At 40.5% G+C, this 144,179-nt stretch overlaps 1 protein-coding gene, 1 long non-coding RNA gene and 2 pseudogenes across 2 annotated transcripts; 2 read left to right on the top strand and 2 right to left on the bottom strand.

The window, feature by feature from the left end:
• The first annotated feature begins 8,506 nt into the window (after window positions 1-8,506).
• On the top strand, window positions 8,507-64,718 carry LOC119043452 (uncharacterized). The gene is made up of 6 exons (XR_008390204.1): window positions 8,507-8,634; window positions 8,831-9,019; window positions 48,225-48,396; window positions 59,087-59,266; window positions 62,926-63,022; window positions 63,114-64,718. It is a non-coding gene; the product is annotated as an uncharacterized LOC119043452 (long non-coding RNA).
• An 8,194-nt stretch (window positions 64,719-72,912) lies between these two features.
• LOC119043463 (sister chromatid cohesion protein PDS5 homolog B-like) lies at window positions 72,913-75,015 on the bottom strand (annotated as a pseudogene).
• On the bottom strand, window positions 74,946-127,775 carry NCEH1 (neutral cholesterol ester hydrolase 1). The gene is made up of 5 exons (XM_037137486.2): window positions 127,444-127,775; window positions 95,056-95,284; window positions 92,596-92,665; window positions 80,751-80,922; window positions 74,946-78,568 (listed from the first exon to the last, which is right to left on the bottom strand). The coding sequence occupies exons 1-5, from the start codon at window positions 127,579-127,581 to the stop codon at window positions 77,951-77,953; spliced, it is 1,227 nt and encodes a 408-aa protein (XP_036993381.2). The 5' UTR covers window positions 127,582-127,775; the 3' UTR covers window positions 74,946-77,950.
• LOC119043444 (ATP synthase F(0) complex subunit C2, mitochondrial-like) lies at window positions 87,865-92,163 on the top strand (annotated as a pseudogene).
• Window positions 127,776-144,179: the final 16,404 nt, after the last annotated feature.

Below are 144,179 nucleotides of genomic sequence, written 5' to 3'. Positions count from 1 at the left end.
GATCAGACTGTTGGGTTTGCACAGATTTCCTGACTATGACCTCTGCTGGTCTACCACGGTGGATTCACCCTGTCTGTGAACCAGACATGTTGGGACTGGCTGCGGGGGTGGAAGTCTATTGATCCCTTCTTCAAACAGATGCATGAGACATTTTCATCATGAGAGGGCAGGTTAATTGCATCATGCCATAGCTCACGTACACAGTTTGGCATGGTATGGGATGGCTGTCAGCATTACAGGTAGAAGCACAACAGCCCATACACTTATGTACTGAATGCAGCAATGGGACTGCAAATCAAACTGTGCAACTCATGGGATAGATGCCAGCAACCCTGTGCAAGAATATTATGGTGCTGACCACTGCAGATTATTGGTGGTGTTCCTGTCTCTTTGGCTTCTGTATTGCACTTTTAGTCTTAGGGTGTAGCTTTTACTGTGTCTCTGGTACATGGATGCATAGTGCCAACATGTTCACCATATAGGCCCCTTCCTAGAAGAATTAATGTGAAGAATGTGAGGTGGAAGAGCAATGTTGGGGTGGACTGTGGGATCAATACATGGCTCTCACACCACTTATGATGAGGACTGGCCAGCAGGAATGTGTATTGTTTAGGGAATGGGTTATTACTCCCTCCTTATCTCTTTTTGGGAGCAGCTTCTTGTCCCATGACTGCTTCTTGATCTTTTCTTTCTGTACACACACATTGAGGTAATGTAGCTTAGAGTTGTTTATAGAACACCTGCCTCAGGACTTCTGCCAAGATGGAGGCATAGGTGGAGACGCTGTGCTTTCTCACACAACCAAGTTTAGAGACAATAAAATGTTAGCAACAGAAAACACAGCCAGAACACAGAAAATTGAACTTTTCGGAAGTCTGATAACAATGAATTCTTCAGCCTGACCGGTAAGAGGGGCAAAACCAGCAGTTGGTAGAGCGGAGTTGCACAGGAAAACTCGGTCAGATGGACTCAGGCACGTGGATCTCAGGTGTGGGGTTGCGAAGGGCCGACCCAGTGAGCAACCAGCAGATCCGGTGAGGGTGCAGGGAGGCGGGTTGACTGTGGTCCCGCATTCCTGCACAGAGAGACCAGCAAGGGAGCGGGCAGTGAGACTGGACCCAGCGGGTCTAAGCGACTGGAGGCAGCAGAGACAGCTGCCATTTCCCGGCTCTGACCCCGCCCCCACATACAGCGTCACAACCTAGCGACCTGAGCGACCCTACCCTGGTTAACACCTAAGGTTTCACTCCTCACCCAGTGGCGGGAAGCAGGAGAGGGGGATGCCATTTCCCCACTCTGACCCCACCACCACATACAGCATCACAGCCCAGTGACCCCGCCTTGGAGGCCCCGCCCTGCCCCGCCCCTAAGGCTCCGCTTCACACTTAATGGGCGTGAGCAGACCAAAAATGGCTCAAGAAGATCTCAAAGCCCCAGAGCCCATAAATCTAAGTGATAAAGAAATAGCAAAATTTTCAGATGCACAGTTCAAAACACTGGTCATCAGGATGCTCACAGAACTGGTTGATTTTAGTCACAAATTAGAGGAACATATGAAGGCTAAACTAATTGAAATGAATGGAAATGCACAGGAAACCAGTAATAATGGAAATGAAACTGGGACTCATATCAAAAGAGTGGACCAGAAGAAAGCAAATATTGGCCAAACAGAAAAGAATGAAGAAACAAGAATTCAAAACAATGAGGATAGACTTAGGAACCTCTAGGACATCTTTAAATGCTCCAACATCCGAATTATAGGGGTACCAGAATGGGGAAAGGAACAGCCACTAGTGGAAAACTTATTTGAACAAATAATGAAGGAGAACTTCCCCAATCTGGCAAAGGAAATAGACTTTCAGGAAATCCAAGAAGCTCAGAGAGTCCCAAAGAAGTTGGACCCAAGAAGAAACACACCAAGGTACATCATAATTACATTAGCCAAGATTAAAATGAAAGAAAGAATCCTAGAAGCAGCAAGAGCTAAGGGGACAGTCACCTACAAAGGAGTGCCCATCAGACTGTCAGCAGATTTCTCAAAAGAGACCTTACAGGCAAGAAGGGGCTGGAGAGAAGTATTCCAAATCATGAAATCCAAAGACCTACATCCAAGATTGCTCTATCCAGCTAAGCTTTTGTTTAGAATGGAAGGGCAGATAAAGTGCTTCTCAGATAAGGTCAAGTTCAAGGAGTTCATCATCACCAAGCCCTTATTATATGAAATGTTAAAGGACTTATCTAAGAAAAATAAGATAGAAAATATGAACAGTGAAAGGACAGCAAACTCACAGTTATTAAGAACCACACCTAAAACAAAAGCAAACTACAAGGACAGCTAGATCAGGAGAAGAGCCACAAAAATGGAGATCACATGGAGGGTTAGCAATAGGGGAGTGGGAGGAGAAGGTACAGAAAATAAGTAGCATAGATGGTAGGTAGAAAATAGATAGGGGGGAGGGCAAGAATAGTATGGGAAATATAGAATCCAAAGAACCTGAGACACATGGTCATAAACTAAAGGGGGGGAATGGTAGGGGTGGGGGGTGCAGGGTGGAGGGGAATGAAGGGGGGAATAGAACAAGTGTAATGGCATAATCAATAAAATAAAAATTAAAAAAAAAGAACACCTGCCTCCTTTGTCTGGGACCCCTATAATGAACCTCAGACTGGAGAAGGTGCCGTTTTCTCACACTGACCCACTGCCATCAGTGCACTCCCCTGTAATGTGAGTAATAAACAGCATGGACATACACACACACAGATATGTGATTTCCAAAGCATTTGTAAACAGGGACAGACACCTTGTATTTCTTCAGAAGACTCACCTGGTGGCATTTTGTCACCTTCATTCTGTATCCTCAGATGTCCTGATAACTATTAGATTTCTAGCCTGAATTCCTTTGAGTAGTGGAGTGTGGATGGATGAGCAGAGGTGTCCAAACACATATCCAACCTTATATCAAAGAAAACTTTCTGCCTCATTGCAATGTGGGTAAAATAGCAAAGTGTCAGAGACATTTATCTGGGAGTCAATAGATGTTCATTATATTGTTGTGTTGATGTAGATCTATAATATATTGATGTGTATTTGTTCTTCTGCTATTTTCTAGGGGTAAAACTTTGGCCAAGACATTCACATTCTGTTGTTTTAGTTTCCTTATTAATTAAGCAATAGGATCTTTGCTTAGTAAGAGGTCTTTAAGATCCCTAGCAGCTCAATCATTTTATGATTCTATTGTATATTTCTTGGTTATACAGAGATAATAAAAATTTATTTCTTTACCTGAGGGCAACATGTCCAAGATTTCTTCTAACAGAACTTCAATAACGTTAAGACAGAAACTAGTACATCATCACCAGCCATTAACTAGCATTTTGGTTTGGAGGTGGGAATAAAGATGGGGTTTAGGTGGGTGCAGTAGATTTCATGATTGTTTCCTACTTTTTATCCTCCCTCTGTTCATGTCCTTTGCCATGTGCTTCCCAGTTCATCTCACTAGAGAGTACATTCCCCTGCTTCACTGATGGTGGACTTATTTGTAGAACTTGATCATGGGGATATTAGTGGACCTAACATGAGAAGGCTTGAATTATAATGGCACAGTTGGTCCTGCCATCTTGACTGCCACCATTTCTACAAGAAGACAAGCTCTAGGTCATCTGAGGAGGAGGACAGCTTCACAGAACTGAGCTAAATCCAATCTACATTTTAGAGCCAAGGTCAGCCGAACACAGCCTAAATCGGCCAATTCTCAGACAAGTGAGTGAGAATAAATCATTGTTGAAATCCATTGACTTGTTGGCTACAGGGAGTTATGGCAGCAGTAGTTGGCTGGTAGAACCTAGAATCGTTTAGGATGCTTTCAGCTGCAATTAACACAGAAAAGTGCAATTTAACTACGTAAAAGAATAAAATTCCAATCGAGTCTTGAGGGTCAAGCAACAAATAAATTCAGACAAATTAAAACAGAAAAAGCAATTTATTATAAAAAAATTGGGTAGTTAGAATCTTGGTGGCAATTACTAGAAACAGATATGGAGCTACCCACTGCCACAAACAACACCCAAGTCTGTCCACATAGTCATTCTGGTAACAATATACATATTTTGCTATGTATAATGCACACTTTTTTGCCCAAATTTTTAGGAAAAAAATAAGGTTGCACATTATACATGGGTAGTACTAATTCTGTATCTATATAAATGTTTTTAATTCTTTTATTCATGCTTTTGCATTAAAAGTGTAACTCTAGAAAGCAATAATGATATCTGTATGCAAAATAATAGCATGGAATATGATAATTGGTTTTGTTTCTAAACGTTAATTATTATTTTTCTATTTAAATAATTTTATTTAGTTATTTTTTCAAGTACAGTTTTTTGTCTATTTCTCCCATCCCAGCCCCACCCCGCCCTGTGTTCCCACCTCCCTCCCATTTCCACCCCCCTTAGTTCTCGTCCCTGTGTCCTTCATATTTGTTCCTCCAAATCCCTCCCCTTTTTCCCCCCTTAAATTCCCTTCCCTCTTCCCTCTGGTCACTGTCCCCTTGTCCTCTATTTCAGTGTCTTTGTTTTTATTCTGCTTGCTTGTTTGTTTTGCTGTTTAGCTTCCTGTTAAAGGTGAGATCATATGGTATTTGTCTTTCAACACCTGGCCTATTTCACTCAGCATAATGCTTTCCAGTTCCATCCATGTTGTTGGAAAGGGTAGTAGCTCCTTCTTTCTCTCTGCTGCATAGAATTCCATTGTGTATATATACCACAATTTTTTTGATCCATTCATTTACTGACAGGCACCTAAGTTGCTTCCAGCTCTTGGCTATTGTAAATTGTGCTGCTATGAACATTGTGGTGCATAGGTTCTTTGAAATTGATGTTTTAGGATTCTTAGGATATTAAATGTTAATTAATTAAAAAGAACGATTTGTTCCCTGAAATTCTGGACCAAAAAAGTGGGTGTACATTATACATGGCAAAAATATGGTATTCATTGTTGCCACAGGCCACATATATCATAGGAGCCATCTACACGCGATGCCAGATGCTGTTACTAGAACAAGTGGCACTGCTGTTTCTGAAAACAGAACACAATGGTTACTGGGCAAAACCCATAGAATGGAAATGCTCAGCCTCTGCTTCATGACAGTTTGTGATCCATCACAATTTTCTAATTTTTGCAGGTGTTTTTGCATCTGCTTGGTGGAGACTAGATCATGCCATACCCTAACTTAAAGGGACAATGGAGGGTGAATGCCTGATATTTTTAGCTTCTCTGATGGAAAGTAGGCTGTACATAAAGTGGGGAACTCCTAACACAGGAAAGAGGTTGCATGTTGGCCAGCCAACTGAAAGATAAATGCTCCTCAAACAACAAAAGAGTTATCAGTGCATCTAGACAAGATATGAGGCAGGCATCCTCACTGCTTGATCCTGAAACTTCAGTGTCATCCACGCAGGTTCTTTTCTTTTCAACACTCTTCCACGAGTTGGCTTAACCCTTAGGCTGCTCCCCGCAAAGTAATTTCTAAGGTCTGAATGTTTATGTCATCACCCCAATCTCATATGTTAAAATCTTCACCCTTTAGATGATGGTATTTGAAGGTAGGGTCTTCAGGAGGTAATTAGGTCATGAAGGTGGAAGAAAACAAGATATTTTACAGAGAGGAGAGAGAATAGAAGAGAGGAGGGCCAAACCAGTGGTTCTCAATCTAAGCTGCAAATCTAAGTTGTCCTGTTAGAATACCAATTAAGGTCCAGTATCTTTGGTACCCATTTGGGCAGAGGCTGATCAACCAAGGCTCTGGCAGGCCCTGACCCCATGGGTGGTCCTGGCTCTGTAGGAGCTCTGTGCCTGGGTCATGGAGGTGTCAGCCCCATGACGATGCGAGTATTGCCTTGGCAGTGGGTGCTCTGTGCTTTCCCCCCACTTGGGAAGAGAGCTCTCTTCAACTCATCCTATAAAGGCACTAATCTCATTCATGAGGACCCTGCCTTCATGACCCAATCACCTGCCAAAGGCCTTACCTGCTAATACTATCACCCTGAGTAGTAGGTTTCAACATATGAATTTCAAGGTGACACAAACATTCAGGCTATAGCACTATGAACCTGTTTAAAAGGAAAATCCCTGGGCTCACTTCTAGTAATTCAAGTTCCGTAGGTCTCAAACAAAGCACAGGGATCTGCTTTTTTTTTTTTTTGGACACAGAAGGGGCAGTAGATATTGTTTACAAGGGACATTCATGGAATGCAGAGGGCAACTATGTAGGTAATGCAATGTGCATTCCAGTCCACTCTGTTTGGCTGCCAGGTTACATTGATGTCATGCAAACTGTTCCTGTTATATTAACAATGGTTGGACTTTTTCCAGACAAGCTACACAAACAAAAATACAAAGTCTGTCATAGACAGAGTCCCACCCAAATGATTTTAGCCTTAATTGTAGAAAATGAACTTAATTAGTTATTGTCTGAATGGGGAAATCCTACCTCAAATGCCATATTTGCTTTTTCTTTGTATTTTAACAACGTTTTTTAAACTCTCACTGGAGGATATATTTACCCTCGATTTTAGAAAGAGAGGAAGGTGGGTGATGGGAAGGGGCAGAGGAGCAGGGGTCGGCTGTCTCCCACCTGCACCCCACCTGCACCCCACCTGGGACAGAACCAGCAGCACAGGCACAGTTCCTCGCCGAAACCAAACCTGAAGCTTTTTGGTGTGTGGGACTGTGCTCCAGCCAACAGAGCAACCCCACCCGCTCTTCTTTCTATTTGAGACTGCACCTAAACAGTCTCCACTCAACTGCAAATGGTATCCTCGGCTGCAGCATATTTTCCCCACACAGAAATGTGAGGCCTTCGGAATTTTTGTAGGGTAGTTATGTCTAGACACCTTGTTGACTGGTGTCTCAGGAGCTTTCAGGTCGCTTCTGTTGAACACAGAGGAAAACAGGGCTGTGCAATTTGCCAGCCAATAAAGGCACCGGCCTGCTTGCAACTCCATTATCTAACTAATGGAGCTCGCTACGGCTGATTGGAACTAAGGTTAATCGTTCTGACAAGATGTACTTGTTGGACGCTCTGGCAAAGCTGTTTTGCTTGTCCCTTGACTGAATTGGATCACTGTCCCCTTTCTTTTGGGTTTTGGAAGCTGATTTATTAATTCCAAATAGGATTCTTGAATTTCCTTTTCCTACTCTGATATTTTCTGTAAGGTTTCTCTAGACTTCACAGGGATTTATCTGGTAAGCTTCTGCTTCCCAAAATCACTCAGCAAAAAATGACGTGGAGGACTGGGGAGCTGGGAAGTGCCTGCAACACGATGATTGCATTCTGAAAATGTTTTCATCCTCCAGAGTGAATTTCACTAAGAAAATCTGTGAGGAATCTTTATTTATTGGACACTAACATTTTTAAGATTAAAAAAAAATCCAGCAACTGTAGATTTTGTTTATTTCTCAAAGAAGACTTGTGATGTGTGAATAACTTGGTTGATTGCACCTCAGTCACAGCCCGTATCTGCATCACCAGCAGTCGGTCTGGGTTTTATTATCGTAGGGTAGATAGCTAGGGAAGCAATGAGCCATAGCTCATAAGTAAGCAGTCTGTTTGACGCCTTACTATTGGTGTAGCCTGGTACCCAGGTCACTCTGGGTTTGTGATCTATTGAGCTTTGCTCTCTTTCTCTAAAAATAATTAAGAAAAAATTTTTTTAATTGGATGTTGTAAAGTTACCTGCTTTATGGCACAAAATCAATTCTTGTTAAACAAACAGTGAGGGCAAACATTTGTTTTCACTGGAATGTGTATTTATAACAAAGCTAGTCAGCTCGTTTTTCCACTGACCAAAGATAAGGGTTATTGACAGTGGTAAGACCCTTTCTAAACCTACCAAGTGTAGTCCTCTAGGTTGACTAAATGAACAAAGGAAGAAGATATAAAAGGGAATGAACAGAGACCATGCTGCAGCTTTAATCTTTAATCTCGGTGGTTAGAGGAAGGCAGCAACATTGTAACAGGGTGTTAGGAAAAGAAAAACTGGTTGTTAATAATGCTTTCCATTTGAATTTCTCCCCAAAATACCTTTAGTGAATGGTTTCATTTAATGTTACATTTTAACTTCAAAATGGTTTATGTTTAAAAAAAATATTCGTTGCCCTGGCTGATGTGGCTCAGTGCATTTAGTGTGGCCCTGGGTTGCGGGTTCGATTCCCAGTCAGAGCACACTGCCTTGGTCACAGGCCAGGTCCTCAGTGTGGGGCATGTGAGAAGCAACCACACATTGATGTTTTACTCCCTCTCTTTCTCCCTCCCTTCCCCTCTCTCTAAAATTTTTTTAAAAAATAAGAAAGTATTAATCAATTTGGATTTGATCAGCAGTTTTTAAAAATTGGATGGATTCCCAGCCTTAGCTGTTTTCCCAGAAAAGTTGGTCTCCTCCCACACAGGAGATCATAGGGAGATTATTCTCCAGAAAAAGCAAGTCTGCTGCATGTTGAGTATTCTTATATAAAGGTACATGAAATGACAAGATCCAGCAAGACATGCGAGCAGCCTTGAGGAGTGAGAATGGCAGGGCTCCTCGCTATAATTCTCTCCAGGCAATTTTCTTACCGTTTGTGCTGAAGCCTCCCTGGTATGATTTATTAGCTCCTCTTAGTAACAGTAGAATTCTCATTAGAAGCATAGCCCAATGTTACTTACTAAAAATAATTAATATTTCCGAATGCTTACTAAGTGCCAGGCACTGTGCTAAAAACCCTGCATGAATATTGTAACTTTAAATAGCACAACAACCCTATGAGCTAACTCTTATCACCTCCATCTTACAGATGAAAGGAGTAATGTGATTTTTCCATAACACAAAACTGCAGAATGACGGCATCAGAGCTCCAGGAGGTGCGGCTCCCGAACCCATGACCTTCAGAGTGGGACGGCAGACCAGCAGCCCCCGACAAACCTGATGGCCTCAGGTTTCCCCGGCCCCAGACCTGCTGGATCAGCACCTGTGTTTTAACAAGGTATCAGGAGATTCATCTGCACAGAAAAGTTTAAGACACTAGACTACTGCCTCTTTTCTGACTGTATTAATTTGGGCAAGGCATTTAACCCCTCTGCACCTCAGATTTCTTCTCTGTGCAACTGGAGTAATAACACAGACTTCATAGATTTGTTGTGAAAACCAGACATGATGTTGCGAAGAGTCTGGTGTCTGGAAGACGTTAGGTGCCCAGACAATGCAATGACACTAGAGCGTTCCCAGGCTTCAAAAGTGTTCACGGATCCTATCGAGAGCAGTGATTTCCAGTGTTTTTCATCTTATGGCACTCATAACCAATGACTAAAATTCTGCAGTACCCCAAAATATACATATGTTTTTTTGCTGATCTGACAGGGAAAAAAGGTATAATTTGGATTCCTCCAACTGGACGATGTTGTTGTGTTGGCTGCTTTCATTATCTTTATTTGAAATTTAAAGGAGAAGAGGTCCGTGCCCCTGATTAATTAGTCAGATTTTTCAGGTTTTAAAATTCTCGTGACACACTGACTGGAAGTCGCTGTCCCAGAGAGCTTAAAAAAAAATGTCTGCTACTCTCCTCACCCCTGCTCCAAATACGCTTTCCACTCCTAAATAGTTGAGTGGCTAAGAGTTGACAGAAACCTTTTTCTTTTTAACATATGAAATTATAATAGTACCTCTTGGCTCCAATTTTAGTACCCTTTCTTTTCTTTGAGTTTCTTGCCTTTGAGTTTCTTGCCTTTTTTCCTTTTAAAATTATTTTCGTGGCTTCTAGTCAAGAGGGCAGCAGAGGCAGACATGGCTCACCTCTGCACACAACCACACCAAAATTCTAACTAAAATGGAGAACCACCATCACTCAGAATCACCAGAAACCGAGTTGAATGGAAGTCTGACAACTATGGAATTAAAGAAACCACATTACCCAGAGTGGTAGGAGGGCTGCAGATGCGGAACAGGCTGGTCCCGCACCCCCGTGTGCTAGATAAAAATTCTGGTAGGAGGGATGTTTGGGGAGTGACGAGTACTAGCCACATGTCAGGCCACCCAGTCTGGGATTCCAGTGCCAGGAAGATAAATACCCACAAGGTCTGGTTGCAAAAACCACCAGGGAAAGAGTTGGGTGGTGAAACTGCTGGAGTTCCCCAAGTAGTTCCTCTTAAAGAACCCACACAGGGAGTCGCCCACTAAACTCACTTCCTCTGAGCTTCAGCACTGGGGTAGCAGCTTGAAATGCACCAATGGCATTCTGGGAGAAACTGAAGTGTCTGTCATCAAGGTGAGGCCATTGTCCCTTTTCTAAATACTCACCAACAGAGCCAGCAAGCTGGTGCTAAATCTGAGAATCCATCAACCTGGCTGACACGGTTGGACACACCTTGCAGATCCCCAGTGGCTCTGCCCCACCCAATTTACGGGTCCACCCAAGTTGCTTTCAATATGAGTGGCTGGTCTTGTCATGTGCTTCACAACTTCCTGAATCCTCTCAAACAAGCAACAGCTGGCCTTTGTAAACCCCAGGCCTGGCACAAACAGCAGCCACTCTAGATTCACAGCTTGGCTTTGCCTGGGAATCTCCAAGCCCAGCATAAATAGCAACCATCTCAGATTGTGTTATAGTTCAGGGAGTATGGCCCTGGGAAAAACACCGGTGGGGGCTGATCTTGGCCTGTACCACCCAGGAAACCCCAGGGCCAGCATACCCAGTGGACAGCTCAGACCGCATCAGAGCACCGCCACCCTGCCACCACATAGCTGATCCTCCACAGAGAGCAGGGGTTGGTGGTAAGTGGTCATAGCCAGTTCTTGCAGCTGATTGGCTTGGGTAAATCCCTCCCATTGATCTGCCAACAGCAACCAAGGCTTAACTATGGGTGGAGGGTGTAGTCAGTCCACACAAAGGGCATACCTTGAGTACCCTGCTTGGGTGATAGGGGAGGCTGTGCCACTGGACCCTACAGGACACCTACTACATTAGGACACACTTCCAAGACATGTAGTCAAAGCAGCTCTACCTAACACATAGAAACAACACAGAAAGGCTACCAAAACAAGGAGACAAGGAAATATGGCCCAAGTGAAAGAATAGATCAAAAGTCCTGAAAAAAAGAGCTAAATGAAATGGTGATAAGCAACCTCTGAGAGCCAGAGTTCAAAACACTGGTTATAAGGATATTCAAGGAACTTAGTGAGGACCTTAGCAGCATTAAAAAGATCCAGTCAGAAACAAAGGATACACTAATTGAAATAAAGAACGACTTACAGGGAAACAACAGTACAGTGGATGAAGCTGAGAATCAAACTAATGATTTGGAACATAAGAAAGCAAAAACAACCAATCAGAAACAAAAAGAAGCCCCCCAAAACAAGGTAGTGTAAGCAGCCCCTGGGACAACTTCAAGAAATCCAACATTCACATCATAGGGGTGCCATAAAGACAAAAGAAAGAGCAAGAAATTGGAAATCTATTCAAAAATTAATGAAAGAAAACTTCCCTAATTTGGTGAAGGAAATAGACATGCAAGGTCAGGAAGCACAAAGAGTGCTAAATAAGATGAATGCAAAGAGGCTCATTCTAAGACACATCATAATTAAAACACCAAAGGTTAAAGATAAAGAGAGGATCTCAAGAGTAGCAAGGGAAATAAAGTTAGTTACCTACAGGGGAATTTCCATAAGACTATCAGTTGATTTCTCAAAAGAAACTTTGCACAGTAGAAGGGATTAGCAAGAAATATTCAGTCATGAAAAGCAGAAACCTGCAGCCACGATTACTCTACCCAGTAAAACTGTCATTTAGAATCGTAGGGCCAATAAAGAGCTTCTTAGACAAGGAAAAACTAAAGGAGTTCATCATCACCAAACCAATATTATATGAAATGTTAAAAATACCCATTTAAGAAAAAGAAGATCAAAACTATGAACAATAAAATGGCAAAAATACATATCTATCAACAATTCAATCTAGAAAACAAGAAAACAGAGACAGAATCATGGACAAGGAATGTGTTTTGATGGTTGTCAGATAGGAGGGGAATGTGGCATGATGGGTGAAGAGGTGAGGGGGGTTAAGAAGTACAAGTTGGTGATTACAGAATAGCCATGGGAATGTAAAGTACAGTATAGGAAATGGAATAGCCAAAGAACTTATACACATGACCCATGGACATGAAAAATGGTGGGGGGATTGCCAAAGGGAGGGGGGTGCTGGGCAGAGGGGATAAAAGGGAAAAAATCAGGGCATCTCTAACAGCATAATCAATAAGACATAATTTAAAAAATAAAATAAAATCATTTCGTATTGTAAAATATACATATTGAAGGGACTATAAAACATATATGTGTATAATATAGGTGATAATAATAAAACCATGAAACTATAAGCCATGAAATAATAACCCAAGTTATTAAAAAAAAAACCTTGTCTATTATAAGACCTTGACCTAGAACAAAATCTGCTACCTTATTCAGTAACCTAGACCCTTCCTGTGTGCTTCAATTGCTCCCAGAGAAAATAGCTATCTTGGTTTTTATGATTTTTAGATTTTTGCTTTTTAAAAATATACAGGGTCCAGCACACGCATAATGCCCCTTTTTTATTACAAAATCTTTTATTACAAAATCATAAGCACACAATTCTGTAACATAACAATACACGCCATGTGACATTTTAGGTGAAATGTTCAAATTGCTCTCCATCTCATGAGAGACATTCATGTATCCTACCAACCACACTCAAGCAGGCCTTACTTCTGCCAGACCCTGTAGTTTTACCACCCAGATGATACATGTGGAATCATACAACATATTCTTTTGTGACTTGCTTCTTTTACCTTATTGTTTTTCAGATTCAGTCATTCACATTGTTGTATGAAGTTGTAGTTCATTAAAATTTTCATTGCTTTTTAATATCCCATTGTATAAATATTCCACAATTTATCCACTCAACTGTTAAGACACTTTCTCCTTTTTTTTGCATAGTTATGCTGCATGAGCATTCTTATACCTGTCCCTCGAGGCACATGCCCACCCACTTACATGGATCGTAGGTCATATTCATGTACTTTATAAAAACAGTTTTCAAATGTTAATCCCACCTGCAGTAAAATAGTTCCTTCCACAATGCATACTCACCAACATGTGGTACTGTAGGGATTTTTGCAAGTCTGATGGTGTACAATGGGGAGCCATTGTGGCTTTAGTTTGCATTTTCTTATCTCATGATATATTATTATTCATTTAGGGTTCTATCTTCTGTGCAATAACTTCATATTTTTAAACATTCTTTTTTTAATACTAATAGAATAAAGATTTTTTATTAAGAATTGTAAGTTGCATTCAGTAGTCTTCAGTACACCACACCACAACCCATCTACAATCAGTCAAACCCAACAAAGTTCATCTTTGCGCAATCTCTGACTCAGGGCAAAAGTCACTTTAACTTACAGTAAGATTGTACTCAGTTCTTGAGGACAGAGATGGGGAATTACACCTCAGTTCTGATCCCTGATGTGTGATGAAGAGCATCAGAAGAACTATATAAAAAAATAAGTAGTGATTCTAAATTCAAAGCACATTTGTTTGGAAACATTAACACAAATGTCACAGTAATATAAGTATACCTGCTTCTACTAAATTCTCGATGAGGAAGTTTTCAAGAATGAGCAATTTGATTCCTGCTGCAGAAGGGGAGTTTGGTGTTTTGTTTTTAATCAAAGAGATTTCACTTTGCTTTTCACAGAATTTCATATTTGCTAATATGAAGGAATAAAACAGCAACAAAGAAAAATGATGCATATACTAGGGTAACGCTGATATTCAAAACAGCTAGATAACATTGGGGGGGTTTAGGATAAATGCAACATAGGTCAATAATCACAAAAGTTTAAGGTTAGAGCAAGATCAGTCAATGACTAAACAGAGTTAACATCTTTTATAGCCCTATTACTGAATATTAGCATTTTTGTTTTGTAAATGGACACATACCGGTGAGAGTGAAAGGACAATTACATGCATAATATTAACTACACACTTTAAAAATTATGAATCATGCAGAAGTTTAGCTCAAGTAGTAGCACTAATGGTCTACATTCAATTCAAAAGTGTATCATTCAATGATCACAGACAGATGCATGGAATTCAAGTCACAAAAAGTCTCAGGACCTATTGTGTTGGTTTTGAAGGGTCATTTGCATCTTCTATGATTTCAGCTTTATTTCCACTTAACTTGCTTGTAAACATTCTTTTTCTACTGGATTGTTTTATTCTCATTGATTCACAGAAACCGTTCCTATATTCTAATGTGTCCTTTGTTGTTTACATATATTGGTGTTTGAGGATTTTCTTTGCACTCTCTTAATAGTGTATTTTGATAAGCAGACATTTGTAATTTTAATATGGTCCAATTTATTAATCTTGTCCATTATAGTTTATGTTCTTTATGTCCTGTTAAGGAAAATCTTTCCTACTCCAAGTCATGAATATGGTAGAAAACTTCATTTACTTAAGTCTTAACATTTGTGCTTTCAATCTACCTGGAAATAATTTTTTGGGTATGGAGTAAAGAAGGATGTCCCATGTTATTTTCTTCCATATGAATAACCTTCCATCCAGGGCCTTACGTAACATGTCCATCCTTTTCTTGTCCATCTCCTACACTAACTCTTCCACCCATGCAATATTTGTACATGCATCATCGGTCTTTTCTCTTTGTTCCCAGTTCTGTCCTTTGACCTATTTGCCTGTTGACCAGTCAATACCACAATGAGTTTTGTAAAAAGCCCTCTGACTTTATTCCAGGAAGTGTTGAATACTATTGCTTTTTCTTTAGTTTTCTCAAGTTTCACAATTAGGAGTTAGTACTAGGTATCTCTATGAATCTCTCTAGCTCTGAAAGATTTATTCTATATTATAGCATGTTGTATAATCATGAAACCAAGGGCCCTTGTGACTTTGATTAAATTCAGTTTTAATTCCTAGCTCTAGAAATCATCTCTGTCTGTCTGTCTTCATCTCTTTCTGTCTATCCCTCAGTGACCTAGCCTTTTTCTTCAATAATCAGCAATCCTGGGGCAACAGAAGACAGTAGCCTGACTGGACTAATGGTCACAGGGTCCAGACCTCTGGGAGTCTGCAGATAACATCCTGGCCTGAGTTATTCTGAGCCCTAAAGTCAAACAAGCCCCTGGCTATGTGCCCATGACAGCAAATAGAGAGACACCAGAACAGACCTCAGAGTTCCCGAGACCTGAAGCAATGATTCATTACCCTCCCCTCACCTCTGATCTATCAGCTCCCAACACAGCCCCAAACTCCTAACCCACAGCGTCTTGCGATTTTGCCCTATATCATTTTGAGCGTTCACTTCCTATTTTCCTGGGTGCACCAGTCATCAATAAAATAGTCACTATTTGTCTACCGCAGTCCTCGGTATTTAGCATTTGGCTGTGCTGGTGCCGGATAGACAGACTCTTTCTGTTCTATATAACAAGCACATGATTGCTTTTCTTCTTTTTTTAAAAATATTTTATTTATTTATCTTTAGAGGGGAAGGGAAGGAGAAAGGGAGAGATATATCAATGTATGGTTGCCTCTTGTGCGTCCGCTGCTGGGAACTGGCCTGCAACCCAGGCATGTGCCCTGACTGGGAATCGAACCATGGTTGTTTGGTTTGCAGGCCTGTGCTCAATCCACTGACCTACACCAGCCAGGGCTGATTGCTTTTCTTGATGATACCCTGGATTTAGCAATTATTTTACCAAACTGTGTTAATCTTTTAAGACAATTTTACATGGCTCTGGAGTTGCAAAATTATACCTATCTTTTTTTAAACAATTTTAATATTTTTAACTTCTACCACCAGTTTAGAATAATGGGATTGTTGACATACAAATATTTCCAGAGTGTTGCTTGGGCCTAGCAGTTGCACGAAATGTTTTAAAGTGGTAAAGAGGCATGAATCGCTGTATCCCGTGTGGAACAACACATCTATCTGGTGAGACACACTAATAACCCGTGGACTTAGCCAGCTAATTTCCGGGACCTGAGGTTTTTTGCATGGTTGTGTTTTGCTTTGTTTTTCCATGTAAAAATGGAGAGCTTATACTGTATTATGTATTGCCCTTTATTTAAGCTCTAACATTCAATACATTTCCATATGCCAGCTCTATCCCCTGTTTATGTGAAGGTGATCAAAACATAGATAATATGCAAGGTGATTCATTCAACAAAAATAACTTGAGGGAGATATCCTTTTTTCTTTAAAGAAACATTGTGTTAGGAATGAAGGGGTGGAAACCCACAACATCTGTGTTAATAAGAAAAATAATAAACCTTTGGGTTTCTTTTTTCTTCTGTTGAAATCACAAGGTCTCTTTTGTAAAGTTCCATGTTTCTGTTAACCCGTGTAACTTTTTTTAGGTAGTGAGCCTGGATTCGTCACATGCTTTCCTAAGATGATCCACTTAGATAGAGTTAAAACCATAACTAGATTTCTGATATCCGGGCTACAAGTGGGCTCTTCCTCCACAGAGAAAGGCATGAATCTGAACCATGCAGTCTCTTGGGGAAGGCTCTGTCAGAGAGGAGAGCGAGTCTTGTCAAAACATTTGGTCTGAAGCCTGTTCTCCCTGTAAACAACACAGAAACACTTTGGCCTGGCTGCTTTTGGCTCTGGCTACTGCTCCCCTCTGAGGCTGAATCCTGGGCCAAACCCTTCCTCCTGACAGCAAGCACTCTTCTCCTCTCGTCCCCTGGTGACCCCTGGGATTCCTCTCAAGAGTGCAGGAATGCTGTAAAACTAGGGTCACCCAGACCTGAGATGCGGGAAGACTGCAGTTTTTAAAGATGGCACATAAATGTGTTATTGAGTAAACAAATGTCAAGAATATTTAGGCCAGAATATCATGCAGGCATGGTGGAAAATTGATATGGACATGGAAAAATATGAGCAAAGAAGATACTATTCTTTTTGCGATCAGAAAAATGTATTAAAAGCCAAACACACATGACTAAAATAGAGATGGCAGTATATTTTCATACCATTTAACTCTGTAGAGAAGACCCTCTGCTCCCCCTCCCGGCTTTTCATAATTCTTGACATGGGTCCATTTTCATTTGCAAGGGGACATAAAACAATTTATTATTGTTCACCCGTAAATCAAGGTTTGGCTTTTGTTTTAGACAGTTAATTCAGAGAGGGAAGATGGACCTTTAGAAAAAAGCATCCCCTAAGCTTCTCAGGTGGCTGGAATACCTTTAACAGAAGAAAAACTTTGGAAAGCATAGCCTTCTCTCCTGAGTGGTAACATTCTCATTGGGTTGGGAGAAGGGCATACGTATGCCCCCAGAGGCTGGGCAACTGAGGCCAGAGGGAGGGACGTTCAGGGAGAGCAGGGCAGTGGAAGCTGAGGAAAGAAGAGATCAGTGCCACTGCAGACCTACGCTAGCTCACAGCGGAATAATAGAACAATAAGAAGATAAAAAGAACAAAAAGCAATGGGTGTCTAAGACCTTTTCACTTTGGGACGTGTGTGGTGAATCAATCAGTATTTTTACCTCCTGGAGTATGTTCAGATTCAGCTGTTGACTTGAACTAGATTTCACAATCCGTTGGAGGGAGTTAAAACATGTTGAAAGATGGAAAATTATTGCAAGTGTGAATAAGTCCAGACATTTCAACACATACGACATCTCAAAACATGACTTTAGTTACTTCACAATCTGGCAAGGTAACTTATATGCCAAGCTTAAAACAAGATAGTTCTGTGCCTGGGCCCTCCAGGTAAGCTGCTAGAGCCACTCAGTATTCCAGAATTCCTATTTCAATCATAATGAAGGGAGTCTTTCCTAGGGTTTTATAAAATAAGGAATTGAGAAAAACACAAGTGATATTATTTTAAAATACACAGATTTACTAAATAGTTTACGTGCACAGATATTACAGTGTACGTGAGTGTCATTTGAACTACTGAGTCCTGTATTTAGTGGCCGATAATAACCTCAGCCCCGGAGCCAGGCTGCCTGAGCCTGAGTACCAGCATAGCCACTTACTGGCCATGTGATCTTTATCAAGCTATCAAATCTCTCTGTGTCTGTGTCTTTATCAATAAAATGGGCATAGTAATTATAACTTCCTTATTGGATTATTGTGAAGACTACATGAATTTATTGCTGTACCAGCAATACATAAATGTGGGGGTGACTTTGCCCGCAAGTCCCCCATCCGCCACGGATGAACGTAAACACTACCAAGACATGATCTGCTTGAGGAGGAAAGATGGCTGGTTCCTCAAAGGGGAAGGGCCAGGAGCCCCTTCCTCCAGGGGCTTTTATTGGGTTGTAATACACAGGAATACAGGGTAGCAAGGATCAAACAGTAGATAACATTTCAAAGAAATCTGAGGGCTTAGTCTGAGTCAGTGTCTGTCAGGAAAGAGGGTTGCAGAAACTTTGGGAGACATACTCATTTCCTGTTCGGACCTTTATCATATAAAGGAAAGAACTCTTAGCAAAGCAGGTTTCACAAGACTTTTAGGAATTCTTTCTTATGCCTGATTACCCTGGGGAACCCACCATTCCCAGCACAGGGCTGCACCACCCTTTGTCATTGTTTTCAGGCTTAAGTCAGGCAGAGGAGACTTCCTGCAGACAGACTGAGGACTCAGGCTTCGTCAAAGCTGAGGGGCGAGGGTCCATCACCCCCTTCCTCCATAGCCCCCAAGTCCTTCCCTGGGGCCTCCATGTGATCATGCCTGTCTTAGGTGGTTCCCCCCTTTGGGAATCTTACCTGTCATTGGCTAACTGATCAAGCATTGGGGGCCAGTTATGGATGAAGGAGCAGAAGTGGTGCTCTTGCCAAGGAGATAAGCTTTGTCTCCTTAGTGGCTTATGGTCCAAAGGTCTCTCACTCAGCCTTAGCCATGGGGGGTTTCAGCTCCTGAAACCAGGCAGGGTGGTCCCCAACGCATAAAGCACTACAATAACTGGGCAGAACAAATGAAAGGGAAGTGTTGGCTCTCAGTATCTCAATAGTTTTGTCTTCCATAGTCACAGTCAGTTGTTGGGTTTTTTTCCTTTTTTTCTTAATCTGTTACAGTGAGAAATACTACATACTCTCATCAGTAATGGTAGCTTATTATGGTGGCGATTTTTAAAGGGAAGGTGTGGAACCTTCTCTGGGAAGGGGGTAGAAATTAGACTTTCTAGTGGGGTCCCTCATTTTGTATGAACTGTTGGTTGAATTTCCTGGAATTAAACTCCAAAGGGCAAAACTACGCAAACAAAGTAACAGGTTCTGTCTCGTGCCTGGATACCATTCAAGGAATACCAGTGAGGTCTCAGGTTTATTGTGTTACAAGCACACTTGTCCTTGATCTTTTACTTAGATGCGCACATCCTTTATGGGCTGCCTTGGGCAACACTGCTTTCTCATAATGCTACTTAGAAAGAATTTTTAAAAACATGTGTGTATCTCCATGATAATGTATCATATTTAGTTATATATTAACATTCATGGGTTACAGATTAACATTTATTTGCTTTTTTGTTTTGAGTGCTATAGTACAGTTTCAGGAAATGTTGTTTACATACACTCTTTAGATAAGACACAAAGACTATTAACCAATGAGTACTCTGGACTTCTATCTGAAACTGATGTTTACTTCACTGTAGCTTTTTTTGCAACTTGTTTGATATTTTGTAAAGTACTTTAAACTTTTAACGGTTAACTAAGATTGTATAATAATCATGTTGAAAATACTGCAAAGTTTCAAAGGAAAAGTACCATGGTGAATATAAAAATGCATATTTTAAGAGGCTTTGAAGCTCCTTAAAGAAGTGTTTAAGGTGACACAGCTAGAGATTGACAGCTAATTAGGAATCGCTGTAGATGCTTAAAAGATAACAAAAGGACACTGGTTTTATGTCAGTAAATGTGAAAATTTAGATGAAAGAGATAAACTTCTGAACACATAGTGTATACCAAACTAACTCAAAAAGCCCGAAAATCACCCGCCCAAGTTAGCAGTTAGCACCCACCTGTCAAGGTCAGTGACTTTGACAAGAATGGTTTTGGTGCAACCCTGGATATCAGGGGAATAACCACGGGAAGTAAGAATAGACCGTTCTACTGGGGAGTTTTGCTGTAAAGGAGGCAGACCTGAATCTGCTACACATCTGATCTTACTCACACACATCTGTGTGAGCACACCGGCCCACTGAAGTTAACTTGAGTAATGTGTTAATGTCTGGATTTCAGACTGGATGGTTTTCATGTAATCAATGTCTGGATAGGTGGCAACATCTCTGCATACTCAGTTAACATCACATTGGATTATGCTTATCTCCAAAAGCTACGCCTGTCTCTACAGTCAAGTTACTGAAGCTACTTTGTTTGTCTTTTTTAATTGTCTAATTAGATTTTCCAAGATTTCTTACTGTCCTACCCTTTTGGTTTTCATCATTGCACAACTGTTACAGCACCACATCCAGTCTTCCAGTCCTGAGTTTTTCCTGGAACTCTTTACGTAATTCAGCTAGATCGGCATTTTTCAAAACGAGGTCTAAGGAACACTAACCCTGTAATATACATTACCAAGGAGGTTTCCATGATCAGCTGGGTTTAGAAAATGCTGCATAGTAGACCCACCACCATCCTTATCCCCCCTCTAGAAATGAACAATGCCCATAGCATATTAGAGGATTTTTATTCAACACCGCCCTTTACAATAGAGATATTTGCAACTGAGCCTGAAAATGTGTTAAGGTGTCAGCAGTTTACTTTCAAATCACTTCAGCACAGACTCAGTCTGTGGCTGTAAAAGAAAATGCATCATTTGGGTGGTCAGCCAAGATTCTAAACACCAGAAATAATTTCAAATGTGTGTTATATGTACCTAAAAAAATACCTTACAGTTTGCCAATTGGCATAATAAGTTGTTGTAGGTTTTTTTGAAGAAATTAATGACTGATTGACTAGCCTGACAAATGAGTGGTGATATTAAGGGTATTTAGAATATGTGAACTGACTAAAATCTGATACTTGCTTTTATTATTAAATCCACCAGGTTGTGCAGGAGAGATAATGGTCACTCACCTCAAACCGTTTCAGTGCCCACCATTACCTGCTAGAAACTCCTAAGAGTCAGGCATTCCCGAAATGCTTTTGAAAAAAAAAAGATGAAAAAAAATAGGTATTGTAGGTGGAGAGTACAAGGTATGTAAATAAAGGGTAATGCTTAAGGCACAGATTCAAAAATAAAAGTTAAAATAAAAGTATGACTTCCTCTGAGCATGCAGGTGAGTATGTGTTTGCCGCTCTGACTTAGGCAGGGCAGGATAGTGTGAGAACACGGACGCACAGAGAACTTGCCAGCGCCTGTCCTGGGACTCCATTGCAGATCTCAGTAATGTCTATGTATCTGCCCAGCCTTCTCTAGAAAAAAAATATAAAGGAGAGAAGAGTGCCTTTGCCACGTTGATTATCTGTAAGTCACTGAGCCCAGGGGATCCAAGCTGAGGTAAAAACTTCCAACTGTTCTACACTCTAATGGGTGTTATCGACTGACTTAAACACATTTAATTGTTTATAGGAATCAGATTCTTTTTTGTAACCTCTACTGTTTAGGAGCTGAAGTCTGGAGCTCTCCTCCTCCCACAAATCCAGATAACAGTGAAGACAAGGTCAGACCAGATTCTGCTACACAAACAAACACTTATTCAGCCAGGGTCATATCATCTGTCCTTTTTAGTGTGAGGAAGTTCAAATTCTGTTTTATCACGTGTCCAACTTGTATGTTTTATGAAGGTTCACTGTGGGTAAAAGTAATAAATCCTAATAGAGTCCAGCTAACTTCCTGGAGTCTGTTACTGACAGTCCTCGGGGAAATCTGCTGAAAAATGCAATATTCCGGGATCCTGGACTTAAGAGGCCATTTACAACGGGTGTGGGCTACTTTGTACATGTTTTCGATCTGATTCAGGCTGGCACAAAATCCCCACACAGTAAAAGATTTGCTAGACATAAGAACAACAGTAAGCACTACCCAGCATACCAAAATGCACGGGTATGATCTATTGGAGAGTATAAAGCAAATGCACTTAGAAATGACATTTGTATCATTTAGGTAGTTGTACGAATCCCACTTAATATCATAGTTATCCAACCTTCTCTCTTCACCTCATTACCTAAAGACATATGAGTCTGTAAAGTTTCCTAAGGACCAGAGTGATCACATTTTGTGTCTGTAGGATATTCTATATGTCATAGAAAATGTCTAGAAAGAGACCACTCATCAGTCTTATTTGGGATTCCTTTCATTTTGGAAAGAGCGTCGTCTTGGGAAATCTGGGTCGGGGTGCAGTGGAGGCACTGAGCAGAGTGCAGCAGCAACTCTGGGTGCACCTGGGGGTCACAGCCTAATTCCACAGTCAGTGATTATATTCGTGCTGTGTATACAGTATGGGCTGGGTACTGGTAGCCATAGAGACATATATAGGCTTTGAGCTATAAACCTAAATACCTACCATGAAAATTTGAGTAGAAGAAGTGTTTTGGTACAGAGGCAGTGTTGTAGAAATGCAACATAACTTGGAATGATGAGGTGAGACTTAGAAGAGTGCTCAAAATTTCTTCAACCTATTGGCTGTAGAATCTTAAAACTTTTGTTGTGGTCCCCTATACGCTTTCTCTACTCTTGGCTCTGGTTCTAGGAGCCTTTGGTACTGAGAACTCCTAGGTTTGCTTCTTCAGGGATCTCTGGTCTATGCCATTGTCCCCAGAAAGACACGAAAGGGTGCTTCTGTGGACATCCTGGCCACCAGTCAGGCCCTGACCTGCTCCATGCCACCTCACACCAGAAGCAACCTTTCCTTCATGTGCGTCAGAAGGCATTCATTCCCCACCAGTGAAGCTCAGAGCTCTGGGAAGAATGCACCTGGAGCACCTGGAGCAGGCAGGAGGAAGGAAACTGGCTGAACAGGTGGACTAGTATTTACTTTGTCAACAGAGAGAAAACCACACAAACCAGGGCTTCTCATATCACATTTTTTACCTTAGAATTTCCGTCTCACTTCTGCAAGGAACTTAACGTTTAATCTAATCAGTATGGAGAAAGAAGTATTTGATATTGTTAAGTTGTGAAGTGTCTCTCGGCATTGCAAGACCAAAGCTAATGCTGGAATGTCCGAAGGCAGCTTGTGGCAGTCAAATGAGGCTTAAATATGAGGTGTTTCCTGTTGGGGCAGGAAGATGGGCCACAGCAGGGTCTGAGCTAAGCAGTTATTCCAGGGGATTGAGAATGAGGTAGTGAGCTGTAAAAGGACTTAGTCCTTTTATGAACTCTGGAAACTCAAAAGACAAGAGGGGGTAAGTTGGTTGACTAAATGAGAATCAGAAGTAGTGTGTATAAGTAGCTTACTGGGAACTACCAAGGACAATAAGTGAAAGTATTTAGGGATTGGGGAAAACAAGAGATCCAGATTAAAGATTCCACACAGGAGAAGTTGGAGGCTGAAGGTGCAGAGCTAAGGGTAAGGCATGGCTGAGAATTTCTGTAAAAAGTGTCCAATTGTCATAGATTGAGATATGCATACTAGAAAAGAGGTCTGAACCAAGAAAGATGCTCCTGAGGCCTCTTCATTAAAGAACCCTTGTCAGGAGCCAGCCAGCAACCATCCCTTGACAAGGTCAGGACGGTTGAGATGCATCTGCAAGGCAGAGGCAACTGTACCTGGATTTCCTGTCTATCTCTCCTTACAAGTTTTAGAGTATTAGACACCTGTATTTCAGGTTCATTGATTCGCATAATTCCAATGAAGTTGTACAAAATAATTTCTTGACCAGAGAACAAAGTTCCCTCTAATGAAATAGCCCCTGAATGTCTAAAAGTTGTTGGAGTAACAGCCCCTCCTTTACCTTGAACAGGAATATATTAATTAGAATTTAGTAGGCAAAGAAACAGGAGAAGCTTGTTAGATACTATAAACTAAGCATGTAGATACAATTACCAAGGAGTTAGAGTCCATAGTACATAGAGAAACATTTTGGACAGAAAGATAGATAGTTAAATTAGACATCACAAAGGCTTATAATGAATTTCCTAATCTCTGCTCAGTCTAGTGTACCTTTTTGGCCCATGTCAAATTCTAAGACCTTTAACAAACAATAAGACATTCAAACTCTGTACATAGAGCTAGTTCAAATCATCTGATTAATGGCTCTCCTGGTCAAAACAACTTTTGTTTAACATAACTGAAACTACGGAAATTCTTGTACTTTTCCTGGTTACCTCTGTATTGGTTTTTTCTGCTTAGCTGATCATGCTATGCACCTATTGCTCTAATGTTATATAACAATCTCTATAAAAATAAAGCCTAAATCAAACTCTATGAGTTCAGTCAGTCCCACAGAGGCTGGCTGTTCTCTGGCATCCAATTGGGTGTCTGACTCTTCATTTGCCTGTGCTGTCCATCCTTCAGGGACCCTGAACCCTGCCGAGGCTGGGCCCCCGGCAAACCCAGAGACACAGGCTGCTAAGAGAAACCTTGGCTTCACCTAGAAGGAGGAGGAAAAGAGAAAAATGGAGGGTAAATTATCAGGCAAGGACAGGGAATGAATGTCCAGTGCCCCTTCCTTCCTTCCTTCCTTCCTTCCTTCCTTCCTTCCTTCCTTCCTTCCTTCCTTCCTTTCTTCCTCCTCCCTTAAATTAAGTTTATTGGGGTGAAATAGGTTAACAAAATAATATGTTTCAGGCATACAATTCTATGGTACATCATCTTTATGTTGCACTGTGTGCCTACCACCCAAAGTCAAATCTTCTTCCATTACCATATATCTGACCCTTTACCTTTTAGCAACCACCCCCCCCCCACTTTGCTCTGGTAACCATCATACTGTTGTCTGTGACTGAGTTTTTATTCGTTTGTCATCCTTGTTCATGTCTTTCTCTCAGTTATTTATCTCACATCTGAGTGAAAGCACATGGTTCTTGACTTTTCATGTCCGACTTATTTTGCTTAGCATGATGTTCTCAAGATTCATTCATGTTGCCGCAAATGGCAGTACTTCGTCTTTTCTTGTGGCTGAGCAGTGCTCCATGGTATGCATACACTGGATTCCTTTTATCCAATCATCTCTGAAGGACACTTCAGGTGTTTCCATGTCTTGGCTACCACGACAAATGCTGCAGTGAACATAGGGGTGTATATATCTTCGTTTTCAAATTTTTCAGGTAGACACCAGAAGAAGGGTTGCTGGGTAATATGATAACTCTATTCCTAGTTTTGGCAGGAACCTCCATGCTGTTTGCCACAGTGACTGTGCCAGTTTATATTCCCACCAGCAGCGAATGGGGGCTTCTTCTCCACAACGTCCCAGCACAGTTATTCATGTCTTGTTGGTGTTCAGCGCTTCAACTCTATCACAAGTTTATTAGTTACATGAAATCTTGTGGTTGTAACTCCCGTCATTTCTACACAGTTGTAGATAATTTGTACAACTAAGATTTTTTGTGTGGTATAAAATAGTTTTAATTTTGAATCAAGAGTAAACATTCCCTCCATTTTTTATTAATTCTCTATGATATACTTTTACCAGAATTTACTAAATTTTGATATCTCTTCATCTCTTCAAATGGTTGCTATTGGAGATGTTTACACACATGCAACATTAACCACCACATTTCCCCATTCTTTCTCTCTCTAACTTACTTATCTTCACTTATTCTGCCCCTATTTTGAGTTCCAGCTCAAGCCGAATTTTCTGTGGAAATTCCCCTGACTTCAAATGGCACTGATCATGGGTTGCAGTACAATGTTTATCTAATGTTTTATCATTACTCATTAATGGAGCCTGAAATCAAGTTAGAGAGTAATGACTAATATTTTTAAAAAGTGAAATTGACTAGAACAGAATAGAAAACAGCATGTATCACATAGTAAGGAAAAGTGTTATAAGTCATACATTTACACACATACGGATATTTAGGGGCCTAATGTAAAATGTATTTCTGAATGTAGGTAGAACATCGCTGATGCTGTGGAAAGAGTATGAGGAACTGAGAGGTCTAGTCTATGGCCCCAATTCCATCGCTCACCATGTGAACCTGGGCAAAGTCAGTCCCCGCCTTCTCTCGGCCTTATTGATCTTCTCTGTAAAGCGAGAGGAGAACATTGGTTCCCAAAATCTTTTTCAGCTTAAGCTTTTAGGAGTCTTTGATTATTGGAACTGTAGGAAATAATGTAAAGGGAGGAAGACAGTTGTAGAAGTGAAAATAGGCTGAATGTCAACAATATAGTTTTTAGAAGAGTTAAATGTACTAATATTCCCTTGAGGGACTATTAGGCACTGGCCAGTGTGCATGGGCCTTAACGTAAAGTGTTTGTAACATTTTATCCCAGAGAACTTCTGATGAACCTCAGGATGGTTTGGGTTATGCAACTGTGGGTGTTGGATTAAAGACAGAGTTAGATTCTTCTGCATAAGGGAGGGGAGCAGAGAGAATGGTGAGGAAGAATTAGGGAGAAAGAGAAAGAGGCCACGGGAGAAGTCTTCGGTGGCTGAAACAGCCCAGGAAGAAACGTTAGAGAATAGCGATATTGAATAGAGATTTTTGTGGTTTTATTTGAGGTGGAAAGCCATGCATTGCAAACCCATTGTCTTCATTTTCCCTCTGACGTCTTTAGAGATGAAGTCTGTAGTAATTTTTTGTAAATGAATTGCTAAAAGTTGAGAGGCGTGACTATCAGTCTAGCTTGGCTAAGCGTGGATGCAGGACCGCACGTAAGCAGAGCCGAGCCACGAGCCACGGGAAGAGGAGCCGTCTGAGGACTGACCGTCTGAGGACTGACCGCAGGCGCGCTGTTGCAACAGCCCTAGAATAGCGGCGATGTTATCTTTGCCTCCTCAGGCTGTGTGCTCAAGGAACCCAACTGCTCTCTCCCAGACGGGGTGTGGGATGCAACCCCCCACCCCACCCCCACCTTTTCAAATACGTTTATGGTTCTTAGAAACGGGGACCCTTGTAGGGAGTCATGGTCTACGGTAGAAGGTTCAATTTCCATTAAATTCACCTTTTTAGAAAAAGAAAAACATCACTCTGCTAGTGTTTAGAACCTAACAAACTGCACATGTTTCTGATACTTTATTCTTTCTTTACGTGATGATAATAAAACATTGTTCTCACCATGGCAACCTCAGTGCTGGCTTTGGAAAAGGCCATTTCTAATTGTGCTTTGGTATGCTGAGTGTTAATGAAAACAAAGGGGTCAATATTTTTTAAGTAATTATCTGCTTATATGTTATTTTATCCCTAGCCTATAGTGTACCAACATCCTTAAATGACAAATGGAAATTGTGCTTTCCAAGTGCAGAGAATCAATTCTTAAAACAGGGCTTCCAAAGGTCGAAGGCAGTGACTTGCTCTTGTCGCCTGGGAACCATCATGACAACGAGGAGACCCCCGTGGGCCTGCGGAGTTGCCCACCCACCGGTCTGCTCCCAGCACGGCAGCAGCGTGCTAGGAAGGATACGGGGGACAAGAAAGAAATGGTTTTACAAACTAGGGACGTATGAGAGAGGGACCCAAACAGGGAATTTATTTTAAAAATTGTGTATTTATTCTTACATGATTAAACTCCAGTCGCCTTCGAAGTTCTCTCCATTTGATACAATACACCTGTCGAGACGGTGTTTCCACTGCTCAAACAGTTTCTGAACTCATTTGGGTTTGATGTCTTTTAGTGCTTCTGCTTTTTTCTTTTGTTTCACTTCTTCCACATCTGCAAAACATTTTCCCTTTGAGGACTTTTTCATCTGGGGATATAAAATGCAGTCACTCAGGGCAGGATCAAGTGAATGGAGAGGGTGGGGCACAGAGGTCCTGGTGGGTTTTGGTCAAAAACTGCTGAATACTCAATGCAGTGTGGGCAGGTGGGTGCTCTTGTAAATCATTCCTCATGAAAAGGTCGAAGTTGTTGAAAGAATCTTCAAAAAAATTCACTGAAGCCAAGCACAGCCTCAAAAAAACAACTGCCAGCTGGTGCACTGATACAGAGGGGTTCCTGGAACACTCACCTAGCCTGTCCTACAAAGGGCCCACCCTCCAGAAGACAGTTCTGTTTTGGGGGGGGTCCACCTTCATACTCTTTGGTCTACATCTTTTTTCCACTTCTGCATAGAAAGTTCATTTTAAACCTACTTCCTTGGGATCTGTGAGTTTTCGCATTCATATCCCCTCAGAGGAGTGGTGGTAGTGGTGGGGGGATGGGGTTTGGTCCAGATGGGTTTGAAAATGGGCATGTCCGTGGGTTGGAGAAATGCATCCAAGGGAGGCTGCACCTGCATGGCCGTGGCCTCCTACAAAAGGGGAAGTTGATTACCAAGGGCATCCTCCACATTGCTGACTCTGGAGCAGCCAGAAAGAGACAACCAAGTAACAGACACAAAGCAGCAGGCAGGGTTTGTGTGTTCACCACCCAAAGTCAAGTCACCATTTATCCCCTATTAACGGATATCATCCTAATAAATTCAATAAAAACTGGAAAAAAAAGGGCATCACACGCAGAGAGCCCTTCAAGACAACAATGTCAGAATCTTAAATAAAAGAAATACAAGTATTTTTTCTGCACTTTGGGGGGCGGGGAAGCAAAGCACAATGCAGCAGGCAGGAGATTCAGGATGAAAATGTGGCAGGAAGAAGACCTGGAGGAATCTTAGTAATACTCTGGTGAGAGGTGGAAAGTTAGGGATAATGCTATTTATGAGTTGAATTGTATCCCTCCAAACCTCTTAGGGTGGAGTCCTAACCCCTAGTACCTCAGACTGTGACCTTATGTGGAGGTAAGGTCTTTATAGGGATAATCACATTAAAATGAGGTTGTTAGGGTAGACTTTAATCCAATGTGACTAAAGTTGGGGAAATTTGGCACACAGAAGAATGCCACATGGAGACTGAGGCAGAAATCAAGGTGGAGTTTCTGTAGACCAAAAAGAAGAAGAAGAAGAAGAGGAGGGAGAGGAGGAGGAGAAGAAAGAAAGAGAGAGAGAGAGAGAGAGAGAAGGAAGGAAGGAAGGAAAGAAAGAAAGAAGGAAAGAAAGAAAGAAAGAAAGAAAGAAAGAAAGAAAGAAAGAAAGAAAGAAAGAAAGAAAGAAAGAAAGAAAGAAAGAAAGAAAGAAAGAAAGAAAGAAAGAAAGAAAGAAAGAAAGAAAGAAAGAAAGAAAGAAAGAAAGAAAGAAAGAAAGAAAGAAAGAAAGAAAGAAAGAAAGAAAGAAAGAAAGAAAGAAAGAAAGAAAGAAAGAAAGAAAGAAAGAAAGAAAGAAAGAAAGAAAGAAAGAAAAGAGGACTACCACCGTTAGGGGAGAGGAAGAACAGATTCTTCCTCCCAGGCCGCAGCAGGAGCCAATCCTGCTGACATTTTTGTCCCAGACTTGCCGCCTCTGAAGTGTGTGACAGCACATTTTGGTTACGATTCTCTGATACGGTCACCAGGAAGTGAACACAAATGCTGAGAGATCTTAGGTTCCTATGTCTAATTATAACCCCTCCTCACCCCACTTCTGGCTTTTATAGATGAGGGACAACAGGAAGTTAGGTTAAAAAACAAGAGCACAGCTGCTATCACATAAAAGTCAACACTAATTCCAGAACAGCTGACTATAAAAACAGATGACAGCTTTACGGACCAGCAGTCCAACCTGTCATTTTCAGATGTGGAAACCAGAGTCCAGAAAGAAAGGTCATGACAAGGTCCCAACCTAAGGTGGTGAGTCGGTGACCAGTGGTGGACTCCTGTGTTAGTTCAGTTGGGCTACCGTAACAAAATACCTGACTGGGTGGCTTAAACAACATTTACTTCCTCACAGTTCTGAGCCCTAGAACTCAAATATCCAGATATTGGTCCATTTGGTGTCTTCCCAGGCCCCTCTGCTTGGCCTGCAGACGGCCACCTCCCAGCTGTGTCCTCACATGGTCTTTCTTCTGTGTGCAAGCGTCCCGCTGTTTCCAACTTTCCTCTTTTTATAGCAACAACACCAGATAATAGTAAGATTGAATCAGGGCATAGCCTAATGACCTTCTTTTAACTTAATTAATTCTTCAAAAGCCCTATCTCCACATATTCTAAGGCATGGGGAGTTAGGACTGCAACATTTGGACTTGGGGTGTACACAATCCTGCCTATAACATTCTGGCCCCTGACGATTCATCAAGTTCTTCTCACATGAAAAATACATTCACCTCGATCCCAAGAGCCCTGAAGTCTTGATGTTAAGCACCAGTAAGTCCCGAACCTCCTTTAAATATCTCAGTCCAATGTGGCTACAACTCAGGGTATGATACATTTTTCAGGCAAAATTTTTGTTCAGCTATGAACATGTGAAACCAGTTATCTGCTCCCAAAATACAGTGGTGGGGCAAGCATAAGATAGACATTCCCATTCCGAAACCAAGATCAGAAACAAGAAAAGGATCGTAGGCTCCAAGCAAGTCCAAACTCTCTCAGGGAAAATTTATTCAGCTGTAAGATATGGAAACAATTCTCTTTGGCTGGATGCTCCGTCCTCCAGGCCCATGTGATAGCAGCCCTGCCTCCCAGATCCACAGAAGCAACGACATTGCCCCCAAGATCGGGGTGGCAGCCATCCTCCTGAGGTCTCAGGGAGCAGCAGCTTGGCCCACTGAAACTGAGGAGTTGGCCCTGCTTTTTGGAACTGAAGAAGAGACAGTCCTGCCTCTGGGACAATTCTTCCCACTTTTTGAAGGACAATGATAGCTCTATTGTCTTGTTCTGCAGAATTCCAGGTGTTCCTTTCCCCTCTTATCTGTCCCTTGCATTTCAAGTTGGTATCGTTTCTGCTGATTTGGTTGATAGGATCTGTGCGCCACACCTGTAGTATCTCCTTCTCACTGGGTTGTCCAGCTACGCCTTTGTTGTCCTCTCTCGAGAAACCTTATTTCTTGCAAATGTGTAGGTTGAGAATTTTCTAAATCCTTGTTTTGTTTCCTTTTTGCTCGACAATTCCTTCCTTAATTTGTCTCTTTTTACATTTTACTATGAGCAATAAGGAGAAATCAGACTGCTTAGACTCTGCCACTCAGCTTAGAAATCTCCTTAGTGAGATATCCAAGTTCATCACTTACAAAGGTGGCCTTCCACAGAACACTTGAACTCAGTTCAGCCCTGTTCCTCGCCACTTTGGAACAAAGATCTCCTTTGCTCCCAGTGTCCAATAGCATGTTCCTCAGTTTTATCTGAGCTCTCACCAGAATCAACTTTAATGTCCATATTTCTAGCAACAGTCTCTTAAGGCAATCTGGGCTTCTTCTCACATGCACCTCAAAACATCTCTGGCCTTTACCTGTTACACGGGTTCAAAGCCAGTTCCATATTGTTAGGTATGTGTTACAGAAGCATTCTGCTTCCCAGTGCCAAAATCTGTATTAGTTTCTTAGGGCTGCCATAACAAAATACCACAAGTTAGGTAGTTCGAGCAATAGAAATTTACCTCCTCACAGTCTGAAGGCCAGAATTCCAAGATCAAGGTGTTGGCAGGGTTGGTTTCTTCTCATGACTCTCTCCTTGGCTCATTAGAATATAGAAATGTAAGTGATTATTTATGCTGATTTTGTATCTTACAATTTCACTGAACTTGTTTATTAGTCCTAACGGTTGTTTTTGTGTGTGTGTATGGAGTCTTTAGAGTTTTCTAAATATATAAGATCATGTCATCTACAAACAGATAATTTTACATTTTTCTTTTCCACTTAGATGCCTTTTATTTCTTTTCCTGGCTGGATTGCTCTGGCTAGGACTTCTGGTACTGTGTTGAATACAAGCGGTGAGAGTGAGCATCCTTGTTTTGCTCCTGATTTTGGAGGAAAGATTTCAGCCTTTCATCATTGAGCACAATGTTAGTTGTGTTTTTTGTATATGCCTTTCATATCAGTGTCATTCTGATAGGGGACTTAAGAGTTGGAAAATTTTAGTTTAAGTAATAGCTAATAGGCTTAGTAATCAATGCACGTAAAAGCTGTTGTTACAGGAACTGAAAGTATGACATGTCCTGGCTCCAGGAGACCATGAGAAGTTCCACTTTTGTTTCTCAGGGGGACTGCAAGCAATTCAAGATGATATCTGAGTCATTGCACTCCAAGGTGAGATGACCACTTCCCAGCACAAGCTAAAGACCACTGCCTGGGGCACAGCTCAAGACCACTGCCCAGGGCGAAAATGCTGAAGCTGTTTTTTTAAATCCAGTTAACTTTTCCCTGAATTCCAAACCCCTTACCTACACTTTGTTCTCCTTATAGAAAGAGGCATTTAAAAATGGTATTTACACCGGTCTGTTAGGGTATGAACCTGCCATCTTTTCAGACCGCCATCCATCTGAATAAAGCGCCCATAAGAATTCAATCCCTGTCACTGCTTGTTGGGTTTGGTAGTGACAGGCAGCCCGAACTCCAGTGTCTTTTCCGGTTTCAATTCCCTCTATATTGTTGAGAGATTTTGTTATGAAAGAGTGTTGAATCTTGTCAAATGCTTTTCCCACATCTATTGAGATAATCATATGATTTTTTTTCTGTTCATCCTGTTTCCTTCATTCTTTATGATGTATCCTTAATTGATTTGTGTAACGGTGAACCATATTCACATTCCAGAGGGGAGCTTCCTCACCGTTACGTGTGGTTCTTTTCCTGTGCTGCTGAATTGCATCTGCTAGCACTTTGCCGAAGATGTTTGCATCTATATTTATCAGGAATATTAGCCTATAGTTTACTTTTCTTGAGGTGTCATTGTCTAACTTTGGTATCAGGGTAATGCTGACCTCATAAAATGAGTTTGGAAATGTACCCTTGTATTTTTTGCAAGAGTTTGAGATGTTTTGGCATTAATTCTTTTTCAAATGTCTGAATTCAACTATAAAGTATCTAGTCCTGAGCTTTTCTTTATCTGTGTGGTTTTTATTACTAAGTCAATTTCCTCACTAGCTATAGATCTGTTCAGACTTTCTATCTCTTTTTTATTGGGTGTTGGCAGGTTGTATGTTTCTAGGAATTTGTTTATTTTTTGTAGGTTACCTGATTGGTATAGAATTATTCATAGTAATATCTTATGATCTTTTTTATTTCTGTGGAACCAGTTGTAATATGTTCCCTTTCATTTCTGATTTTATTTATTTCAGTCTTCTCTTTCTTTATCTTAGTCTAGATAAAAGTTTGTCAGTTTTGCTTATTTTAAAAAAAACTGTTTTGTTAGTTTTTCTATTTTCTGTTTTAGTTATTTCTGCTCTAATATTGTTTATTCATTTCCTTCTGCTAAGTTTAGGTTTACTTTGTTCTTTTTCTAGTTTTTTGACGTGTGAAGTTAGGTTATTTGAGATCTTTCTTCTATTTTAATTTAGGTGTTTATCACTATAAAATTCCCTCTTAATACTGCTGTTCTTTCATCCCATATGTTTTGGATGTTGTATTCTTACTTTTTCAAGATATTTTCTAAGTTTTCTTTTGATTTCTTCTTTAAGGTATTGATTGATCAAAAGTAAATATTTAATTTCATGTTTTTGAGAATTTCCCATTTTCCTTCTGCTACTGATTTCTAGTTTCATTCTATCGTGGTCAGAAAAGATATTTGATATCATTTAAATCTTAAATTTGTTGACTCATTTTATGACCTAACATGTGCTTTATCCTGAAAAATATTCTGTGCACACTTTAGGAGAACATAGATGCTGCTGCTGGTGGGTGGAACATTCATATGTCTGTTAAGTTTTGCTAAGTCCATTTGGCCAATTGTGTTGTTCATGTCTGTCATCTTGGTTGATTTTTCTGTCTGGTTGTTTTATCCATTATTCAAAATGCAGTATTGAGCTCCCATACCATTATCGTATTGCTATTTCTTCTGTCAGTTCTGTCAATATTTGCTTTATATATTTACTTACTCTGATGTTGGATGAATATATATTTATAACTGTTATATCTTCCTTTTTAATCGATCCTTTCACATAACATTGTTCTTTGTCTCTTATGACTGTTTTTGGCTGAAAGTTTATTTTGTCTGAGATGAGTATAGCTCCTGCTGCTATTTTCTGGTTACAATTTGTATAGAATATCTTTTCCCATTCCTTTATGTTCAGCCTATGTGTGTCCTTAAATCAAAAGTGAATTTATTGTAGATAGTATATAGTTGTACCTTGTGTTTTTAATACATTTAGCCACTCACTTCTTTTGATTAGAAAATTTAGTCCATTTATATTTAATGTAATTATTGATAGGAAAGAATTTACTATTACCATTTTGTTGTTTTGTTTGTCTTGTAAGACTTTTCTCCCTCTTTTCTTTCCTTGCTGTTATTGTTTGTGTTTTTTAAATTGATATGCTTTGATTTTTTTCTCTTTTTCCTATTGTGAAACTTCCTAGCTATTTTTTTCTGTAGTTAGCATAGGGCTTGTATAAAATGTTTTATGGTCATGATGGACTATTTTAAGCTTAAAGAACTTCAGATGCATACAAATACTCTGTACCCTGTACTGCCCACCACAAACACTTTTCTTCCTTTTTTAAAAAATTGATGTTACAGCCCTGACTGGTATAGCTCAGTGGATTGAGCACAGGCCTGGGAAGAAAGGGTCACTTGTTCAATTCCCAGTCAGGGCACATGCCTGGGTTGTAGGCCAGGTGCTCCAGTGCAGGGCATGAGAGAGGCAACCACGCATTGATGTTTCTCTCCCTCTCTTTCTCCCTCCCTTCCCCTCTCTCTAAAAATAAATAAATAATTAAAAATAAAATAAAATATCAATGCTTATCATTATTTTAAAAAATTGATGTTACAATTTACATCTATTTGTACAGTGCATCCATTAACATTTATTCATTATAGTTATTTGTAGTACTTTTATCTTTTGACTTTTATACTAGAATTAAAAGTGATTAATAGTCACCATTGTAGTAATATAGTATTCTACATTTGTATATATACTTATCTTTATCAACAAGTTTTGTAATTTCCTATGATATGATGTTGCTCATTAACATCCTTTTATTTCAACTTGACCTCCCTTTAGCATTTCTTGTAAAACCCCATTTAAGGATGATGAAAAGCTGATTCTTCAGCTTTTGTTTGAGAAAGTCATTATCACTTACTCATTTCTTTAAAAAGAATTTATTCATTTACTTTTAGGGAGGGAGAGGAAGGGAAAAAGACAGGGAGAGAAACATCAGTGTGTGGTTGCCTCTTGCGTACTCCCAACTGGGGACCTGGCTTGCAACTCTGGCAGGTGTCCTGCCCGGGAATCACACCGGTGGCCCTTTGGTTTGCACACAGGCACCCAGTGCACGGCAGCAGGGCCACTTACTCATGTCTGGAGAACAGTTAGCCTCCAGGTTTGTTTGTTTTTTCCTCAGCACCTGAATCTGTGGCCACACTTCCTCCCAGCCTACAAAATTTCTACTAAAAAATCTGCGGGTAGTTTTATGGGGTTTCCTCTGTAGATAACAAGTTGGTATTTTCATTGCTGCTTTTCTCTCCCTGTGTTACAATTCACTTGTGCCAATTTAATTATAATGTGTACTAGTGTGAGTTCCTTTTTCATCTCAGTTGTCTTACCTCGAGCTCACTTAGTCTACTAAATCTGGAGTGATTTTTTTTAAAGATTTTATTTATTTATTTTTAGAGAGAAGGGAAGGGAAGGAGAAAGAGAGGGAGAGAAACACCAATGTGTGCTTGCCTCTTGCATGCCCCTCAGTAGGGACCTGGCCTGCAACCCAGGCATGTGCCCTAGACTGGGAATCGAACTGGCGACCCTTTGGTTCGCAAGCCTGCACTCAATCCACTGAGCCACACCAGCTAGGGCTGGAGTAACTTTATCAGTACTTTGAACATTTATAAAAGTCTGTATAACCTGAAAACCTAGAATCATTAGGGTCAAATGGGAAACATATTTTTGAGAGGGAGATACGACTCTGTTCTGCAGTGGTACTCAGGTCGCCTTGCATGCTGCTGGGAACTTTGTTTCCAGCACAGAAAATAAGAGAAGAAAATTACTCAATTGGTATTAAATACAGACTACTATCTTCTGCACAATCACTATTGGTTTCAGTAAAATCTCTGAGAAGTGTAAGCAAAATTGTACATGTGCATAAACATGAAATGAGATCTTCAAGCAGAAAACACCAGGTTATGGCCATAATGTAGAAAACAGAACGATGAAATGGTAACCCCAAAGCAGGCACCAACCCCACATCTGGCTTTGGAGACCGTTGTGGGTCTTGGAGATGGTTGCAGGATCTAAAGTGGAGACAAAAATACTTACCCTACTCACTTCACGCGGACCTGCAGGGAGTGCTGATGGGGGCACTTTCACGGTAATTTGTCTTTTTCACATTGACTCTGACAAGCAGTATGCATTATGCTAAGGGCATTATATTTTATATCTGTTTTTCCTATCCGTTCTGGAATCTGAGTTCTCTCTCTCTCCTCAACCACCCCCCGCCCCCTGGCGCCATAGAAGAAAAGATTAAAACTCAGAAACTCTAAGTAATTTATCCAAAGTGTAGGCGAATGAGTTGACTATTTCTAATTTCCAACTATGGAGGAGCAAATGTCTGGGATATTGAGTCCATTATTATTTCAACAAAGGTAAAAAAACTCAACTGAAATGCAAAAAAAAAGATTTGTGCAGTGTTTAGAGAAGGTGCTGTGACTGATTGAATGTGTCAAAAGTGGTTTGCCGAGTTTCTTGGTACTGTTGACATTTTGGCCAAATAATTCTTTGCTGTGGACTGCCCTGTGCACTGGAAGATGTTTAGCAGAACTCCTGGCCTCTACCCACTGGAAGTCAATAGCCTACATATTCAAAATATCCAAATCAATAAAATTATTGGTAAAAATGAAAAAAGTGTCTTTTATTTTACAGAAAAGGCTAAAGGGACTTTTTGGCCAACCCAATACGTTCTGCTTGGTATAACTGTGTAAAGAGCAGAGCCTGGGAGCAATAGTCTAGGGCATGGCTAGGATCCCAGCTCGGCCATACTTCCTGCTGAGCTGCTTTGCAATTCTTAACTTCACCGGACCTCACTGTAAAATGCTGATACTAACCTTGCAGTGTTGTCTTACAAAGCAGAAATAAGATATCTAAAGCACATATAATAAAGCATTATTAATATTATTGTTATTATTTCTGTAATAGTAAAACGTGCTGGCTCCCATGACTGGCAATAAAGCCACACACACGTTTTAAACAGTGCCTCTTTGTTCCCTGATCCCCAAGTGGCGCCTTGTTCCTATGTTTGCTGGGATGGTTCCACTAGAGCTCTTCGCCTGGTGGTTGTTCTTTGTTCTTCACTTAAAAACAAAAGGCACCAAAACGTGCCCTCCGTCACCCCCTTGTTCAGGTTAGATTTCACATCTTGTTGCTTAGAGGGTGCTTGGGCAAGGATACTTATAAATGGGCGATAGTATTTGTATAGTCCTTTACAGTTTTATGAGCTGCTTCCCACTGTCCTTTGAGTTATTCTTAAAGGTTCCCAGAAGTCTGCCTCTCTGACTATTGAGCAAGACCTTTCACTAGTCCTGTTCTCATGAAACAGATGAGCCAAATAATGATTTTTCTGGTCTCCAATCTATTGTACTAGAAAAACCACCTTTGAATGTGGCAGAATACCCTAGAATGCATACATGGGTTTCCAAAGAGTTTTAAATAATGCACATCAAATTTTCCTATAAGATTGTTCCTGATGACTCTGAATGGTGAAGCCACTCATTTGGAGTCAAACAAAATACCACTTACAAGCTTCATGAACTTGTGAATGGTATTTCATTTTAACTAAAGGGCATATATAGATACAGAAGTAATAACATGCCACATGCAGTTTTGGTGTAATCACTATATAATCACACGTGTGCTACTGGACAGGAACTGGCTGAGAGTGGGTCTGCCCAGGCCAGCCTGTGGTGTGCAGGTTCTTGATTTCGTGTAGGAAAGATTTCACAGCACCAGCCCAGGTGATTCTGAGAGCACATTTATTAAAGCTGGGACAGGGAAACAAAGGAAGGACTTAGGGTGGAAAGAGTGACAGGAGATATAGCCTAAGCAGTGCTCTGCTCTGGCTCCCTAGGAAAGTTAGAGGGAAGGCGTGAGCCAAGGCGGGGCTGCCATCAGCTCACTGGGAAGTCAGAAAACGGGGCCCTGGCGGCAGGACCGCAGGTGAGCCCTGGTTGAGCTGCCGTTGCTCACTGCTCCCCTGGCTTCAAGTCTCCTTGGGACCCTACTGGTTTAGGAGGAAAGAAAAGGTTCACACCTGGGAAGGGGCATGGGTGTGTTGTAGAGCAAGTCCGCACTGAGTCTTGTCCTGAGGGCTTTTTGTCTTTATTCTGCAGGTGAGAATCTAAGGGAAGTGGTTCAACAGAATATTCATCATTGTTTGTAATTATGCTGATGTGTCAAAATGAGCTCATGGAGGTGTTGGGTCTATTCTTTGGTCTGCTATACTCTTATTTTTTATCTTGAGTTGGCTTTTAATGTTTTTTTAAATTATTTATTTCTGACTGTATCTGTCCTTGGGTTAGCTGGCACAAATGACATTAATTGAGTCTCCGTTCTCTGTTGTCCAGGCCAGGGAGATTTAAGCTGTGTGTTCTCTGGTTAGAGAGGAGAAATATGAACCATTCACTCTCAAGTGTCCTTGGTTTGGGGAGATAAGTCTTGCAATTCACTGGCTGGCTGTCAGTTGTTCCAAGTGTTTGGCGTTGTTTACTGCTAATTCTTTTGTCTCCGTTTCCCATTTCACTTGCCAAGGAATTTTCCCAACATTTTACTATCCTGACATAATGTGTAATAAAGTGCTCATTAAATGTGTATTTTTACCCATGGTTTCCATTGTTCTGTGACTGGCTGCTCCACTGGGGTGGTGCCCTGAGCATTTTTAATGTTTACTTTTCTGTTTCTGTTTTAACCATTTTTTAGATATAACCTGTTTCACTTTGCCTTGATCACTGGCACAGATTTAATGAGGTCACTCATGTCATACTGGTGAGGAACAGACCCTGGCTTGCGGGGTCTGTGACATTGTGGATGAGATGAGACAAATTCACAAGGACTACCAAGTCCTGTGGAGAAAAAGAGACAGTGGGATTTCTCTTTCAAGAGAAAAAGCCTTGGCTCTTGCCTTGACCAGCTTTTATTGCTTTTCTGGGCACATTACATGATGGTCCTCATTTACTATGCAGAAGTTTGCTTTAGGTGGTTACCTTTTACAGATAACAAAGGAGAGGATATTGCTAATCACATCACAGAAGAAGATGTTTGCAAATGCAAAGGGAAAAGTGGATGCACTGGTTACCCTTATCCTTGGAAGGTTCAGCATATATATTTTAGGAAGTTACTTTAAAGATATGCAGTAAACGTCTTCTGCCTCAATTCAGGGTGAGAGAGTTTTAGCAAAAAGCAAGTCTCAAAGCAACCTAGGTACATTGCAGGCTGATTCCCCACGGGAGAACCTACCTGTGGGCATGGGTCCTGTGCATTGGACCTTGCTTTCCACTGGTCTTTCTGAGTGTGAGCTGGGCCCACACCACGCAGAATGGTCTCCTATATCATATGTTTCAGTAAATATAAGAAGAATCATGAACATAAAGATGTGCAAAATCAATTTTAAGAAATATTGTAGAGGACTATAGGGTTTGGTATATTGGTCTCATATAGAATAATCATTTAGACAGAGCAATGAAAATTTATTTTGTATTTTTATGGTGGATTAATCCTCATACATTTTTATTATTGCAAATAAATGAAATTACATTATAATATGCTCTATGTGGACTTTTTTCAAAAATATTTTTTTAATTTTATTTTAAAATTATAGTTGACATTCAGTGTTACTTTATGTTAGTTTCAAGTGGATAGCCTAGTGGTTAATCAGTGATACAATATGCAAAGTGATCCTCTCAATAATTCATTCAAGTACCAATTTGGCACCATACAGAGTTATTACAATGTTATTGACTATATTCCCTATGCTGAACTTTATATCCTCATGACTATTGAAAAATAATTTCCTTTTAGATTTACTTTTATTCTTATTGTTGACACCATTGCAGATGTCCTTTATTCTCTCCCCACCCTCTGTTCCCCTCCACCCAGCAGCACCCCCCCACCCCCAGCCTACTCCACACTGTTGTCTTTGTCCATGGGCTAGCATGCATGCATGTACATCTTTGGCTAATTTCTTCCAGTCCTCGCCAAATCCCTCCCCTCTCAGATCTGTCAGTCTGTTCCATGTATCCATGCTTCTGGTCCTATTTTGTTCATTAATTTATTTTGTTCATTAGATTCCACATATGAGTGAGATCATATGGTATTTGTCTTTCTCTGAATGGCTTTTTTTTCTTAACATAATGTTCTCCAGGTCCATTCATGCTGTCACAAAGGGTAAGAGTTTCTTCTTTTTTACAGCCACTTAAGATTCAATTGTATGAATGTATTTTTTAAGAATAGAAATGCAAGCATATTAGAGCAGCCTTCTTTCTCACAGAGAAACAAAAGTAAAACCTTAAAAGATAATGCAAAATGAAAAAAAAAGCTTCTGTCTTTTTCCTGGAATAGAATTTAAATTAAACTTAGGATGTATGCTTGCTTCTTCTTGTAAATCAAGCTGCATAAAAATAAATCAGAAGGGCCTTGGCTGGGTGTGAGCTTCCTGCTATACACCAAAAGGTTGGGGTTCCTTCCCAGGTACACACCTAGGCTGCAGGTTCAATCCCTGATCAGGGTGTTTACAGGAAGCAGTCAAATGAGGTTTTTCTCTTTCTCTTTCTCTCTCTCTCTGTCTGTCTGTCTCTCTCTAATCAGTGGATATGTCCCCAGGTTAGGATTAAAAAAATAAAAACAAACAAATCAGAAAGAACAAAAATCACAAAGAACAAATATTGCTTACATAATTTTGGTTAAAAAGAAGCTTAACTATGAATGGGCCAGTCATGTAATTAATTTTACTTTCTACTAAAGTGACACTGATTCTTTTTAGGTAGGTTAAAGGTTTTCAAAGTTATACTCATGTGCTTATATAACTCATTATGAAACTAGTACTCATAGTAATCATAGTATTATTTCAAGATTAATACTATGAGTAGGTTTCAAATTCCACAAGAGTGAATTTTTCTTATCAAGTTCAATATGGAAAGTGAATCCTAAAATATCATTTGTGGCTTGTTGACTTCATTTAGAAAGTTTCCTTATGAGCAATCACATGAAAGAGACTTTTCTAGAATTTTTGAGGGACTTAAATGACACCAAACTTCCCCCCTTCAGGATATAACAGGTACAAGACTTTTCTGCCTGAGCAACACTCTACCCACGTGGACAATACAAAGTCTTAGTGGTGGGTCCAGAGAAGCAAAGGTTTGAAATGTTGACAAATACGCCTGAATATCATTACCCAAAACTCATCCTAGCCTTGTCAAGGGGATTAGTACCCTCCTTTCCATTTCAGCCTCATTCAAAGTAAGAAGGAAGTTTTGATGCCTTAGTTATTTTTAATATACATAAAATTGACACCATTATTACAATTGAAGTAAATGTTTGCTTAGTACCTAAAATTATCAGGTGGAATACCAGTGACATGAATACAAACTTTTAAAAACAATGGGCTGAAGTGATAGCCATGGGCAAGTGGCCAGTCTATCCAGTGAGGTAACAGCTTAAGTTCTGCTGAGAAATGAGCATCTTTTCTCTTAAGTATGGCTTCACCAGCACAATAGGAGTCCAGAGGTAAAGATAGAGGTAGTAGATGATAGATAAATAGGTAAGATAGACATTGATATCTGACTGCATCTTTTAAGCAATTGGATTTACTTATGCCTGCATCTAGTCTCATTGGTACACTTTTCAGTTACATTGTCAAAAAATTCTCATTTTTTATTAAGTCAGTTTAAGATGAGTTTCTGAATAATTCAAAAGGTCTTACCTACTTTAGAAGTCAGTGTATGAAAATGCAGTTTTATGTAAAACAGACTCTGAATTATGGACTGGTGGTGCAGACAGCAAGCTTCATGAGGTAGTGAAACTCTTTCTTCTATTCTGGCTGAGGAGTATTGATTCTGATAGGTGTTGCTAGCACAGTGGCTGGCTAAACTGCCACCTTACAAAAATTGTTTTAGCCCTGGCTGGTGTGGATCAGTGGGTTGAGTGCCTGCCTGCCAATCAAAGGGTCACTGGTTCAATTCCCGGTCAGGGCACATGCCTGGGTTGTGGGCCAGGTCCCCTGTAAGGGATGCACGAGAGGCAACCACACATTGATGTTTCTCTCCCTCTCCCTTTCTCTCTCTCCCTTCCTCTCTTTCTAAACATAAGTAAATAAAATATTTTTTTAAATTTACTTTAAAGCAGTTTTTTATTTGATGTTGAATGTTTTTATTTTTTGTTGCTTATGCAAAAAAGAAATCAATAACAACAGTAAAGAACAAAGGCATCAGTGTTTAGTAAAAACACCCAATTGTGAGAGCAAATAGAGATATGCCTCTTTAGTTCTGAAAAATACATAACGACAATGTATTTTTTTAGTCTTTTTGTATTGTTGTTTGTGGGGAGCCGGCCAGCAACCATCCCTTGACAAGGTCAGGACGGTTGAGATGCATCTGCAAGGCAAAGGCATCTGTGGCTGGATTTCCTGTCTATCTCTCCTTACAAGTTTTAGTGATCAAAAGGTGGTGGGATTGTTAGACACCTGTATTTCAGGTTCATTGATTCACATAATTCCAATGAAGTTGTACAAAATAATTTCTTGACCAGAGAACAAAGTTTCCTCTAATGAAATAGCCCCTGAATGTCTAAAAGTTGTTGGAGTAACAGCCCCTCCTTTACCTTGAACAGGAATATATTAATTAGAATTTAGTAGGCAAAGAAACAGGAGAAGCTTGTTAGATACTATAAACTAAGCATGTAGATACAATTACCAAGGAGTTAGAGTCCATAGTACATAGAGAAACATTTTGGACAGAAAGATAGATAGCTAAGTTAGATATCACAAAGTCTTATAATGAATTTCCTAATCTCTGCTCGGTTTAGTGTACCTTTTTGGCCCATGTCAAATTCTAAGACCTTTAACAAACAATAAGACATTCAAACTCTGTACATAGAGCTAGTTCAAATCGTCTGATTAATGGCTCTCCTGGTCAAAACAACTTTTGTTTAACATAACTGAAACTACAGAAATTCTTGTACTTTTCCTGGTTACCTCTGTATTGGTTTTTTCTGCTTAACTGATCATGCTATGCACCTATTGCTCTAATGTTATATAACAATCTCTATAAAAATAAAGCCTAAATCAAACTCTATGAGTTCAGTCAGTCCCACAGAGGCTGGCTGTTCTCTGGCATCCAATCGGGTGTCTGACTCTTCATTTGCCTGTGCTGTCCATCCTTCAGGGACCCTGAACCCTGCTGAGGCTGGACCCCCGGCAGTTGTTGACTTACAGTTGTCCCCATTTCCTCCCCATTACTCTCCCCCACCCTACCCACCTCCACTTCCCACATTCAATCCTCCCCTGCCATTGGTTTTGTCCATGGGTCCTTTATACACATTTTAGATTCACAACAAAACCGAGCACGAATATAGAGAGGGTTCCCATATAGCCCCTTCCCCACTATATGCGCCATTTCCCCCACTACCAAGATCCCCCATGAGAGTTGTACGTTTGTTACACAGTTCCTTGTTGACACATCCTTATCACCAAAATCTGTAGTTTACATTAGAATTCACTCTTAGTTTTGTTCATTCTATGGGTTTTGTCAAAGAGTATCATACAGCATATTTGCACTGGCTTAAAAATTCTTGGCCTATTCCTCCCTCCTTCCCCTCTAATCCTTGTCAGCCACTGATCTCTTTATCTTCATAGTTTAGCTTTTATAGACTAGCATACAGTTCAGTGGGCCCCAGCCTTTTTTGGCACCAGGGACAAGTTTTGTGAAAGACAATTTTTGCATGGTCTGGGGATGGGGGATGGTTTCAGGGTGATTCAAGTGTATCACATTCAAGCTCATCTGCTGCTGTGTGGTCCAGTTCCTAACAGGCCCAGACTAGTTCCAGTTCATGGCCCAGAGGTCGGAGACCCCTGATATAGCTGGAATCATACAGTTGGTGGCCTTTTCAGGCTGGCTGCTTTCACTTAGTAATATGCACTCAAGTTTCCTCTATGTCCCTTTACGGCTGGATTGCCTACTTTTTCTTAGAGCTGAATAATATTTCATTTCATGAGTGTACCATGGTTTGTTTAACTATTCACCTACTGAAAGGCATCTTGGTTGCTGCCAGATTTTGGTAATAATAAATAAAGCTTCTATTAACATCCATGTGCAGGGTTTTAGGTGGATATAAGTTTTTAATTCACTTGGGAAAATACCAAGGAGCATGACTGCTGGATCATATGGTTAGAGTGTTCAGCTTCATCAGAAACTGCCAAGCTGACTGCCAGAGATGCTGAACTGCTTTGTATTCCCACCAGTAATGACTAAGAATTCCCATTGCTCCTCATCACCCAAAGTCCATAGCCTCCCCAATATTTGGTGTATTCAGTGCCTTGGATGATGTCATTCTAATAGGAATGGAGTGGTACCTCTTTGTTATTTTAATTTGCAGGTCCCTAATGACATGTAATGTTTAATATTTTTTCATATGTTTACTTACTATCTGTGCATCTTCTTTGGTGAGGTCTTTTATGCATTTTTCAAACAGGTTGTTTCCTTAGGTTGCATTTTAATAATTTGTAAATTTTGGATAATAAAATTATATCAGATATCCCTTATGCAAATATCTTCTCTCCGCCTGTTTTTAAAAATAAAATCAGACCTCGAATCTGATAACAAGCCTTGTGTATTTCCTGCAAATTTTAGCAAGGCCACGTAAGTGACAAGATTCTATCAAATATGCTTTTCCTGGAAGGCAAGGAGGGAAGAAAATATAGCTTTTCTAAGTAAGATACATTTTGTCAATGGCCAGAAATCCAGCATGATTGAATTGCAGATGGGCTTGAGCTTCTCAGAGCTGGATCCTCTGCACCAAGCCAAAGCTAGAGAAATCAAAGAAGGTAAAATGTGGTTGAATGTAAGATTGCAATCTGGAGAAGTCTGATCCTCTACCCTTAACACATCTTTTTAGGCTCTTTTTATTGACAAAGATGACAATTATCCTCATTGTAACAACCATTCCATGAAATGTAACATGGGGCAAGGAGAAGGCGAACTGTCTTTTCTAACCCAGGGTATAGCGTTTCACTGTCAAGAGGCCCAAGGCCAAGTTGAACACTGAAGTCTTCAGATGGATGAAGCACTAGAACTGGTGGTATATGACAGTATTCCTCAGATTTAGCTCCTTATTCCAGAACCATAACTAGTCAAGATCTGTGGAACTGAACAATATAAATCAATAAAGGCTAATAGACTTAAAGGAGATGTGAAACCCAGTGAAACCCAAGCCAATTACCCATGAAATTAAAAGCCTACAACCACCAGGTTTCCGAATCAATACCAGCTAGAAATACACTAATGTAGCGTATAGTCAGAAAGTGAGTTCTCCCCGGCGCTCATCACAGTCAAGGCCAGGTGTTTACAGCTGGTGTCTGCATCAGTGGGTCAGCACAGGTGCTCTGTCATTTATTAAAGATTTTGAACATCATTAGTCTCATCTAAATTGTTCTCTCTATATATTTTTGTTCATGGACAATCACTTTGCTTAATATAATTGACTCCTAGATGGCTTCAAGTACAGTAGAGTTATAAATCTAAATTCTAATCAAATAATGGAAGAAGAGTGTGTTTTTTACCTAAAGTATAGAATAAAAATTAATGACTTTTGTTTATTCCAAAACCAGAATAAAAGTCACAGAGACGAGTACTGTGTGGGGCTCAGGACAGTGGGGCCAGCTCCTGGTCCTGGTTTCCTGTAGAAAATGAGTGAGCTAGAATCTCTTGGCTCTACAATGTGCAAACATGACTTTGGAAAGTGAAAGTAAGTGTTCCGTGAGAAAACAAGTTCCTTTACACAAAGCTATTTCTTGTAAATCAGGCAAGGAAGAGTGAAGTCAATATGTACTTGTAAACTCACATGCCAGGTCCCTCTTTTACACAATCAGTCACACTCAATAAAAAACCATCTCATAAATATACCTTGTCTTATTAAAGTCCAGGGAAGGCATGAGTGAATTTAGCATGAAATAATGTTATGGGCACTTTTTTTTCCCCTTCTGGAATCTGGACCTTTAGTTCACTGGTCGTTCTCAGAATAAGCTAACAATATTTAAGGCAACTTGGCCAACAAATTTAGCCATGCTTAAGCTTATGGCTTTCTTTATTTTTTATATTTCTGTATAAATACATTCTGGAAGTCTTACAAGTATGGTTAGTACATAGGCAGTTTTTTCCTTTCTTTTCTTGATTTTATCTTCAGAAACAGAAGAAAATCAAAGAAACTAGAGATGCAAAAAGGAGAGTAGAGAAAGAAAAAATTAAAAAAAGAAAAAACGCAGGAATAGGATTTAGGTCTGAGCATAAGAAAAATATCTATTTAATGTGTTCATTATAAGATTTTAAAACATTATAAAGAGGCCCTGGCTGGTGTAGCTCAGTGGACTAAGTGAGGGCTGTGAACTGAAGTGTCGCGGGTTCAATTCCCAGTCAGGGTACATGCCTGGGTAGTGGGCCAGGTCCCTAGTGGGGGTCACGTGAGAGGCAACCACACACTGATATTTCTCCCTCCCTTTCCCTCTCTCTAAGAATAAATAAATAAAATCTTTAAAAAACATTATAAATATATAGTAGAGTCATTTTCTACAGAAAAGAACAAGAAAAGATTTTTATACCTGTTTTTACAAATTAAATATATATATGTTTATTTCACTCAATGCACTTTTTTTTTGAAATAATGATAGCTTCTCAAATAGACCCTTGAGGGTTAAGAACATGAGCTTTTACACAGAGGCAAATTATCATAACTGGTTTTCCCCCACAAAGTATGATAAGCTAAACCTTGACAATATATGCAAATCATTAACTTAAAAAAACACAGCTTTTTTTTTCCTTCCTGAGGGAAGAGTTAGTTAATATTCGTTCAGGGTTTAATTGTCTATCTCTCATCACTCTAATTAAGGAAGGGAGCAGGGCTCTCTGGGAATCATGGACTTCTTGTTATAAGACATCCAATTAGCTTTAAGCTGAGCAGCAGCTACCACCAGGGTTTTTCTGTCCTGAACAAAAGTTCTGAGGATATAACACTGAAATATGAACAGGAAGTAAATGGCAGGCCTGTCCATTAAATCAACTAGGGGGTTTTCTTAAGCCCTGGGGCCTCCTTTGGAGAACTTTCCTAATTTGTGTACTGAGTAGAAAGATGGGTAAAGGTCAAGAGGCCTAATAGGTCGGTTTGTTCCCTTTTCTGCCTGGCAATGTTGGGCCTCTTGGGGACATAGTTTTAAGCCACAATGTGTCTACAGTGATGTGCTTTGGTAGGAATAGGATTCTAAGTTCTGAGTTTTTCTCTACATATCCCTGGGGATATTATTCTAAATATAGCAAAGATCAAGAAGAATTTATTGTTACTCATTAAAATTCAGGTAACTCCAAAACTCAACCCAGGCAAACCTACTCAAAGTGATTTAAGGCAGTCAAGGCCTATTTATATGAACTTTGTATGTTCTCCTACAAGCATTGAAGTCTAAGAGGCAGGTTTTTCTATTCAAGTTCTGCCAAACTCATCAGCGACTATAGGGAACTGCTTCAAATGGTGTGGAAAACCAGTGGGGAGCGAGTGACATGCAGGACCATGCCAACAGAGAAGTTTTCCTGTGGGAAATCAGGCCTGCATCATACCTAGGCCTCTATGAGACTTGCTTTTGCTAAAACTCCCTCACCTTGAATTGAGGCAGAAAGGGCTTACTGCAACTTCCTAAAATCTGAGCTAAACCTCCCCAGTATGGAGAGTGACCAGCTCAACCACTTTTCCCCATGATCTGCAACATCCTTCTCTTTGACGTCATTAGCAGCATTCCTTCCTTTGTTATCTGTAAAAGGCAGTCCCCTGCAGTAAACCTGTGCATAGTGAATGAGGACTACCCTTCATGTAATGTACCCAGAGAAGCAATAAAAGCCTGGCCAGGCAAGGACTGGGCTCTCTGCTCCTCTTGCCCTCTCTCTCTCAGAGTTACCATGCCATCTCTTTTTCTCCACAGGACTTCTGTTGTCGGTGTGTATTTGTTCATGAGCAGCCACAACACACATAAATCCTGCCGGCCAGGATCCGCCACAAGTGACCTCTAAGTAAAACTCAGTTTAAATTTCTTCTTTCAAAGACAGTGCATACAAAAAAGTAACAACTGAAATCCTACTTTGAGCACTCCAGAGGTAAGAATTATTATTTAACACTTAGTTGCCAAATTAATTATATATATGTATGTTATGCATAATATATATACTCACATACATAAAATGGATACAATACTAGTTTGAATATCTGTATCCTTAAATATGGACAGAAAATCATTTGAATTTGGTTGAGTGGGTTCAGTCACCTAGAGCTTTTGAGTGATTTACCAGGTAACTAATTACTTACCTCGATCTGGTAAAATAATAATCTGGAATTTCCTAAGCACTGGGTGGGAGTTTTTAGGTGTTTTGAATTGAATCTAAGGTAATATGAGAGGGCCGTTTATATTCAATGCATAAACTGTGCCAACACTTTATTAATCTTAAAGAAAAGCTTTCCTTGAGTGGAGAGAAAATGATAATAAGCATGATAGTGAAAGGAAAGGAACAGTAATAATAATCTTTAAAAACTAGCTTTGGATAGAGGTGAACTCAGACTTTTTATTTAGGGAGTCAAGGAAGTTTGTTTTATTTCAAGCCATTTCCCCCCCCCCCCAACACACACATAGGTTATGCAGGCCCAAAAGTTTTGTGCTTTTGTTCCCTCCACTCTTCAATTGTTTGGGCTAAAATTGGATTCTGTTGCTTTTTGTGTTATTACCAGTTATGTCAGAAGGAGGAGGGAGTGTGCATTAATAAATCCAGTAAACTTGAGGGGTTATTAGAATAAACCTTGCAGGTACGAAGAGCCTGGAGTTCTACGAGAAGTGGGGGCTAAACAGAGTTTACAAATCCTGGCTCTGTTGCTATTGCAGTCTCTGCGTTCACGTACATAAACGGACACTGAGATATTAATTCAAGAAATAGCAAGTAAAACAGACAAAATGAGCCCGAAGAAAATGACTCACGGAGGTCGAAGGTAGTGGCAGAGTAGGTAGTGGTCACAGTAACAACTTGCTAGGACCAAACCAGAATTACAACTAAATTACAGAAAATTCATCTTGAATAACCAGATGAACACTAGTTGGAGAGAAGCCTCATAAGCAAGGACTTACAGAAAAAACCACATTACAACAATGAGACTAGTAGGAAGTGCTGAGGTGCAGAGAGCTGGCTGCAGCCCCCATAGGTGGCAGCTGAGGTTTCAGAGGCATATATCAGCAGCCAGGGGCTTCCCCCTGAGACAGGTAATGCCTAAAATCCCAAGTTGGGCTCCTCAGCTTATGGCACCAGACCCAGGAGAGGAACTCAACATCTGGCTGTGAAAAGGGAGATTTTAGTCATTTGCCAGGGAGAAATGACTAGAGATGCAGAGAGCCTCTTAAAGGTCCAACAACAAAATTCTGTTTGCAGCCACTTATCCTAGGCTTTGGCAGAAAGAGGGGAGAGCAGACTAGAGCCACTTAAGGAAACTCTGGGGATGGTGGTTCTGGGGAGAGAACCACCAGGATCCCTGTGCTGACTCATTCCCCACACTGCAGAAGCCGTATCTCTTGGGCAGAGCACTTCCTTCCAAGTGGCATTGGCCTGAGGGGAAGCAATAGCCCCACCTGCAGGAATCCCTCTTGCCCTACCCTATATACCTTAAGCCAGACTACTGAAGCATGCAGATGGAGGCACTTTCATTAACTAAGCCTAACAGAAAGCCTGGAGGAGGAGGTGAGTCTCTGGGAGCGTTGAGACTTTAGCACACCCTCCTCCAGGCCTGTTGGCGTTGGTGAAAGTCAGCCTTGCTGTGCAGCTCGGTTCTTTCTGTACACACCCAGGCCCAGCAAAGGAAGCCACAAACTGCAGATCACTGATAGCTCCCAACAAGCTGCTCAGGGCCATCACAATCAGTGTGCACCAGAGTCTTTGTGGAATTACCTAATATGTAAAAACAAACACAAAATAGGAATAGCCAAAATAGGAAGACAAAGAAACAGACCCTAAATGAAAGAACAAGAGAATTCCCCAGAAGAAGAGCTAAAAGAAATGGAGGCAAGAAATTTATCATATGTGGAGTTTAAAGTAATAATTATAAGGATATTCAACAGCATAAAAAAGACACAGAAACCATAAACAAGGAACAGAAACAAAGAATGCTATATTTGAAATAAATAATACACTGGAGGGAATAAACAGTAGGTTAGATGAAGCAGATGATTGAATCAGTGATTGGGAAAACAGGGTGGAAAAAAATACCCAAGCAGAGCAACAAAAAGAAAAAAAAATTAAGTGAGTGAGATTTAAGGAAACTTTGGTACAACATCAAATGTAACAACAGCTACATCATGGGGATCCAGATGGAGAAGAGAGTGAGCAAAGGGCTGAGAACCTATTTGAAGAAATAATGACTGAAAACTTCCATAGCCTGGTGAATGAAAAAGACACACAAGTCCAGGAAGTGCAAAGAGTCTCAAACAGAGGAGGACCCAAGAAGGCCCACATGAAGACACATCATAATTAAAATGGCAAAGCAAAAAGACAAGGAGAGACCCTCAAAAGCCTCAAGAGAAAAGCAGTTAATTGCCTTTAAGGGAACTTCTATTAGATTGTCATCTGATTTCTCAACAAAAACATTTCTGGCCAGAAGGAATGGGCATGAAGTATTTAAGGTGATGAAAAGGAAGGACCTACAACCAAGTTTACTTTATCCAGCAAGGTTATCATTTAAAATTTAAGGAAAAATAAAAAGTTTCACAGACAGAAAAAAAGCTAAAGGAGTTTGTTATCATCAAATCAGTATAGCAACACATTGAAGAGAAGAAGAAGAAGAAGAAGAAGAAGAAGAAGAAGAAGAAGAAGAAGAAGAAGAAGAAGAAGAAGAAGAAGAAGGAGGAGGAGGAGGAGGGGGAGGAGGAGGAGGAGAAAGGAACAGAGGAAAAGAGTTAAAAAGTAAAATGGTAGTAAATACCTACCTGTACAATATCAGTTTAAATGTAAATGGCTTAAATGCTCAAATCAAAAGACATAGGGTAGCTTAATGGATAAGAAAACAAGATCCATATATACGTGCTGTATCCAAGAGACCCACCTCAAAACAAGAGATCCTTCTGCTAGACACAGACTAAAAGCAGAGGGATAGAAAATGATATTTCAGGCAAATGGAAAGGAAGAAAAAGCTGAGGTAGCAAAAATCATATCTGATAAAACAGACTTTAAGACCAACACATAGTAGGAGACCAAGAAGGACACTGCTTAATGATAAAGAGAACAATTCAACATGAGAATATAAATCTAGTAAATTTTGAGCAACCAACATACGAGCACCTAAATATATAAGGCAAATCTTGATGGACATAAAGGAAGAGACTGACAAAAGAACATTGTAGTAGGGAATTTTAACACCCCATTGACCTCACTGAGTAGATCTTTCAGACAGGAAATCAGCAAGGAATCAGCAGCCTTAAATGACACACTGGATTTAATTGATACATCCACTGGATTTAATTGATACATCCACAGCACATCACCCCAAAACAGCAAAATATATATTTTTTTCAAGTGCACATGAAACATTTTCTAGGATAGGCCACATATTAGGACACAAAACAAGCTCAATAAATTTAAGAAAATCGAAATCATATCAAGCATCTTCTCTGACCATAAGGCTATGAAATTAGAAATCAAACACAAAAAGAAAACTAAAAAATACAAACATATAGGAGCTAAATAACATGCTATTAAACAATTAATGGGTCACCAATGAGATCAGGGAAGAAATCAAATATACCTTGAAACAAATGAAAATGAGAACAAAACAACCCCAAATCCATGGGACACAAAGAAGGCAGTCCTAAGAGGAAAATTCATAGCATTACGGAAGTATCTCTAGAAACAAGATTAAACTCAAATAAACAATGTAACTTTATACTTTAAGTTGAAAAAGAACAATAAACAAAACCTAAAGTAAGTAAAAGGAAGAAAATAATAAATGTTAGAGCAGAAATAAATAAAATAGAGTCTAAAAAATACAAAATATCAATAAATCCAAGTTTTGGTTCTTTGAAAAGATAAACAAGATTGACAAGCCTTTAACCACACTCATCAAAAGAGAGAGAGAGAGAGAGAGAGAAAGAACCCTGTTGGAAACTGTCCTGCCTGGTTTCAGAAGCTATAACCCCCCATGGCTGAGGCTGAGTGGGCGACCTTGGGACCATAAGCCACTTAGGACAAAGCTTATCCTGCCCCTTTAATTCACCTTGTTTGGCCCTGAGCCTGACTGATTAGCCAATGACAGGTAAGATTCCTCAAGAGAGGGATGACCTAAGACAGTCATGGTCACAAAGGGGCCCCCAGGGAAGGACTTGGGGGGGTTATAGAAAAAGGGGATGATGGAACCTCACCTCTCGGCTTTGACATAGCCTGAGTCCTCATTCTGTCTGTAAGAAGTCTCCTAATCTCTTGGCTGCCTTACTTCCCCTACCTGACTTAAGCCTGAAATAATGTCAGAGGGCAGTGCAGCCCTGTGCTGGAAGGGGCAGGTTCCCCAGGGCTATCAGGACTAAGAAAGAACACACAAAATCTTGTGAAACCTGCTTTGCTAAGAATGCCCTAAATTTTCTAATAAGGTTCAGAGCAGGAAATGAGTTTGCTTCCTAAAGTTTTATAGCCCTTTAGCTAACTGACCAGGACTCAGAATAAGCCCTTGTAGTTCTTTGTATGTTATCTATTGTTTGATCCTTACTGTCTGACAAGGATTGATGAGCTTTACCTGTATTCCTGTGCAAATTAAACCCAATAAAAGCTCATGGAGGAAAAGGCTTCTGGCTCTTCTCCTTTGAGAGATCGGCCACCTTTCCTTCCCAAGTAGATCAGGTCTTGGTATATTTATTCTCATCCATGGCAGCCAGTGGTGGGAGGGGGAGGGGCTGTGGGCAGAGCCCACCCACAGAACCCAAATAAGTAAAATAAAAAATGAAAGAGGGAGAATAACAACTGACAACAAAGAATTTTAAAGGAGTGTAAGCAATTGTTATGAACGATTATATGCCAACAAATTGGACAACCTGGGCAAAATGGATAAGTTCCTAGGAACATAAAATCTTCCAAAACTAAATCAGGAAGAATGTGAGAATCTGAATATACAGATTATAGCAAGTGAGATTGAAGTGGTAATAAAAAAACTAACAACAAAAGCCATGGACTGGATGGCCTCACAGGAAAATTTTACCAAGCATTCGGAGAAGACTCACAACGCTCCTTCTCACATTACTCCAAAACATTCAAGAGGGGTAGAGACTCCCAAGCTCACTTACAAGGCCAGCATTATCCTTATTCCAAAACCAGAAAAACACTATGAATAAAGAAAATTATAGGCTAATGTTCCTGATGAACATAGATGCTGAAATCCTGAACAAAATATTAGCAAACTGAACACAGCAAAAAACTGAAAAGATCATACACCATGTACAAATGGGATTTATTCTAGGGATGCAAAGTTGGTACAACACTCACAAATCAATACATATACAACACATAAACATAATGAAGGATAAAAACCACATAATCATATTAATAGATGCAGAAAAAGCATTTGATTACTCTCTCAGTAAAATGGGAATAGAGAAAACATACCTAAAGATAATAAAGGCCATATATGACAAACCCACTGCCATCATCATACTCAATGGGCAAAAACTGTAAGTGTTCCCCTTGAGACTGGGAGCAAGACAGGGATATCTGCTTTCACCTCTCATATTCAAAGAAGTACTGGAAGTCCTAGCCACAATGATTAGACAAGAAGAAGAAATTAAAGGCATCTATATTGGAAAGAAAGAAGTAAAACTGCCAGTATTTGCAAATGACAATCTACTGTACATAGGGAACCCTAAAGATTCCACCAAGAAACTACTAGAATTGATAAATGAATTCAGTAAAGTAGCAAGATACAAAATTAATATCCATAAGCCAGTTTCATTTTTATGTGCCAATTATGAACTATTAGAAAGGGAAATTAAGAAAATAATCCCATTCACGATTGCTCCAAAAAGAATAAAATACCTAGGAATAAATGTAACAAAGGATATAAAACCTGTACTTAGAAAATTGTAAGACACTGAAGAAAGAAACTGAAGAAAATACAATTAAGTGGAAGCACATACTATGTTCATGGGTAGGATAAATTAACATCATTAAAATGTCCATACTACCCAAAGTAATCTACAGCTTCAATGCAATTCTTATGAAGATTCCAATGTTGTATTTTACAGAACTACAACAAATATTTCAAAAATGTATATGGAACCCCAAAAGATCCCATACAGCAAGAATAATCTTGAGAGAGAAGAAAAAGTTGGATGAATCATGCTACCTACTATGACATTATAGAAAAAATGGAGACAACTATAATTGAATAACAAAATTTTTAAAAAAAAATCAGCAGGGTAAAAAAACAGACACACAGACCAATGGAACAGAATAGAGAGCCCAGAAATAAACCTGTGCCTTTATAGTCACTAGTATTTGGCAGAGGAAGCAAGTACATACAGTGGGCTAAAGATAGTCTATTCAATATATGGTGTTGGGAAAATTGAACACATACATGTAGAAAAATGAAACTAGAGCACCTTCTACACCACACACAAGAATAAATTCAAAATGGATTAAAGACTTAAATGTTAGACTTGAAACCATAAACATTCCAGAAGAAAACATAGGCACTAAAATCTTGGGCATTGCTCATAGCAAGGCAAGCAAAAGAAAAAATAAACAAATGGGACCACGTAAAACTAAAAAGATTGCACAGCAAAGGAAACCATCAACAAAATGAAGAGATGACCCACTGAATGGGAGAACATATTCACTGATACACCTGATAAGGGGTTAATATCCAAAATTTATAAGAACTTATAAAACTCAATACCCAAAAAAGAGAACACCTGAACTACCAGCCAAGATGAAGGTGTAAGTAGATGCACTTTGCTTTCTTGCACAACTAAAAGAAGGACAACAAGAAATTTAAAAACAAAAAACAATCAAAACTGCCAGAAAATCTAACTGTATGGAAGTCCAACAACCACAGAGTTAGAGGGAAAACATTAATCCAGACCAGTAGGAGGAGTGGACTCGGGCAATCAGGGTGGAGAGGATGCATGGCAGGGCGGTAGACCAGCCAGGTGAGGCGGTGGTTGGTGGACCGGGAAGTACCACATTCACATGCAGATAAGCTGGGAGGAACACCCAGGGAGCGAGAGAGACAGTACAACCCAGGGCTGCACAGGGAAACTAAAGCCTCAAAACCTCTGGCTGTAAAATTCTGTGAGGATTGTAAAAAGAAGAGTTTGTTGGAGAGACACACAGGGTCCTACAATGTAAACAAACCCACCCACCTAAGAATCAACACCAGAAGGGCCAAATTTACTTGTGAGTAGTGGGGGAAGCGACTGAAAGCCAGCTGAGAGCCAAGCACACAGAATTGTTCCCTCTTGGACCCCTCCCCCACATATAGTGCCGCAATGCATTGCATGGCTTGTACTGCCCGGGTGAATACATAAGGTTCCACTACTTACAATGTAACAGGTGTGCCAAGAGAAAGGAATATGGTCCAAAGGAAAAAAAAAAGAACAAAATTTCAGAAAAATAATTAAGTGACAAGGTGATAGCCAACCTATCAGATACAGAGTTCAAACACCAGTAATCAGGATGCTCACAGAAATGGTTGAGTATCCGAAAAACCCAAAACACTAAATCAAAGAATATAAGCACCCCTATGTTCATTGCAGTCTTATTAACAATAGTTAAGATTGGGAAGCAGTCCAAGTGTCCATCAGATGAGTGGATAAAACATCTGTGGCACATTTACACAATGGAATACTACTGGGCCATAAAAAAAGGAGGAAAATTCTCTTTTTGCAACAACATGGTTGAACCTGGAGAACAATATGTTAAGCAAAATAAGCCAGTCAGAGAAAGACAAATACTGTTTGATTTCACTCATATGGGGAATTTAATGAACAAACTGAACTAACAAGCAAAACAGACAGACTCTTTGGACTCATAGGTAGAGAGCAGGCTGGCCATTTCTAGGGGGAGGGGATGTATAGGAATCAAGCAAAAGAGGAAAAAGACTCACAGATGATGCGGACACCGGCCCACAGTGTCCAAGTCATTATGGATGAAATGAGACATTCACACGGACTACCGAGTCTGGTGGGAGAAAAGGGACAGCACGGCTTTTTCTCTCAAGGGGACCAAAAGCCACGGCCCTTGCCATGACTGGCTTTTATTGGGTTTCTCAGCACATTACATGAAGGTCCTCATTTACTATGCACAGGTTGCTTTAGGTGATTACCTTTTACAGAAGACAAAGAAGCCAATGCCACTCATTAATCACATCACAGAAGAGGGATATTTGCAAATGAAAAAGGAAAAGTGGTTGAACCAGTTACACTCCAAACTGGGGGTTTTTAGCATGGATTTTAGGAAGTTACAGTAAGCAGTCGTTGTCTCAATTCAGGGTGAGGAAGTTTTTAAGCAAAAAGCAAGACTCAAAGTAGCTTAAGCACATTGCAGGCCTGATTCCCCATGGGAAAACCTATCCATGGGCATGGGTTCTGTGCATCTCTGAGTGGGAGCTGGGCCCAGGCCATGCACAATGGTCTCCTACACATGGACATGGACAACAGTGTTTGGATTGCCTGAGGGAGAAGGGGTGGAGGTGGAGGAGAGTATAAGGGGGGATAAATGGTAATGTGAAAAAGAGAAATAAATAAAAAATGGAAAGTTAAAGAAAAGAAAAGAAAATGATAGGCTAATTTTCACAGGATCTGTTGGCTTCCCTGAGCAGTGCACTAAATGGAACAGAAAACTCAACGGGTCTTTTAGCTGGTTTTCTTACTAACAGAGAATTCAGAAGTGAGAACCTGTTCAGCCTCCAAAGTGAGAACTGTTACCTTAAACTTTCCCCCTTGCTGATGTTGAAGGCATCCCTCACAACAGAGAGATGTCAAAGTTGTTCACCTGGAAAATGTCATAAGATGAGGGCTGTGTATTCTGTGGAGATGTTATTTGGGTGGTAAGTTTGTCAATGAATTTCCCTTCTAAATTTTAAACAAGAGCAAGACTTTTTAACAGCCATTTTCATGAAGTGTGTCCAAATGACCAGTACAAATATGAAAAAGTGATCATTATCATTAGGCAACAAAATGCAAATTAAAACCTCAATACGATGCTGCTAAAATTAAAAAGACAGATAGTACATGTGTTGGTGAAGATATGGAGCAATTGGAACTCTCATAAATTGCTGGTAAGAGTGTACATTGTAAAGCCACTTTGGAATGTTATCAAAGCTTAACATATGTGTACCCTATGACCCAGCAATTCTACTCCTAAGTATGCACCCAACATACTCAAATGCCATGAGTAAGTGCCCTGTCCGCCAAAAAGACAGGTGAAACATGTTCAGAGCCTCCTTATCAATAATAGCATCCAACTGTAAATAATTCAGCACAATAGAATGGATAAATTATACTCATACGATGAAATACGACATAGAAATGAATATAAGCAAACTACTGAGATATATAGCAATGTGGTTTAAACAAAAGACACCAACAATAACCAGTGTATGACTTATACAAAGTTCAAAAACAGACAAAATTAGCGATGATAGAGATGAGAACAACAGTAATCCTGGGTGCGCGGGGCAGGAGTGACTAGATGGTGACCTGTGAACCTTCTGGGGGGCTGGAAATGTTTTATATTGTGACCTGATGGTGGTTACATGGGTGTGTGGGGAAATTAATTGAGCTGTACCTTTTAGATTTATACACGTTGTGTGTAAAGTATGCATATATTAATTATGTATTACTATACATATGTTTTACACATATATTTAACTATATATAATAAAGAATAAAGCTTGAGGCAAGTAATAATTCTGTTGCTGAGAACCTATACCTCAAATACAAACATTTTCAATTCTTAACAATATACCATATTTCACTAGGACAAAAAGCCTAAAAATATTATCTTTGAATTTAAAAAAAATTTAAAAAGACATTTAGCAAAACGGTAGTAATGTGATTGTGGGCTGTGTTTATTGTCTTTATATTTTTAAGTAGTTTTTAAATGTTCTGTGGAGAGCAGGCAAATAATTTTAGAGTATCTGATAAAATGCGAACTAAAAATAGTACCTCATTTCATTTTCATTCATTTAGTTATAATATTAACATTTAATAGTTTTCCTTTTGTGGGTGTATTTTAAACTAAAGAGATAATTGAAAATTAGGACTCTTTGGGCTAGTCCCCTTTTGGGTAATACACACTGAAAATTTATATTTTTCACTTATTAAAACCATATGCAAGCACGTGTCTTTCTTGCTTTCTGTGAAAGCAGTGAAGCCTGGTGCCAGGCATGTGGGCTTGTGTCTGGCTCCTTTAGTTTATAGACTCAGCTCTGCCATCTCTTAGTTCATGACTGTAGGCGACTGACTTACCCACTCTAATTATCAGTTTCTTCTGAAGTAGGGGTGACAACAGTCTCCAGAGCAAAAGGGTCATCCAAAATATAAGTGCTTTTGTTATTGTTAGTGCCACGGTATATGATTATATTATTTTTGCTCTATGTGTCTGTGGGTCTAGTAATATTGTTATATTTAAGGTGAATTTTGAAAGATATTTCGCATTAAAAATTACTAAGCTTTCGGAGCTCTCAAAAATTAAATTGCATAGCTCTAACCAACTGATCTACCAATGTACAGTGGACATCAGCGATCATTTACATTTTCCAATTCTCATAACACAGGCAGAGCAGTGGTTCTATTTCACACATGTGGACACTGAGACTCAAGGAGGTGAAATGAGCCCCCAGAAGAAAAGGAAGAACCAGAGTAGAGCAGAGGTCTCCTTCTGACTTGCAGTCCCCGCAGTGCTTGCTCCACATCATCGCACCCACCACAGTTGGCAAAGGGCACTTTCCTTCCGGGTGAGTTTAACCTTTCATTTCTACATGCCTCCCTGGTTTCTCTTGATCTGAACTGGGTGCGTCACCCCACTTCAGTCTCCCACACACTTCCCCTCAATCACTCTGTGATCAGTGAATTTCCCCAGTAACACACATGAGCTCATATTGGCCCTTTGCCAGAAGTGCCGCTCTCTTTCAAAGCTAAAATCATATTTTTCATCCTTTCTAATATATTTCCTAATTTACTTCATGCAGTACTCTTTTTAATTTCAGCCTCTCTTCAATCCTGATTAATACTTTCTTTTTCCTCTTACTTAGCACTAACAGTGCTGTTTTGTATTACACATAATTGGGTATTTTTCTTTCTGTACAATTCTATAATTTACCTTAAAACCTCTTATGGTACCTAGAATAAAGGCTCAAAAATGAAAGATGCCTAATAGATATGTACTGAATGGATGGATGTGTTAATAATGTAGCAAGAAGATAAGTATACATTTTTAAATATATATTTAAGAAATAAGTTTGGAGGCACATAACATAGTATTCAGAAGTGTACTGTCAGGATATTTGAATGTAGCAAATGATTTGCAAATTCTACTTGCATTCCATTCATTCAAAATTTTTGAGGTCTTAAAAATAGGATTTTTCTTCAGTTGTCCTTGGCTCTGATCTCATTAATATACTGGAAATGAATTTGCTCTTCTCTGCAGGCACATTAACTTCTACAGGCCACAGAGATAGGGCACTTGTAGAAAATTTCTTGAATGTCAGACAGATCAGAGACCAGGGCCAGAAGTCATTGGTAAAAGATATGTAGCCATCCTTTCCCCAGGTGGGTCAGGATGCTCTTGCCCAAGGCAACATGGTATTCAACTGGTTTGTTTCACAAACTCCTGCCATTAAATGGCAGAGTTTGTTTCACAAACTCAATGCCATTAAAGAGACTGGTGGAAAAACCCTTTTGTGTATGGCATGTTGATTATATTACCTAATACAAAATATGGTCCTGCACACTGGGTGAGCTATGCATGTCAATTTTTAATGTCTCCCTTTCTGATCATGAGTTTCATATGGCAGGAGATGTACTTGAAATACTTAATGCAGTACATTTCATCCATTAAGAAATATTGAACTGAATATGCAAACTAAAAAGTACAAATGCAAGTAAATTTGTATTTTGAACCAAAGAACCTGCACTTTTAAAAAATAAATTTTGTTTAAAACTTTTAAATTAAAAAAGAAATTTCAGCTTTTTTTTGGATGATGAATCACTTTTAATATTCTGAAATTCTCAGTTAACAGCAAGGTTCAGTAGATGCAAATTTTGCCAACAAGGAAGTGGAGTGGGAATTTCCAGATATTTCCACAGGTAAATAAATATGTCAGAAGCTTGGACATGGATCAGATGAAACTTATGTAACCACTGGCTGATTACCAGACCTCAGAGTACTTGATGAGTAAGAGTTTTGTATTGTCTGAATTTCCCAGACAAACAAATCCAATAGCACATGTGTGTACTCACATGCATACTAATATGTCTGTATATGATTATAAGGATTTGGCTCATATGATTATGGAGGCTGAGATTTCCAAGATCTTCAGTCAGCAAGCTGGAATTCCAGGAGAGCTGATAGTGTAGTTCCAGGCCAAGTTCAAAGACCTGAGAACCATGAGAGTCAGTGGAGTAAATTCTAGTCCAAGTTTAAAGGCAGAGAAGACTAATTCCCCAGCTAGAAAGCAGGCGGAGGGGAGTTCCTTCTTACTCACAGGGGGGTTAGCCTTTCTGTTCTATTCAAGTCTTCAACTGACTGAATGAGGTCCACTCACACTTGGAGAAGGCAATCTGCTTTACTCAGTCTGCCAATTCAAATGTGAATCTCAGCCAAAATGCCTTCACTGAATATTATGTTAAGTGAAATAAGTAGGTCAGAGAAAGACAAATACCTTATGATTTCACTTATGTGTGGAATCTAATGAACAAAATAAATGAACAAACAAAATTGAGACAGACTCATGGATACAGAGAACAGACTGGTGGATGCCAAAGAGGAGGGGGGCTGGTGGACTGGGTGAAAAAGGTGAGGAGATGAAGTGTATAAACTGGCAGTTGTAAAACTGTCACAGGGATGTAAAGTATAGCATAGGGAATATAGTCAATAATATTGTAATCACTGTGGATGGTGCCAGGTAGCTACTGACAATATCAGGGCAATTTGTAAAGTTTATGGTTGTCTAACCACTATGCTGTACACCTGAAACTACTACAACCATTACAGTTGAATGTAAACTGTAATTGAAAAATGAAGTTGAAAAATCAAGACACCCTCACAGACTGTCAGAATAATGTTTGACCAATTACTGCATTTTGCCATGTATAATTGCACTTTCTTGACCAAATTTTTGAAGGAAAAATAAGGATGTACATCATACATGGGTATAACGATTACATACCATGGTATAATAACCCCATGTATAATGTGCACAAAAACATGGGTGCGCATTGTACACAGGAGTGCATTATGCACAGCAAAAAGCAGGTATATGGGCACCCCCGTGGCCCAGTCAGGTTGGCACATAAAATCAATCATCACAAGCTGTTTCAACAGGATCTCCCCCACCCACTACCCAAAATAATAAACATCACTCTTTAAGTTGGAGCCTAGATTAGGAAACTCACCTTCTTTGGGCAACAGTGATGGGATAAAGGAGCACAGATTCTGGAGTTAAATTGATCTGGATTAAAATGACCCCTCTCATTCACTTTCTAGCAATGCATATTTGGATAAACTAATTAACTTCTCAATTTCCTTACTCACGAAGCACAATTAGTCATAGATTACCAGGGAAAAATATTTGTGATGTGCTTCTCACGTACATAAGCATTCAATATATCATGTCTATTATCATTAGCAATTCCCTCTGGATTTACACATCACTGTTCCAAAAAATAATTATTTTGCATTTCGTACTTTAGTTAACATAGAAGATTGTTTGCAGATTGGAGGATGAAGCAATGTTGCTTGGATGTCATATTTTTTAGGGTATGTTCAGCGTTCTTTTGAAATCACAGAAATGTATAGACAATTTTAAATAAAATCTTGAAAATCAAACCAGACCATGATATTAATTCTCTATATGCTCCATGGTCCTCTGTTATGTGCTATAGTTTTGAGACATCCTAAATCTACCTTGGGTGTCTGGAGCGTCAGACTCAGTAAAGCAAGACAAGAAGGAAACAAGGCGCGGGTTCATTGATGGACAGCAAAGTGTTCCCTCTTGTTTACAAAGTGTTCCCTACTAGGTCATGCCGATTTGGAGACTGAAAAAAACATGGTGTTGGGACTACTTACAGGGCATTTTAATTTGGTTACATAGAACTCCATGTGCTTGTTTGGGGCACAAATTCATTATGGCCCCAGTGACGAGAACAAATGCTGACCAGTGGCTGATTGAACATTGTTTATCTCATTATCCTGGTATCCCACCCCCTGGAACAAATGATCCAGGCTTAATGATAATGGACATGCTATAAACTCAACACTAGAAATGCATCTTGGGGGCAGTAGTCATGGACCTGTGTTGGCAGTCAGGCCAGGCCTTAGTGATGTTATGAAGCAGTGTGTGTTGCCTGTTTGTTGACTTCATCTTCTCTTTCATACTACCTTCCTCTTTTCCAGACCAACTACCATTATGGATATTCTTCCTTTCCTGTGTTCTCTCTGTAAAATCAGGAAGATAAAAATTACTTTCTAAATTGAGTAAAAATTAAATAAGGTAATGTCTATGGTAAGCCACGGATTATTATAAACACTTGTAGTTGCTTCATAATTAGAGCAATACTATTGATTTTGCATTTCCCTTACAGAACTGCAAGCTTCCGAGGCAGGTGCCTCGTTCATCACTGATCCCCAGGAACTGGCACTGCACCAAGCATTTAAGAGGAATGCAACAGCATTTATTAAATGAATGGGTAGATGGGTAGGTGGATAGATGGACGAATGGGTGACAGACCATAGAGTAAGTGAATAGATGTATATTTTGAAATTCAAAAAGTTGCTGGATGCATCATCCTTGTGCCTCTTCTCTGCCTGGACAGCACTCACTGACTGTGGAAGAAAAGCACAATTCTCTTTCATGATTAACCAATAACTGACAGTTTATCTGAAGTTTTAATCCCTATAATGTTGACATAATAGTTTGTAAGGGTTTTTTATTTTTAATTAAATTAAATTATTTGATTAATTAATTTTTATTTATTTATTAACAACCATAAGCCGAGGTTAGTTCTCCAAAGTAGGCAGGAAAAAAATCATTTGACCCTAAAATTCATACTAAAAAATAAAAGCTAGTAATGTATTTTTAGTTAATTACTGTGCTTACGAATTTTGAGTCAGAATAACCACTAGGGCTAGTGGTGATAGAGCCACACCTATTATTTCTGCTAAGTGCCATCCTAAATTAAACATCACCTGTATTATTATTTTTTAAGCTTAATTATTCCAGAGAGCATAAAGAGCTGACATTGTCCTGTGGACATGAGAAACATCTATTTGCCCTTATTAACTGTGCTGCTAAATGCCAGGCTCCAAAAGCACTTTATAAATGTAGAATCGCTATGTTGTATTCCTGAAATAGATTCTTTTATGTCAACCATGCTTGAAATTTTTTTAAAAAGGAAACTGCCGCCACCACCGCCACCACCAAAATACATATTAAAAATGCCATATTCTTAGTAGTCAGGCCAAGTAAATGGAAAATGAAGTGTCAAAAAAAGAAACTGCACTGAGGCTTTCCTCTCACAGTGTGGTCTGTGGACCGGCAGCAGGGGGTTCTCTCAACCCACCGAAACCTACTTCGTTAGAATTTGTGTCCTGACAAAATCCCCAGATGATTCACATGCATTTAACATTCGAGAACTTTCGTGAGAGACAGGTGCCATCATAGAAAGTCAGAAGTGGGGGCCTCACCTCCCCCCAGAATTGGTGGTCATTTAAGCCTGCCTGCTGAGAAGTTGGGCATTTGGAAGACAAGAAGAGAGAAGCAGAAGTTAGATACTTGGAGATGGAGGTGGTAGCCTGGGTTCTTGAATTTTCTGCACCAGGCTCCCTGAGAGCAAACTTTCCTTCATTTTTTGGTCTTGGATGTCCAGGTTTCTGGTTGTATCCTTACCATAAGCCTCCCTCTTTACATTAGCTAGCTGGAGTGAGTGAACTAAATCATGTTTAAAAGGAAATTAAAGTGAATATTTGAAGTCATTTTGCATGCCCTGTACAGGTATTATTTATGAGCAATTTACATTTCCTGTTTTTTTTAATATCCATTAAATAATACATAGTCAGTATTTTAAAAATTAATTGTTTAGAGGAAACCAAAGTAGAAAAGCCTTTTTCCCCCTCGGGCCTCACTCCCACTTCCCAGAGGTAACCAGTTAACAATGTCTTGTGTAAGTAATTAATATTTCAATTATTATTATATTAAAATATAAATATAACAAAACATAATAAGCCAATAGCTTTATATTAATATACTCTATGATACAGCACATTGTATTATATATTAATATAATACACATAAATATAATATAAATATAAATAATATAAAACATAAGTTTATATCATTATAAAATTTTTATATTTATTATATTATATTATTATAGGAAACATGCAATGCTCTGTTTTCCCCACTCCTTGGCAGCAACAAAAGAGGAGAAAGCAGATCATGTTGTTAATATTATCAATATATCTAGAGGGATACATATAATATCTAAAATTTATTTAACTCATAACTTTTTAAAATGTCCTTCTGTAGTTTTATTTCTAAAATAGTCATTGGAGGCAGGCAGTACAAATATCACCCCTGTCATAGATTTGACATAGGGATGCACTGCACCCCTGTCATAGATTTGACATAGGGATGCACTGAGGCTCAAAATCCTAACCTCGGTTTTCACTGAGGTTCCCTGGATAAGTAGTTAAGTGACAGTTCCTGCCGTGTTAGCTTTAAAATAATTGAGGACATTATCTTTTGAGTCTCATGCAGGGATGTTCTTTTAGAATTAGTGCTAGAGACAGACCACTGTCCCTGAGAAACTCAAATGCCTCCTAAAGGCCAAATCACTGACCACATTTTTAACTTTTTCCTCAATGGCTAGGGTGCTGTGAATGAGAAAGAGGCCCTGTAATAAACCAGACAAACTGTCAGAGTACCACACGGTGACTCAAAGTAACCCAACAGGATGGTCCAATGACATTTCTCACTGGACAGTCCCTGCGGGTGGTTACGCCCCAGGCCTGGCTTCCTTAGCAAAGGTCTTCTTTACCGTAAGTGGGCCCTGTCCACGGCTCTTTTGCATGTAGGACAACGTATCTATGCAATATCAGAGGAATTCTCTTTTCCAGACCCCTGAAGGCACATCCTCAGGCACCAGAGCACAAAAGGACCAGCACGCAAGATGACAGAACCCCTTGTTCTTATCTTATTCCCCGCATACCATCTCTGTGTGCTGTAACTGTTCACTATCCCGTACCAACCAGTGTAGAAGAAGTATGTGTTTCTGCATTTCCTATCTGATCTAATCACACAGGTTTCTCTGCTCTGCTTTCTCCTGCCCCTTCAATCTACCACCGATGGATTTCCCATCACCTCCCTTACATCTTCTTTAATTCTAATGTATAGAATAAGCTATAAAACTGCCATCCTCCAGAGCATGTTTCTCAAGTTAGAAGTTTGGTTCTGGGCCTGTCCTCAAAATCTTAGATCAAATAAACTTGTATAAAAGTATTTCTACAGGCTGGACGTTCTCTTGTGGACAGTGCTCAGAGCTGAACTAGAAGTCAACCACAGTTGACTTCTCCAGTCAGCATATTTGGTTCTTTTCCTTGGCTATGAGCTCCTATTTCTATGTCACTATTTCACTGTATTTTGTGTGTGTGTGTGTGTAATTGAAATCTGCTTTAAGTATTTTGTGGAATAAAGATGGAGTTTGGATAAATATGACTTCTAAACTGAGGAAACCAAGGCACCAATGAACACTAACATAAATTTATTGACATGTTTGCTGGTAGCACTAGAACTGGAATTGTGCTTTCCTAAGTTCTAGTTCATGCTGCTTCCTCTATCCCACACAAACAGAGTGTCAAGATTTGCCTCCTTAACCATGGGACATAATATAATATATTTGTTTTTAAAAGTATGGCAATCCTGACAGTTACCAGAGGGGAGGTGGGAAAGGATAATGGTGGTGGTAAAGGAGGAAGGGTTTTCAGGAACATCTATAAAGGACACATGGACAAAACCAATGGGGGTGGGATCAAAGGTGGGAAGTGGGGATGGCTGAGGTGGGGGAGAAGTGGAGACAATTGTACTTGAACAACAATAAAAAAATAATAAAATAAAGATATGACAATCGTGCAAATATCACTGCTGAATGTTGTTTGAATTGAAAACTTGCTTCAACTTTTGAAGGCCATCCAACTTTGCTTCAGGATCTGCCTAGTGCTGGGAGGCTGGAATTTGCCAGCAAATACAAGAGATGAAGGTCCTATAGTTCTTGCTGCACTAAATAGTCCTTTAAAAATGCAGAACATCATTTTATTCTGTCAGTCCTTTTCCAAATGGATTGCAAGTATTTACCTTAAATCAAAACATATAAAGGGGATAAAAGGCAAAGCAGTTTGGTGGCAGAGAAGTGACACACTCTAAAAAGGACTATTTTAAGTCTTAGAGGAAACTCCATACTGCTTTTCCACAGAGGCTGCACCAGTCTGCACTCCCACCAACAGGGCACTGGGGTTCCCTGTCTCCACATCCTCATTAGCATTTCTTTGTTGATATAGTGATGACAGCCATTCTGACATGTGTGAGGCAATATCTCATTGTGGTTTTAATTTGTATTTCTCTGATGATTAGTTTTAATTTTTTAATAGATTTTATTTATTTACCTTTAGAGGGGAAGGGAAGGAGAGAGGGAGAGAAATATCAATGTATGGTTGCCTCTCATATATCCCCTGCTGGGAACTGGCCTGCAACTCAGGCATGTGCCCTGACTGGGAACCGAATTGCAATCCTTTGTTTTGCAGGCTCATGCTCAATCCACTGAGCTACACCAGCCAGGGCTGATGATTAGTGATGTTGAGCATCTTTTCTTATGTCTATTGGCCAGCTGTGTGTCCTCTCTGGAAAAGTGTCTGTTCAGATCCTTTGCCCATTTTTAATTGAATTGCTTGTCTTTCTGGTGTTGAGTCCTATGAGTTCTTTATATATTTTAGAGATCAAACCCTTGTCCGAGGTATCATTGGCAAATATGTTTTCCCATTCAGTGGGTGCCCTTTTCATGTTGCTATTTTCTTTAGGTGTGCAGAAGGTTTTTAATTTGATGTAGTCCTATTTGTTTATTCTTTTCTTTATTTCCCTTGCCCTAGAGGATATATCAGCAAAAATATTGCTGCATGGGGTATCTGAAATTTTGCAGCCTATGTTTTCCTCTAGGACTTCTATGGTGTCACAGCTGATCCAGAGATTACAGGGCTGGTATTATACCCTAAGAATCCTTAAGCACCAATTCAGAAGAAACTATGTACCCCAATGTTCAAAGCAGCATTATTTACAATAGTCAAGTGCTGGAAACAGCTTAAGTGCCTGTCAGTGGATGGATGAGTAGATCAAAAAACTGTGGTATAGCTATAAAGCTGTGTGAGGTGTGTATTTACATCTTGGTTGGGATCTCTGTAACACATCTCTGTTCTTAGTCCTCCTCATGTACAATGTAATTTGAAAATGTTAGTGTATAACAGAACTGATGTTTGTTTTCTGTTTGATCTTCAACAGAGGAAGTAAAAGGGGTTACAGCTCGTTTCTTCTTCTTTTTTTTTTTAATCATTTTAAAGTTGCTACCAGTGTGTGATGAGTGATGGAGAGACATATTGTAGAGTGTTCCATTGCCTAGTTGACAAAGCTGCTTTTGAATGCTGGCGACACCTCACGCTTCTATAATATGCGTTCATGCTATATGACAAAGTGCTCTGATCCTGAGAGCCAAAAGCTCACTCAGTTCAGTGAATACAACTGATCACACTCATTCATTCGTGCTCCTTTTATTCTCTACGGGTGCTTAAACAGCTCATCCTCTGCAAGTCAGCACAAGGATGTTGTTCCTTAGGCGTTTTATCTTTGCTCAGATTGCAGAAGACTGGTGGCTCGTTTATGGTTTTGTATCTGTGTCTAATGCACATATTAACATGACAGATGCAATGCCTTGTGTAGCTACAGTTTTCTGGAAAGGCCAAACTTTTAGGAATTGTTTTTCAGATCTTCAGTAAATTTTTTCTTTAGATTAAAAAACTGTGCGACATTTACACAATGAGATACTGTGCAGCAGAAAGAAAGAAGGAGCTCTTACTCTTCGCTCAACATGGATGGAACTGGAGAGCATTGTGGTAAGTGAAATAAGCCAGATGGCAAAAGACAAATACCATTTGATCTCACCTGTAAGAGGAACCTAATGAACAAAACAAACAAGCAAATTAAAGCCAGAGGCATGGAAACAAGGAACGAACTGACAGTGACCAGAGGAGAGGGTGGGGAGTATAAGGGGAGAAAGAAAGGGAAGGGTCTCATCAAAGAACATGTACAAATGACATATGGTCATGGGATTGACTGGGAGTGTGGGGGAAGGGGGAACAAAGCGCAATGGGGGAGAAACTGGAACAACTGTAATAGAACAAAACTAAAAAACAAAAACGCCATTTTCTATTTCATTCTGCAGTGAAAAGCCTTTTTATGTACCTTTCATAGAAAGTATTATAACAGGAAACAAGTGGGAAATCTTTTTATTCCAGGGAAATACCAGCAAGTGTGTAGGACGGCTAAAGCCATTTACTGTCAAGAGTGCCCTCTGCTGGTTTTTTAATAACATCTCACAGGTCCCCGCAGAAGGAACGCCTGCCTGAGTGTGGTCAGTCGTGTAATAATTTATAGTTTTAGTTTGAACATTTCACCTAAAATGTCATATGGTGAGCTTGAGTGTGATATTGTTATGTTACAGAATCACACCCTTATGATTCGTAATAAAAAGGGACATTATTTGTGCTGGACCTGTGTTTTAGGCTTCAGGGTTTCGTTTGTTGACCAGCTGAGGTTTTTAATGCATTGGTTTAAAAATGTATAAGTATGTCCTGGCCGGGAGGCTCAGTTGCTTGGAGCAACATCCTTGCACCAGAATGCTGCAGGTTCGATCCTGGATCAGGGCAAGTTCGGGAGGCAACCGATCTATATTTCTCTCTTACATCTCTCTTTCTCTCTCTCCCTCTCTCTTTCAAAAGTCAATTTAAAAAATACTCTTAGGTGAGGATTAAAAGATGTGTGTGTGTGTGTGTGTGTGTGTGTGTGTGTGTGTGTGTGTATGGAGGGGGGAAACCCCAGAATACAAATAAGCAACTATAATAGCATCAGGAACAATATTCCATATCATGAAAAGAACCCTGTTTTAATTGTAACAACCTAAGAACAGCGAGAATTAATTGAGTGCTTATCCTGTGAGAGGCCGTGTTGACAGGGTCGTGCCGACACGGCCCCACATCAGGATCCCGGAGTCTCGTGGGGAGTCAGACCCACCGACACACGGTTATTCTGCCATGTGTCACGTGCTGTGGGAGAGCAGAGTGACACCTAGGTCATCCTGTTCAGGGAGCAGTTAGGGAAGACTTCCTGGTGGAGGCTGGCGAAGAAGGGCATTCTGGGTAGAGGGAAGAGTGTTGGGTAAGAGAAAACACGCTGCTCCAGCAGAACGTGTGCAGAACGCAAGGAGAACCCGAGCAGCCTGGCTGGTTGTGCACCACACTCAGGGCTTGCCTAGAGGTGGCGCTGTGCAACAGCGGTTTCTAAGTGTTTGGGCCTCAGGACTTCACCCTCTTAAAAGTCACTGGACTTTTGGAAGCCCATATATATGACTTCCTAAATGACTGGACATATGGACTTTGTTTCTTGATAATTACCACATTAGAAATTAAAACAGAAATTATGAACATAGTTGTTGACCTACAGGTTGTCTTGAGCTATATTTTATGTTTCTAAAAATCACAATTTTCTAAACAGAAATGAGTGAGAATGGTAGCACCTGTTTGCAGAACTTTTCATGTCTGGCTTAATGGAGCCAGCTGGCTTCTGACACCTGTCTCTGCATCTCGTACGCGGCAACATCACATGTCAAGAAGCAGCTGGAAAACTCTAACGTACATTCATTAAACAAAAGAGGATCAAAGGCAAATGACATCACAGTATCATTATGGAAACAGTCTCAGTTTTGTGGGCCCCAGGGGTGCGCAGGCCACACGTTGAGAACAAGGGCTGCGGGCGTAGACAGGGCAAGTCCATGCGGGAGAGCCGTGTTCACAGCGCTGGATACACGCGGAAGGTCACCGAGGGGAGGGGCTCTGTGAGCTTGGACATACACAGTCAGGTCTGAGGTTGGAGTCGGCCTTTTTGCAGCTGTGTAGTGCATGGATTTGAGGGCACAAGACTTGAGAGAAGACAACTAGTTAGAAAATTATTACAATTGTTTGGGCAAGAAGTGATGAGAAACTCAGCTGGAGCCGTGTATCCAGATATGGAAAGAAGGGAATGGATTTTGAGAAATATTTAGGAAGTGGAATTGATTAGACTTGATGAGTGATTAGGAGTTGGAGGGACTGGGTTAGGATGTAGAGAAAATGCCATAATATTAGCTTGGGTACCTGAAGAGCCGGTGGTAAAATCTGTGACACAGGGACTATGGAAACCCTGCCAGGACAGGAGGAAAAGGAGGTGCGTTAGGTTTGGGGCTTGCTGCACTGCTGGGGGTATCAGAGGACCCAGGACAGGCATCCAGAAGGGTGAATGAGTGAATCTAAATCTCGTGTGGGGACCTCATTCATAGAGGCACTCTGACCTGCTCTTGGTTACTATATCCCTGACCCTTTCCACTCCACTCTCTCTTCGTGTGTTAAGTGACTGCAGCCATTTTTAGGATTCGGTCAAGGGAAGATGAAACTGGGGATGCATTTAGTTGAGTTTAGTGGCAAACACATATTCACGTGATTTTTTTAGCTACTTTAGTTATTGCTGACTCACCCTGCAGAGAGGAACTACCCAGGAACACTTCTCTCCCACACTCTGCGAGAGAGCAGGGCAGAGGCACTGACATGGGAGCTCACTGTTCTGCGCCCAGCACCAGACAGATGTGTGAGAGGAGGGGGAGCAAGGTTAAAAATAAATGGGTCCAGAAGTAGCTTGTGGAAGATTCTCCACATCATCATATACATTGTTAACATGTGAGCAGAGGAAGTTCTCTTCTGGTAGGAATGGCCACTCCTTCCAGCAAGCTGTGGTGTCTCTCTTCCCTCTCCTTGGATCTGGGCTGGTCCTGTGATTTGCGTTGACCAATAGAATATGGTGAAATGATGCAGGGTCATTTCGAAACTTTCATCTTTGAAGATACAAATCTTCCTGTGTTTGCATACTTAGCATGTTCCATCTTGGAATTCAGAGGCCAGACTTTTAGAATTCCATCTCAGGAGAAAAGGCCATGTGGAAGAGAACCAAGTCACTCAGCTAACAGCCAGCCACAAGAGCCGGCCACCCAGGGAGCCACGTGGATGGTCCAGTGCAGTGGGACAGTCTGATGACTGGGCCCCAGGTCCATAGTATGTTTGGCAAACAGTCCCCCAAGCTAAGCTCAGTCAACCCAGAAACCAGGCAGTACAAATGGCTGATTTTAACTTACAAGTTGCAGAATAAGATATTACTCAGCAAGAGATCAGCAAAACAGTTGCTGTATTTGGATCAGAAAAAGATAAAATAAAGACACCTGGGTCAAAAAGGAGCTCCCTCTTGACAGGACAGATTTGGCTATACTTACAGAGTCACAAAGGAATGAGTAGAGGGAGAATTAGATCCTGGAGAGAGGGGAGGTACTTCAGCAAGTCCTTGAATGAAACATTAATGAATTGGCTTAAGGACACAAATTGAGGTCCTGGCTTTGTATGGAAGGCAGTAACGAATAGGTTACTGTAACAGGTAACCTATTACAGTAACAGGTTGATGGTTCAACATGTGAGAGTGGAGAAATGAGGGCAGGAGGAGTGCATTACTTAGCTTAGTGGACCATTTATCTTGAAGGAAAAGATTTAAGATAACTTCAACCTGTGACCAAGCAAATAAGTGTTATTTCTTTATTTCAAGAATTTACCTAGAATAAAGAGAATAGAATTTGATTTCTCACTAAAAAATAATGAAAGCCAAAAGGAGAAAAAGACAACATCCTAAAAGTGGTAGAATTGCTTTCAATGGTTAAAATTTCTCAAACTCTTGATTTGATTTCCGTGGAATACTTGTGTAATGTGTTAAATAGAGCATTCTTTTAGGACAGTTTGCAACAGTTTAACAAAGCAAAACCCCCATTATCTGTCAAGAAAAGTAAAGAAAGGACTTGCATTGTGGAAGGATGAAAAAGAAAATCTTCACTTTATCCGTTTTTGCAAAAACATTTTTTTGCTTTAAAATTTGGCTGACATACTTTGAATTATTAAATTTTGGTTGGACATATTTAAATAACTTCTTTTTTTTTACTTTCTGAAAAAATAGCTGTGTGTTTTATATCTATTTTATCAATGTTTACATTACATAAATCGTTACCATTTAAAAATACAGTAGTTATGTTTTCTACATAAAATCCATGATACTACAAAAAATGGAAAGAACAGGCTGACATTTGAAACATACTTCCCAGCATTTAAATGCAGTGTGACATACAAGCAACATAACTGTTGCATCCATTCTGTGGTTTTCAAGTTATGGGAGCCATATATTGAGCGAAGATCCATTCAAAACACAATCACTCACCAATACAAGTTTGATAATACTTGTAGCAGTTTGTCCTTGATCCATCTTTTCCAGCTGCTCATTGTAAAACATGTTTCTTATCTGCACACTCTCTACTGTTTGTCTAGAGTTCTCTGACTCACAAAAATTAAGTGATCATTGACCAGAAGAATATCCTTTTTAGCAGCTGTCATAGACACAGTAACATCATGTCTGATGGCTTCCTCAGGGTCATAGATCTCACTTTAAGACACTCTGTTAAGTCCTTTGCTAAATCAGGATGGTTCATAAGATAGTGGCTGGCACACTTCACACATTCCAGATATATGGGTCACGAACGCCATGAAACCTGCCCAGGTAACACTGCCAAAGTGGTTTGTTTTGAGAAACCAATTCTGATTTCTTTGCCCCAAACACTTTTGCCAGCAGTTAACAACTTGCAGGCGCTCCTTGTTATCACTGCTCTTCAGTTTAAATTCAAGCTGGGATAAAACTGAGAGTAGCAAATTACTGTCAATATTATAGAGCTCCAAAAGTAAGTCAAAGACACGCTCTGACCAAGTGCTGAGAGACGTTTTCCCAAGCACCAGAACCTGGCTTTAAAACTGCTAACACAGTGTATGGTTCAACAGCTTGAGCTATCCTTACGAGTAAACCCTTTGCCAAATCATATGCTTGCTTGTTTAAATTCTTATGGGCAGATTCCAGATTTACTAAAACCCTACCCAAAAGCTCTTAAGGTACCGTGTCTCCTTCACAACCGATGGAGCTCAAGAGGTCTACCTGCATCCGAACTTTCCGGTTGTGGCCACTGTTTGTAACTGAAAATTATGTTCTGTGTAGTTGTATAAAAAGCTCATGGCTATCTTCCAAAAGCATATATTATATCTTCAAAGCATATATTATATGACTTAACCCAAACAGTGTTCTCAAGTAAATAAAAACACCTATTAAATTGTGGGTTCTTTGTATCCCCTGACCCCTTCAACTTGCCTTGTTGTAAACATAAATCTATCCTTTAGTTTATCAGGTGATGTGTAAGGAGCTTCAGGAGTGTAAATCCTGAAACTATCACGAAGGCCACAGGCTACCAGCAGGTAAACATCAGGACGCTTGAGAAAAAAGTCTGAAGCAAGAAGTAAAGCCAGGTGTAAATAAAGCTCCTTTTCTTCTCCAGAGTCCTGGTCCATATTCATGCAAGTTGTCACCAGCAACTTTAACTGTCTCACCATCTCCTCTTCGGATATTTTATCTGAGGTTTCCTTGATGCCAGGACCATAGGCAATTTTCCATAATTGGTCTTTGTCTTTGAAGGAGCCCTGAAGCCATGATGGAATATTTTTACCCCGTCCTAGGTTGAGATATCTTCTCTAAAGCCTCCAGTCTGGGTCAGGTGTCCCCTGTACAGGTTTGCAGGACACCCCTAGGGTGGGAGGGATGGACTAGAGTTGTGTGAAGAGAGACTGGGGTTTGTGGCTCTGGGGAGAGAGCTGGAGGGACAGCTGCCAGGAGCCCTGGGCTGAGCCCCTCTGCCACACGGCAGAGGCCTGTATTCTTAGGTGGAGCACGCCCCTCCTTGCATCAGCCTGGCAAGAAGCAATAGCCCCACATTCTGGTCTCTAAATAACTTCTTTAAAAATTTTTGTATTTCACAGGTTTCTCCAATATGAGCAGCACATACTGTATCCAGACAAGAAATGAATGTCACCAAGGAGGCCACTGAGCTACCTCTCTTGAAAGGCAGCTGGAGGACTCCAGTGGGCAGAAGATTTGGGTGGAATTGTGGCTAGGGATCTGAAATACAGAGGGGAGAGAGATGGGAACCAGGAAGAGAGACGAGGAGCACAGTGCCAGCTGGAGCCACTTTATTTCCAAACATGAGTCAAAGCAGACACAGACTTTCCTACCTCCATACTGGACTTGCATCTTATAAAACAGATTTGCTGCTAAAATCCTTCATAAAATCTGCCTTTCCCTTCACAGTAGAAAATAAGCAAAGAGTCACAGGTTAAAAGGTCATGCATAAAATATTCTATCCACCAAGATAATTATATAATAGTCTTAAATTCTTCACAGATCAATAAAAAAATCATTAATACTAATTGACACTTCACTATGTTTTGCTGCACTTCAAGATTTTTCTTCATATATTTATGTTCATATTTCACAAACAACAATATTACAAAAAGGCTATCAACTTTTTCATAAAATAGGAAAACAAAACAAAGTCATAACACTAAAATATATACACATCAATCTGCAGAGCATTAACTTTAAAAAATTAAAACAAAAAGAAAATGAACTCACCCCAAATAAGAATATCTGTAACACAAACTCTGTGGGCTTCCCAAAGGAGTTCTTAGCACTCAGATCTGGGGCTGGGTAGAGCTTATACTGCACCTAGTGGGTTTGTGTATCATGATTCACAACTGTGATTACTACAAGGACAGTTTCACGGTGTGGGTGGGACACAGTGCAAGTCATTAAATCATTCACACATATAAAAGCTTTAACGAAACTCAAGTATTTCCTCAGAAACAGTGTTTGACTCCCTTTTCTTTCACCCCCCCTTGTCCTCTGAGAGCCCCCTGTAGAGATCTGGAGTCGCTCACTGCCTATAACTGCTGCAGGATTTGGCTTGTAATTCTAAGGGCAAGGGATGTTATTTTAAGGAAGTCTGTGCATGTATTGTATTTTCTTTGCTTAATTAGAGGTAGATAACCTCAAAATAAGGTCCAAATATCAGTTCCTTCAAAGAGTGTCAAAAGCATAATATTAAACAAGGAGGTTAGCTACAAGAAAGTAAGAATTGAAATTCTAATTTTTAAGAAAAAAATATCTGATGATGCATGCGTCTGTGTATATGGAATAAATGACCTACAAAAGAAAAAAACAACACTGTAGAAGAAGAGTTCGATATAATTTGTCAACCTGGAAAAAATGGTTGGAATTTATGGTTGGAAGAAACCTCATATATCAAGTAGTTAATTCTCTGATTTCGGAGGAGAAGGGAGAAGAGACCCAGACAGGGCAAGTGACTTGCCTGAGCACATCAGCACACTCATTTGTACAACTACTTTTAGACACACCCAGGCGCACATTCACTGTTGCATTCACTTCTGTTTTGTACAATAAACGCTACTGGTTTACACAATAAATAAAACGAACTATGCAAATTTTCATTTGTCATTTCATTTCCGGGAGTGGGAAATACCCATCTTTCAGATAAGCGAGAGGTTCTACTTTCTCCCAACTGGTCCATTTACCAAACTGTACATTCCCTGCCTGGATGCTGCTCTCTGCAGCCCCGGGAAGAAGCACAGATAGAGAGAGACGTGGGCCTGGCAGCAAGGAAAGCAGAGGCACTCAACTCCTGTCGGATTCAGTTTCTAGTTACGCCAAAGATGCTCCCACCGGCAGTGAAGGCTTTACATCAAGTTCAACTTGGGCTATTAGAACATCTAGACTTGATGGAAGGATATAATGAGGGGGAGGCCCCCGATGCCCTCGGCCCAGAAGAATGTGAGCTAGTGCCCCTCTGACCGTTAAGAGCAGAGATGAGCAGTGTGGGTCTTGTCTAAGCTATAAACTGTAAACTTAGATGGCTTTGCTAGGTGAAGTCATAGTTTCTAATGATCTTAATTTGTAGATGCCTGTGAACATCACAATACTTAGGCCTAATGTACAGTAGTATTCATAGCTATTTTACCCTTTTCATAAAATTACATGTGGATATAATTCTAAGGTCATTTTTAAAAATATTATTACTTTTAATCTTCATTATAGACTTTATTCTAAAAAATCCTGAGCCCAGCTACATATATTAACGTGAAATAACTTTAAAAATAAGCAATACATTATATACATACCAAAATAGCCCCATTTAAAGCCATGTAAGTGAAAAAGTTGAGTTTTCAAGAATAAACTAGACCTTCTACAAGTACTTTTCATAATTTTAAACTAATATCAAACATACCTTCTTTCTGACTATGGCCAATATATACACACTGCTCTTAGTAATTTATGTCAGAAGTATTCACTATGAAAACAGTAGGTTGGTTGGTTTGTCTGTTTTCACTTGTTCTATAACGGAAAATTCATTCCAAATTTAAGTAAGTTTGGTCCCAAAAGTTCTCCCCCAAGGAGACAGCATAACCAGAAGACTTGCAATGCACAGCTACCCAGGGCATATGCAATCTTACATCTTCTAATAATAGTGGTGGAAGGTAACTTTCAAGTATCATAATCCAACTGGATGTATAGATCATTATCTCATAAAATTAACACTCTATAGGGAGAAAGTCATTTGAGAAACTTGTCCTTGCTAGAACATCTTCGCCAAAATTCCCATAGGAAACAAAACCATCCACCTACAAGGGATGGAGGGCACTTGGTAGCCAGCAATGACCTTAAAGCGCACACATTTAACAGTGCTCTGAACTCAGCGTAAACTCTAGCAAGATGAAGAAGAGCCCACACTTTCTTACTTCATTAAAGGTTACTGGGTCATCCAGAGTGGGAAGCATTTCTTCTAAACAGCACGTCTTGGGAAGGCAGGACCCACAGCTACTTCCAGCCCCTGGTCCTGCCCTCCACAGCAATGGCTATTCATAGCTGTTTGGCTAAAACAAGAAGAGAGAGACTGGATAACTTGGAGAACCAGATGTAGGTGTTTTTGTACTTATTGTAGTCAAACACATTTTAAAAAATTAAATTAATGCAGGGAAGGGAACAGATTCCATAACTCACAAATAACAAGGGAGAAATGAGTTGACTAAAAAGTGCATGTCTTTCCAAAGCAGGTGCAGGTCAAGAGGGGCACACAAGCATTCTAGAAATTTTACTTCTTCACAGATTTTGATCCAGCCATGTGATGTAACTTTTCCTAGTCCGGATTCCCACTGAGAAGTTGGTGGGCCAGGTGGTGAAAATCATGCACCCGTGGAAGCCATCCTCAAAGTGATCCAGGGTCACCTCCACACCTGCACTCTCCAGACGCTTTGCATACATGATCCCATCATCTCGTAGGACATCGTGCTCACAAGTCAGAATATAGGTCTTTGGGAGGTGCTGCAGGACTTCCTGGTCTGCAATGAGTGGGGCAGAACGGACATCTAGCAACTGAGGGATCTCGCGGACAATCCTGGCGTTGCCAGTGGTCTGCATGACTGGCTTGTAGTTCTTTGTGAAGACTGTGGGCAGGAGGGATGTCCAGTTCAGACGGGCCCTGAGGGCAGCAGCCTCTTCCACATCCAGCGAAGTGTGGTTGTTAACTATCATTGCCTGGACAAAGTCATAGTTGCCTTTGAAGTAGTCCACCCAGTACTTCACCATGACATAACGGGGCAGGATGGGAGTGTCCATATTCTGCTGATAAGAGGGTGTGTTGAAATCTAGAGCCTGAAGAACTGGGTAAATTAAAGCTTGCAGTTTGAGCTTGCTTTTCAGGTTGGCATCTTGACTAAACTGGAGAAATAGAAGCAAACATATCATTTTATTTGGCAGGGATCCTTTTACAGAAACTACACCTCAAAGAGCAGGGTAATATGTTACTTTGAACCAGTCAAAAAGATACAGTTGTTCAATTTCAAGCAGGCATGGTATTAATGTAGTTTAAGAAAACTACATAATTCCTCATTACCAACCACCACCACCATCCTATCAAGCTACTGGATAATTACTAAGAAAGGTATGATATTTGCAACTTATAGTTTTGAGTGAACACTTCAAATGTACATGATCTCATAGGCTCCTAAACCCTCCTTAACATATTACTTGTATCCATCCTTTGGCACTTAGCATACCTTACTGGGTACTATGGATGGATAATGTGTGAACCTAGGTAGTTTTGTATTCCCTGCAAAGTCCGAAAAAGGCAATGGCTTCCACGGGAGAAAAAAACTAGTCTGACTCTCCCAAAGGAGAAGGGCAGGAAAATGAACAGGTGAAGCATGTTCTGGCATGAAGCATGCAGACACAGTGCTGGCAGTGTGCCCTCCGCTCTGCCTAATGAGCATGTGCCCCGGGGTGAAGTTGAAATGAGAGTGGGAAGGAACCTCCGTCTCAGCAGACCGCAGTTCTGCTGAGGGAAGCTGTAACTGCTTTGTAACAGCGGGAGGAAGTGATCAGTAAGTAGTATTACTGATATGTGCCAAGAATTGCATATACATTATCTCCCTAAGCAAGTCTTGGCAGTAGCCCCAAATATCTGATGGTATTATCCTCATTTTCCTGAAGCTCAGAGAGGTTAAGGACTTGCACAGAGATGGCTCCCAAAGGGGGCTGAGATCCCTTCCCTGTTCTACCTCGTTTTAAAGTTTCCCCAAGGCACCAGGACTGACTTCTTACTGCATTTGGGTGCATGGAAAGCAAACCTGCTAAGGCCAAGTGGAGAATCAAGTTCTTTAATTATAGCAAAGGGGAAGAAACCAAGGTACACCACAGATAACAAGGCAGACGCTACTTGAAAATACCAAGAGAAAAAAAATTGGAGGTGAGAAGACAGAGACACTATTCTTAAATTATTTGATATGTTAAACAAAAACTGTTGCAACCAAAAGATTTTCTGGAAGGAAAGGGTTCCGGAGCCACGTGCTACCCAGAGAGGGGAGCAGGTCCTGGGGCTGCAGTCCGAACCAGCAGCAGCCAGGCTGGAAGAAGAAGACAAACACGTCCCCTGTCCTGGGGCTGACAGGGCGCTTTGACATGACGGGTTCCAGGAAGAAAGATGTAAGTGGGTTGAAGGAATTTACCTGGCTGTAGATAAGGGGGTGGGAGCCACACAGCAGGGAAAGTTCTAGGATCCTCGAACAGTCCCTAAGAAAGAAATACTCCCTACTCCTGGACTGTCGTGAGCAACAGTCTGGAAAGTTCGTGCAGAGGCATGATGCAGTTGTATCTGGAGACTGGCTTTTTTTTTTTTAAATAGCCACCTGGAAGGTGATTCAGAGTAGTAACATCCACTCAGGAATGTGAGCAGTCTATTTCTGGATTGGGCCCAAGGCTCTGTAGCTGATTACCTCTCACCTCTTCCTCCCACCCTCCAGCCTGCTGTCATTTAATTTAGGACAGCTCGGGATTTTTCTCCTGTCGAATCCACAACGGGAAGGAAATGTACTTATCTTTCAGTTTAAACAGCTGCCCCAAACTTTGTTTTCAAAGAATTTAACCAGGGGAAGCTCGGGTTTATTATTACATTTCAAGTGACAGAACCATTTAATGTTGTCTTTGACATAAAAAAAAACCAATGGGAGACACTTTTTAATTTTTAATTTGGCCCAAGGTTCTAAGGAAACAATCTCAGCAACTGGAGTTCAGGCAAAAAATCCCCTGTTTTGGAAGTCCAACATGGAAAAGGGGCAGGAAACGCGTAATTTCCATGTGTTCCCTGAAGAGCAAGGGAGGCCTGTAAAAAGTTAGGCCTCCTCTCATGCTGAATGTCCCTGGAGCCTTTTCAAGGACTCAGAGACGACCCCGCTTCTACTTCTGAAAGACCTCTGAGACCTCTCCAAGCTCAGTCACCTAAATAACTCGGCCACACGGTGATCGGCCTGGCTAAGTCATTGCCATGCGTGGTCGACCGTCTGCTTGGTCTTTTGGACATCATCGCACAGCCTCCTGCTGCCAGCATCTCAGAGCAGTCGGTTACCTGTTGGCCCAGGGCAGCAGCCAAATTCCCACCAGCACTGTCCCCAGAAACGCCAATTCTGCCTGGGTCGACTGAATACTTCTGTAAGACTTCTGGCTGCAGAAAATACTTCGTGGCCCGCACAACATCGTGAATCTGCTCTGGAAAATGAACCTTTGGAACCAGTCTGTACCTGTGAAGACAAAAGTTGTATTTATTGTAGGATTTGCTAAGTATTTACAAGACATAAAGTTTAAGGAGACACCGGTTCCTTTTGATGCCAGAAATAAACAAGTAAGGAGTTGAAATAAAAATAAAAACCATTCATTTTCTTGCAAATCAAATATTTAGTTTTAAAATGTAATGATTTTTTGTATTATCAATAATTCTCCTTCTCTTTTTTTTACTATCAGCCACCAAACCAAACCAAAACAAATATCTACCACTACCAATGCAAAAATGAAACTTCAAAGTAAAAGGCAGATGTTGATAATAGTAACATATGGATAGAACCACAGCAAACCTTGAATTTTATTTCTGAAGGTCAGTGTTCCAACCATAACACCTCTGGGTTAGAAGGTGACTTGGCAGCATTAACCACATGGTATTCTTCATGACTGACTTGTTCCAGGTAGTAAAACTGTCCTCCACTAAAGTGGCCGTGCCAGTCTGACATTAAACCCAGGCAATGCATTCACTGTCTGGGAGGCTGAACCTAAAGTTCCAATTGTCAACAAGCAGAAAGGAAGCCAAACCTGCCCAGTAGCTCAGGGTAGGTAGGCCCTCTGGGCACCTCTGGCGCTTCTCCTACTGCCCTTCTTTTCACCATCAGAGTCCCTTTGGGATCCTACTCTGATCATTTCATGGGATTCATATTCCTTTAAGAGTCCATAAAACCTTAGTTTTTTCAAATGCACCATATAGTATTACAGATCCATATTTGGTGATCTTGTCTTGGAGAGTCTTCTCAGTCTCCACGCTCCTTCCTTATTTTTATTCACCCTTTATTCCTTACTCCAGGGTTTGCCCTCCTCCAGGCAGACTTCCTTGACTATATAGCCTTTCTGTGTAAGACTGTAGTCATGAGTGAGCTAGCTACTATCCCTCGATACTTCTATGTGCCAGGGTATATTGCTGTTCTTATGGTCTCATCTTGAAATGATTTCTCTATGTATTCTCCTAAAGAGTATGTTGTCTAATATTAGGAACTATATATTATTCATCACTGTGTGTCTAGTATCTATCAATGTGCTAGGCACATAATCATCCATCCAGTAAACCTTATGTGAGTATTGATATACCTTTATTTTGCAAATGAAAAAACTGATGCACAGGAAGTTACAGTATTTGATTTGTATTGGGTTGGCCACAAAGTCCATTTAGTTTTTTCCATGAAATACAAGACACATCTTTCATTTTCACCAATAACTTTATTGATTTGGATATTTTGAGAATGTGGGCTATCTCTTGCTATTGGGTTTTATCAGGTAGAGGCTAGGGGTGCTGCTAAACATCTTCCAATGCATAAGACAGCCCCACAGCAAAGAATTATGTGGGCAAAATGTCAACAGTACTTTCGACATACACTGCACAAATCTTTTATGCATTTCAGTTGCATTTTTTACCTTTCTTGAAATAATAAATCATAATACACTGAAAATGTTTCATATTTTTTTCCATCTTCAATATTCAAATGGTTGCACAAAAATTTACCAATGCTGATAATTTTTTAAAGATTATCTATATATATATTTTTTCATTTTTAGAGAGAGGGGAAGGGAGGGAGAAAGAGATGGAGAGAAACATCAATGTGTGTTTGCCCTTCATGCACACCCTACTGGGGGGCTGGCCCGCAAGCCAGGCACGTGCCCTGACTGGGAATCAAACTGGGGACCCTTTGGTTTGCAGGCCAGCGCTCAATCCACTGAGCCAAACCAGCCAGGGCAATGTTGATACATTTTTTAAAATGGGCACAGATATAACAGATGTCACAATACAATCTAACAAAATTGTTTCAAATGAAGTTAAAGATAACTAAGCACTACTAGAGCCAATGTACAGAAAAACTAAATGAACATTTTGGCCAATCAATAAGTCTAACACAGATCAAAACCAGGGAGGGTAGAAACTTCTTCATTAAAATTTAATAATAGTTAAGAACTCAGGTCTTTTGATTTTCATTTTATAATTAGCATTATTCTGAGAAATTAATTTTTTCTAAGCTACTTTTACAAAGCCATTCATTTCCTCCATCTAAAATCCAGCTATTTAACTAACTAGCTTCAACATTCAGTGTAGATACAGTCAAATGGACAAATATTTGTGAAATACTATCACAAATAATAATTTAGATCTGGTCATTCAGGAATTACGACATTTGAAAACTGTAAATGCAATAAGAAATTCCTTTAGTGGTTGCCTTATAGCAGATAAAATAAGTTTTCTAATTTTCTTTTTATTTTTTCATCTGTGGTGATCAGGTAATCATCAGAAACACGTTTTTCTCCAGCTGATTTTCACCACGTCTTAAAACTGCTGCCACAGCATCCCATTGTTAATGATGGGTGAAAGGAGTAGGGTTACACCATTTCGTCCACTAGGGGGCAACAGCTCACACGATTCCATTTACCCTCAATTTGGGGCGAGGGGACGATTTTTTTTTAACTTCATCACTAAGCTGAATTCCTCATTCTATCAATGAATTAAAAGCGAATGCATTTTATGACTTCAGTTGTGAAAATACATAATTTGTCTCAACAAGATTCCACGTATCATGATAAATTGTTTTTGTGGTGGCCCAGGAGGTCAGAACATATTCTATTAGTATATGCACATGAACTACATTTTTAGATGTTGCCTCCGAAAAGGTCTCAGTGACTTTGAATATGACTTTGAATAAAGAGAAATTGTTAATCTAAAAAAAGTTCTACTGCCTCCAACCTTATCAGGCAGTCAATCGCTGGTTCAGATAACAGAGTAAGTATATTTAAAAACAAACAGGCTAGAGTGCAAAAGTGTTCCCAGCACCCTTAAAGACCTCCCAACCCTTCCCATCCTCTCGTTCAAACTGGAACATTGTCTAACTTTATTCAGTAAGAAGGGGCACTACTTCCACAGACTGAAGAATACAGTGAAACTAGATATTTCTGAGGTCACCCAATGTAAGCTGAGCCTTCGAAGGAACTTGAAATTGACCAGAGGACTATAACAAAAGTCCTGTAAAATCTTTATAGTCATGGAAAACTGACAATCAGGAGGAAATTCATGAGTGGTATAGCCAAAGAAAGCTCGCAAAAATATACTTATCTGTTTTTGTTCAAAGCTATGTCCCTGCAAAGTACTGAAAAAGGACTCTGCCTTTTGTTTTGTTTCATTTTGTTTACTTTTAAACTTGTAGGTCTTGAGTAAAAGCACCTGACGAATTCTAGAGGCTGCTGTCTCACTTCCCCCAACTCGCTGCAGGGAGAGAGGACTCCGCAAATCCAGCTCTAACGGTCTTACTGTGCATGCCTCCTACTAGATGAACAAAATTCAGTGTAAATTCAGGAATGAGGTTCAAACAACTTAATAAATGTGTGCATTTTATAAAAAATGTCAGTCCTGCTAAGTGAGGCATCTCACCAAGTACTCTACAAACATGTTGCACTCAAATCTCAGAGCACACCTGTGGGGTTAAGGATGAAGACAAGGAGGATGTGTAACTTGGCTGCAGCGACTAGTAAGTGGCACATCCGTGATGTGAGTTCACAACTGACTTGGAAACCCATGTGGACTCCGCCTTTCAAAATATTCTTTCTTCAACACTCACAGCTGTTTAATAATGTGTATGTGTGTTCTGATTGCCCTACCAAAGCAGCAAATTCTCAAAACTGTAGATTTTGGACACCCCAGAATGGCCCTCATGATTTCAATGGTTTTGCAATATTCTCAAAACAAACCACCAAGCAGAATGCCTGGGCACCCGGTACATCTTGTGGATGAAAACGATATTATAATAAATCATAAACTCCTAACTGGGCAGCTTATGGTGGGTTGTCACACTCCAGGCCTATAAATTCTTAAGATGGTTTCTTAAGCCAGTCCTGTCTATCGTTCTTGTGCATCTGGTTATACTTACCTTTGAAATGCCAGAAGCAATACTCCTCAAAGGTGTAACCACCCTCAAGACAGTACATAAACTTGTTAACTGTCTTCTAATCTAAACCCTGCCTTGCTTTCTCCCAGCTCCACATCATCTTATATTTCCTCCTTAACTCCAAACGCAGAAGAGAAATCACAAACCACCATTCTCTGGGGGATCTGAGATCCTGCTTCTCGACAACAGCCATCAGTTTGGGCTCAAATAAACTCCTAAAAAATTCTCTGCAGGTTTGGACATTTCTTATGTTGACAATCTTTAATAGCATTCTTTTCTCCAAACAAAATTTTAAAGATTTGTTTTACACCTTTTACGTATAAAATGTCAATATAACACTATCTGTGGTGAGGAAAGTAATAAGCCAGATGGCTTTAACAACATAAATTGCTCTTCACCCACCTACTTGTCTGGCACAGCTCTGAGGACTCCGCTTCTCGGAGCCCACGCATCGCTCAGTTTCTTAGCATACCCTGGGGTAATCCTGAGGGCTTTATAAAGGCACTGAGGTTTGAGCCCCACTGCAAAACACTCCAATGCATTGGATCTGGAGTGGAGCCCAGCATATCTATATTTGAAGACAAATTTCCCCAAGTAATTCTAACGTGCAGCCAATGTTAAAAAATATCACCGAGTCCAGCCACTTTGTCACTCTTGTCTGAACACATCTCCCTGTTCCTGTTCCCAACGCCTTGGTCCCTGTTTCCGCCCCCCAGGCCCTTCTCCCTGCAACGACGGGTCAAGTGTTCTGGCTCTTTAAGTCTCACTTCCAATGCCACTTTCTCCGTGGAACCTTCTGAGAGCCCAGCCAAAAGAAACTCCCCTGCCCTGAAGCCCTGGAAGCCTCTCTGACAACAGGTCATAACAGACACCTCGACATGCTCTTGCAGTGGATGGAAAGTGAGAATCAGGCACTGAAGGGTCTGATGTGGGTCTACCTGAAATAATCAGCACCCACTTTATTAACAGTGACAGAGAGGTAGAGCGGTGATCGGAAAAGCGGATAAATTGCTCCTTACATCAAAGGCAGGTGCTGTACACAAGCCCGTAGTTCAGGGGAAATGGAAGCTGTTCCAAGCCTGTGGAAGTTGAAGGTGTGAATGTCACTTGTGTTCTGGTGACACTGAAATGGACATCCTCCCTCAAAATAACTTAACCTGGAAACACTGTGGACAATCTTCTACTGTGGACAAGGACACTAAGTTCTCTTCAGGTAGTGCCAGTTAGGTGAAAGGTATATGTGATATTCTAGAATGAAATTATACTCCTGTGAGATTAAGCAAGAGGGAGATAAAATCTTATTCCTTTTTTGGCCTTCCCCCTCCTTTTTCCCCTATTCATCATTTTTTCCCCTCTATTCACCAAGAGGAGTTCAATAGATTCATTTTGAGAATACAAAAAAGTTAATATTCTCTTCAGTCCTAGAGAACCATACCTTTGGTGAGGTTATTGGAAACAAATCAATACCTGCATCTGTGGTGTGCTCTCTGTGGGGGACATACCCGGAGGAAGAATCTATTTATTCCTCTAATAGGTAGATACCTCCTTTACATTAAAAGAACATATAATGAAATTGCAAAAGTGGAAGGATTATGAATGGGTTATTTCTCTTCTTGTTCTTAAAAGGTAGTTTGTTCATAAAGGTTGAGGAAGTGTCCTTCATTCTAATTCTATTCTCAAAACTTGTCCCTTGATATAGCTTTGACCACCAGACCTTCAGCAAGAGAGAGTTCAGATTAGCAAAGGCTTGGCCGATTGGGTAAGAATAACATCCAAAAAACTGACACGTCAGGCTGTTTCACCAAAATCCTAGGAGTGGTTGAACCTAGAATGGTGATCCATTCAAAGGACGCAATTCTCTGATGCTCTGTTTACCATCTACGACTTCTTGAATCCCATCTCTGTGTGCAGCAGGGAGCTCCCCAGTCTCCAGATTTGTCTAACTGCCTGCTCCCATTCAGATGCAAACCTCACCTTTCACCTCAAGGCTAAATAGAGCCAGAGGGCTCCACAGGTGACTCCAGAAGCCCAAGCAGGCTTGGTGCCAGGTGCTTCTGGCCTCCATTCTGTGTCACTTCAGAAGCTAAACATAGGTCTGTGGGATTCAGGTGGGAATGAAATTAGGCTTCACAGCCTCCTGGTGGTTTGAGGTCACAGGCAGCCCTGTGGCTGTAGCACAGGCCTTCTGTAGAGCTCCAGTGCCCTCTGCCCCAAAATTCTAAAAGACCAAAAACCACAAGAGAACCTGGGGGATTTTTTATCAGTAGAAAATGTCTAAAATGGAGATGCATTAAGTTAATGATAGTGACAAGAATAAAAGAAGCCAAAACATTATCTTTCTGTGCTATTGAATTGTTTGCGATGCTGGCCTTTTGGTTTGCTCAGGGTGGCCTAGACCGAGGAGAGCAAACCCTCCCTTTCTTGGAGGGGAGCCCTTAGGGACTTGGTCTGCCCCCTTCCAGGGCTGCGCAGGTGGGACTGATGCATGGGGATTTCTCCACTCAGGACTCAGGCAGGTAAAGGAATAGAGAGAAAGACACAGCTAGGTCACTGTCACTTGGTGCTTTTCAGAGCATCTGATTTTACAACTTTGTATCACGATGGGTGTTGTATTGTGCCTTCTAAAAGCACTGTGATTTGGTCAGCTTGTACTCATATAATTTAATGGATAAAAAACGAGGCATAAGTATCCCATTTTTTATAACTCTATGAGCAACAAACTAAGGTAGGTGTTAGGTTTGGCAGAGTGAGGGAAGAGAATACAGGAGAACAGACAGTGAGTTTATCAGATTTGACCTGCGAGCTGCTAATGAGCTGCTAACAATCGGACTCTCTCTGCAGCAGAGAGGGTACAAGGGTGGGTGTTTTCACGAGTTTAGGGTTGAGTCTTAAGAGGTGGGTCAGGGGTGAAGCATGAGGTAAACTGCCTAGGAAGAGGGTTAGGGTTGACCAGCTTCTGCACGATATGAGGTTACTGACAAGCCTGTTGTTTAGCAGGCAATGTTCTCTAGTCAGGTACAACTGGATGAACGAGAACTGTGGCCACAGACCAGGACGGTAAAGGGGCAGGGCAGGAGTTCCAAGAGGACAGGAAGCCCAGCGTAACCACAGGTCATTGCTTGATGGATTGCTAGGGAGCAGACAACGGGGCAGGCAGAATGGTGGCTTCTGCCTCCTACAGGAAGTAAGTACTCCGGCTTCTTTCCTGTCTCTGTTAGCAATGTTCTTTACAGCTCTGTAAAGCGTTAAGTTCTCTGTGTGTACTGCCACTGACATTTGATGGAATGAGACTAAATCTCCATCTGTGTCAAATGGGGAGTTCATGAGTATAGTAAAGATTTAATGAAAAGCAAAATACAACTTGAAACTGTTTTCCACATCGAAGAAAGCAACATAAATGCTTTCAAGAACTTAATATAATTTATGGATTGAATAAAATTTATTAACTAAAATTTAATAATATCCAACATGCCAATTTGTTAGCTTACATTTTATCTTTAAAAAAATGAAATCTTCCTTTTCCCTTATGTTTTATGGTTCTAGTATTGTGTCTTATATAAACTGCAGATGAAAAGGTACCATGTTGCAGCTAAAGTACAGTGAACTTTATGAAAATAAGCTTATGAAAATAAGCGTATGAAAATAAAATAGGACCTCCCTAGATTATATAAGTGACAATACAGCTATGCTTCATCAATATTATAAGATGTACTTTTTCATGTATTTAACAATTATTCGGTGTTAAATAATGGTTAATTATTGGGCGATTATGATGCAACATAGCACAGTGTTGCAGAAACTGTGGGGTAGAAGGCATGACCAGTTTCTCATACCCTGAGGCCTTTGTCTGCACCTTGGTTGCTGGGTCAGTCCCCAGAACTTTGAGCCAGTGACGTGAACTAAGGAGTTCTAACTCCCAGTACTCGCTTTACGTAAGGTGATTCTATGACTGGGGCTGCCCCCAGCACCGACCTACCAGCTTCCTCAGATTATGACCTCCCCCAAAGCCCTGTCCCACCACATGAAGCAAAGCCAGGACACCACTACCCACTCCTGTGGGCCTTGAAGATCAGGAAGATCTGCGGACAGCCTCCCTGCTAGAAGAAGGTGAAATTCCAGGAAGGTCAAGGGTCCACCACCCTCCTGAAGACTCTCAGGATCATCCACCCTTATTTCTTCTTTTCCTTGGTCAACGCCAGAAGTGTAAGTCTCTCCATCTGTCTTCTCTCATGTTTTATTCCCTTAATGCACTCTGCCTCCTCTCCTTCCTCCCAAGCCATCCCATTGCACCACTTCGGACCTCCATGACCAACTCATGTCGTCTAACTAGGTAATCCTCATCCTAAGGACCTCAATTCAAATATGACTTACTTCAAGACAGCTTTTCTGACTCTGCCAACTAGGTAAGATCTTACCTATTAAATGTCTTCAAAGATCTTACTTATTAGTTGCCTCCATTACTAGTTACCTTCTACTTCACATCACTTACCATACACTTAACACGACTTGCTAAAGGTTTATTTTCTTACCTAGATTGTAGACTCCATGACAGCAGGCATGATGTCTGTCTTACTCACATTGTATGTAACCAGAACTTAACCTAGTAACTGACACATAATAGGAATTCAGCAGATATTTATGAAATAAAAGAAAGAGGAGAGACATGAGCAATGAGAAGAAATTTGTTCCCAGGTTAGAACTCGGAAGATACTTTCCAAGAGAAACATCATGATCATACAATGTAGGCTGTGCCCTAACTAGACCACGGGCTCTGTGGCTCCCTGTGGGCTGGCCGGCCAGGATCCTAAGCATCTTAGCCCATTACCCCTGCAAAGAAAAATGCTGTTTAAGTCAATAAATACACCTGTGAGTTGGACCTTTGTGTTCTGTGGTATACAGCACTAAGCTTCTAGACCTGTCTACCACTTTGGGTGTCTGACGCCCTTTTATCTCAGTTGCCCAAAGGGATTCTCGTGACAACTCTCTGAAGGCATTAACCCAACGCAAAGCATATTTGCCTAGCAGATAGGTGCAAAGCCTTGCACTGGGTGGTGGGGACCCCGAGGAAAGAAGACATGATTTCTGTTCCCAGCAGCTCACATTTTAGACACACAGAAAGGATTCCTAACCCCATCTTGCATGTGAGGTTGAATGACTTGCCTGAGATCACACAGTCATTAGCGATGGTACTTGCCCCCTGTTCTGACGTCTCCTAGCTGATAAACTGGATGTTACACTGCATAGGTTGGGCCCAATGGAAAGCCTTCGATGTTTTAGTTCTTTAAAAAAGATTTTTTTAAAAGTTCATCTATCTTTCTGTGTTTTATGATAAGCCTAAGAACACGTGTTTTACTTGAAACAGATGCTGACAGGTGGAGAAGGGCACATAGCAAGGGCTTAGGCATGCGGCCAGTTGCTTACATTGGAGTCCTGGAGGGTGAGGCGTGGGTGGAGAATCCTCATGGGCCAAGTTTCTTCCTTTCCCCTGGGCCTTAGAGGAGCTGGAGCCACACAGGAAACCGCTGAAGGGACTCTGAGGGGTTCTCGGGCACCGAACTGTGGGGCCTGGCTCCACAATGGGGCTCAGCTGCTTCGACAGCCCTGCTTCCCTCTGGCCCGAGGCCCAGGCCACATGACATCATCATTTACGTGAAGGTTCCTGGATTACAAAAAGTCCCTGATGGCCGCTGAGCAATCTGGGAGGCCTCACTGAGAGGAAAATCTGCTGAGGAAGCAACCACCTCTCCGCCTGTGTGACTCTAGGGATTCTAGTCACAGGGTCCGAGCTGCCCAGATGAGACAGCCCTGGTGAGGGACCGCAGGAGAAAGGATTCCCTTAGGTCTCAGATCTGGACTGCGAACAATCACTGAGAAGCAATGAATGGGGAAGCTGCTGGCAGGAAGAGGCAGAGGGTCAGGAGACCGGATAAGCTCAGGGCATGGACAGTGAGTGATGTTGCCCTAACTCTGGCACACTGTCTCTCAGCATTGTCGGCTTCCTTCAACAGTGGCCTGACTGCGCCTTGGGAGCAATCGACCTGGCTCAGGTCTCCATCCATCCTCGTGACTAGCTAGCTATGGGACCTCGTACACAATATTTATCTTCTCGGGCCTCATTTTCCTCATCTGTGAGGAAAACATCCAAATACTTATCTTGGATGATTTACATGAGAATTAAAGAGAACTCCTTTATCTTCACCCCACAAATATTTATCAAATGCCCACTATCTGCCAAGAATGTTTCCAGGCACAAAGATCAGCAATAAAGGGGTAAAATCCCTAAAATCTCTGCCTTCATGAAACTTATGTTGTCTGTTTCCATTTAGCACAATAAATACTTAATAAGTTAAACATATGATCTGTCAGACATTGATGACAGTTCTGGAGAAAAATAAAGCAGAGGAAAAGGGCGTTGCACTTTTTAACCGGGGGGTCAGGAAAGGCCTCGCTGAAAGGATGGTAGTGAACACAGATCTGGAGGAGCGGAGATGCTACACATGGCACCTGCTTGCCCTCGGCCACAGAACAGGCACTGGGATTTTTCTATTATTGCCATCATCACAATTCTCCTAAGTATTCATGTGCTCCTTAGTTTCCCAGAAAGATCATTAATAAATAATTTGTAGAAACAACTCAAAATATTGATACTAATAGTACTGATAATAATGATGACCAAATTTGTTGGACTCATTCCCGCTTACGGGGTGGGGTCTGAGTTACAGAACCTTTCTCCAGGAGAATAACTTACAACTCTGGGTTGTAGGAGAGATTCCCTTAAAATGCTGATTGGTTTTCAGTGTTTGAAAAGGCAGTAGTGATAGGCTCTCGGACTTCCCTGCTCTGGGAGCAGCTCTCCTGCCACAGCTCCTCACCCTCTGAAAATACGCGCCTGCGCACAGTTTGTCTTCACCTCCGCCTTGTTCAGGGGCACCTCTCAGCTGCTGAGCTGGTCACTGTCTGCACTGGTGCTGAAATGACCAGAGATGTGGACAGATGACAGCCTCGGCAGTCTGGCAGCCCCATGTCCTCTGACTTCACTGGTTTCTTAGCTGCAGCTTCAAAACCAGAGCCCTTTCAGGGACATCGGCCCAGCAGCCAAGGTCACTGGGGCTGCCACAGTAGGGGTGGTTGGCTCTGGGCCTGGAACTGCGGCTGTGTTTGGGAGTCTCGTCTTTGGTGATGCTAGGAACCTTTCTCTGAAGCAACGGGTCTTCTATGCCATTCTGGGCTTTGCCCTCTCAGAGGCCATGGGGCTCTCTGGCCTGGCCATGACCTTTTCTCATCCTCTTTGCCATGTGAAGAAGCCATCGCCACCTCCCATAGTTCTTTCTCCTATGTCTTGTCTGCCCTGGATGTTCTTTTTCCTATACCTTCCTAGGCAGCCTGGGGAAAGGGGTTGGCTCAGAGTTGGACAGAAGACAAAGAAATACTATATTAATAAGAAATATTATATCAAATTTATATGCTGTAGGTAACTGATTGTATATTTCCCTCAACTTCAATTAACCCCTTTTCTTGAAGTTTCCAAAACTAAAATAAAAACATAATATGAGGCATTATAAAGTGTGTTCAAGAAATTCCAAGTTCTATCACAAATCATTTTGTGTAACCTTGAGAAACTTGCCTCACCTCTCTGGACCTGTGTTTTATATTTTATATTATCCCTTGTAAAATAAAGTAACTAGCTCCTTCTTAAGTTTTTTCTGTGACTAGTGAGTACTAATTACTTACTCAATGGAGACAATGACAGCATTCAGTTCCTCAGCCATCGCTGTACACAGTTCATCGTAATAGCTGATTTCTACAGGAAACAAAGGAATAATCACTATTAAACAAATTATTTAATACTGTCTTTTCTTAAATTCTGCTGTGGATTGATTTTAGACTTCAATTTAAGTTATTAATAATAAAAAGCAAATGGGAACATATATCTCCTTAATACAGTTACATGTACAAATGCAGAACTTAAATCGAGTTTTCGATAAAAACCAATTACTATAAAATAACAGGAAACCCACATTAGATTACATTTGAATGTATTTTTAATGCACTAAACATTTATTTTATAATGGACTACAAGAAATGAACCAAATTAATTCTGATTCTGTAGCTCTTCAAATGTATGCTTTTCAAAAAATCATAGCACATAAGCAGTTTTCTTTTTAGAAACATAAAAATTTTCTCTTTTAACATCCTCATTTGCTACAATTCAGGAAAGTCACCAATTTGAAGAATATGGTATTTTGTTTAAACCAATATATAACAGACTAGAAATTTTGTTTTATTTTTTATTGTTTATTTTTAGAGAGAGGGGAAGGTGGGGGAAGAGAGAGAGAGAAACATCAATGTGTGGTTGGCTCTCACATGGCCCCCACTAGGGACCTGGCCCGCAACCCAGGAATGTGCCCTGACTGGGAATCGAACTGGCAACCCTTTGGTTCTCAGCCTGCGCTCAATCCACTGAGCTACACCAGCCAGGGCCCAGACTACAATTTTAAAACTCTTAGCAATTCTTAGAAAGAGGGTCCAAATGTTTTCAGTGACAGAACCAATTTTATAATGTAAAAAGTCACCCCTTAGCTGTCTGTTCTTTCAAAATATGAAGAGCAGATTGTGCCAACAGAGAGCCACATAATCACCTTAGCCATAGGCCTTCCAAGGCAGTCTTGGAATCAGAAGTTTAATGACTACATGAGCCATTTGCACATCTCCCTCAGCCTGAGCTCTTCCCCTGGCAAAACGGATCAGTCAGAATGGTGTACAAAAGGCCAGGCTGACTCATAATTTGTACCAATCCCCCTACTTAAACCTCCTGGCCTCCAATGTAATGTCTCACCTGGCAAGTGCTCAATGGACTCATTCTTTTCTAGGAAGAAGATTCTGCCTTATGCATTTCTAAATCCTCATCGCCTAGGACACATTAGGATGACCAAAGGTCCAACTGTGCACACAACTGAGGTTTTGTACCGGAAGTCCTGTACCCCAGAAGACTCCTCAGTCCTAGGCTATCCTGTGTATTCAGTAGACATCTGCTGGAAATGTGAACGAATCAACAACTAAAGGGATAAATGATGAATATGGAGTTAAATGAAATGGAATTAGTAGAAAAAGTTATACTTCTGGCTTTCACCTCATGAAAAACATTATTAAAAAAAAACTAGAACTAGTTGTCATCGCCTTTAAACTTAGGGGATGCCAAAGCTCCGGGCTGAAGATGAGGAAGCCACTCCAGGGAAATCACAGGCAGAGATGAGGCCCTCACTTCCTCCCTGGCATGCGACCCAATGGCCTGCTTCACGGGGCAGCTTGCCATCGTGAACCTGTTCTGCTTATGAAAGTAACCTAACACTAAAGGAGACATTCTTGCCCTGGCTGGCATAGCTCAGTGGATTGAGCACGTGTATGTGAACCAAAGGGCCGCTGGTTTGATTCCCAGTCAGGGCACATGCCTGGGTTGTAGGCCAGGTCCCTGGGTGTGGGGCATGTGAGAGGCAACCACAAATTGATGTTTCTCTCCCTCTCTTTCTCTCTTCCTTCCCTCTCTCTATAAATAGATAAATAAATTAATTAATTAATTAATTAATTAATTAATTGTATCTTCTTAAAAAGAAAAGAAAACATTCTTGAAATTTGTAAGATCAGTTCCTTTTAATGGTGGCACACTTTTACATTGTCATCCTGGGTTTCACAAGCAGATGAAATGTTGATGAGTTAGCACCAATCTTTAGAAATACTTATTTTACTTTATTGAAAGATGTCTTCAAAACAGAAGTTGGGAAAAGAGTTATAGAGAATTCCCTCCCCTTCCAGCCCAATGACACCCCATCTTGTTTTGGTGCAGAAAGCTATTATTAGCATTTCATAATAAGTTAGTCTGTGATTTAGGTCACAAAAACTATTTTCAAAACAGACTACCTTAATTAACAAACAAAGAAGCAAACAAATAGGCAAAAGCCCTTATGTACGCTATAAACATATAATTAATCATTCATATCAGGACACTTTCAAGCATGAGAAGGACACACCACTAACACTTTCGCTGGGACAATAAGGACAACTAGGACTGTCCAGAGGAACTGAGTGACATGCTCCCCCTCTCTGGACCCAATAAGAAAGTCAAACTCAGTGACATGCACCTCTCTCCCAGGGCCAGTCACGACCCCAAACAACCTGAAGGTGACCAGGACATACTTGCACTCGCCAAGGCCCAGCCTCCCCCGTGGATATAAATGACACTGCGTTTCAGGGGCTCTTCTGGCTTCGGAGAGCCTTCAAACACTCTGACTTCCACGCCGTCAAAGTCCGTGTCGGTCACCTTCACCTGAGTGGATGACCACGCGCTTTTCTTGCCGAAAGAAGAGATGATAAAATTCAGTGCGACCAGATGATGGCTCAGGCCCAGGTAGTGGATCAGGTTACTCTGTAGGGCGAGGGAGGGAAGGAAGAGGGAGAGCACAGGTCAACGGGGTCATCCCTAGAGCCACGTTCACCAGCTCTGAGAATTTAAATCCTTACAAGCAACTGCTCCTGTACTCGAGGGCTCCCTGGCCACTTTGAACACAATAACGAACTGTATTTACCTCTTGTTTTAGAGCCCACAGAATATTTTCAGGCATTAGATACCCTTTGATTTTCAAGATCAGCTCTGAGAGGGAAATGGAACAGGTATCATCAGACCCATCTCATCACGAAGGCTTAGAAATGAAATCAGCTTGCCTGTGTAGCTGGATGCATGGCCACGCTGGGGCCGAAACCTAGAACTTGTGAATTTGGGGATTTGGTCCATTTTGGTTTCTTTTCTTAGATCAGTATATCACAGTTTGAAAAGCATAGTAGGAGTGCAGGAAGAATACTTAAAGTGCAATTAAAAGAGAAGAAAGTTTCATATTTGCCTTAAGAATTTTTAAAGTGTTTTTAAGTTTATATACTTAGGTGTGTCTGGTGGTTTTGAGAGTGGGAGAAAGAAGTAAGTGTGTGAGAGGGAAGAAGCAGAGTCAGCTGTGGCCTTGGCATTCAGAAGCAGGCCAACTCAGGCATAACCAGGAGCTTTTCAGAAGTGTGTGGAGAACAGAGAGACACCCTTTGAGCTTGAGGGCATTGAGCTCAAGCTCTGCACTAGGTGCTTACAGTAATTTGGCTGGAGAAGGAGCATAGAGAGGAGACCCAAGTCATCCACTCCGCAAAACCCTTGTGGAATGTATTCCCCTCTCTTTACCTCTTATACAAGCTCTCTCTGTTGAGTATACTTATAAAGCTAGCCTCCCTGCAAGATTTAGTGGTCATGTGTCAGAGACAGAGATCTGGAAGCAGTATGGAGGCCAGTGACTGGTCAAACTACAGAGGCTTGGAAGTGTCCGAGTGACTGGACACTGCGCTGGCACACAGGCATGGCTCTCAAACCTCAGGAAAGGGCATCATGAGAGTAACAGCGTCCTTCTGTACAGTGTGAAACAGGACACTGGTGATTAGTGAATATTTAATGCCATCATAAGAAATCAGAACTATATAAAGTCTGTGATACACTTTGACACAGCTTCCCAGCACTGTGTGCACCAGACACAAGAGCGTGCCCCAGAGACAGTGCAGATGTCCTGCTATATACAAGCCCTCAGCCCCTCAGGCAGCCAAGCTCCTGAGCAATTTATCCCAGTGTCCCATGTAAATATCAGTACTGTACACATATGCCATGCTTTGAAAAGAGTTGGAAAGCACTGCATTATAAAACCATTAGCCAGCGTTCATGAAAAACAAGCAAAAGGCAAAATCACCGAGAACAGTGGCTGGCACATACTAAGTGTGATATGAGTTGGTTATTATTATCATTGCAACTCGAAATGTCAGCTCAGGGACAGATAGCCCAATGTTTCTAGAGAAGCTAAGACACTATGTGCATTTGTTATTAGGACCATGATGATTACAAAGTTCTAAAATTGTTTCAGGTTAAACAGATGTAAAACAATGATGTCTAAAAAGTTCATTTGTATGCTTATCTCAAAGGGGACAGGGGGCCTAGGGAAAAGCCACAGTACACTGATACCTATACACATAAATTACTTAGCATGAGGTCAGCTTTCAACATGAGCAAGCCAAGTTAAATACTTAAAGCATCTATTGTAATCCACGACCTGCTTCATATCCTGTATTGAAAGGTTTACATTCTAAGTCAGCAGTTTTCCACCTTTTGCAGTGATGGTCATTTCATCCTGTCAAATGTTTTTTTTTAAATTCTACTCTCTAAATCCTGCCGTACTCCCACTTATTATAGAAATACATATTTTCATGGACCATTTATCTGCTTGAAAATTTATGGTCATATTTTTAAAACACCATAAAGCTGGAGTGCACTTCTAAATGCAGATTTAAATGTCTTTATTGGCATGCAAATTATATGACTTGCACTTGAGGCCACTGTACAGATCACTCGAGACACACTAATGCAGGGATCTTCTGAAACAGAAAAACCTCAGTGTTTGTGGTGAGAAATTACCAAAGGTCACATAACTATCTTCAATAATAATTAACTAGTAAGCTACGGTATGTAAAGATAGACAGGTCCAAAGGCAAATCACAAATACAGGGTCAGAGATTCAAGGAGGCCCAGCCTGGAGGAAGAGCTCAGAGGTAACTGTTAACTCAGATAACAGTGAAACACGGAAAAGGTAGCAAAGAGACAAAACATAGTGTCAAGGAAACAGACCTTGGAGAAAACACTCCTTGACAGGCTGAAAAGAAGTATCGAGAAGGAGAATTCTAGAGAGTGGCAAAAGTAAGACTATGAATCATAGTATAGAAGGCAAATTTGAAAGAGTTTTTTTTAAAGCTAACAATTTGACAATTTAAGGAAGCATAGGACTGACAAACGACCATCTACATAAGTAGGATGTCATGATTAGTAGCCAAAAGAAGTTTTAGGTGCATCACAGGGGCATAATCCAATTATTTCAGTATCCTCGTCATCACGGCCTCTACTCTGCGCCAGAGAAGCCCTGCTCTGCCCCTTGACTACGGCTCCCCTCGGAGATTCAGCAGCTCTGTCAGGATTTCCCCAGGCCTCCTGTTCTAAGCTCCTGGTTGCTCAGATCAGGAGCTGAAAGTGGTAGTCCAGGCTAAGTGCTACTCGGGAATTACGGCACCGTCCCAGTCTTCCTCTACTGATGTGGAAAAGCCTGGGTTTGAATGTCATTTCTACTACTTACTGGTTGTATGTTTTGGTTAATGCTCTTATGCCTTAATTTCCTCATTTGTAAAATGGGAATTAGAGTATCTCACTCACTGAGTTCTTCTGAAGATTAAATGAGTTAACATATGGAAAGCACTTAGAACATGCCTGGCACAAATGAAATACTACATAACTGTTTATTATTATGATTTGCCAACTAATAATTGATATTATTAAAAAGTGTTACTTCAGTTTTTATTCCATGGAACAAACATGACAGCTTTTATATATAGTAAGTTAAATAAGATTATCTACAGTATTTAGGGAACGTTTGCTCAATTTAAGTTTTACAACTTAAACGGTTAGAACAATTTGACTTGGTTTAGGTCATCAGTAACTAACTTTTAAGCTAGCTTGTAATTTATGCTTAATTTGTAAGATCCCAGTATATCTTCTAGTGAATCTGAGATATTATGATTCTTCAAAAACTATTTATAATAAGTATACAACATTTTGAACTTGCAAAAAGAGAACAGTGTTACAACCATCAAAAATTAGCATCAGAATCTCAAAGAAATTACAGGTGACTTGGAAAGGAGAATTAGATTTATAGGCTCATTGCAGAGACTGGAAGGGAGGGAGAGTGGAAAGAGTTTGCCCAGAAGCAACTGGAATGACTATACTCCAGAGAAAGGGAACCTGGAGCCTAGTCTGGGTTCCCAGCCCAGGAAAAAAAAGTATAATTGTCCTACAAATGTAAAAGACATGGTAGTCGTGACATAGACATGCCTTGCAGGGCTAATTCCCATCAAACCTCATTCTTGGAAGTATAGTAGTAGAGCAATTACAACATTTCTCCCAACGTTGCACAACTGAGCCAGTTGGCCAATGCACCACCTCTGAGAGAATGGATGGGACTGAATGGATTCCCCGCACTGGAGGGAAGCCAGAAAGGAACCGCTAGGTGTCGGAGTTGGAGCCTAGCCCTGCTCTTACCAACCGTGTGGTTTTTGCAAAGTTACTACATCATTCTGAGCCTCTGCTTTTCCCATGTGTTAACAAAAACAAATCTCATCTCCTTCCATTAAGTTATTGTGAAAATTTTATTAAAACATCTGACATATAGCAAGCACTGGTATATTACTTTATTCATTGAATCTGATGGTTCTCAAAGCTGGCAGCATATTAATGTCACCTAGAAGTTTAAAATTTTTCCAATGTCTGAGTCCCATCCAACACCTATTAAATAATCATCTCTGAGAGCATGACCTAGGCATGGGTATCTTTTCAGCTCTCGGTGTGATTTCAGTACATAGTGAGGTTGATAATCACTAAGTAAATCAAGTCAACTCATTCATTCAATCACCAGTTAAGCGCCCATTTGGTCATGTCTGGTCTAAGTATTGGGGGTACAGGATGAACTTTTAAAGCTCAAGGGCCTATTTTCGAGAAACATACCAATGTTGTTGGGAGGTCAGGAGGGAGTCTCCCCAGAAAGTACCACCTTGGCAGGTAGATTATTCTGTTAAAAATAATTAAAAGCTCAACAAACTTAAAAAAGGTGTTTTTTTCTTCCTCTTTTCTTGCCTAAGAGATATACAGATAGGAAAACCTGCTTCAGAAAGCGGACCTTAACAGAGTCACCTTCACACAGTCACCTGAGCACGTTTGAATTCAGCATAGCAGACAGGGAGGAGCCAGGCACAAGTCTGTTTGCTGGATTCTCCTTTGTGTCTCATTGTTTCCAGTTGGCCATATAAAAATCTATTTACCAAAAGTTGACTCTTTCTCATCTCTCTTGTGAATTTCCTACCTCCCACTCCTTAGTGCAAATGACATATAGACCTCATTTTGCCCATCTTTGGAATTTTCATGCTTGTGTGAATTCCACATGTGCATGTATTACAGTTTTTTTTTTCTGTTAGTCCGTTGTATTGTCATTTGAATTATTCAACCAGCCAGAAGAACCAAAAAGGGAAGAGGGAAGTTTCATAGGCCATGAAAGTGGGAACATCCTAGACACAGGAGATGATTATGATATGATGTAGAAACTTCAAAACCAGAGCTATGTACATTAAAATATGGAGGGTTGAGATCCAGTTTAGGAGAGGAGAGACAGAGGCTGTCCGAAGAGGCTGCTGGGGGACGGCACTGGCTGGGTTGAACTGAGCTTTAATGAATGAACAATCGGTTGGAGAAGGAGAAAGGGGTGGGGAAAAGCATACAGATGTTTGTGTGTGGGGGACAGGTGTCCACATTTCATCCTTCTGCCTGATGCCCACACTTTGCTTCACAGGTGTTCAGCTCCACTCTCCTCCAGTAAGAACAGGGAGACATCAAAGTCCACTTTCCTAGCCCCACCTGGATGACAAAAATAAAAATGTTCCTTCGATTTCTGGGGGCTGGATCTCTAACCCAACCCCATTCACGCTATCTGATTGCCATTTCTTGAGGCGTTTTAGCAATATGTTAAGTTCCACTAGAGAGGAGAAGTCAATTCGCTCAGGGAAAGCAGGGATTGTAAAGTTGAGTAGAATAAAAAATGAAACCTTGGAAACACCATTATTTAAAGGGACAGTGGACAAGAGAGAAAGAACAAATCATTAAAAAATCTTCTCGAGCCCCAACCCCCACCTCCATAAAAAAAAAAAGGAGGAATTAATAGTATGGCAAGAGAAATAAGAGGCTATAGAAGTCAAGGGAAAAGAGTTTCAAGAACGAGCAAGTTGTTAAATGCTTGCAGAGAGGCAAACAGGTCAACAGTTTTCACATTGGGTTATGGGATCACCTAGTAAGTACATTAAGTTGGAGATATCTGGCTAGAAGCCAGGCTGTAATGGCTTGCAAAGTGAGTGGGAATCAAGAGTGAGTGCAGAGGAGTCCTTTCACTGTTTGTAGAGATAAGAAAGGCATTAGGACAATGGGCTGAGAGGAAAGTAAAGAGAACCTCTTTTTTTTTTTTTTAAGATGAAAGTTGAGCATGCAAAAGAGAAGCATCGATTGGTTGTCTCCCATATGGGCATCCTACACATTCAGACTGGGGATGCCTGCCTGGACTGGGATTGAGCCCGCAACCCAGGTATGTGCCTGACTGGGAATCAAACCCACAACATTTCAGGTACAGGACAACACTCTAAGCAACTGAGCCACACTCACCAGGGACCATTTTTTATTTTATTCAAGTATAGAACTGCTGCTTTCCCTGAGTAAGCCAAAGTACTGCTACGGCACAATGCCGAGCAAATAGGAAGTGCTTACTAACTAGAAGCCTGTCAGGTGGAATGGCTGTGACTTCTGCCATATGCTGATGACTTTCAAATTTCTATCTCCAGTCCCTGATCAGTTGTTCTTAAGCCACAGGGGCATATTTCCAAACACCTTGGGATCTGGTCTAAAAGCTCTTTGAAATGAACATGTCCCACCCACCATCTCTTATCCACTCCCAAATCAGCAACTCACTCCAATAAATTCTTTATTAATGGTCTGACCACAATTTTCACTTTCAAGCTAGAAGCAAATATTGATACAGGTTTCTCCTGCTACCTGAAAGCACAGCACTCTTGTGAAAGCTTTTGTAAGCTGAAATGGCATGAAGCGAAGAAGCAGTACCATTAATTTATATGGAAACATTTCTTTTAGTATTTCCAGACCGCCCAAATAACCTACTGAACATAACAAGTGCACTTAATTACATCCAGTTTTATGCTAAGTATAACACTTTTACGAGCTCCCTTAGGCTTTTCTGATACCCTAGAACACATCTGGCTAATGAATGTACAAAATAAGTGAAGATAAAGCCCAGGTGCTCCCAGGCACAGTCCAAAGCTCTGGCGGCTTGATGCTGAGATGCTGAAAGTAGTTCCTAGGGAAGACCTGGGGGTGCCACTCTGGATGCTGGGGGTGTGTGCTGCCTCCCCAGGGGCTCGCTGAGAAGCAAACAAAATCCTCTCAGAATTTTTTGTTTAGTGAAAACAGGTGCTAATGGAGGCCTTTCATAAAAGCAAAGTGGCGTAGCAATGGAGACCTGTACTTTCTTCAGCTCCTTCCCCTCAAATGATGTCCAATCAGTCATCAATTAATGTCAATTCCTCTTGCCAACAGTTCTAAATCTTGTTCTACCTGCAGCCTCCACCCCTTACTCATACTGCTGCCTTGATTGTATGTTATTTCCTGTATTTGCCTCCTAACTTAAATTCTAGACTCTTTCTTTTTCTCTAACCTGATGTATTCAACTTATCAGAGTTCTTACCCTAAAAAGCTGATCACATTACCTGGATGCTTAAATACTTCCATTGACTTCAAGTTTCCTGCAGGGGAAAAAAAACAACCCAAAAAACAAAAACAAACAGAAACCGAACCTGACATTCCAGTCTGATCCCACTCTATGTTCCAACCCCATTTTTCTCCACCCCAACTCTTGTGCTTTCCAGGTCTCTAGAGTCAAATGTGCTCAAGTATAACTTGCATGACTTTATTTGAGCCTCAAGCTGCCATTTTCTTCGGCAATGGCCTTCAGTGCTGTGCCGGAGCTAGGTCTTGCCAGGTCACAAAAATCTAGTGCTAAAATTTACAAGTCATTCGATATGAGGTCAGTAGCTTGAAATTGGCCATGTGGAAATTAGCAATAGCTACAAATCAGATTTTCCCCGCTCCCGGCGCCCCACAGAGAGCACTCCGTGGCCTCCACTCTCCTCCTTGCTCCCCTCCCATCCAGAGTGCTGATACTATTTTAGGGTGTGGACTACGTAGTCAGCCCAGGTTCAATCCTCGCTCTGACACTTCCTAGTTGGGTGACTCCAGGCAGGTCATAAAACCACCCTCTGCCTCTGCTTCTTCCCCTGTAAAATTAGGGTGATTATAGTAACTACTTTATAGTGCTTTTAAAAAGATAGCTGGTATAGAACTTAGAATATCAGAGCTCATAATGCTCTTTTTATTTGTTTACATTAGGCCTCTGTAACTTTTCAAACTGTCCTATAATAACTTCTCACTACCTCAGCTTAGCTGTGCTGACTCGCAAAGTAAACCTCACATTAGCCTGGGGCCATGCTGAGTCACCACTGCTCGGCCTTACACTGAGACAAACACCAGGATGTCCGGGCAGCAGAACCCCATCTCCCGGGCTTTCCCAGAAGAAAAGATTACGAAGAATCACGTTTCCATGATCCTGCCTTGAAATTCTTAGAACGAGGAAAGAAAAGGTAAAGGAAACATGATGGGGAGGGAAGAGCCTAGCCCTTGGGCAGGGCCAGGGCCAAGTCCTGGCTCCACCACTCATGAGCCGCAAGACCCGGTCACGCTTCCTAACTCTCCGGGCCCTGTTTCCTAGACATAGGAAGGAAGAAAGAGCACGTGAGAAGTCAATCCACATTACCTATCGCTGTTTCTTCTCGCCGGAGGCCCTGAATTGGCAGGAGCCTTGCTCAGAACTCTGGAAGGTCCCCACCTTGTCGGGCAACCTTCCTATACCTGCCCTTCTTCCCTTATTTCTTTTACTCAACACCATCTTTGTTAAATAAACTTTCTTTCCCACACTCTGAGAGTGGGCATGGACCACAAGAGTTGTGTGGAACACAAATGCACTCTACTCCATATAGCAAAGCACTGGGGGGAATAATTAAGCCAACCTGTGAAGCACAAATACATTTATGTCACAGTAGGGATCTCAGATGAGATTACTGTACTACAGAATTTCAGATCTGTTTAGTCCTGTGTCCATGGACTTCATCACAAGCCACACAGCAAGCCTGAAGGGAGCACACCACCACTCAGTTAAGAAGGTAAGCCAGGACAGAGAGAGGAAGGAGCTCACAGAGGGGTCCGAAACCCTTACCCCTTCACCCTAAAGCCCTCAGTGGTTCTCTCACTCCCAGGGCTACATTTCAATCTGGGACAGCACACACAAAAAAACCCACGAATGTTTCTCTTTCCAGTTCCTAAACCTGTTTGCTTGTTTTTTATGATCACATAGAAGACAAAGAATTCCTGTACTGCCAAAGTACTTGCTTAGCTCCAAAAGCTTCCTGTGTTCCATCGAGATATGCCCAGGAGTGTAATAGCCCAAACATACTGACGTTGCAGTCTGCCAGTCGCGGCTCTCAGTGTGGAGGTGACCCCAACCAATAGGGGTCCAGTGAATTGCCCAAGGCCACACAGACAGAAAGTGGTGGGCTGGATTTGAACAGAAGCATTCTGGTCCCAGAGCCCTTCACCCTCACCCTCTACTGCCCCTCATGTGTCCATTGGTTTTCCAGCCTATATCATAAAACTGGAAGATTTACATCTGGCACAAACACTTAGCCTTCTCTGTATACACAAGGGGACACTCAGGCTTTGGTAAAACACACGCTCGCCCAGGGCCCGCAGCTGTAGCACAGCAACTCTCGCCTTGGCCACTGGGGGCCATGCAGCTGCTCCCAACTCCCCTTTTCCTCCAGCCTGTCCGAATCGGCACCTTTCTCTCGTAAGCTTTCTCTGGTCCTTTTCTCTCTCACCCCTTTCTTGGCCCCATTCCATCTCTCTCTCCTTTGCCTTCCATACACACACATGAAGCAGTAGAAATGAGACTTGAGAAAAATTAATTTGCGTTCTTTTTCACTCACAACGCTGTTACAAATAGTAGCAATGACTAGATTGTGAGCTCTTTGGGATAAGATCTGAACCTTGGGGATCAATTTTTTCCGGTGTCTCATACATAGCTAGTCATAAACTAATGTCCTTCATGACGCCAGTGAAGCTGCTAAAAGCCTCCCCTGATTGCTGGGACAAGCAGCATTTGTTTTCATTTGACTCTTCCAAATAGCTGCTAACTAAAGGCAGCACAAGGGAATTACACTTCTAAACATAATCTCCCAAGCTTCCTTCTGCTATACGGCAATTCAGAGCTCGCCCACTCACGCCCTCGGCCTGACTTCACAAAAATGTTACACTGGCTACTCCAGAACGTGGGTTAATCTTCTGCTTCATGTAAAGTGCAGGAAGCAGCAAACTAGATGTGACCTTTGAGAAATGGCGTGTAAATGCAAAAGACATAAGCAAATGACTTTTATAGATACCTACAGATGTCTGAAGAGCCAGATTCCGATGATTACTAATAAATTAAGACCCCTTTGTGTACCTTCAGACTGTGATTATAATAACTTAGTGCAGTAGGGACATACACAATGCATTTTAGGTATAATAATTACTCTTTTTGTACAATGCTTTACAGTTTATGACCGTTTGAATTTTTCCTCTTTTGAATCTCAAAAAAAAACCCTGTGAAACAAGAGGAGTAGATATTACGCTCATTTTATGCTTGTTTGAAGCTAGAGGCCTTGCAGAGTCATAAACCTCGAAGTGCCAAAGTGAGCAGCAGGGCCCAATGGACTGCCCGTCACTCTGAGTGTGATTGCTCAGAGCTCAGAATAAAATCAGCAACCAAACCATTATTGAACACTGGGCCTCTCCCATCTCGCAGGTTTTGAGAACTTCAGAGTAAAAGGTTCAAAGTCAGGGTGGGGAAGGGAAGTAGGTCATGAAATGAATCCCTTCCCTACCAGGCTCAGTTGCCAGCAGATCTGCTGGGCTGGCCGGCGGGACCAGGTTGCCTGTGACAACAGCGCCTAAGAAAACTGGTGTCAGTACAAAAGTCAGTGGCTTTGTAGCAATGAGGACGTGTACAACCAGAAGTTTCAGCCACTCCCTGGCCCGAGGCACTAGGACTGCCTCTGGGTGGTCCGCCCATCCCAGAGGGAAGGCAGGGCACTGCACTGGGATCTGGAGGTCCCTGAAAATGGAGGTTTTAAATCTACCCCAGGAGAGGCTTCTCAATGTAACAGATTCAGGAAAATGAAACGATTTATGCCTCACAATCATTTAGACATTTAGTTGTACATTCACAACTATAGCAAACGATGTAATGTGTTTAATGTCTGACATTAAGTCTAAACCAAAGTATCTACACAACAGGTCATTGTATTGGTTACAGTTATAGGTTAGATAACTCCATCTGTTGTGAATTCATAGGTCAGATGTCGCATCACAAAGAAAAGGGTCCAGAACTATTTTTTAGCAAACATTTGAGTGTTTGCCGTGCAACAAACACCCAAACTGGTATAGAGACAAATAGAAATAAAAAAGACAGGCTCCACCCTTAAGAAGCCAACAGGATATAAGGTGGATGCAATGCTATAGTACGAAAAATATCGTGGGAACATACACAGAGACAGAAGTAACAATTTGTACTCAGAGGAGTTTGCAACTTGTTTACAGCATCGGTGATATCTGAGCTGGGTGTCCAAGACCAAATGACAATTTGCCAGAAGAAAATGGAGGAGGATGTTCCAAACAAGAGAACAAAGTAGAGTTACTGACAAGGGTACAGAAGATCAAGGCTTGCTGGGAAGTTGGCACGAACTACAGTTCTGTGGCTCTGAAAGAAATAAGGCTGGTACTGTATTTCGATGTGTTGAAATATTCTCCATTGGATGACTCTGGATCTGGTCTTTACAATACTTTATGAGAACATCACCCACTCCCTCAACCCCAGTACAAAACCCAGGAAAGCAAAAGTCCGGTTCCACTAAAAGAGGTAAATCCCAACTGAAAAGACAAGAGTTTTACACAAAGAAGTAGGTTAGTAAATTATTAGTTTTCATTATTCACCTGTTTTTAAGACAAGGTCATTGAGAATGACTTTTTATCTCTTATCTCTTTTGCCATCATTACACAGTTGAACAGCTGTCTGGTTTGAGACCACTCAGAGTATCTGGTTCTGAGACCATGAGCTCCTTGTACTTAAAAAGCTACAGAAGCAAAGGGCATCTCAACCAAAAAGGAAGAGGCGAAACTGTCATTATTTGCAAATGACATGATAATGTATATGTAAAGGATGCACCAAAATTAATAGAATTAATAAGAGTTCAGTAAAGTAGCTGGATTAATATACAGAAATCTGTTCACATTACTATACACTAATAACAAACACTCAGAAGGAAAAATTAAGAAAACAACTCCATTTATAATTATATCAAAAATAATAAGATATCTAGGAATAAATTATAACCAAGTAAGTGAAAGAACCGTACTCAGAAAACTATAAGACAATGAAGGAAGATATTGAAAAGGACACAAATCAACAGAAGGATGTATAGGGCTAATGGATTAGAAGAATTAATATCGTTAAAATGACGATACTATCTAAAGTAACCTACAGATTCAATGAAATCCCTATCAAAATACCAACGGCATTCTTCTCAGAACTGAATAATCCTAAAATTTATATGGAATCACAGAAGATCCTGCATAGCCAAGTCAATCTTGAGAAAAAAGAACAAAGTTGGGGGTATCATGCTCTTTAATTTCAATCCACACCAGGAAGCTATAATAATCAAAAGAGTATGGTACTAGAGCTAAAACAGACATATAGATCAATGAAATAGAATAGAAAGAAAGAAAGCCTCACTTACCTGGTCAACTAAACTATAACAAAGGAAAGAAGAATATACAATGGAGAAACCATAGTCTCTTCAACAAGTGGTGCTGGGAAAACTGAATAGATACATGGGAAAAAATGAAACTGGACTACTCCCTTATACCATATAAAAAATAAATTCAAATCAATTAAAGACTTCGATGTAGGCCTAAAACCATAAAAACTTCTAGAAAAAAACATAGGTAGCAAACTATTTGATATCAGCCTGAATAATATTATTTTGGATATATCCCCTCAAGCAAGGAAAACAACAGCAAAAATAAACAGAGGACTTCTTAGAACTAAAAAGCTTCTACACAGTGAAAAACATCATCAACAAAACAAAAAGACAACCTACTGAGTGGGATAATATATTCACAAATAACATATTTGATAAGGGGTTGATATTGAAAAAATATAAGGAACTCATGCAGCTCAATAATAACAAAAATATACAATCCAATAAAAAAATGGACAGAAGACACGAACAAACACTTCCCCAAAGAAGACATACAGATGGCCAACAGACATGTGCAATGATGCTCAACTTCTCAAATCATCCAGAAAATACAAATCAAATCACAAAGAGATAACACCTTACACCAGTTGGAATGGATGTTATCAAATGGGCAACAAACAACATGTACCGTCAAGGCTGTGGAGAGAAGGAAACCTTTGTTCACTGTTAGTGGGATGGCAATTTTGTGCACCCGCTTTGGAAATAGTATGGAGATCCCTCAAAATACCACAAATAGACCTAACTTACAATCCAGCAGCAATTCACTTATAGGTATTTATCCAAAGAAAATAAAAGCACTAATTTGAAAAGGTAGATGCACCCCTATGTTCATGGAAACATTATCTACAATAACCAAGATATGGAAGCAACCTAGGTGTCCACTGATAGACAGACAGGTAAAGAAGATGTGATACGAATGTTCAGTGGAATGTTATGCAGTAAAAAAAGAGTGAAATCTTACCATTGGCAACAACATGGATGGACCTAGTGAGTATCATGTTAAGTAAACTAAGTCAGACAAAGATAGATACTGTATGGTTTCACTTATATGTGGAATCTAAAACAAAACAAATGAACAAGCAAAACAAAACAAAAAGAGGCTCATAGATACAGAGACCAAAAGGATAGTTGTCAGAGGGGAGAGGACTGGGGTGGGGTGGGATGAAAAGGTGAAGGGAAATATGATCAATAAAATTGTGGTAAGTTTACATGGTGACCTATACTAGAATTAGTGGGTTGATCACATTGCCATGTGTAAAAAAATTGTGATTCACTACATTGTACACCTAAAACTAATGTAATTAATATAATATCATATACCAATTATATTTAAATTTAAAAAGCCTTTTTTAAAACCTGCAGAAATGACACGATCTGATAGAAGCTAAATTTAATAAGTAACTAATTTCAGTCTCTGGGGAAAAAGTATAATGACATCTCTAAGGCCTTTCTTGCCAAGACCCATGTGCTCACCCGCAAAACAGAGGGATATACACAGACCTTAGAAGCTAAGGACTTGAGGAGGGTGCAGAGATGGCAAGAGAAAGAGAAGGAGGAAAAGGTAGCTGAGGTGGAGTCTAATGATGAGGAGCCCCACTCAAGTGTTTGATGACATGGAGAAATAAAAGTGGGCAGAGATTGAAGAGAGAGAAAACAAAGCGGGAAAAACCACTAAAACATTAAAAAGATTGGTGGACTTAAAAAGGGGACAGGATTTTTATTAAAATACAATGGGACACTGCGTTCTGACATTCCTAAAATATATTCAATGGAGGCAAACAGATCCTACCCAGCCCCTTAGTGAAGTTGTTTTGCATTTTAAACACAACAAATATATCCAAGGATGTAGAAGAGTTAAACTTGAGACTGTATTTTTATGATCTCTTCGGTGAGGACTGGAAATTGAGGCTTACAATGAGTGTCAAGTGGATATGAAGTAAAGATTTCCATTTTGAAATCCATTCATCATACACTATCACACTCCACATGAAAGCCCAAACTGAACATATTCTCAGTACTTAATTCCTCAGTTCCTTTAGCCCTGAAATTCTCTAGTGCAGAGAACGGAAAACCCAAGAAAATGCTGTCTTTTATAACCCAGAGACCATCAGCTTTACACTCCAGAAGAGAGTGAAGCATTTAAGGAAGCCTGTGTTGGCAACCAGCCCGCTTCTGTTAATGAAGGCAGGGAAACCACCAAGCCAAGTGTGTGCCCACGCCCACAGCTCAGAAGTAGAAAAGGTTTAATTTTAAATTGCTTGCATCAGTAGTGCCTTTGTTATTTTGTGGTATGAATATAAAATGGTGCGTACGTAAATGTTACTGCTTGAGCATTGACACATAGAGCAGTTAAGAATTTTCTGGAAGAAAACATTTACTGTAAAGACTCTTAGCTTTGACTTCTGGTCAAGATGGTGGTGTAGGTAAACATGGTTCGCCTTCTCACACAACCATGTCAAAATCACAACTAAACTATAGAATAAGCATCATTCAGGACCATCAGAAATCGAGCTGAATGGAAGTCCTACAACTATGGAACTAAAGAAAACCACATCAAGACTGGCAGGAGGGGCAGAGACGCAGAAAGGGCTGGTCCCACACCCACATGTGGCAGATCAAAATCAGCAGGGGTACCTCAGGAGCAAAGGGTCCCTGCCCCACACCAGGTGCCCCATCCAGGGTTCCAGTGACAGGAAAAGTCTCCATAAGTTCTGACTGCAAACACCAGTGAGGATTAAGGCTTTGGCAGTTCCTCTTGAAGGGCCCATGCACAGACTTATTCAGACTCACTCCCTCTCAATCATGCTTGAATATTTCCATTCAGAGAAATGTTCAGGCCTGATGCAAAATTTAATGTGGATTTGTTGCTCTACTCATTCAGTCATTTTTAATGCAACAGCCAACACAGTACACATGCTCACTCAACAATGTCTACCACTCCCACTGGCTAGTACAGGGAAGTTGTCATTGTCCATGCACGCACACTTCAGTCCACTCTCCCAGGCTACCAGGTACTAATGGCTCGACCTTTTCTGAACAGAATGTGCAAGTTTCCCATATATCTGAAACTATGTATTTGCCAGGACATAATTACTGTGTCTCATGATTGTGAGATTACTAAAACTAATTTTACCTTAGCAAATACCCATGAAAATCAAATCTAGAAAATGTTGCAAGACTACAAACAAACAAAAATTGGGAACAGCTCATACAGTACAAATATCTAGGCACTCTACTACAACACACACACACATACACACACACAAATCTGGGTGAAAGTTAAGTAAATCAATTCCTTAAGAGAGTTAATAATTACTCAATCTAGTTCAGATGTCTGGTGGGTTTAGTTGGAAATTTAAGCCACGTTAACATAGGAAGCCAACTGAACAGCAAGCATCTAGTCTCTGTGCAACTGTGCAGAGAATCGGCAGCAAGAGCTCAGTTTCACAGAGTAAAGGAGCCTCCCTGACCTAACTCTCTCTAATCCAGGTCTCAGGCTTCATTTCTTCATACATCTTTCTCCAAACCCCTTTCTGAAAAGCTCAGTCTGCACTAACTTAAACTGGATGCAAATAAAGTTGCACAATTTTAAAACCTAAAGGGCCCTCAGGTATATAGACCCTTTACAAACTGAGGGAAGCGCTGCCCAGAGATGTAAGGTGATGAGCCCCTGACCTCCCAATTACTGACAAATTTGGACTAGAACGCAGGGTAGCAGCTTCCTCATTTCAGCTTCTTTCACTCCATCTGTACGGAAGAAGTTTCAATTTATCTCAGAAAGTTTCTCTAACCCTAGCTTTTCTTCTTCTTTCCCTTCATAGCAAAATTGCTTCAGCTCAGTTTTCACCCTTCTCCAAGCTCCCAGCCATTGCTAATTATACTGCCCATCTGCAAATTGCCCATGTACTTAACTGCCTCCTGGCATCTCTAGGCTTATAGTCCTTATTATTTATTTACTGTGCAATTATGTTGTATCTGTTTAAACAGAACCAGAACCTCTTAAGCAGAGCAATCATTTGGAACACTTGTGCAAAATAAAAGTTGTTCAATAAGTATTTGTGAATTAGGTGAAACATCAAATGGGTGTAACCAGAGAAGGCAAGTCACAAGTTCATGTTTTCGGGGGTCAGCGCAAATGAATAAAACAAGTGCAACACATCAGGGAGTGGGGAGGCTTACGGCAAACTGGAGGAACAATGTCCTGAATAAGAAGAAGGTGCAGCTCTCCCCAGGGGATTGCCTGATGTGGAAATTCTGGCTCCACGTGGCCAGATGATCTAAATTTTTAAAGAGAAGCAGAAAGACCAGATTATTATGTAAAATATCCTGAAGTTTAAGTGTTGGCAATGAATTTTAAAATGTTTCATACACAGTGTGGGCCAAAAAGAACATATCTACAGGTCAGTCTCTCACTCTCAAGCTGGTTGTTTAAAAGTTAAATCACATTTTTTCACAGAAACAATATACATGATTGACAGTATCCTTCTATCCCCAAATCTGGACAATAATAAACAAAACCAAGACAAAGGTCAGAACATTGAACTTTTTGTTTTGTTGGTTTCATATTTCGAATTATGGTGATGCACAGAAACTGTTCAGTTAAAGAGCAACGACAGTGGACATGGGGATGTGGGGCATCTGCCTGGGATTTTCAGGTCTGCCCGAAGACTGCAGAGGCTGGTGCACGTGTGTCTCTAAAAATTCCCTTTCCTTCAAAACACACAGATTTCCCTTTCCTTAATTTGAGTTTAGTCTTCTTGTCAGAGGCACTAATGACAATTTGTGGGGAGGCAAACCAAAAACAGAAATGGAGGATAAAGATTAATTTTTCTGAGATTGTTAACTTGGTTAGTGTTAGAAGAAAAGATGAAAGGCAAATACGTTAAAGAGAATATAATATGATATATTATATGACATAATATAAGTTTGAGACAAAGTCCATGCTGTCTAAATGTTGTCTCCTTCACCCTACCAAGGATGCCAGGAAGTGGGCTATTTATAACTGGGTGTTATAATAATAGGTGCCAAATACTGTGTGAAGGGTTACTGGCCCTTCTCCTTGAGGTTGACCTATGTGTTACCTATAGGTGCTGTGGACATGCAGGGCCCTACAATCCATGCAGAAGTGGAAGCTGACAGTTCTCACTCTAACTGAAAACCAGAGCAACATCCAGAGCACTAACTCTGGCAGAGAAGGAGGGAATTAGTATGTATGCTCCTGCTGATTCAGAGACTTTGGTTCACTCCCTTGTATACCCTTAATGGGAACAAACCCTCTTCCTCTGAGGTTGAATTTGATTTCTGGAAAAGCCAAAGTTCCTCTAGATAAAGAGGTGCACGATGAAGCTGAGGACTGGATTTTGTTCCTAAGTGAGGTGAAACTGATGTTCCTGTGGACCTCATGACATGGCTTAGAATGGAATTTCTGAAAAACGTTTTCAACAAGTTCTGAGTACTAACAATGGCATCGTAATTAGATCAAGTGGGGAGGGAGATGCTTGGGGAACAGGACTCTGCTAAAGGCCCCTGCCTGTATTTCCCTTCACAGGGCAGGGTAACGACTGGGATAAAGGTCCTGGTTGGAATTACTTCTTAGCTATCTACCAGCTGTATAAGTTTGACAAGAATACTTAACCTCTCCAGTATTTTTTAAATGACAGTTTCTTTAAGTGTAAGAATAGAAGGTGAGAACAGGAATTACTACGCTTGTTTACGACTATTCCTTAGACTAGAGTTGATACAAAGTAGATGCACAGTAAATAGTTATCAAAAGAATGAACAAGGATTCTAACGTCAACTGTTTTCAAAGAAGTTACAATTAAACAAAATATCAATTTAAGCTATTAAATTAACAATTTTTAAAAAATTGGTTACAATATTTTATGCCAAAAAGAGTATAATAGTACGATTGGTGTTCTCTCACGTTGTGTTAACCATATACATAGGAGAATAACGTGGAAATAAGGACCTGCGCAAATATGTATACTCTAATTTAGAGTTCTAGTTTTGAGGAATCTCTTGAGGAAGAATCCTAAACACACAAACTAACACAAAAGTTATATATACAAGTATGTTCGCTGTAACATTATTTATAATGGCAAGTAACTAAATAATCCCTGTTTCTAGAAATAGGGCAATGGTTACATTTAAAATGGCACATGCTCCATTGTAAAGAGAAGGGGCCACTGGGCAGTGAGAATGTGGCACATCCTCTGGTACAGTGGTGAGTAGAATAAGTGGGGCACAGGATTGTACACACAGTATGACGACATCTAACAAAAGTAAGACAAAAGGAGAGACCGAAAGGAAATACAACAAAAAGCAAATAAATGGTGGTTGTGTTCAGGTCATAGTGTAGTTGAGTTTTCTATTTTCCAAATTTTCTACAGCATAGTCATATGCCTCTTGGGGTATATAAAAATAATTCCGTTCTTTAATTTACTAAAGGAATTATGCTTCTATGGGGAAAGTTTTTTTTAAAGCAGCTGTGACAGCAAGGGACTCTAGAATTAAAAAAAACATTCTGCACCTTCTGACAGCCACTTCCTGCCCAAACACATCCTTGAACCTGCCCACATTCCCCCACCCCACTGGACACCCCTTTGTCGGCACAACTTGTCCGTCTTGCCCATGAATTGTATTCTTTCCTCACAGACAAAGAGGCTGAACTGTAGTGTGTCGTCTGCTACTGGAATTTCCCCTGCTTCTTCTCATGGCCAAATTCTGGTTCATCGTTCAGCATCCAACTCAGATACTTCCTCCTCTGTGGTGCTCTCTCCAGCTCACTGCTGGCGCCCCTGCCTCAGGCTCTGGTTCTCAGTACGAGCTTCTACTTTTGAGACGTGTTGTATTGTCATGATCAGTTTCTAGAGCTAGCTCCTTTCTGGCATGAACTACTGTGACTGATTTCTTAAAATGTGTTAATTTAATAGCTTAAATTGATACTTTGTTTAATTGCCTACATAATTACTGCTCAATATGATTGTTCAGTGAATGAATACACTACTGATTATGTTTCCTTTTGTTGTTGCTTCTAAATTCAATCTTTTAAAAAAATCGGGCAGCTTACCCTTTACTATTCTTCTCACTTGACCTCTTTATGGAGAGGGAACAGGAGTCCAAGGCACAAGAAAGCATGTTTTGCTGGTCCATCCTACTGACATCTGAGACACAGGATGTCCAGGGAAAGCTTCCTGTCAGGATGCTCCCGCCACCCCTCTTTACCACGGAAGCTGTCCAGGGCCATTCGGTCACTCACCACTTACTCACTCAGCAAATATGTGAGTGTAAACTTTGCGCCAGGTACTTTTAGGAGCCGGCTCCACAGTGGCGAAGCCCAGAGACCTGCTCCCTCCCTTCCCAGAGCCTCCAGCCTGGCAGGGGAAACAGAATTACTTAGGAAGACAAATTACTTAGGAGTAATGAGACAAACAGACGATTATGAATGGCAGCATGTTCTACGGAGGGAAAGTACATGGTGGAGTGAGAGAGGAAATTTAGAGGCGAGAGGGAAACCAGACTGGGTGGTTAAAACAAGAGGTCAGTTTCTCTGTAACCATAAACCCAACCCCTTTGACAAACATGCAATAGCTTTTGACTCATGTAGGGCACCCAAGTCACCGTAGCTACCGACAGCTGTAGTGTTTGCTTCAAACTTTAAACAAGGAATGACTTAGTGAAGAATAACATTTGGGGCACAGTAAGGAAAGACTGACTTAATTTTTTCTTGAAGACCAAAAGCTACTGAAACCAAACAATAGTAGAAAAAGAAATTGTTTTCAATCAAATTACGTATTTGGCCACCAAAATGTAAATACCACGCTATGGGTTTGTAACAATGGTTCCATGCTTTCACAGTCCTGCTATTGGCTTACCTAAAGTTACCATAATTAAACTGGTGAAATGTATCTTAACAACACAGGATGGGGCCAGCTCCAGCCAGGGATCAGTTACGTGAAGATCTCCTTCAAACTTTCATTTCCTACCTTTGAGAAAGTCAGAAGTAGTTCCCTGGATGGGCCATGTTCTCCCACCTCGCAGTTTTGCACCTGCTGTTTTCTCTTCCTGGAATGCCCTTCCTCCCCGGCCTGGCCTGTCTGACGTGCTTCTTCTCACCCCTTCTCACCTGCTCAGCCAGCACTGCCTCTGGGCTCCTCTGCCTGAGTTCCCTGGACTTACACCGGCTTTCCTGGCTGGGCTCCCCCAGAGCCCACTGCAGACCACAAACGGAAGCTACCAGCAAGTTTTGTTGGAATGAACCATTTCTTGGAATTTCTGAACGATAATATGAGCACCTCAAGGTCTCTGCAGGGTCCGGCATATTCCATGTGACCCACAAATACATCGGTCTAAATGCCTGATTTTCCTCCAGGAAGAGCTGTAACAGAGTAAAAGCACTATACATTTAAGCATAACTTCAGTGTTTACAAAATAGCCCTGAGTAAACCTGGCTCTCCCACAGGCACATAAAACCACAGGAACCAACCTTTGTTGCAACCACTTTAAGGATCATAGGTAGACAGAACTTTAAAATGCTACCTAGAGTTGCTTGCCACTCTCTAAAACCTGGAAATGGAAAAAAGGTGGGGGTGGGTTAGAGTGGGGCTGGAGGCCGCAAGTGGGGTAAACATTTACCCATGATAACACCTAAATGAAAGTCCAGCTTTTTAAGTAGTTAAAATGATAGGATTTTCTGAAAAAAACAGGCTTTTGTCGAATAAAGAAATCATGGTAATGTTTTTAGAGTAATTAAAAATCACTTCTAAACAAGTTGCTTCCGGAGACATAACCAATAATACTGTTTTTTATTTTCATGCAAGATACATCTTCACTTGTGCTGCCGAAGTGTGCGATTCTAATTGGCTCTATGAGGAAATAAGGCTGACAAGGGTCAGTAGCAGCTTCTGTGGCTGCCAAGGCCCAATCCTGCCTGGCACATGCTGTGTCCTGTGAAATAGTGGCCCACTGCCCTTGACAAAAGGATAGCAGTGCATTTAGCTGCTATGCTGCTAACTATAGAATTAAAAGGCATCAGTTTACAATGGAGCAAGTTGAATTTCACCTGATGTAAACCTCGTTTTGAAGCACACAGGGAAAGCTTCTTAGCCTGGTAAGAATCCAGATTTTAAAATGTATTTCCACGGAGATGAACCAATCAAGGTAAATTTAGTTATTTGGGGAAGGAGAGCTCCTTTACTTTTTCATTCCCTTGTTTTCTACTTTAAAAAACATTTTAAATATACTAAATAATTATATAGGTTTACATATGACTAGTTAGTGTATCTGTTATATCTATCCGTAACCGCCATCTCAGGTTTTAATTACAAGGTATAAAATATATTTTGGCTGATTCCTGTGAGACATGAGAGCTCAATATCCACACTGCCTAAATCAAAACATTTGCTTTGTCAGGAATCCTTGAACAAGCAGGCCACAAGCCGAGATGCTGAAATGTAAAAGGGCCGGTTGCCTAGGAGTAGGTGCCGAGTCTGGTACACAGAGGGGTCCCCCAACCAGGACGCACAGCTGCGGGGCCCACTTGCGTCCTCAGGGTCTCGGGCCCTGGGCAGGACTGGCCGCCCCTTCTCCGGGAGGCTCCTCACCGGTGTCTACGGCGGTATTTTCCTAGTCTCCCTCTCTGTTCCCTTTCTGCTCTAGCTCCTCCGTTGGCTCCACCCCTTCTCACAACTCTAAAACTTCTCTCTTCTCACTCAACACTGTTTCCTTAGGGGATTTCACGTCTTCATGGGATTTCAAAGACCACTGACCCGCCAACAAATTTCTCCGTATTTCCTACATTTTTCTTTATGTGATTACTTGTCACATATTTTTGGCACGGATTATAGCTCCAGGAAGGCCGGGTGCTGGTGTGTGTGTGTGTGTGTGTGTGTGTGTGTGTGTGTGTGAACCGCTATAACCCCAGTGCCTGGCACACAGCCATTGCTCAATTAACAAATGGCAGAGGTCATGGTGAATTTCCCCTATTATGGTAGTGAACTGAAGACACTTGCCTTTAATAACTTAGAAGTCAAAGTCATCTTTTCCATAATTGTAGACCAGATCCCTGGGCCCAGCAGGCAATCACTTCAGCAAATCCAAAGCCCTCTGTTGAAGAAAGTAACCCCCAGTTGCTAGTACTTCTTCACTGCCTTCACATTGGGGCCGGATGGCCACCACTGGGACAGAGGTCACATAAAGTATGTAACAAAATATCATGTCACTAACCCCATCTTAGGTACCTAAAGACTAAGGAACTCTTGTTCAGGTGACACATAATTTTTTAAAACAAATTAATACCTTCACAAAGCCAGTAGAGATCTTTAATATAAGACAGAGACAGTCTGAGAGACATGTAATTTCCCAGCTTTTAGAAAACCGACTCCACCAGACCGCCTGCATTAGGACTCTGGCTCTGGGTATGTGACTTGAGCAAGTTGCTGAACCCTTTGTGCCTGACTTCTTCATTTACAATATGGGAATAATAATAGCGCTTACCTCACTGGGTTGTTGTAAAGATTGAAGTAATATGCGTGAAACATGATTAGAACACATGAATTGGTGATGTTGCTGCTGCTGCTGATGATTCATACGACCAGTTAGAACATCAGCCCAAGGATTCCGAAACTTCAACCATAGCAGGAAGTTTTTAAGTACTGGCTACATACAAAGCACTGCACGAAGAATTTTAAATACACAATCACACTTAATCTATATAATAAGCCTTTAGAGAGCGCTGTCATTACCCCACTTTTGTGGACAGGGAAACTGAACAAGTTTAGAGAGGTAACTTGCCCAACTAGTCTCACAAGAAAGTGCTAAAGCAAGGGCTTAAGTCCAGTAGCCCAGCCAACAGCAGCGCAGGGTGAGAAGATCCGTACCTGCACAGGGACCCACAAACCTGAGAGCAGGGGCAGACTGACGAGCATACGGTGAAAGTAAAGGAATAAACAACAGCCTGTTACTACCGGAGTACACAATAGACAGCTGCCCCAAATCAAGTCTGTACTAAACGTATGTCTTACCTGCCAGGTACTATTCCCAGTGCTTCTCTTACTAACTACTGTGTGATAGTGATGACAAACTATAAAGCTTTATATACGTGACTCAGACAATCTTCAAATAATTTTATGGGTCAAGTATTGTGACCACTTACTAGGTCAGGAAATAAACTCACAGGTGAAATGTTCTTCAAGGTCACACAGCTAGCACAGCTCAGAGGCTGGATTTGAACTCAGGTCTACATGATTCCCCAAATCCATGTACTTAAACACTATGAAAATGTTCCCCGAAATCTGATGGACATACTATCAGTATCATAAACGTTTTTGTAAAATAAAGATCTATAGTCAATTAAATATGGGACTCACTGTATAATCTCTCCTTAAGACTCAAAATACATGTTAGTATGGTAGGAATTCTGAAACATCTTACAGTATTTAAAAAATCCTGATTAACTGTTTAACTCAGCATTTCCCAGTCTTATTTAACCATGGAATCCTTTTTAGTGCATAATATATATTGGAATTCTCCAGAACTACAATCTGTAAATACACAACACACTCCTTTCTTACATGATGCTTTTTTAGTGTGGATCACACCACTAGCACAGAAGATTTCAGAGTGGAGGGGGTGCAGTGGGAAGGAGGAAGGGAGTCCAACAGCTTTGACAGGAAGCTGTGGAATACAGTTCAGAAGGCTACGGTGTCCAGCAGACCTGGGTCTCAGCCAGCCCCACTCGGCAGTCATGTGTCTGCGAGCCAGTTACTCAACTTTGTTGAGCTTCTCTTTTCTTTCCTGTTAAGTGAGGACATTAAGACTATTTCACAAGGTGGCTGTACCTATTATTTCAATCAATAGGTCCATTATTATCTGCCAGACATCTTCTATTAAAAGCAAACAATCTTCTAAAAGCAGAAGAATTGACCTGCCTTCCTAAGAAAGTGGAGGAAGCAGGCATTATTGCTGCTCTCCCGGCTATAATGGGGAAGAATTGTGTCTTGAAATGGAAATGACTAAAACCTTGGGACAGGGTGACCTTTTTGGTATCGGATGCATAAACTAGGAAGGAGATAAACAGCTTGCACTTTAGAAAAGTAGACTCCAGAACAGTCACAGGAAACGTAATTTGAATCCCAGGGCGGGGCAGTATTATGAGATAGGCAGCACAGAAGAGGGTCAGGTCAAATAAATTTCTTCTGGGGCATGCAACAATTATCCATTCAAGAGGAAAAGGACAAGGGTAGAATGATATGATGAATATGGGAATGAATATGGGAATGAATATGATGAATATGGGAATTCGCCAGCAATCTTTTAAGGAGGTGTCCTTAAACTGTAAACAAAATTTATCTTGAATGGGCACATAATTCATTACAAATTTGAAAAAAGGCATATCTGGAAGCATAGCATGAGGAAGTCAGAAACCTAGAAAACAGCAAGGTTTGCAAAAGAAAGTTGCAAAGGACAACCAAAAGCCATTTTTAGGTAAGTTCAGAGTCAGAAGCACAGGAAGCACGAGGTCCACCCCTCGGGGAAAATGGGGTAACAGAAGACCGAAAGAATTCCTATATTCTCTGTGGTGAATGATCTTCAATCCAAAGCAAATAAAACCAAACCAAAACAAAAAAAGCAAACAAAAACAGTAAGAGAGAAAGTACATCTATAATAGGTGAGAAAGCTTATGATGTGATGGGGAGTTTCATATACAGCAACAAAAGGAGACATTCAAAGGCCATAAAAAAGTGCTAGCAGAGCATAAAGAAAAAAAATTAAAGCTGATCAGGGAAAAAGGGGAAGTTCCCAAAAGAGATGATTTTCTGGAGATGTTGAAAGACATGGGGGATGTCAGCCACAGTAAGAGGGTGGGAGGGCATGTGGGGCAGAGGTGACAGCGGGAGGGAGAAAGGTGTGAGGTGCCGGCGTGCAGCCTGCCATGGGGGCACTGCCTGGATTCCGCAGAGCGGTACCGCCAAGTTGTAGCAGGCCCTCCATGCCCGCTACAGAATTTAGGACTTTTATTCTGCCACAGTCCTAGGGGATAGGAAGTCCGGGGTCCGGGGGTGGGGTCCACTGGAGAGTCAACAGCTAGATTTGTGCAGAACAAGGAGGTCAAGGATCATTCTGCAACTTTGACTTGATTCTGCTGAATGTTTACAAGTCAAATAAATGTAGGCCAAGCACCTGTCCAGATTTGTCTGGGTACAATTCTGGTTTAGAACAGTTATATCGGTATGATTATTCATAGCAGCCCCTATCCCTCTCGAAAACGTCTGCTTTGGACAATGGATTATATGGCTACCTAGGTATATGTAGCTTACAGACTATCAATCTGTGTTTAATCGCAATCATATAAGCCACAGAGAGAAGAGATTCCTCCCAGGTATGTCACAGATGGTTCACCGGTGGACCCCAAGGTATTGGGTTTCAGTGTTTTATAGAAGTCAAAACTTAAAGCCATTTTTATACCTATTCAAAATTTATCCACGTTGGCAGTCTATTGGAAAACCATTGGATAATTCTCTCTCTAAATCTTGTGAATTCTGCCGTTCGATCCCATCGAGATTCCCCTACATACTTCCTTCAGTTTTCCCGGCACACTTCAAAAATGTGATCAAGTCTGTGGCAGGAGAAAAGACTGGGAAACACTACTGTACATGAATTTCACTGTGGGCTGGAAAAAAAAGGTCAGGATACAGTGCGCTAAGGACAAAGTGATTCGTGAGCATTCCCGTGCCCATGGCCCCGGCTGCAATCGTACTTGCGCCTTTTATAAACTGTCATCTTTACATTACAGTTTCCTCCTTTGTGAGATACAAAAAATAAATAAATAAAAACACCTGCCTCTTCACTGCAGCCCTCACTTGGGGCATCAGTTCTCCGAGCCAGGGGTTCTAAGGGCAGACAAGGAGGTCAGGGAAAACCACATCAGTGGGTTATTTAGGTACTTATTTAGGTAATAAGTACCAAAAATCCTTCCTCACTCACAGATTCTAATGCCTCCTAAAAAGAGGCACCATTCACTTCATGCTTTTACAGATCTTTTCTCGGGCCACATATTTCATTGAGATGTGCCAATAAACCAGAAGATAATTTTAAAAAACAAACACAGAAAACACCCACCCCCTAGAATGACAGTGAGGACTAAATGGACCACACGCAAAGCCTGTAGCACAGGCCCTGGCACCGAGTGAATGCTTGATGTAGCTACTTTTCCTGTAAGCACTGTTTGGGTACCTCAGATTCAATGTCAATGTGAAAGGGAACTTGTCCCCAAGGTGCAGGTCTACATTAGAGGTCCTTGCAGCAACCCATGAACACCTCTATCTTAACTCTCCCTCTGTCACTCAAGTCCCCACTCTGTAACCGTCAACAGGCTTATCTCCCTTTCCCTCCACTGTAAACATCTCGAGATTAGGTATGTGTCCTTTTCATTTTCATTTGGCCACTTCTTAGAGTTGGTGTTCGGTTTATATTTATTGAATAAGCAGTGACTCCTAAATGCTAGGGTTTTAGTTTTATTTTGGAAACAGTGAAAGATAAAATGAAGGAGAAAATAAGTGATAGTTCCCACATGGTTTTATCTGACAGTGAAGCAAATATCACTCACTATTTTAAAAGAAGTAACTGTGCATTAATAGAACATTTAACAATGATCATTGTGCTTTTGGATCTCACAGAAATGTCGCAGATCGAGCTCAGTCCACATGTTAGAAATAGAACATGCCATTAAAATAAAGTAATATTGATGCCATTTCTGTGCACAGGACTATATTTGTAGGATTCTAGGAAAGAGAAAATGAAAACCTATAAATTAAGTGTTGTCTAACACACTTGGTAGCTGGATCAATCTGACCTTAAAGTTTGACTGGACTCACCCAGAGGTGCTCTCTAAAGACCAACTCAGGATGCTGGCCTGTCGGAATTAATGCCGAGTAAGTATCACCCTGAAGCTAGTCTATAGGCCCTTCTGCAGCCAAGTATTTAAAGACAAACTCCCATCAAATCAGCTAAAAATGTGGTTGGTGAAATCTCTTACATGAGGAAATACGTCAGCATGGCAAGTGTAGAAGGAGGCAGAAAAACTTGTTATTTACTAATGTTTTCAAGGTAAATCTACCCGACATTAGTAAACACCCAGTTCATGTGTGAATGATTATGGAAAAGTGAGCAAATTGGAGGGCTGCATGGTGTCCCCTAAGCGGACATTTAAACCATACCCACAAATGCACAGAAAATTTAGGTGAGATCACTTTAGATTTCAGCAAGTTTGGGGGCATTTTACAGGATTAAAAAAAAACTTGCTCAACTTGTCCCAAAGCACTGTCATCCATAAGAAATAGGGGGAACATTCAGTAGAAATACTGATTTCAGCAACCTCTCTTTTACAATGTATCATCAAAAAGATAAAGATACATAGTATCAGAATTAGTAAGCCAGACCATCAAGGTAGGGCAAGCCAAGCTCTTGCTCTGGACTCCCTTCACATGCCACTGATAACTTCATTCACCATCTTACCACCTTTCTAGACTGTATATAACTTTTCTCTCTTATGCATTTCTGTAACTATACCTCTTCTCCAACACCCAGTAGCCAGTGCCTACCCTCTTAAGAGCCGTACATTAACATGGCTTTCCAGTCTACTAAACTGTAGTTTTCTTTCGGGTCATTTGAGCATGTCCCTAAAATCTCACACAATAGGCTTTCAACCTGTGTTACAACTAAGTGACTGAGCACAAAGCATGCCACTGTGACCACTGTGTCAGGGGACCCAGGATGCCTTAAAAAACAAATCTGACTTTTCCCATAGAACAATTACTGAGAAATTAATCACACTGATATGCATAGGCATATTGGAATTAACATCGATTCCACGTTAGATCCACGTTTAGTAGGAAACCTACTAAAAAATTATTGCAAGAAGAGCTTTAAAATTTATTATACATGTGCATTGTAGAAAAACTAGGATATACAAATTTGAAAATTGAAGATATGCCTTTATGTACCCCCCAAATCCCTACATTTTAAATTACATACTTCTTCTTTTTCTATACCCTTATGTAATATACATAACTCTATGCTTTAAAAGGTATTTTAAATGGGATCATGGGTATATGTGCTGTTCTGTAGCATTTTCTCACTGTGCAGAACAAATCCTTTGTAGGCCACTGAATATCATTTCAAAGCTGGTTTTATTTTTGTTTGTTTTTGACTACACAGTATTCCAAAATGTAGGTTTACCACAACTTACTTAATCTCTCATTGCTGTTAAGTTTTCATTCCTTTAAATAATGCTACAAAAATAGGGAATAAAAGATTTAAAAAAGTTTGCTGAGTCGTCCCCCATATTTCTCACGAACAGCAGTTCTTCTGGACTAGTTGAACAAGGTTTTTGATCCTGTAAAATTTCCCTCTTTATAGCTAGTTTTGCCTATATCCTTAATTACTTAAAATAAATTCTTCCAAAAAGATTGCTAGGTCAAAGTAAAAAATATGCTTCCATGGTTTTCAATGGATATTGGCAAACTCAGCCATAGATACTTCTCAGTTTCCTCACCAGTATTGGGGTTACCATTTTCTAAACTTTGTGCATATATAGCAGTTTCAAATCAGTATCAGAACCTCCCAAACTCCTCTTTTGTCCCTCTGGTTTTCCCCTGCCCAGTCGTTATCTAAAACTCTTTCTCCACTACCTTCCCAGATTGTCATTGGTTTGTGCTTTTCCACTGCTCAAGTCTTATGATGGCTCTGCCATACAACTGGAATTTTCTTAACTAGTATTTTATTCCCTTCAACTCTTAGAGCCAAAGTATCAATCAACTAATATGATGAACTAATCCATGCTAACATGAAGAGGCTCATTCCCAGGTACGTATGAGCAATATAACTTGAGCAGTTTAAGGAAATATATGATCTATATCTGCAATGCATTTTATTTGTCTTAAAGCACAGCGGTTCTCAAATTTTTCTGTACATTGAAATCACCTGAGGAGACTCTAAAAACGCTGGTGCCTGGGACTCAACTCCCACAAATTCTAAATAAAGTTAGTATAGGATGTGACTTGGGCATCAGGACTTTTAAAAAATATTTTATTTATTTACTTTTTAGAGAGAGGGAAAGGGAGGGAGAAAGAGAGGGAAAAAACATCAATGTGTGGTTGCCTCTTGAATGCCCCTCACTGGGGAGCTGGCCTGCAACCCAGGCATGTGCCCTGTCTGGGAATCCAACTGGTGACCCTTTGGTTTGCAGGCTGGTACTCAACCTACTGAGCCACAGCAGCCAGGGCAGCACCAGGATTTTTTTAAAGCTCCTTAAATGATTATAATGTAGCAGCTGTGTTTGAGATGATTTGGAGAAAGATACCAAGTAGCTTCTTAGGTAATATTGGAGGACTCCAAGGAAGAAAAGTGTAATAAGTATAACTCTTCTGCACAAGATAAAGGAGATAAGAACTGTTATCATGGTAAAACATTTGCCAATGACAACAGAATAAAACTAGTATTCATATTTCTTGATGCTAGGCACAAGTCTGCTACATTAGGAAGTAGGCCCACCTTTACTTCTGAAGAAACTTCAGTTGCCTTTGTAATTGAACCAATCAACTCTAAAATTATTTGGGTAACAAATTTTATGCCATGATATTTACTGGTAGCTGTCCAGGTTTTAATTGCTTCCGGATTATATTTGTTTTATTGTTTTAACAACATTGGGCAATCCCACAGATCTGCTTTCCCCACAATCTGTAGCAGACCTATGGGACAACTCTTAAAAGAATACCAATAACAAGGTCCAGGCATTTAAATACATTACTAAACCTCACAATGACCTTACAAAGTCACCCTATTTTACAGGGAAGACTGAGCATCAGAGTAGGATAGTAGGTTCCTGGCCTCACAGTCAGTACGTGGCCTGGCCAGGATGCAATTCAGGAAGACAGGACTCCAACAGTCACGCTCTCATTTACTTACAGTGTGTCAAGCCATACTGTCTTCTTTCCAGGACAATTTGAAGAAACATTGGTAAATTGCTTTACTGGGCAGAATAGGCTTCCATGTGGTTTGAATGATTTGTCTGATATTTCGAAACTCCAATGACAAGTGATGAAAGCCACTTCTATACGAAGCCACTCCCAAGCTACGGTGCTAGGCAACGATACTTTGCTACCTCATCTATTGCTGTGACCTGGCATCACATACTTTATCAGTCCCAGACACCAGCTTGGGGCTCATTCCATAAAAGACTGTAGGACCTCGCCTTTGATGGGTTGGCAGTCTAGTTGGGGAAAAAGGGCTTTCCTTCCAACCTGGCTTTTCCCAGATCACTTATGCTGTAAAAGACTTCCTTGGTAACCTGAAAACTAAAAATAATCTTGGCTGCCAACAGAGAAGTTTTATTCTTTTATTTCCCCCTGTTTTTCTTATTCTCCTTATTAGTCACGAACTTTCCTTATCTACTATTTACTAAAGGCCATTTAACCCACTCCAGGTAAATACCATTGCATCCCAGAATTCTTGAAGGATGTTACTCCCAAATTACATCATTTCTGAAGGAAAAGAGGGAATGAAGGGCTTCCTACATGAACACTGCCTTTCCTGAAATCAGTGCTAGAGAAGGGGGTGGACATTCTTTTGCCATGTGAACATCATGGTGAGGGGGAGGGGAGGAAGAGGATCTACAGCTTCATAGGACGTGTCTATGAACAACAGGGCACTGGGGTGGTGGAGAAGGTACCTGATTCAAGAAAAGCAAACCCCTACTCGGAACAGGTGACAGTACCCTAGTGGAGCGGCTTGTTGATAGCACAAAGCTTCAGAGACCATGGAATCTCACACAGTGAGGATGGAGAGGGACAAAGAATATCAACCCTCTAGAAAAAGTCATGATTTTTCCCCTCTGTTTCTCTAGTCATTCTTGAAAAAAAAGGAATTTACAAAAATAACCTGTGATTAAAGCCTATGGTTAGGAGAAGGTGAAAACTTGACTTTGGAGGAAGGTTAGGAGTTTAGACAGAGCAAGCTCTGCAGAAATACTGTTTAATCACAGGGCTCAGCCTTGGCTGCAGATTGTAGTTCAGATTTTAGAATCTATGGCACTAAAAATAAGGCCTCTTACCATAGAAGAAAGCGGAGACAGTAATATTTTCTTGTTTATGGGGGAAAGGAAATAACACACCCATGATACAGTAGAGAGAAATTTTACCCTGCCAGGGTAAGCCAGGGTTTCCTGGCTCAGGCAAAGGTTACGTCCTCAATAGCCAAGGACATCAAATAAATGCAGGGCAGGCAGAAAACAAATGGATCATGCAAACAGGGCTGCTGCATCTCCTGCCTCTCCTCCAGCCAGCCAGGCCTCCTGGCCCAGCGTCTTAGGCTACACTGATAAATGCCAAACATGAGTGGGAGATGTGAGCGGTTCCTCAAGGACTCGGAGGAGCTCTGACCGCTGGGCCTCTGGGAATGGAGAGCTCCACAGTCAGGGTGTGTGGGGACAGCGCCTGTGCCCGCTGCTGCTTTCAAGGTGGTTTCATAGCCCGAAATGAGAGCCTGTTATTCCAGAGCTGTCCTAAAAATATTTAACTCGCTCTCTGCGGGCCCCTATCGGAGAAAGAAAATGGGGAAGAGGTGGCTTATAAAATGATGAAAGATTGTTTTGCAAACCAAAACGGGGTGAGGGAAGCTATTTAGGTTAGATTACAGGTTAAACAGTTATCAGATTCTATTCAAATACTTCACCCTCTCCGTCGCCAATGCAGATACAGACCTAGACCGCTGCTTGCAAGGAGGAGAATGCGACACCCTGAAAATGACAGACTGAACCACCTTAAGAAGCAATGGCCTCACTGCGTTAGAAAAATATGCATTCTCGTGGAACACGGTCTGGAAATTTTGGTTCCCCGTTCAAATCCTGCCTAAGAGGGGAGTACAGAGAATCAGCGCCGGGCTGCGTCTCACCACTTGCTGTGCGCCCCTGAAAGTCGCGTCCAGCAGCATCAGCTTCCAAGGATCCGACACGGAGCTGGGCAGGGGGATGTAGACGTAATAGGCGGCCAGCGCCACCGCAGCGGTGAGCACGATACAGGACGACCTCATCTTCCCCCGGGCCGGCTAGTCCGAAGGTTGACGAGGACGAAAGGACGATGCCACCTGAAGACCTCCTGCAAGTTTCTGCAAAGGCCAGCTGCTCATTCACTGGTTTCTTACATGCCCAGCAGCCAATCAGAGGCGGCGTCGGGAGGAAGTCGGAGCGCTGACGTGCCCCTTCTTCGGTGTCCTTGCAAAGTGTAGCAGACACTCCAGGTTGAAAAAGAGCTGAGGCTGGTCTGTGCGCAGCACAGCGCACTCTGGAGGACACAGGTCTATATTGCATGTCTGTGACCAAGGGCTCCCCGCGAAGATTCTCGAGTGGAAACCCGAAGTTGTTTCAGTGTGATGAGTTTCTGTCTGTCTAAGGCACATGGGCCTTTCGGACTCAAAATGGAGATTCTGGGAAATAAAAATCCACTTTCTTTTAGAACCAGACTTGCAATGGAATAAAATTCTAGCTGGTAAATTGTGAAGATAATAACAAATTCTTGTAAGTCAAGCAATGACAACAAGCCAGTAGTATATGTGGCATCCAAGTCTTGGTTTATGAATCCCAGTCCCCCCAAAAAAGGAACCATGATTTTGCCACAACTCCTTAGGGGAAGGGGCTAATTCCAGGGCTGGCTAATAAAGTAAAGATTAGCCTTCTGTGCTAGAAGATAGAGAAATGCTTCAACACGAAGAGGACTTGTTAAAAGGGCACAGGTGGCAGCTTAAAGGATCTCCCAATGGTTAGAGCTGGAATAATTTTATCATCAAAATAAGTAACTGGTAATCAAAAGGTAGAATCGAAAGGACTTGGAGAGGGAGGAAAAGATGAATTTCTGGTTTTGTTGAAGCAACTGGGTAAAAAAAAATGTGGAGAGTAAAAGACTTGAGGGAAAATGACAAATTCACCCTGGGGTATTCAGGTTCAAGGTGTTGGTGGAACAACAAGGAAGAAATGCTGAGTAGGCTGCTCGGCATCCAAGTCAGGACCCTCTTGGAGAGGTCCAAGCTGGAGACGCAAGCATGGGAATCTCTCTGTGTGACTGAAGCCATGGCAGAGGATGAGAGAAGCTGAGAGTGCGGGAGCTTGGGGAGGAAAAGCAGGCCTGAAGGCCTGAGCACTTACTGTTTAGGAAAAGGAGGCGGACAGGCTGACCAAAGAGGCTGAGCAGAAGTTGAGCAACCAGAAAGAGTGCTGTCTGATTTACAGAAGCTCCGTAGTGACGAATAGGGAAAGTGAAAGACATAATTTACAACTTACATTGGTGAAATTTCTTAACCAGATTCTAGAAAGGGGAGAGATAAGGTAGAGTTAATAATTACTTCAAAGTTTTTGATTTGAGTGAGGTCATCAACTGACAGAAATATTGGATGTAAAACAGCTGTTGGGTAAAATGGTGAGTTCAGTCCTGTCAGGTACTCAGAGTTGTATTCAGCAACATTCTTAGCGATGTGTTTTAAATGCAATGTTAAGCTTTTAATTAAACTCTAAGTCACTATATGATGTGTAGAAGAAAGTTAGTTTGGGAATACCATATTTATAATATATGCACTTAATTTGCATAACACCCTCTACCGATGAGGGTTTGAAGCCCATCCTTGATTTTACCAAACTGCAACAGCATTATATTTAAGACAGAAAGCCTTGGCTTGTGCTCAAAGAATAAAAGGACGTTTTCCTTTCTTTGCAGCCACCCTTTTATATCATTGTTTAAAAGATCTATCAGTTTATAAAAAAAAAAAAAAACCAACATGGACCATCCTATGACATCTCCAGGAAAATGACAATGTTGTTTTCTGTTTGAGAGTTCACATTGCCTCCTCTTCCCAATCACACAACTCAGGGACCACTCCAATGCCCCATCTCCCAGTTCCCTGGATCTTGCCCTCAGAAATTGTATTAGTTTCCTATTGCTGTTGTTAAAAAAAAAAAAGGTACCACAAACTAGGTGGCTTAAAACAACAGAAATGTATATTCTCACAGTTCTGGAGGCTAGACGTCTGACATCAAGGCAGGACATGCTCTCTCCGAAGGCTCTAGAAAAGCATCCTTCCTTGCCTCATCCTAGCTTCTGCGGTGGCTGGATTGGACTGTAGAGGCATCCAACTTTGCCCCTGTCTCCAACGGCCATCTTCTTCATGCATCAGGCTTTGCGTCTCTTCTCTTCTTATAAAGACATTAGTCATGTTGGATTAAGGGCCAATCTTATCATGTATAGGTTAGTTAAGATACATTATAACCTTATCTTAACTAACTATATCTGCAGGACCCTATTACTAACTAAGATTGATTTCTCGGGTACCAGAAAGGAAGTAAATTTGGAAGGGGTGTGTGGCACTATCCAATCCAGTACAGTACCCGAATGTTAAACGAGTCACGGATGGACTTTGTGTGAGCATCCCTGCCTTTCCACTATAGCAGCTATGCCTGTGGTTTTCCTGGCCGTGGGTGACTCCTGTACAGTTAATAATCCCCTTGCTAATCCTCTGAAGCTCAGGTTTTTGTCCTTAGATTGACACCTAATCTAGTAACTAATTCAGGCTAATAGAAGAAGGGGTTGGGGGGAGGGTAAAGGATGTAAACAAGTTTTCTCACAATTTGTAGTTTTGAAGATCCTATCTTCAGTCTCACTGATTCTTCTACTTGATCAAGTCTGTTGATGCTCTCTGTTTTTTTTATTGCATTCTTCAACTACAGGATTTTTGTCTGGTTCTTTTTTATGATTTCTGTCTTTTTGTTTAACTTCTTACTTTGTGTATTGTTTTCCTGATTTTGTTGAATTGTATTTTTATGTTTTCTTGTAGTTTACTTAGTGTCTGTAAAATAGTGATTGTATTTTGAATTCTTTATTTGGTAAATTGGCAATCTCCATGTCTTTGAGTTCGGTTACTGGAAGAGGGGATGAGTCACCTGGGTGATTTGATGTTTCACCAAAAAACTGCGTGAGACATGATGTGTGAGCAGGTGTGTTGTCATGATGAAGCTGCCAATCACCAGTTCTCCATAGCTATGGACTTCTAAATCATCTGAATAGTTTCTTCAGAGGAATGTTCAAGCTTAACACAAAATTTGATGCAGATTCATTGCTCTACTCAATTAGTCATTTTGAATGCAATGGCCACACAGTACACATGCTCCATCAATTGTGTCTACCGCCCCCACTGACTGGTACAATGAGGTCGTTGTTGTTCACACACATGCATTCCAGCCCACTTTCTTTGGCTGCCAGGTTACACTGATGTCATGCAAACTGTCCTTGTTATATTAATAATGGCTGGGTATATATACGAACTGTTCTTGTTTTTGAAAATGGAGCTTCTCAACTGTCCTTAGTGAAGGACTAGGATTATTTTTCAGTTCTTTCGGGACAATATTTTTTAAGTTACCCTGTGATCATCCACTTGGATGTCACAGCAAACTATTAAATTTTCTAAATGCAAATTTGGAATTTTTGTATTTATCTCGTAGTGGACTGACAACTGTTGATAGACTGGTTCTGGTCTACAGATCATACTTGGAGTAGCATTGTTTTTAAAACATCTGCAGATATTGAAAAATATAAAGAAAAACAAACTTGATCAGGAGTCCTGTGGGAGATATCAGATAGCATTGTTCAAGGGCGGTGGTTCTACTAATTGTATTGCCTTGAGAGAAAGTCAAGCTCTGTTGGAAATAAACTACACTTTGTCATAAAATGAACACCCTGTAGTGTGTTGTGGATTATAGAAACTAGCACTTCTACCTAACTTTATATTATTCTCCTACATTTAATCAGTCACTAGCAAGTGTTTAATTTTGTTTACTCTGGCTCTCACATTTGTCTTCCTTGGTATTGCCATTGTCCTGGCTCAGGGCTATAGAATCTTGACTCATAAACTATTGCAAAGGCCAATTTAATGGTCTCCTTGCCAACAGTTTCTGTTTCTTTTTCCTTTTCATTTTCCTAGTGTAGAAAATGAAGAAGCAAAGACTTTTTAAGGTGTTCTCTAGTTCTAATATTGCATGGTTTATTTTACTGCTGTTCTTTTTATTAAATTTTATTTACTTAATTATTTTTCAAATACAGTTTTGTCTTTTACTCCCATCCCAGCCCACCATCCCCCTTAGTTGTTGTCCATATGTTTTTTATACTAGTTCCTGTAAATCCTTCCCCTTTTCCCCCTGAAATTCCCTCCTCTCTCCCCTCTGGTCACTGACCCCCTGTCCTCTATTTCAGTGTCTTTCTTTTTATTTTGCTTGCTTGTTTGTTTTGTTGTTTAGCTTCCTGTTAAAGGTGAGATCACATGGTATATATCTTTCAACACCTGGCTTATTTCACCCAGCATAATGCTTCCCAGTTCCATCCATGCTGTTGCAAAGGGTAGGAGCTCCTTTTTTCTTTCTGCTGAACAGAATTCCATTGTGTATATGTACCATAATTTTTTGATCCATTTATTTACTGACAGGCATCTAGGTTGCTTCCAACTCTTACAGACTCCACTCTATCCAAAAATACCTTCCTAAGTTTCACGTTAATGTCTTGACTGCAAAAATAAGTATGAAAAGGAAGTATAGCTGGAAATCAGCAGCTGAAATTTGAAAGGTACAACCTGGACCAGTATGCGGACAATCTAGAATCTATAACTTTGGCTACCTTGCATTGACGTTTCCTGTTTATTTTTTTAAATTTGGTAGCCTACCCTCAAAGTAATTAATATTTCTGTACCCTAGAAACTTAGGATAAACCTAGGGTACACCTGAGAAAGGTAACTCCTGAAAGGAATGAGAACAAATAATGAGAATAGTATAAACATAACAAAAACATAAATTTAAATTCATGGTATTAATACTTTTTTAACTGCTTGAAGTAGTAATAAAAGTAGTAATAAGGAATTTTAAGTACACTTAAGAAGTCATTAAAATAATGCAAAATTTGTTTTTCTAAAAAATGTTTTTCCTTGTGATAAGTTTGTCACACACACAGTTGATTTTTCTCTAGGGACTTAAGATTGTAAATATATTTATTAAAGTTCTAAAAAGATAATGCAATAGACTAAGAGACTGGAACCTCAAGTTGTTTTTGGGAAGGGGGTTGTTGTGTTGTCTTTAAATTTGCATTACTGCTTACAAAGTTTGTGGATAGGTGATGTAATTTCTGATTGTAAAATTTTAAATAAATGTATTATTTGTGGTTTCTACCTTAAGGTATTACAAAACTTTTCAGAAAATGGGCCTCTTAATTTATGCTCTTTCTTTCCTTTTTTTAAATTGTGTTATCTTGTCATCATATATTATGTTTTTTATATTTTTAAAATATATTTTATTGATTATGCCATTAGAGTTGTTCTATTTCCCCCTTCATTCCCCTCCACCCTGCACACCCACTCTCCCACCATTGCCCCCACCTTTAGTTTATGTTAATATGTTACAAGTTCTTTAGATTCTGTATTTCCCATACTATTCTTGCCCTCCCCCATCTGTTTTCTACATACCGTCTATGCTACTTATTTCCTGTACCTTCTCCCCCCCCACTCCCCTGTTGCTAACCCTCCATGTGATCTTCATTTCTATGGTTCTGCTTCTGATCTAGCTGTCCTCTTAGTTTGCTTTTGTTTTAAGTGTGGTTCTTAATAACTGTGAGTTTGCTGTCCTTTCACTGTTCATCTTTTTTATCTTCTTTTTCTTAGGTAAGTCCCTTTAACATTTCATACAGTAAGAGCTTGGTGAACTCCTTGAATTTTATCTTATCTGAGAAGCACTTTATCTGCCCTTCCATTCTAAATGAAAGCTTTGCTGGATAGAGTCATCTTGGATGTAGATCCTTGCCTTTCATGACTTGTAATACTTCTTTCCAGCCCCTTCTTGCCTGTAAGGTCTCTTTTGAGAAATCTGCTGACAGTCTGATGGGCACTTCTTTGTAGGTGACTGTCCCCTTATGTCTTGCTGCTTCTAGGATTCTCTCCTTCATTTTAATCTTGGCTAATGTAATGATAATGTGCCTTGGTATGTTCCTTCTTGGGTGCAACTTCTTTGGGACTCTCTGAGGTTCCTGGATTTCTTGGAAGTCTATTGCCTTTGCCAGATTGGGGAAGTTCTTTATTATTTGTTCGAATAAGTTTTCCACTTGTGGCTGTTCTTCTTCCACTTCTGGTACCCTATAATTCTGATGTTGGAATGTTTAAAGATGTCCTGGAGGTTCCTAAGCCTCTCCTCATTTTTTTTGAATTCTTGTTTCTTCATCCTTTTCTGTTTGGTCATTTTTTTCTTCCTTCTGGTCCACTCCATTGATCTGAGTCCCCGTTTCCTTTCCATTACTATTGGTTTCCTGTGTATTTCCATTCATTTCAATTAGTTTAGTCTTCATATGTTCCTCTAATTTGTGACTAAAATCAACCAGTTCTATGAGCATCCTGATCACCAGTATTTTGAACTGTGCATCTGAAAGTTTGGCTATTTCTTCATTGCTTAGATTTATGGGCTCTGGGGCTCTGAGTTGTTCTTGAGCCATGTTTTTATCTGTTTGTGCCTGTTACGTATGAGGAGCAGAGCCTTAGTTGTTTACCAGGGTGGGGCCACCCAGGTCGCTGGTTTGTGACACTGTATGTTGGGGCAGGTCAGAGAGGGACAATGGCGGTCCCCTCTGCTGCTTCCCACAGCTGGGGCCTGCGTGGTCTGTCTCACTGCTCCCTCCTTCACTGGTTTATCTTCGCGCCAATGTGTGACTGTGGTCAGCCCTCAGTGGGTCCACCGGCTTTCGTCCTCAGTGGGCCCGCCTGCTAGTCCACACCTGGGATCCACCCATGGCTGCTGGTGCACCTGGGTTGTGCGCCCAGGTCGATCTGGTGGATCTTTCCTGCCTGACTCCACTCTGCTGCTGCTGGTTCTGCCCCTCTTACCAGTTTGAAGGATTTGTTGTTGTCAGACTTCCGTATAGTTCAATTTTCTGTGGTTTGGCTGTGTTTTTGTTGCTAAAACTTTGTTGTTTTTAAACTTGGTTGTGCAAGAAGGTACAGTGCTTCCACCTACGCCTCCATCTTGGTGGAAGTCCTCTTTTTTTTCTAAAAATTAAAACATTGATTTTAGAGAGAAAGGAAGGGGCAGAGACAAAGAAAAACATCAATGTATACATCATTGGCTGTTGACTGTATTGGGAGGACACCCTGATGAACTGAGCTACCCAGCCAGAGCTGTGTTTTTTATTCTCATACATGAAAACATATTTCCTCCTTCTGCTTAGGGGAGAGTTGGTAATATACTTGAACAGTCATGGGAAAGCTCTTGAATGGAGGTCACTGGTAATTAACTGGAAATAAAAGATTTGACAGGGAAAATGACACAATTATGGCTGTTCTTAGTTATCATAGTTTTAAATAATAAAAGTAGCCTTTGTTCACAATTTGAAAAAATCAAATGATACAGAAGTGCTATCTATAAGAAGAGGTATCTGCTATGTGATAACATATTTTCGGCTCCTAATTTCACACTGGTGTTCTCAAGGGCAGCAATTTAATATATATCAATTCCTTGGTCAGTCACATTCATGCAAAGGAAAAGGAAACAAACAGAAAAAGCATTTCAATTAGGAAGATAAAACAATGTAATTTAAAAATATCGATAAACATTTCAACCCTATGATATTACCCATAACAGCTCCATTTAATTTTTTAAAATGGGAAGCATGTGAAATGTTAATGCAAAATTAAAGGAAATTATGCTTAATGAAGGAGAAAATAGCCTAATATTTTAATAGCCTCTATAAAATAAATTCAACTATGTGTGAAAGAGAAGGTACAAATAATGAGATAAAGCATTAATTTATTTTCTTCACATTTATTTTCTGTGATTATGTCGAGCAAAACAACTTCCACATTAATATGCATTTGGAAAACATTTTTCTATTTTTTACATAAAATTACCTCTTGATTATGGATGGTTAGGATACTATGTAGCTTTATGAACTCCATTTGTATCAAAAGGACAATATGGGGATTGGGGAGAGTTTGAGACTGTCTGGATAGAGTTCACCGAACTCTTAGCTCTGTCAGGGCACAGGCCACATCACTTCGTTTCAGTTTTATCTCCGTGCCTTGCACAGTGCATGCTGTGTAAGAAGTACCTAATAAATGTGTGTCAAAGAAATAATAATACTGACAGCTGACATATATTGATTGTTTTCTATGTGTTACTATCCTAAGCATGAATAGTTCATATGATCCTCACAGAAACTCACAAAATACTTGATAGGGTACCTATTAGTTCATTCACTATAGGGCAAAGCTTAAGAACTTCAGGGATTCTATAATTGTCCGAATTTAGGTGTCCTTTGATTCACCTCCATTTTCCAAACTATGGAATTTCTTTTCCTCTCTGTGCATCTGGTCTTTATCGTCTCACACACTGTTTACTTGGTCCCTTATGCCTGCTAGAATCTCAGTACTTCAGTCATATGGGTTTAAAACCTCTCTTGGGTGCCAGTGCCTTGAACTCATATCCCATAAGCTGTGAATTCCTGCACTAATTGTCACTCCTTTGCTTTATTTCTGTCCCAGGATTTAGTAGAGGTGTTGTATTCAGGAATACAGAATACGGAAACCATAGAAATATCAGAAACCATTAAAAAAAGAAGAGAATTGGGAAACCCATAAGGTCAACTACATGAATAAAAAAATATATAAAATTTTGGAACAAACAAAGAAAAAATTAGCAAGGGTCTCAAAAGTCTAGTTTTCAGGTTTTGGAATGTATATTTAAAAAGTAAGATATCTTTAAAGATTATAACCACAATACCATTATCACACAAAAATAGAAATATAATAATTCCTTAATATCATCAAATATTCAGGCTACATTTACATTTCTTTTATATTCTCATACTTTAAAATTAAATTTTTATTTTATTAAATTTTCCCAATAGTTATCAAATTTTCAAGTAGCAAAGTCAAAATAATTTAACAGTAAACATCTATTTACAGGCCATCTAGATTATACCATGAATATTTTACTATTTCTGGTTTTATCATCTATCTAGCTATCAGTCATCTATTTTTTACACATTTTAAAGTAAATTACAGACATCTGCATAATTTACTTTAGTTCAACATGCATATTATTAACAAAAGTCTAATATTTGTTTACTTTTTCTTTTGATGTAAACTTTCCAAACAAAAGTTTGGAATAAAAAGCACAGGTCTTCTGTTCTGACAAATGCACATATCTATATAACTCAAACTGCTATCAAAGTACAGAATATTGGCCCTGGCTAATGTGGCACAGTGGATTGAGTGCTGGTCTGCAAACCAAAGGGTGGCTGGTTTGATTCCCAGTCAGGACACATGCCTGGGTTGCAGAACAGGTCCCCAGGAGGGAGCATGTGAGAAGCAACCACACATTGCTGTTTCTCTCTCTTTCTTTCTCCTTCTCTTCCTCTTCCTCTAAAAATAAATAAATAAATAAATAATAAGATACAGAATATTGTCATTGCCATCATGCCTTCTTATTTATTCCTTATTTCTATCCCCCCAAGAGACAGCCACTGTTCTGGTGTTTCCATTGTAGATTAGATTTGGCTGTTCTAGAATCTTATATAAATAGCCTTACTCTTTTGTGTGAGGTTTTTCCTCCAACACAGCATAATGTTTTTGAGAGTCATGTACATTGTTATGGAAATCAGTGATCCATTCCTTTTTCTTGCTGAGTCATATTTTATTGTAAGAGTATGTCATAGTTTTGTTCATATATTCTCTGATTGATGGACATCTGGGCTGTTTTCCAGTTTGGGGGTATTATGTACATAGCTCCTATGAACATTCTTATACAAATGTTCTTGGGGTCATATGTATTGATTTTTCTTGGGTATTAATGTTATAGGTAGGTATATACTTTGTCTTATAAGAAATTGCCAGATCTGTGTTTCTAAAGAGTTTGTGGGAGTTTTTTATTCTCCAACAATAAAGGTTCTGATTTTCTCACATCTTCTCTAACATTTGGTATTATGCATCATTTTAATCTTAGCCATTTTAGTGAGTATAGATTTTTATCCTATTTTGGTGTTCATTTACATTTCCCTGATAACTAATGACATTGAGCATTTAATATGTGCTTATCGGCCATTAGCTTGTATTCCTTTGTGAAATGTCTGTTAAAATATTTTGTCCATTTTGCATTTGTTTACTTGGCTTTTAAAAGTTTTGTCTACTGAGGTATATTTACATACCTTGTATGTGAAAGTCATGAGTTTTGACAAAGGCATACATTTGTTTAACTACTACCATAATCAAGACATTACTTTCATCATCTCCAAAAATTTTCTTGTGCTGCTTTGTAGTAAATGTGGCATTTTGTTTTTTGGTTTCTTTCATTTAACATAGTGCTTCTGAGAGTCATCCATCTTGTTTCACATAAATTGCTTGTAGCTTTCTATGTTTTGGATGCACCACTGTTTGTTTCACCACTCACTAGTGATACACGTTTGGGTTCTTTAGAGTTTTAGCAATTATGAATAAAATTTCCTCGAGGAGTCTCATATAAAAGAATGGAATTGCTGGATCTTAAGGCAATTGTATGTTTAACATTGTAAGAAATATCTACACTGGCAATGACTGAGAAATCCTGTTGTTCCACATTCTTTCCAGAACTAGGTACTTACTGTTTTTATTTTAAATTCTTACCATTCTAATAATTTTTAGTGGTTTTCAAATTCTGTGTTTTAGAAGAACTTAAATTTCTTCAGGGTTTCTAAAGACAAACCAGGACCTCTCAGTTCAGCTCCATTCTAAAAGTTTTTCTTCCTTGTCTTAATTTTTTTTATCTTTTCTTTCTTTGTTTGCTTTTTTTTTATTTTGAAAAGATTTCGAGTGCCTATTATGTGGCAGGCACTGACCTGGTCATTGGAAATATACTAGGGAACAACACAGACAAAACTCACTATCTTCATCGAGCTCACGTTCTAGAGTGGAGAGACAGAGAATGAACAGTAACATAACAAGTAAATACATAATATGTTTCCAAAGCAAATGGGATCAGGAATACTCCAGGAAGGGCCACAGTTTTTGTGAGGTAGAATTGAAGGAGAGGGCGAAGTCATGCACATATGAGGGAGGAACATAAAAGCAGAGGAAACAATGTAAGTTAGAAGCATGTCTCCCATGTTTGAGGAACAGCAAACAGGCTAATATGGCTAAAGGTGAGTAAAGGTGTGAAGGGGAGGGTTACTGCAGGTGATCATGCCAGTGATTATTGTGTGGGGCCATGAAAACTTTGTGAGAACATTGGGTTTAGTATGGAAGCCAGTATAGAAATGGGAAGCCAGTCAAGGGTTTTGAGCAAAGTGGCATAATCTGACTTATGTTTTAACAGGAATACTCAAGGTTTTTTTGTTGTTGTTGAGAATAGATGGTAAGTATTTAAGGATAACATTGGGGAATTGAGTTAGGAGGTTTTATAGTAATTCACATGAAGGCTAAAGGCAGCCTAGAAAATGGTAATGAAGGGGATAGGAACTAGTATGATTCTGGATATATGTTGAAGGTAAAGCCAATAAGATTTGGATTTGTAAAAGCAACACATCTTGTCATTCTTGGTCATAAGCAGTAGAAATCAATTCTATCTTTAAGAAAAATAATTTGTTTTACAAAGTCACAGAATCACTTGGAGGATCAGCCTTGGTAAATGGGCAGGAGCTAAAGAGCTCCAGAAGCATAGGCAGTGGAAACACCAGGAACAATTAATTATTGGACCCAAAGAATCTGGTCTTCATGCTATAGTTGCTATGGGAATGCATATGATCCTTACCGATTTCCATATCTTTAGCATTTGCTAAAAATTCAAAGTCCTATAAGAGAGCATATGATTGGCTGAGCTTTAATCATAGTAGGATGATGTGGCCCCATTCAGATCTATGATAGCATGGAAGTATTATCTCTCACTAAAACCATATTCTATTGGGAACTGCCCTAGCAGGTTTCAGAAGCTGTAATCCCCCATGGCTAAGGCTGAGTAAAGAACCGTGGGACCATAAGCCATTTAGGAGACAAAGCTTAACTTCCTGGTAGGGGCACCACCTCTGCCCCCTTTCTCTTCACCCTGCTTGGCCCGGGAAGATGACTGGTTAGCCAATAATGGGTAAGATTCCTCAAAAGAGGGACAACCTAAGACAGGCATGGTTGAGAAGGGGCCCTAAGGGAAGGACTTGGGGAGCTATAGAAAAGGGGGGTGATGGACCCTCACCCCTTGGCTTTGACATAGCCTGAGTCCTCATTCTTTCTGCAAGAGGTCTTCTAATCTCTTGGGTGCCTTGCGTTCGCTGCCTGATTTAAGCCTAAAACACTACATGAAGCCTGAAACAATGCCAGTGGTGGGTGCAGCCCTGTGCTGGAAAGGGTGGGTTCTCTAGGGCGATCCTTGCAGATTAATTGCAATGCTATTCACGAAACTTTGGAGACTCTACTATATATCAGGAACTATTGCTAGGTGCTAGAAATACAATGGTGAACAAGTCTCTTATGGAACTGAAAGCATCTTAGCATTTTCAAAGGTGAAAAATATAAGCATTATGAATAAATATAATGTATGTTATAAAATGAAAAGTATAAATATCTTTAATAAAAAGACAGAATAGATTAATGGAAATAAAACTTTGATGTTGGTTTTACCACTGACCAGTTACTGACCTTGGTAAAGGACTATAACCTCTCTATTGCTAGCCTTGGTAAAATTCATCTGTAAAATAAAGAATGAGACTAATGAACTGAGACTTTTATTAATCAAATTATATAATCAAATTTTATTAATCAAATTATATAATTTGAAATAATGGTCTCATCATATTTGGAAACCTCTTGCTCCATCAAGGAAAGCTAATTCTATTTGTAAAATATTTTAAGTGTTAAATCTGCATAGTCTTGCAAATCTATGTCCAGTGATTTATTTATTGCCTTTTGATTCATATGAATAAAGCAATGATTCATATCATAATTACTGGCTATGGAGGTGTATAAAATAGCTTCCTATGGCTCAAAGTGATTATAATTTCTCAAGCTTGTTTTTCAGGCAGAGATGATGCTCAGGCAGAGATAATGCATTAGAAGATGCTGCATTATAAGCAACTTGGAAATATGACATTTTAATTGGAACATGTTAACAATTCCAAGATAGAATAGAATTCTATGGTTACTCATTTTAAAATAAAAATCTCAAGTGATAAGTTCTTAGAGGGACGAATCTTTGTAACTGTACATGATGGGGCATTACATATAGCTACGTACTTCATAAATGCCTTGAGTGGTTAAGGATGCTGACAGGTGAGAAACAATTATCTGAGATCCATGTGACATTATGGTGTTAACATTTAGTTCCAGTAAAACATTTAATCCTATGACGAGACATTTAAATTTTATTTATTTATTTTTTATTAATTTAGAGAGAGAAGGAAGGAGGAGAGAGAGAGGAAAAAACATCGATTTGTTGCTCCACTTATTTATGTATTCACTGCTCCACTTATTTTGTATTTGCCTTGACTAGGAAATCAAACTCGCAACCTTGAGTTATCCAGATGACACTCTAAGCAACTGATCTACCCAGGAAGAGCCGAGACATTTAAATTTATTATTAAATAGATAATAGGTTGATAACATAACATTTCACATTTAGAAATGATGTCAGACAACTGTAATATATTTTATCATAACTTTAGGTAATAAAAACAAAAACAATGTCCATTCATTGCAACATATTTAATAAATTTTCAGATATATTAGCTTTTATTAGTAGATTTGAAGTAAATAGAAAAGTGTGAGAAATCTGTTTCACGCTGACTTGAAGAGTGATGACACAGGCAGTGTGCACACCTGTGAATGAGGCTGGGGGGAGAAAGAGAGTCCATAACCCAAAACTGACTTTCCCAACTTCCCATCTTCCACTGCCTGGAAGGAGTACAGATTAAAAAAATAAGATGGAGATAGAGTGGGGAGGGAGAGAGGAAAGAAAGAAACTGTGAATAAAGAGGAGGGAATAAAGTGGAAGAGGGGCAAGTGTCAGAGGATGCTTAGGGAGGACCATCCACGGTGTCACTTAGAAGACAGAGGTGCGTAAATTGATCCTCCAAAGGAATATCTCAGTAATTAAATCTTCTCCATTTCATTTTTCTGCATTTCAGAAATTATGTATTGCTTGGGGGAAATACCTCAGACACTTTAATATACTAAGTACTTAAATTCAGTTCAATTCCTTTAGTGGTTTTTTTTTTTTTGTCTGAAACCTGCTCAATTCAGCATCTTAGGAGATGTGGATGACACACAAGGACTTTTTAATGATTTATTCTTTCAAGGAACTTCTCGGTTTAATTTATCTATATAGCTAGCTAGCTTTATAGATAAACTTTAAACAGTTTTGTCCCCTCGATGTATGAATTCAATAACTTTAAACAGTTTTGTCCCCTTAATGTATGAATTCAATAACTGTATTTCCAGCGAAGGGTCTGTTGAGATCTGGGAAATTGAGAACATAGCCTGACCACAGCAAAACGGGAACAAGGAACAGCATGCAAACAAAGGCTGAGCAGACATCCTGCAGCATGTGAGTGCCCTACTTAGAGCAAGACAGGCAGATTGTAATCTGTTTAGTTTTGAATTTTGAAACCCCACCCTGTTCCCACGCACGATCTCTGTCAGCAAATAGCTAACTGCCACGTCTGTTTCTGTTCAATGCTTGCTTGCTTGCTCGTCCCTATATAAGGACTTAGCTGTAAGCGCTCAGCGCGGCTCTCATCTGCAGCCCTTTTGGGCACCGTGTCTCTGGACATGCTGAGAGTTCGCCCCTGCGCAGGTTAAGCTTGGCCAATAAAATAAGATCAAAACCCTGAAAGGTCTTCGAAAATTATTCTTGCATCTGGTGGATATAGCAGGTCCTGAGGCATAAGGAATCTTAGCGAGGGCCTGCCTTGGAAAGGGACAGAAGCCTGGCCAAGGGCAGCAGCATGACAACCATGTCTTCTAGATGAGAGCAGGTGGCTTGAGTCCAGCATGATTTTCCTTAGAGAGAAGAGGAAGATTACATTTTGTGTAGAAGGACTATCCTCCTTCTGGGAGGAAAACAATGCAATGGAGGTGTTCTTTGCACCAAGCGTGGTCTGGTGGGGTGGCATTTGTGGCTGGGGTACTGGTGAAACAAAGGGAACGGAAGCAGAGTTGCTCGCCATAGTTCCAGTGGCCCGGCGTGAGAAGGCAGAGGTTACAGGGCTTCAGCTGAGACAACAGTAGTGGTAACACTAATAGCTAACATCAATCGAATGCTAATTGTATGCCAGAGTGTGTTTTAATTACACACACCAAGGCTTCTAATCCTCGCAACAATATGAGTTAAGTACAACAAGCATGCCATATTTTAAAAAGACAGATGGAGACACAGAAAGTTTAAATCATTTCCTTGAAGTTACATGGCTTGGGAACGTTATAAGATTGTATTGCTTGTTTGTTTGGTAGTCAAACTGCCACACATCTCTTCAGAGGAGCCAAGTATAACTTTTGTTAGGCCAGCCGTGTACCGTTTGTGTGGCGCTACCACACAATCAGTTGTTAGGTTTGAGTGCAAAGCCTGGTTAACCAGACCCAGAGTGAGGCCGTTCTCTCCGTGAGAGGGTGTGTTCAGAGATGAGAATTTTTGGAATGCTGGGCACACCCTAGTTCAAGTGTGCAAGCGCATTCCAAAGTGAACTTTCAATGCCTGTTTTTCTTTTGTCCTAAAGGTTATCACAAGATTATAATGAATGGCTGACTGCAACTATTCTTCAATTATAAACAGAGAAATCAATAATTACCAGATCTGCTTCACTAATTTTTCAAGCATTTTAAGGTGGTCTGACAAAATCGGAAAAATTTGTAACCGCCCACGACCTGTTTGAGATGTTCAGAGGAATTCCATTTCAAAGTACAAGTTTTGCCTTTCTCAACAGAATTTAAGGTTCTGGCTACAGATTCCTCTTTCCTCCTTCAGGTAAATCAGTCGATTGATTAGGTGGCAAGTTGGCAAACTCACCTGAGGAAGGCGTACTTTTCTTAAGAGATGGTAATTATATAGGGTATTATATTTAGAGAATGAAGAAAACTAAGATTGTCTTATAATAACAATAGTTATTACAGAGAAAACGATAAATTCTTGGCTAGACTTTAGAGTAACAAAAAGATCTCACAGTGGGGATGGGGGAGGATATCAGAAAGCAATTTACTTTGTCTCCAGGAAATTCTAGAATGTCCTGACATATTTTTTGCGTTTATTCAAATGCAAGCTTGTATTTTTTAAAAAGCCCGAGAAATAATACTAAGAACTTGTTTTTAAAATCCACGAAATTCCCTAGATTAGAGTCCAGTGCCTTCTGTACATCAGAATTTAAACAGGCGAACTACTGATTTAAAGTCTATCTGCAAAGCCCCCGAGTTATCTTGTCCTCGGCTCTGCTACACCACCTTTAAGCCCAATTGCTAAACACAGAAAACATACGGCAGAAAAATCTTAAGAGATCTCAGCAATCGGGGGAAAAAAACAGCATCATGGAGGCACTGATTTCGTTCAGAGGATTTGGTGGCGCTTAAAAAAAGAAAGGTAGAGAGGAGAGGAGAGTCCGCTCAAACCTTCCTCCGGAAAC

The sequence above is a fragment of the Artibeus jamaicensis genome, unplaced genomic scaffold (genome assembly GCF_021234435.1).
Source record: "Artibeus jamaicensis isolate MK-2021 breed Jamaican fruit bat unplaced genomic scaffold, CSHL_Jam_final scaffold_474, whole genome shotgun sequence".
Classification (NCBI taxonomy): domain Eukaryota; kingdom Metazoa; phylum Chordata; class Mammalia; order Chiroptera; family Phyllostomidae; genus Artibeus; species Artibeus jamaicensis.
This window is presented reverse-complemented; position numbering and strand designations above follow the sequence as displayed.

What these genes read in the sequence shown, in the direction of transcription:
- NCEH1 (XM_037137486.2), bottom strand. Translation starts at nt 127,581, where the DNA reads ATGAGGTCGTCCTGTATCGTGCTCACCGCTGCGGTGGCGCTGGCCGCC. An exon ending in GCTGTCATTGTCTCCATTGA is followed by an intron (nt 80,923 to 92,595) that starts GTAAGTAATTAG and finishes TTGTCTTCACAG; the next exon opens with GTACAGACTGGTTCCAAAGG. An exon ending in CTGCTGCCCTGGGCCAACAG is followed by an intron (nt 78,569 to 80,750) that starts GTAACCGACTGC and finishes CTATTTCTCCAG; the next exon opens with TTTAGTCAAGATGCCAACCT.